Source organism: Dromiciops gliroides, chromosome 3, assembly GCF_019393635.1.
Source record: "Dromiciops gliroides isolate mDroGli1 chromosome 3, mDroGli1.pri, whole genome shotgun sequence".
In the NCBI taxonomy this organism is placed as follows: Eukaryota; Metazoa; Chordata; class Mammalia; order Microbiotheria; family Microbiotheriidae; genus Dromiciops; species Dromiciops gliroides.
The window spans coordinates 506,553,637-506,664,305 of NC_057863.1; the positions used below are offsets into that span (position 1 = coordinate 506,553,637).

At 36.8% G+C, this 110,669-nt stretch overlaps 1 protein-coding gene across 1 annotated transcript; it reads left to right on the top strand.

Moving 5' to 3' along the window:
- The first annotated feature begins 16,374 nt into the window (after positions 1-16,374).
- Positions 16,375-100,389, top strand: LOC122751982 (N-acetylated-alpha-linked acidic dipeptidase 2-like). The gene is made up of 19 exons (XM_043999246.1): positions 16,375-16,622; positions 17,933-18,044; positions 26,126-26,312; positions 27,514-27,615; positions 28,667-28,792; positions 31,271-31,457; positions 35,463-35,556; positions 47,166-47,264; positions 55,129-55,214; positions 55,473-55,592; positions 55,901-55,983; positions 60,750-60,813; positions 62,245-62,312; positions 65,496-65,587; positions 66,873-66,963; positions 70,927-71,191; positions 77,132-77,213; positions 77,738-77,830; positions 98,365-100,389. Exons 1-19 carry the CDS (start codon positions 16,541-16,543, stop codon positions 98,552-98,554), a joined length of 2,223 nt encoding a protein of 740 aa, XP_043855181.1. The 5' UTR covers positions 16,375-16,540; the 3' UTR covers positions 98,555-100,389.
- Positions 100,390-110,669: the final 10,280 nt, after the last annotated feature.

The following is a 110,669-nucleotide window of genomic DNA, read 5'->3' on the forward strand; positions in this document are numbered from 1 at the left end:
AACTATTTCTCACCTTCCTGGGACTTATTGTGAGAGAAGGCAGATATAGGAATTCATGGCATGTGGTCCAATCATGCCAAGACAATAAGTTCATGATAGATAGGTGTTTATTAATGCAACATATATGTTAAAACATATAGATATGTTATATATATACATGTATACATATACATACACATACATACATATATATATGTGTGTGTGTGTGTGTGTGTGTGTATATATATATATATGAAACACAGCAGGCTAAGAAGTCAAACTAGTAAACCTGAAATCCAACCTACAAGGTTTTCCTAAAGATCTGTTTAAAGTCAGCAATGTATTAATCTGTCTAAAGTCTGAAAATCTTCCTGGGTAGCTTAAATCATTTCTAGGTGGTAGCTGATGGATACAGAAGGCAAGAAAGTGGTTTGAGTCATAGAGAATTAAAAAATTAATATGGAACCTGAAGTTTGACCAAAATATGTCTGCAAGATTTATGAAAAGAAATGATTCTTGTTTTTAATATTAATGGAATATTAACTGCAGAAGAAAAAATTGCTTCATATTTTTATTTATTTTCTTTTTTAAAAATTTATGTATGTTAAACATTCTTTTCTGTTTAAATGTTGACTTCCTAATTCTATTCCTTCTTCCCACACTCACTGAGAAGGCAACAAATATCATATCAATTATACATGTGAAGTCATACAAAACACATTTCAATATAAGCCATAGTTTGAAAAAGAAAGTAAGAAAATTATACTTCAAATTGCACTCCAAGTTCTCTGAGTTCTCTCTCTAGGGATGGATAGCATTTTTTCATCATGAGTCCTTTGGAACTGTCTTGGATTATGGTATTGATCAGAGTATCCAAGTCTTTCACAGTTGATCATCATTACAAAATTGCTGTTACTGTGCAAGATGATCTCCAGTTCTTCTCACTTCACTTTGCATCAGTTCACATACATCTTGCCATGTTGGGTTTTTTTTGCTGAAACCACTCCATTCATCATTTCTCATAGCAAAATAGTACTTCATCATAATCATATGCCACAACTTGTTCAGCCATTCCCCAATTGATGAAATATTCTTGATTTCCAACCTATGTAACATGGCTCTTTGCCACCATCAAAAGAGCTATTATAAATATTTTTGTGCATATAGGTCTTTTTTTCTTTTTCTTTGGTCTCTTTGGGGTACAGACTTAGTAGTAGTATTTCTAGGCCAAAGGATCCATAGTTTTATACCTCTTTGGGCATAGTTCCAAATTTTTCTCCAGAATGGTTGGACAAGTTCATGACTTCACCAACAGTTAAATAGTGTACCTATTTTCTCTTCCTTCCCTCTAGCATTTTCACTTCTGATATGTGTGAGGCGATACCTATGGGTTGCTTTAATTTGTGTTTCTCTAATCAATAATGATTTAGAGCATTTTAAAAATGTGACCATAGATATCTTTGATTTCTTCTTCTGAAACTACTATTTATCATTTATCAATAAGGGAATGAGTTTTATTTTTATAAATTTCTTCATCTGAAAACTACCTGTTCAAATCCTTTGACTACTTATCAATTGGTGAATGATTTGTATTCTTACAAACTTGATTCAATTCTCTATATATTTTTGAAATAAGACCTTTATCAGAAACACTGGCTGTAGAAATTGTTTCCCAGTTTTGTTTTCCTTCTAATCTTGGTTGCATTGGTATTGTTTGTGCAAAACCTTTTTAATTTAATGGATTGCATCATTTTTTTAAAAAATTGCACAAATAAAACCAGTGCACCTAATATTAGAACAAAATCAAGAAAGTAGGGGGGGGGAAGTTTAGCAACAAGATTTTTTTCTGATAAAGGTCTGATTTCTAGGATATTTAGGGAAGTGAGACAAATTTACAAGAAAAAAAATCATTCCCCAATTGGTAAATGATCAAAGGATTTTAATAGTTTTCAGAGAAAGAAATCCAAGATATCAATAATCCCTAATGCTCTGTCATTAAGAATTAAAGAAATGTGCATTAAAACACTTCTGAGACACAACTTGATATCAAACAGATTAGCTAAGATGGCAAACATGGCAAATGGCAAATGCTGGAGAGGATGTCAAGAAATGGTTACTTTAATGGAAATTTTTTTTAAATTAATACTAAAATTGTTTTTATATACAACTGGGAAAAATAAAATATAATTTAAAAATAATGAGTATTGTCAACTTGAATTATTTTAAGTTTTTTTTAGATTCAGAAAGCATTCTTATGGGGTTGTTGGAAAGAGGTGAAAGGTATCATTCTACAGCACCAAAGAGCATGATAAAGATGGGAGAATATTATGATTGTTCTCTGGCAGAGATGAGGGAATATTATGCTTACTTTATGGTGCACAAAGGGAGATAAAAGGCTAAGGTAAATCCATATTCTTTTGACTAAGAAATGAAAATTAGAGGGAATAGAGATCCTTAAGAAGTCTTTCTAGTGCAGGGTATTCATTGTAGATCTGTTGTTAGAAAAGAACATTTTAAGGAAATGAGGGTTCTGAACAAAGTAGAGAAGAGGAGAAAAGGGTTAGGTTACATAGACTACTCAATAAACCCTTCATGTTTCATGTCACTATTTCCTTTAACTTCAGCTTCTATCATGCCAATAACCTAGCTCAAAGCCAAATGAGTAAAATTTTATAACTAGCATTGGGGGCTATATGCGTATGGATATCCTTAATATTTTAAGATAAACCACTCAATTTGACCCCCTGTAAGCAAAACTTGACTTATATCTTCAATTTCATTCAACTCAGTTAAAAGCATTTGTTAAGTAACCAATATATAAAAAGCATTATTACAGAATTTAGGTGGCTAACACCATGTAGGCAAGTCCAAGGGGATTTCTCTTTCCTGGCCATGACAGTAACCATGTCTTTTCTCACCTCGGAAACATGGTAGCCAATTTATACAAAACATCCGGCAGGAGCTCTGCTGTTGCATCTGCAAGGACTATTTCACAGACCTCATTACCAATGACTATACACACAGTTTAAAGAAGTTGTATCTTCAGGAGCCAGGAGGAAGCTGTTGTACCTTTTTCCTGCCCTGAATGCAGAGAAGTCTCTTGGATTGGAGACTTTTAGACCAATGTGCATCTAGTTAAATGGAATGTCATTGCCAAGCAACTCAGACTTCACTTTTCTCAGATTCTTGGAAGATGACAAGTGTGGGAGACACTAGGAACCCAAAAGGTTACTTTGTGAAGATGACCAGAAAAAGTTCTGTCATTATTGCTATGAAATGCAGGAACACAGTGATATAGAGTGAATAATGCAGTCAGCAGAAATTCCCCACACATTGCAAGATTCTCATGGCTGATGACCAGCTTTAATCTAAACATGTTAGTATAGAACTAAAGAAGTATAGGATCTCACAGCTGGAAGAAGAAAAACCTCAGAAATCATCTTATCTAATACTTAGCAGGTAACAATCCTCTCTACAAAGTCTCTGATGAGTGGTTCTCTAGAACCCATTTGTAGATCTTTAGAGATAATAATAGCTAACACTTACAAAGCATTTACTACATTCTGGGTACTGTGCTAAGCATTTTACAATTATTACCTCACTAGATCCTCAAAACAACCCTGGGAAGTAGGTACTATTATTATCCCCATTTGATAGGTGATGAAACTGAGGCAAACTCGGTTTAAGTCACTTGCTCAAGGTTATACAGTCAAGAAGTGTCTAAGGACAGATTTTAACTCAAGTCTTTCTGATTTCAGATTTGGCCATTTATCTACTGTGCCACCCAGTTGCATTGTTACAGCAAAATGCCCATAATAATGAAATCCATGTCCTAGTTGCTGCCCTAATATGGGAAGTTATGCCCCACCACAAACAAACAAACACACACACACACACACACACACACACACACACACACATTTTACAGGACTTCTTGACTGCCTCTATTAACTTTAAGCCACTGCCCAGGTGTTTGTGATCCATGTTTCTGTATAAACTCTAAAATGGCTGATCCCTCATCTAAGGCAGACTAATTAACTGAGTAGTAGCTAAATGGAACTGAAGTCTCTCTCTTTATGAATGAGATATGAGGATGGAAAGAAAATGAACAGAAATTTGTAGCTCTGTAGAAGTACCTCAGTTGGACCTGCAGTCCCAGGATCAGGGAACCAAAGGGTCTGCTCATTATAGAATGTAATGGCAATCTGGTCATCTCTACAGTAGATATTTCTCTAGACCCTGAAACTGCCAATCCTGTCTCATTATATCTGAGGACCTGAAGGGTGTGACAAAGGAAGCACCTGACAGAGTGTGCCCAACTGTTCTGAGATTTTTGTCAATTTTTTCCAATACCTCATCTTGGGTGTACAGACCTTTAGCTCAGGCTGCTACTGAAGTAAGGATAGATTTAATTGATCAAATTGATCGTGAGGGGTCCCAAAGAATTACAAGACTCATTTACTGAGTTTCCCATTTTATTAGAATACTGTGAGGCCACAGGGAGACACCAAGGAGATAAGTGTCTTGAATAGGGAGAAAAAAAATGGTTATATTTACAATGAGAAAAATGAGTTATCTCCTCATTATCTTAGGATATCTCAATATCCTCCTTAAGGAGGTACATGGGAGGGCTTATCCTAATTTGTAATTCTTGGGGTCCTAAGACAACCCCTGAGGTGGGTACTTTTTTCACTAGTGGTGTGGTTTTGGGGTTTAAACATCATAAGGTGAACCTAAGGACACATTTGGCATTTCTGTGCATGTTCATAAGGACATGCTTAAAATTGTCAGAGTCAGAGGGTCTCACTGTTTATGGTATCTCTTTACTTTAAATCTGGTTTCTAGGTGTCCTGTCATCTAGGAATATTAATGGCTATTAATGGTTAATGGTCCCTGGTTACCTTCCCTAAGCTTCTGTTGACAGTATTGGTTGATAGGGACTTGAACCCTCTTGGTTATTGTTGATAAGAACACAAACCTTAGTTTCTCTGTTAACCCTTTTAGGTACTATTGATCAAATCTTAGGTTATCTGTTAACCCTTTTTAGCTACAGTTGATAGGTTATCTGTTAATCCTTTTAGCCTCCTCCATCACTACTACTGGGAGGTACATGTGACAGAGCAACACCAGTGGGTTCAGGACATTTGTAAAGAGCCCCTTAATAGCAAGGGTCAGCACTTACTACCAAGATGGAGATATTTTCCTGCTCTCTGGTTTTCATTTGGCAAACTGTATTCTAACCTGCTTCCCATAGATGTGTACATCAACAAGTGAGAATGTGTATGCATAGGGAGGAGGTGTTTGGGGATTATGATTCTAGAATCATCCTGTTTTTAATATTCTCAAAGCTGATATCATAAGTGTTTTCTCTATTTTATATAACTTCTTTGAGCCTCTTGGGCCTATCTTTTCATCTGGTCACCCAATACCAGGGACAAATGTAGTCCCCATGGCCATCCATCCTGTAAGCTCTAATGTCTGAGGGAGAAACTGTCCTTAGGCCTTCTTCATAGATCACCACAGAACTCACTGGGCCCAGATGGTGGATGATTCGCAAGATTCTATCCTAGACCTTCTTATCTATAGTCTCTCTCTTGGTATCTTCATTAGTTCCCATGGATTTAAATATCATCTCTGCAGCTGATGCCCAGATCTATATATCCATCCCTACTGTCTCACCCTAAGACCTTAATTCCTAGATTACCAAATTTCTATTGGGTAATCCAAACTTGATATCTCAGAGATTTAAGACACTGCCATCTTTCCAGTGACTCAGGTTCATGATCTCAGCATTATCCCTGACTTCCCACTCTTCTTCATCAATATCTATCCAATCACTTGCCAAATCATGCTATTCCTACCTTCACAACATCTCTCAGGTTTGACCAGTTCTCTCTGCTCAAATAGCTATCACCATTAAGATTATTGTGACAGGCCTCTGAATTGGTCTCTCTGCCTCAAGTCTTTCACCACTCCAGTCCATTCTATAGACTTCCCAGCCTGATTGGATATTACTCCCCTTTCTGCACTCTGTGCAGTCATTGCAGACTAGCCTTCTCTCCCTCACTGATCAAATGCCACCTTTCCGCGCTGTGCCTTTGCACTATTCTTCCTCCATTCTTGAAATGTACTTCTTTCCCAATACCTCATGAAGCTGCCCTCATCAGCCTTTTTTTTTTTAAAGATGCAGCCCAGGAAATATTTTCTGGATGAAGGTATTTCTGATTTGTCTTCCTCTGCACTTCCCAACTGCAATGGCCTTCCCAAATTATTTTTATTTAACTACTTTACATTTGCCTATTATATATTTTGGTTTGTTAACTTTCTATTTATGTGTATGTATTTTTATATGTACTTCCTTACCCCCAGTAGAAGATAAGTTTATTGTGTATAGGGATTGTTGCATTGATTGTACTTGAATTCCTTGTGTCTAGAACAGGTACTGGCACATAATTGGCATTTAATAAATATTAGTTGATTGATTGATTGATGTGAGAGAGAATAAAGATGAAGGGTTGAGGAACTTCATATCAACCCAAAGCTTATAAATTTAATAATTTTCATTATAAAATGCAACATCAAACATGGTAATTCCCAAATGCCTCTTGTTCATTGGTCCCTCAATGGATAAAATTAAGCTTTCTGTGTTAACTACCTTAAATTTAATTAAATAAATCAATTTGTATCATTTTATTTAACATGTATCATGTGGAATTAAGTCGCTGTTAGAGACTAAGGTGATGTATATAAAAGCATATAATCCATAGTCATACCCTCACGTAATTACATTCTAATATGGTAGCTAGGATAAGATGTAGCCAAGCGATCATAACACAAAGTATAATCGAAAACTACAGTATAATTTTCATTTTTTAAAAAAATCAACTGTCTCCAGAATAAATTCCAAATTTCTTGGTCTGGCATTCAGAGTCCTGGATAATCTGGGTTGAACTTTTAGATTTGTATCCCACTACTCCTCAGACAAGGGCTCTCTTTTCCATTCAGACTGGTCTAGAAGAGTAGTGTGATTCTCAAAAAGAAATGGGGGGGCCACTAAACCTTACATAAGGATCCCTGTCACTGCATACTGACTTAGAAAACTACATATTAACATGATCTATGTTATATGAATTTTTATTTATTTTGTTAAATATTTCCCAATTATATTTTAATCTGGTTCAGTAAGCACTCAGAAGTGGGCAGAGTGTTTGACTCCTTTGGTCAATAAATACATTTCTTTAAAATTCTCTTGAAAATGTGAAAGTTAAAAAAAAAACAAGAAGAAAAAAGAAAATGTGAAAGTGTGATATAAGATCATGAATTTTACACTCACTTCACAGATACAATATATTTGTATTCAAAATGGAAATTCTATTACTTCAGCCATCATCCAAATTTTTTTTCTCCCTGCTTTTCCTACTTCTTCCCATCTCAATGACTATTTTCTGTGTCCATTGCTGATTAGGGGATTGTGACATCAGAAGGAAATCATCCAATCATTGTCTTTTTTCTTTAAAGGCTCCTTTCTCTCTTTCCTCACTTATTTTTTTTTAATTTATTTTTGCCAATTCCTTCTTGCCCCCTCTCTCTCTCATCTATAAGTATGACTAATAACTATATGGATTCTATGATCCATAGGCTTAAACTTGGAAGGAACCTTAGAATTCATCTAGTTAAACCCTTTCATTTGACAGATAAGTAAACTGAGGTCTAGAAAGATGAAGTGACTTGTTTAAGGTTGTCCAGGCAGAGCTTAGATTAAATCTCAAATCCTTTGACTCTAAAGCTAGAATTACTTCCTCCCCACCCCCACTGAAACACATTCTAGTTTAATTCTGCCTTTTACAATATTAATAATGTTATATTTTATTTTCTATTTTAAAACCCATATTTTCTTGCATTCTTTGGGATATGGAGTTATGATATAGAGCTATGTTAAAGTCCAACTGGAATCTCTCTTTTTTAGAAATCCTCAGGTAAATAGAATTTTAAAACCTTTCAACTTCATCTAGCAACTCAACATTACTATTTGGGATGGTCAGATCAGCAAATTGCTCCAATAGTCAATTTTTATTTTTCTAGCAATGCCACCTTATGACATCATTAATGGCCTGAGACCCTTATCCAGTGAGTATTCAGGTGACAACAATCATCTGGAGGACAATACCTTTAAAGACAACATGAAACCTGCATACTCTATGACACTACAGCTGGCGAGGCTGTATATTTAACCTACATCCCACATTTTATCTCTCATAACATCATTATTTCTCTTCTATGTCAACTGGAGTTTTTAAAGATAGATCTTTTCTTTAAAAATGTATTATCTCTCTACTACATTTTGAAGGCATACAAATTTTTTTCCATGAACCAAGAGAAAATATTCAGACTGTATTGAAGAGTTCTCTCTTCTAGCCTCCTTGAGGAACAAAGCTGGTAGGTTATGTCAACTTAATTTGAACTGGGTGGAGGGCAGTAGAGAGGATGAGGGCTGTAGAATCTAATTATGGTGTACTTGTCATGGAGAAAAGTAAATGTGCTTGAAAAGCTTTATTGTTAAGTAGATTTCCCAATAGTCAAAGTTTGCAAACAACTGGGAGCTAATGGGGACAAACAGGTCTTTGAAGAGAATAAGGGTTGTTTTGCATAAATTAATACGGTTGAGTTTTTGTTTTTAATAAGCAGAGCTTTGCAAGGTAAATTAGGTCTCTGTTGTGATGTAAATAATTAGAAAGTACTTGTGAAAACAACTTTCCCTTACCAATGGAATTGTAAATGTTTACAGTATTTGTGTTAGAAAAGGCCAAAGACTGACTGACTGCCAGAAAACTGGAACCAGAGCTGCTCTTTTTTTATCATGGATTGTGAAGGTACAGATTGCAGAAACTTTTTAATGAGACATCGGCATTTCACACTTTTAAGGTAACAATCTGGGATAATTTGCAAAGGTTCATTTGGGAAACTGGAAAACTGAAGGCAATCTTAAATCTATTTCTTTAAGTAGCCAGCTGTCAATTAATCACTGCAATGTGGATAGAAATGGGGAGAAACAAATTATATGACTAATTTTAAACACAATCATTAAGTATCAGAGGTGGGGTGGTAAACCCAGCTCCTCTTGGATCTGAGGTCAACTCTCTATCTATGACACCACTACCACTACTAGCTGATACTTAATTAGTTCTTTGAGAACTATAAAATTTTTCTGAGAACGTTCAGTTTGGAAATACTCTCCTAAAAAGTCCAACTATTAAACCTTGCTTCATAATGGAAAGAGTTTGTCTTATCTATTTTGGTTTTTCAGAGGTCTTTGCCTATTTTCCAGTTTTAGCCTGAGTCCCAGATAAATAAAGATCCTAGGTAGCTGAGTTTTGGATAAGTGAAGTATTAGCACAATAAAATGATTTCTTTAAGGATGCTGGCAACTATTCATACCCCATAATAATTTAACTATAGGAAGTTTACCAAGTCTGCTTCCCTGTAGCACCTGACATTACAGATGCTATTGAAATAATGTCTGTTGTGCTTAGTTAATTTTATAAACAGGACTCAAAAAATTCAAGAATTTAGTGTTTGAGGGCAGTTCGGTGGCACAGTGTATAAAGCACTGACCTTGGATACAGTTACTAGCTGTGTGACCCTGGGAAAGTCACTTAACCCTCATTGCCCCTCCAAAAAAAAAAAGAATTTAGTATTTGAGAACTAAGCCTTTCTTAACATACATACAAAATAAGTGTATATATACATTCATATACATAATTAAACTGTCAGAAAAAAGGTAAAATTATCTTTTTATTATTTTGTGTGTGTGTCAAAGTGATTTAGATATGTTATTTCATCTACAAAGGGAACTCCTAATGTGGAATTCTATCCACAAATGCAGATATGCAACTCTTCTGCAATTTATAATTTTAGAGTTAGGAAGTTGCCTGGAGAACTGGGAGTTTAAATGACATTCCTATGGTCACACCTATAGTATGTCTCACAGACAGAACTTGAAGCAAGTCTTTCTGATTCTGATACCAGCTCAATGTCCACCACAAAGTAACTCTTTTTAAGAAAAAAAAAAAATGGTGGCTTCTCTTCCTCAAATGATTCTAGGTTATTTATTCTGGTTGTTTTTTTTAAGACTATAATATGTGAAGCAGGCCATAAATTTTAACTTGAAGAGTCATTATGAAACTCCTAGATAAACATGTTGCAACTAGACTATTCTAGTGCATTTAAAGCTGAGCTAAAAAATGGTCCATTACAGCCTTATTATGAATGTGATTTCTTCTTATCAATCTATTCATTTTTAAAATTTTTTTGTTACATTTTAAGTTCCAAACTGTCTCCCTCCATCTTTCCCCACCCCACACTAGAAAATGTGTGTATGTGTATATATGTACATAAAACCATACCATGCAAACTTCTATTTATCAGTTCTTTCTCTGTGGGTGGATAGCATCTTCCTACTTTGGTCCTTTGTATTTATAATTTGAGTATTTGCATACATAAAATAACGGTTGTTCGCAGTTGTTCTTTGAAAAATATTGCTGTTATTTTATACAACATTGTTTTGATTCTGCTCATTTCACTCTTTATTATTTCATGCAAGTCCTTCCGTTTTTCTAAAACCAACCAACTCATCATTTCCTATAGCACAGTAGTATTCCACCACAATCATATACCACAACTTGTTTAGCTGTTTCCCTCTATTCATTTTTTAAGAAATATTAGTCACTGAATTACACTTTAGCATCAGTGTTTGTGTGCTAAGATATTCATTTAATACACCACTATTTCCAAAAACATTTAACAATCCAGGTTCCATCAAGCAGCAAGCTAACAATACACAAAAAATGTTCAAGTGAATGACAAGGGAAGAAGTCAATCAAATGTGAATCTTCTAAGGTTTGTGCTACAGTGTATATTTTAAGTCTACATTTTCTCACTTAGTAGATTGTTTCTTCCTTACTTTCCAATTTCTTTTTTATTCTCCATCTCATATATAGTCAGTTTTTAAAAATAATAAATCAAATTATATTTTATTTATGTAGTATAGAGGGTAGCATGCAAGTTTTGCTTTTTTGGGAAAGGACATTTATTTAGTCATACATTGTTTCTCAGTCTTGATGCCCAGCCAAATTAAATATGAGAATTTTAGCAGACATCCCTCCTCTAAAATAAGAGGGCTGAATTTTACTAAATAATTCCTAAGTTCTCTTCCAGTACTAAGATTCTATGAGGCACTATTTACAGAGGCATAATGTCCAGCATAAGAGAAGTAATGATATAGTATTGTGCTTTGACCTGGTCAGATGACATTTGGAATATTGTGTGTAGTTCGGGGAGTCACATTTTAAGATGATCACTGACCAGCTAGAGAACATGCTAAAATGAATGACCAGAATGGTGAAAAACTTTGAGGTCATATCATCTATAAGAAGATGAAAAATCTGGGAATATTTAGCCTGGATAAAAAAAAAATTACTAAGGAGGGGGGAATATAATAACTAATTTCAAGTACTCAAAGGGCTAGAAGATAGATTAAAATTATTCCATTTGTCCATGTTGGAGAAATCCTTAACGTAGAGGTCCTAAGATCCTCCTGTAGAGAAATTCCTCCCACTTCACTTACTCTCATATCACCCCATTCTTAACCCTTATGACCTAGCTTCAAACCTTATCATTTTACCACAACTGCTATCTACAAAGTCACCAATAATCTATTTGCCAAATCCAATGGCCTTTTCTCAATACTCATTCTTCTCTCTGTAGCCTTTGACACTGTTGATTACCCTCTCCTCCTTGATACTATCTTCTCTCAGAGTTTCCAGGGAACTACTCTTTCTCAGTTCTCCTAACGGACCATTCCTTCTCAGTCTCCTTTGTTGGATCCTTATCCATTTCATATCCTCTAACCAAAGGTGTCTCACAGGGTTCTGTCCTGGACCTTTTTTTCTCCCTCTATACTACTTCACTTGGTGGTTTCATTATTTCTGATGGATTTATTTACTACATCTATGCTGATGATTCTCAGATCTTCCAATTCTGCCTTAACCTCTCACCTAACCTCCAATCTTGTATCTACAACTTCCTTTCAGACATCTGCAACTAGATGCATTGTAGACATCATAATGAAACACATTGAAATTGAACTCTATCTTTCCCTTCACCAAACCCTTCCTGTTTTCCTACCTTACTGTATTACTTCCCAGTCCCTCATGCTCACAATCTAGAAATTATCCTGGATTTCTCACTGTCTGTCATCCACTGTAGCTAATCTGTTACCAAGGTTTATCTATTTCACCTTTATTATTATCTTGAATTTGTCTTCTTCTCTCCTTGGACACTGTCACCACTCTAGTGCAGGCCTTCATCACTTTATTCCTGGATTATTGCAGTAGCCTGCTGGTGAGTCATCCTGCCTCAAGTTTCCCTCCCACTCCCCCACCCCCAATCTATCCTCCATCCATCACCAAAATGATTTTGTTAAAGGACAGATCCATAATACCCACTATTCAATAAACTCCAGTGGCTATCAGTCACTTGAAGGATCAAATACAAAAAATCTTCTGGTGTTCAAAGTAACCTAGCCCCCTAACTTTCTAGTGTTCTTACACCTTAACTATCTGGTATGTACTCCAGCAACACTGGCTTTCTGACTTTTCCAAGAACATCTCTTAGCTTCAAGCATTTTCTTTGGCTATCCCTGTACCTGCAATGTTCTCTCTCCTCTTCTCCACCTAATGCCTCCCCTGGGTTACTTTAAGTCTCAACTAAAATCCCATCCTTACAGCAAGCCTTTCCCAACCCCTTTTAATTCTAGTGGCTTCTCTTTCAAAATCATTTCCTATTTATCCTGTCTATAGCTTGTTTGTTAATTTGTTGTCTCCCCCATTAGATTGTGAGCTCTTTCAGGGCAGAGATTATCTTTTGCCTCTTTGTATTCCCAGTGTCTGGTACATATCGTTAACAAATATTAATTGACTGACTAAGAGCTGATACAATTGCCAGGTGGCTAAAAACTTCAAGAAACAAAAGGAGATAACACATATATGCTTTTTATACATTTTAGGGCAACATTGTAGGTTGTAAAAGTAGTCTATCAGGTGAGCTGCTCAGCCATGTTCCTTATTTGGGAGGCTGAGTAATAAGGATAGGATGCCGGGTAATTTTTGTGCAGTACGTATTAATCTTGGGATCTCTAGGAGTTGCGAAGACCTGGTTTGTATATGAATTAATTCCATTCACTACAGTTAATCCCATCAAAATAGTGGTGCAACTGTAGGATAGCAAATCTCCTTCCAGATAGAGTAAGTGGGTTTATTCTGCTGTTGAATAAAATACCGACTGAGGGTTCTTCGTCTCTATTTACACAACCTTGCAGCTCCTTTTCTTCAAACTCTAAAATGATTTTTTCTTGGTAGAAGATGTTTCCCCTAAACCTACTTCCTCCACCACCACAAAGGACAGAAATAGGCATAACAAGGACTATCACATATGCAAAACACCCTCATAGAGAAGGCTGGGACAAATATTTTCTAAACACTAAGTACCCCCACAGCATTCTAAGTTCTGGGAAGAGAAAAATAAATGAAAAAAGCCAAAAAAAAAAAAAGAGCTCACATTCAAATGGAGGAGACAACATTAACAACTAGGTACATACAAGATATAAAGAGACTAGATTACTGTTCAGGTATGGGTTGGAATTCATGATCCCTGAGGTCTCTGATAGTGCTAACATGATATCATATATGCAGATATATGCAGCTAGGTGGTGCAGTGGATAAAATACTGGCCCTAGATTCAGGAGGACCTGAGTTCAAATCCAACCTCAGACACTTGACACGTATTAGCTGTGTGACCTTGGGCAAGTCACTTAACCTTCATTGCCTGCAAGAAAAAATATAAAAAGATATATGCAGGATAAATAGGAAATTAACAGAGGGAAAGTACTAAAACATGCGTCCTTATACTGATTTTTGCCTTTGTTTTCCTTTTAAAATACAGTAAAGAGTTTGTTTTAGGAGCAGTTAGCTTGGTGGTAGTGGATAGGGAACATGGACTATTAACCTTTTTAGAGGCTAATTTATAAATGCAATACCTAAAATTACAAATGTTTGGAAATATATGAAGGCTGGCAAAACTTGTGAAGTATGACTGGAAAACATAGTGGTACAATGATCTTCTTGCCAAGGGTTCTTCCAGTGCATTCCATAGGCCATCAGATGTGCAGAGACCATGCTTAGGAGTATTTAACCCATTCAAATTTGCAACTGCTGCCCCATTCTACACTTTTCTGATTGGCGAGTGTTTGAGTCAGAAATCACATTGACTCATAATATCCAGCTGGCCAGAGCCATCTTTCTCATCCCATGCTGGTCATGGTCTTGCCATCCATTCTTCTGCCACACTTACCTTCATTTTCATCTATCTTTTCCCCTGGGAACAATAATCAAACAAATACTGGAAAGGGTGTCATTCACCTCTCTTGCAGTTCAATTCATCATTGTCTTGCCTTGCCAAATCAAAACATCTTTCCCTGGTAACTGCTTCCCCATATGTGTTATTGTAAACTGTGTCCTAGGGGTCAACCTGCCACCTGTTTTTGTACAGCCTATGAGCTAAGAATGGTTTTTATATTTTTAAATGCTTGAATAATATCTTATGACACATGTGAAAATTATATGAAATTCAAATTTCAATTATATAAATAAAGCTTTATTGGAACCTAACCACATTCATTTGTTTTATTTTATTTTATTTTTGTTGTTGTTTTTTGCTGGGCAATGAGGGTTAAGTGACTTGCCCAGGGTCAAACAGCTAGTAAGTATCAAGTGTCGGAGTCTGGATTTGAACTCAGGTCCTCCTGAATCTAAGGCCGGTGCTTTATCCACTGCGCCACCTAGCTGCCCCTACATTTATTTGTTTTAAATTTCTTGAGGGCAGAGACCTGTCTTACTTTTGTATTTGTATCCTTGGCATTTAGCACATTATTAAGCATAGGATAAAGAACATTTCTTTTTCATTCATTCATTGAAAAATTGAGGATTAATGAATATTGATATATTCATATATATATACATATATACATATATATATATATATATAGTCTGATGACTATATTTGACTATAGGACTTAAATCTGGAAAAGATTCTAGATATCATTCTAGCCCCATCTCCTTATTATGCAAATGAAGTAAACCCAGAAAGTAAAATTCTTTTCTGCTTAGTTGTTGGAGATAAGATCACTTAAGGTGTGTAATTGTTGGGCTGATGATTTCACAAGTGTGAGCACAGAGGGGTTAAATGTTCATCTTTAGTTACCTAGCTAATCCACGTCACAGGTCTTTGTGATTCCAAGGTCAGCCTCATTTATGTAAGGTGAGCAAATTAATAAATGTTTGTGGAATTGAATTGAGAAGGAACCGTGCAGCAAATAAGTTTTACACGACCATTCTTTGTGACTATCCTAGATTACCAGAGACTTGTCATTTACCAAAGTGCTTTCAAAGTAACCTTTTCTATGTCTTTATGAAATTAATCAAACCCTTAAATTGAGTAGTAGCCAGTCTATAATGATACAACCAACCCAAAACCAGGTGCTGGAAATGGAGCAGATGGATGGATATCAGAAGAGGACATTTGAATATAGATTTTTATTTTTTCCAAACCCTTTACAAGTATTTCATTTGATTCTAATGAATAGTTCTATGAGGTGAGTAGTGCAACAATTATTCCCATTTTACAAATATGGAAACTCGGTCACCGAGAGAATAAATGCTCATAGATCTAGAGTTGAAAGAGACTTTAGAGGTCTTCTGATCCAACTCCGACATTTCTATTTGTCCACAGAATGGTAGGACATAGTGATAGTAAGTGGAAGTTCAGGTCCTGAGACTGCAAATTCCGCATTCTTTCCGCTTCGAGATTTGACCTGGATTACTGTAGCACAGTCGGAATGAGATCCCAGGGTTTGTTTGTTGGTTTGTTGGTTGGTTTGTTTGTTTTTAAACGCTAGCTTGTCCTTCAGCATCTTCCAATACAAAGTGATAACAGGGGGACTACAAAGTCTATCAGTACTGTGGCCAGTCGATCCAGGGATGATCGAGGACCAGTGTTAGGTGCCAAGCAGGGCGGGACCAGAGCCTCTCTTGTAGCCGCCCACTCTTAGTCCAGCCATTCTCATAGGCGACTCTGTGGTTTGGCGAGGCGTAGGGGTTCACAGTGGGGTCAACGGAGTGGAATCCTCTCTGCAGATGAGGAAAATGTGTGCTCTTTTTCCCCAGTTCTGGCTTTCTTTTCTTTCTTTGGGCCTCCTGGCCTTTGGGAAATAGCTAGAATTTTGTTTGTTTATTTGACCACCGCTGTGTGAGCGGTGGCGGGGGGAGTGGGGAGAGAGGGGAAGGACCGCCCAGGAAGGTCTGCAGGTCTCTTAAACTCCTTCAGGTCACATAAGCGCATCGCAGTTCTCCGGACAGCATCTGAACTAACGAGCTGCCTGTCTGCTCTCCTGCACAGCGAGCATAGCCACACAGCCTCGTGGAGCGAAGAGAGCAGCCCAGTTAGAGTCATGGCTAAGAGCAAAGTCAGGCTGTACACCTGGGTGTGTTTGACTGCCCTGCCGGTGTTTTTCCTGTCCGGATTTATGGTGGGTAAGTACGGAACCCTTCCCTCTTCCAGGCATCCCATCTCGTCACCTTGGAAGGCTGCTGCTTTGGTGCGCCCTGGAGCACTCTTGTTGGTGGCTGCTAGCAGGGCTGAGGGATGTTTTATAGGGAGCAAGTTCTTAGCCCTTAGAATCCTCGTATTCTACTTCCCTCCCGTCCCCCCACCACGCAAGGCTGAAGAGATGGGACTAAGTATCGGGAGGATCTGAACTAGAGGGACTAATAACTCAGAGATTTTTTTCTGTTTTCCTTTTCATGCTGTTTAGGGTGGGAGGTTCAAGTGGGAAAGAGGTTAATTTCTTTTCTGGGTGGCTCATTTCTTTTCAGTGCTTTTTTAGAAAGCACAAAAGAGTTTGGGTTGTTAATTTAGTGTTGAGTTAATTGTAAATTAGCCTTTAAATCAAATCTAATTTCAGATTCCGGTAGTTAATTCTTATGGATGCCCTGAAGTGTTCAAGTTCCCTTCCAGGAAGTAGTGTACCAAGGGACTGATCTACAAATTGTCGGTTGTTGGGGATGGGGGTTGGGGGTAGGGTGGGAAGGAAGGCTTTGAAATCTGAATTCTAGCCCCAAGTAGCATTTGGAAAGTCACTGGTATAGAAGATATTACATAGATAGCAACAACATTAAATTAGAGTAACAGTGAAGTATAATGGCTAAAGAACCAATCCAGGGAATCTTGGGTTCGAGCCTTGCTTCAACTCATACTTCCAATGTGACCCTGAGCCAGAAGCTAAAACTGAGTTGCCCAAAAGGTGCATCCCTGAATTGGTAGAGGGAGTTTCCTAATTTGAAAGACTTCCCTATACCTGTGTAATTACAGGCCCAACTCCTATCCCTAGCATCATTACATATTTTAGACTTATATGGATCTGATTTTACTCAATTCAGGACAGATTTGTTGTCTGTACTGCATGCATGTTAGGATTTTTCTAGGAGTCTCAGTAGTTACCACCCTAACCACAGTGCTGAGAGATTTCATTTGCCATTAACAGTTATGGGTCATTCTTCACTGGTATGAAAAAGAATGTCCTAAATTTAGGAATAATACATCACCAGTGCTAAAACAGAAACAAATGCTGTTCAACTAAAATAGAAATCCTCAAGTCCTTGGTATATAAAACTCTTCAGAAATGGATTAAAATATTTAACATGACTACCAAATTTGCATGTATTTAGTAGGAAAAAGCTCTTTTTTTCATGGAGCAGGCCAGTTCTCCAGGTCTTTTGGTGTTAATATAAATTAGAGCTGGTAATTTTTGAGAGTAACAGGTGGTTGTGGCTATGTTTTCCAGGTTGGTTTATTAAGCCTGTCAAAGAAGTAGCCACTCTGATGCCTACTTACCAAAATGAAAGATGGAAACTCATATCTGAAATGAAGGCAGAAAACATTAGACAGTTTCTCCGGTAAGTCTGGCTTTATTTTTCTGTTCTCTATTTTTTACATTTTAAAAAAATGCATCAGAAGTAGCCCAAGTAATATTGGAAGCATGCTAAAACTTCTAATTTGGGAAAGTGAAGAGAGTATTAGATTTGGAGTTAGATGACCTTCCTTCGGATTCTGGCCCTGCCACTTAGCAGCTGTGTGACCATGGGCAAACTACATGAACATTTTACTGCTCAGTTTTTTCATCCGTAAAATGGGATACTTGGGGTATTTACCTAATGAACCATCACTTCAGAACTGGAAGGGATCTTAAAATTCATCTAGTTCAGTTTCCTCATTTTGTAGATAAGGAAATTGAGGTTAAGTGATTTTATCCAAGGTCACAGGGTTGGCAGAATGCAGGTGCGTAGATTTCAGAGCAAGGTTGTAAAGATGAAATGAGATGTATGTAAATACTTCGCAGATTTAAAAATGTCATATAACTTTCAGTTATGAATAGTTGTAGCACGTTTGAGAATTTTTCTTTCTTAAATAAAATTAAAACGATTGGGGGCAGCTAGGTGGCGCAGTGGATAAAGCACTGGCCCTGGATTCAGGAGGACCTGAGTTCAAATCGGGCCCCAGACACTTGACACTAGCTGTGTAAGCCTGGGTAAGTCACTTAACCCTCATTGCCCTGCCAAAAAAAAAAAAAAAGATTTATTTACTAGGGTGTAGAAACCAAAGGTTTTGAAACTAGTAAATGGTTAACTATTTGCATACTTCGAGGTTTTTTTCTTCCCTTCCCCCATCTTACAGTGGAAACATGTACCTTGCTGTTTAAGTCAAAGTCTCATAGACTATAAAAAATATTAACTTTGTTCTCTTAGCTGGAGGTCTGTGATATCTACTTTTTTCACCCTCTCTCTTTTAGTTGAATCAGAAATTTTATTAAGTCATTCTTCATTAAGGATCAGTAAAATGTTAGTTGATTAAGCTGATTAGAAAAGAAGTTAGAGGAATAATTTAATTAGATTTCTTTCATGCCACAAACTGAATACTTAACTTATCTTGGCATAGAAGTGCTATTCTCAGAGGCTGGAAGCATAGATTGATCTTTGCAAGCCCATTATTATAATAGGGTGGTGATAGAGGGCACCCAGATCTGATTACATATTAATTATATGCCTATTGTTTTCTGTTATTATGAAAAATAAATTTAGAGATTTTAACCAACAATATCAATAGTTATTTCTGTTACTCATTTTAAGGAGATTACTTTTCCTTCCATGACTTTTTTGTTGTTAAAATTTTTGTAACAGTACAGATGGAAATTGGTTCTTTGTGATTACCTTCATGTGATCTAATTTAATGGGGTTGGATATTATGTTGATGAGATTTGCTAAATCTAATCACTAATAAATTGGAACTTTCTATGGCTCTTGAGTTTTGAAGAAACATTTTCAGCTGGTTCTTATATGTGGCATTGCAGATGAACATGTAACATGACAATTTTTAGAGTGCTAGTTAACTATTTCATATACACGGGCATAAATACAAAACATTTAGGTAATTTCACCACCAACTTACTGGTCTTTGGGGATATGAGATAGACATAGCAAATTGTTTGTGGGCAATTTGATTGAATTTACTTAATGATTTATAATCTTGAGTACACAGATCATATCCCTGGCATCTAGCATAATATTTTGTATGTGAGAGACTAAATAAATGGCTGAACTGATATCAACTTTCTTTTAATAAATCACACCTTTTAATAACTCCAAAGCTTTCTGAGCAAACAACTGTTATGATATTTTTCATCTTAATTATGTACTAAATAAACATGTATGTGTCTTTCTTTTGTCGATATTAGAATGCCTAAAGGAAAATTTGGAGAAAATTTGAGAACTATAAACTATAGATTTGGAAGGAATTACTACACAAATATGGCATCTCTGTATCCTGAGAATTATTTGTATTTAGTTTGCTCTAAATATGCTAGGTGTTTTCTGCAGAAATCTAAGAACTCAAGATAACTTGAGACAGCATAGATTGTGGAATTCATCTGGGTCCGCAGCACTGCATAGCAATCCTCTTCATTATCCTTGATAGACATGTTTTCAAATTATCTGAAGTGGCTTTTCCAGACCTCCTGTCTGCTTAAACATTTATCTCCCACCCCATTCCCATCCTACTTCTTTTACTTAGCAGATTGAGAACATCTGTTCTGAGTTCTCCTGTCTTCCCTCTTCCTCCCTCTTCTTTTTCCCCCAGGGTAGTGAGGGTTAAGTGACTTGCCCAAGGTCAGTGTCAAGTATCTGAAGCCGGATTTGAACTCAGGTCCTCCTGAATCCAGGACCGGTGCTTTATCCACTGTGCCACCTAGCTGCCCTCTCTTCCTCCCTCTTCTAGCTCCACACCTTGAAACTTGTTTGTCTTTTCACTCAGTTGTCTTCCTCTGCTGGGATGCTGGACAATAAGGTCATTTTACTTGCTTTCCTTTTTATTCTACTCACTACATGCATTGCTTCATGTATTAGTACTACATACTTTGCTACATTCTCTGCCTCTATTCCTGACATACTTGCTTGTTTGTTGTTTGTCATGACTTGCAACGAATTGGATTTAAGTGAGGGAGAGCTGTGCAAGGGCACCAACCATACTATCTCCTCCAGGTGGCACAGTGGATAAAGCACTGGCCCTGAAGTCCCAAGATGCAGATTGCTCCTGAAAGAAGTCACCAAACTGATCTTGACTTGTCAGCTCTCCTACAAAGTCATATGATTTAACCTTAACTGGGTTCCCATATGGCAGTCCTTTTTATTTTTAAAAATATATTGGGGCAGCTAGGTGGTGCAGTGGATAAAGCACCAGCCCTAGATTCAAGAGTGCCTGAGTTAAAATCTGGCCTCAGACACTTGACACTTACTATCTGTGTAACCCTGGGCAGGTCACTTAACCCTCATTGCCCCGCCTCCCCCCAAATCTTATTGGTCTTTAAATTTTGTTTTTAAATAAAAGTCATTTCTACCATCCTTTACCCTCCGTTGGGACAAAAACAGTTGGATGAAAACATACACTAGACCTGACACATGTATGTGTATACAATATTCTGGCTTAGCTGTGTCCCTCCTCCCCCAATTTCCCTTCATCAGTGAGATTATTTATCTATTCTCCAAGACCACTGATTTTTCAGTTACGTAGAGTTCAATTTTCTTTAAGTCATCTTTTTTATTACTTTATTGTGGTCATTGTGTATATGTTGCTCTCCTAGTCATATGTTTTTTCTGCATCATTTCATACAGTTTTTCCCATGTTCCTAAGAATTCCTTATATTTGGCATTTATTATTCTAAAATAATATTCCATTTCATCTATACTACATATTTTTTTCAGTCATTTCCAATTAATTGACATCTACTTTTTCCAATTCTTTAATACCACAAAGGGCACTGCTTTGCATGATTTGTTATATAATTTTTTTTCTGTTTCTGTCTTTGACTTCCTTACATTATATGCGTAAGATTGGGCTTGCTGAATCAAATGATATGGAGCATTTATTCTCTCTTCGTGTATGGAATTCAATATACCAATTCACATCCCCTTTTATTAATCCTGGATTCAGGTGTCTGTGTTCCCATAGGGGCTCTAACACTCACCATTCTTTCTTTTTTTTTTTTTTTTTGGTCATGTTCATTAATTTGCATGGTGTGAGGTGAAACCTCAGGAGTTTCTTAAATCTCAGAGGTGTTTATGTTTCTCTTACTGTTAGTGATTAGGAACATGTTTTCATATGGTCATTTATAATTGGGAATTCTACTTTTAAAAATTTTAGTTTATTAGTGTCCTTTGTGCCTGTTGACTCCTTCATTAGCAGAGATGGATAAAATATTTTATTAAGCACTAACTTTGTGTCAGCCACCAAGCTAAGTGCTAGGGATACAAATACAAGTGAACAAGAGAGTCTCTGGCTTCAAAGAGCTCATATTCCAATTGGGACAGAAGAAGACAGAGGTGAACTGGAAAGGGGCAGGGAGGGTACCAGCTACCGTTGAGGAGGTGCAGCATGAGTTGAGCTGGGAATAGAGTGAACATGAATTTAACCCCTCCTCAAATGGTGGTCTGGGCTAGAGGCAGGATCCAGGACAGAGGGATCTGGAAGGAAGGTTACCCATGGATTATGAAGAAGGTTTCAGGATTTTATATACTACTATGGATTCTTGGGTGGGTAGGGTACAGTTTAAAGTAAAGTATGGGAAAGGTAAGACAATATGTCTTACTTTGTGTGAGCTTCTTAAAACCCTGAATCCTTTCTATATTCATAGGGAGATACTTGGAAAAGTGTGTTTTTGGAAATTAGTTACTGCCCAGATTACTAAATGAGGTAAAATTTATTATAGAGGAGGCAAGGTATAGTATAAGAAATCCAGAGATCAGAAAGTAAGACAACCCTCTTCTTTGGTCAGTGGCCAAATGCCAACAGAGTGTTGGGCTAAACTTGGGGTGGTCTGGCAATTAAGCAGTATAGAGGGTACCCACTATGGACATTAAAATTTAAGTTCCTGAAGACAGTGTGTGGGGAAGGAGAGGCTGTGAATTTACCTGCAAAGGAAACTTTGTTACCTGACTAGAACATGCAGCAGCTATGAGAGAGATGGTTGGCAGGAAGTGATGCAGAGAAATGTAGGTAGGATATTACTAGAAAGCTGGAGGGGATATGCCTTTGATGTTCTTTGCACCTTGAAGATAGAATGCTTTGAACTTTCAGTTCTCACATTTGCCAGTTTATAACACATTTCACCGAGGACATTTAAATGCCTCCCAAGAGGAGGGGGGCATAGTTTTTGGCTTTGTACAAAGGTCAGAGTATAGACTCACAGAGAACAATGACGATAGTGGCTGGAGGTGGGGGTTGACTTAAGTGATCAGGAGACTTCAGATGATGATTACCTATTGAAGCACTTATTGCTGCCCTCAATCCACCCCCTACTTCCCAACTACTTGGAACCAATTTGATGGATCTGGGATAGTGAGAGAATATATAGATAAGGCAATTTTCCAGGACTTATGGAGGTGTTGAATTGTATTTATTAGCTCTTGTACTCATTGTATATTTAACTAAAATTGTGCTAAACTCTTGACCCTTAAGCCAAGTTTGTTTCTCAGCCAATCATTCCATTCTTCTTGTGCTAGGGTTTCTGAAGCTGATTTTCTCTGGAACTCTCCCCACGGTAGTGGGTCCAGTGTTTTCTCAGTGATCTCTGCTATTTTTCTCTAGCCTCCTGTGGACTTCTGGTACTGAGCTCCCACTTTCTACTTGTAGGACTCTGCCAATACTTTGATTATGTTGGATTTGGTCAAATCAATGACCAAACCCTAGACAAAAATGCCTCTTTTTGGCACTTAAAGCCCTTCAGAATCTGGTCCAACCTATCTTTTCAGACATTGCACATTAATTCCACTTAGGCACAGTGTTCCAGCCAAATGGGCCTACTTGCTGTTCTCCCAGAATATTCTTATTCTTGCCTCTAAGTCTTTGTGCTGACTGATTAGAATGTTCTTCCTCTTTACCTCCATCTCTCAGATACTCTGAATCCCTTCATGGCTCAGTTTAGGTGCCTACTCATACGAGAAATCTTTCCTAATCACCCAATTGTTAGCCCTCGTGGACGAATACAAATAAGTTTGTATTTTTTTAGCTGTTTACATTTTGTATGGTATCCCCCAGCAGAATTCTACAGAAGGCATAGATTGGCAAAAGCTTATGTTCTCAAGTTGTCAAATTATGTGGGTTATTCTCACTGAGGCTCTTTCAAGCATATTGGCCACATATCATCTCAGCAAGGAGTGAATAATAACCTCAGAAGTACTAATCACAGTTGTTTCTTCTTCTTTACTCATAATATCACCATCCTGCTTGAGAGCCCATATTCTTTCATCTGGATTATTATAGTAAGCCTCTTTGTTTTCCCTGTCTAGTAGTGCCTTTCCTAACTCTAATTTGTCTTTTTACCCAGCAACCACATTAATCTTCAGAAATCTTCAGTGGTTCCCTCTTGCCTAGAACATAAAATGCAACCCATGTAGCCTGGTATCGACCTGCCATAGGCTGGAAGTTTCAACCTACCTTTCCATTAACTGAATTAATGGGGAAGCCTTGTATCTTTCACTCAGCCATGTTTGTGCATTCATACAAAATCTCCATCAAATATACTCACTCCACGCCTTAGCCTGTTGAAAGGCCATGAAGCATATGAAAAGAGTGTTGGGCTTGGAATCCGGAAGACCTGGTTTTGAATCCTTCTTCAGTTACTTACTGAGCATACAGTACTTATAGCATACAGGCTGGAGCTATGATTTCAATGGTACAAAGACTTCCCTGGTGAGGAGTTCCTTAGCTTTGTGAATCTGAGTAAATCACTTAATCTCTCACAGTCTCAATTTCCTCATCCGTAGAATGGGCATAATAATAAAACCTGGCTCATAGGGTTGGGATAAGGATCAAACAGAATCAAAATTCCTGTCAGAGGGTTGTTTTTTTTTTCCACCAAAGAAAAACTTATGAAAATCTGCTACGGAAATCTATTAGTTTTGGCAAAAATAACCACCTTCTCAATCTAATTAAGCACCAAATCTGCTGTCACTGTAACTTTGGTTATTTTGGATGCCATGGTTTTAATGAAGGAAAAGCATGAAAAAAAATTCCAACCCAAAAGTCTTTGAATATAATAACAGGCATCTAGCTTTTGTTTCTCTCATAGGCATGAAGTTGATTTAAATTATAATCAATTCTTGGTTATCCACATGTAAAATTGCTACCTTGTGGATTATATATACCATGATGGTAACTCTAAACCAGCTGAACCTGTTCCCCCTTGCCTTCCATACTTTTGGCCACTTCTTTCTGCCTAGGCATCCAGTGCTCCAGGAGCAAGAATAACACAATTAGGGAAGTAACTTGCTAGAATAAATGAAGATTACATTATTTCCAAGGACATATAGAATCCCAGAATCTGCATGGAAGAGACCTCAACATATCTCGTACAACCCAAACCTGAGGAGGTATTTTCTCAACAGTTTCCCAATCCATGTTTGTTTCTTTTCATTGATGAGGAGCCATCTTGAGACATAAGACATAACGTGGTTTAATCCACCTTTTCTAGCTCTAGTTGCTAGGAAATATTTTTTTCTTTTTTATATTGAGCCAAAAATTTATCTAAGAGCAAAAATAAATGTTGTCACCTGCAAGAGATATTTATTTTTTGATAATTTGTGTTTATATCTTGTACTTGTTCTGTTACACTAGACAATATCCAAAAACATCCTGATTTTTTTTTGTCTTCTTGTCCTCTGAATGACCAGACAATTCCTATTTAGGAAGGGATCAGTGACCCCAAAAATAAAGGTCTGAAAATGTTTATAAAGTGTCAAAGCAGATATTGTCAGTTTGGACAAAGCATCTCTTATCAGTTTAGTGAGGTTACAATCTTGAAACAATTCTCTTGTATCCTGAAACGGTTGTAAACACTGTCTTGGTGAGTCAAATCCCAAACTGACTGACTACATTTTGGCAAATTTTGAGGGATTTTTCTCTTGAAAATCTGTTTCCCTGTTTCCCAATTGACAGTGAGAAGTGCTATTCTTTGTACAGAAGACATTTGGGACTAATATGGTAAAGGTTTACATAATTGTACATGTATAAACCATATCTGATTACTTATCACCTCGAGGAGTGGGGTGGGGAGGGAAGGAAGTAGGGATAGAAATTAGAAGTCCAAACTTTAAATAAAAAGATATTTGGGCAGCAGACATGGTTTTGGATCATAGTGCTATTCCAAGAATCTCCCCTTGACTCATCCATTTGCTTTTAGTAGAGCTAGATTCCAGCCTAGATGTTGAGTTCTAGAAACACTTGTGGAAGTAGCGATGTACTTACTAAATATTTTAAAGAACATGAATGTCTAGAAAAGGCTGGCTTCAGGCTTTGACCAAAAAAGAATAATACAAGCAGAAACAAGCTCATTTACATTGACTTCATTTATTTGCAATGTAGATAATAATGAGCTCTTTATTTGAATGGTCAGAGTCTCACCTCACACTGTATTTTGGTTTCATTTTAGTTCTTTTACGAAGCTCCCTCATCTGGCAGGAACAGAGCAGAACTTTCTTCTTGCAAAGCAAATACAAAGTCAATGGAAGAAATTTGGACTGGACTCCGCTGAGTTGGTTTATTATGATGTCCTCCTATCTTACCCTAATGACACAAATCCCAACTATATTTCAGTTGTTGATGAACATGGAATTGAGGTGAAGTGGAACTGTGATTATTCTTTAAATTATACAGGGTTATTCTGTCGTGAATTAGTAAGTGGAATGGATCAAAACCTGAATTGTTGTCAGTCTGGGGTGATGTGAGATCTAAAGTCAAGATCAGATCATTTCTTTTTTTTTTTTCTTTTTTTAGTGAGGCAATTGGGGTTAAGTGACTTGCCCAAGGTCACACAGCTAGTAAGTGTTAAGTGTCTGAGGCCGGATTTGAACTCAGGTACTCCTGAATCCAGGGCCGGTGCTCTATCCACTGCGCCACCTAGCTGCCCCAAGATCAGATCATTTCTAACTGGCATCAAAAAAGTTTTCATGGTCAAGTTGGTTTTGAGACAGGCCTTACTTAAAAGACTGGTATAATTTTAGTAGTCATAGAAAAATAGCATGAAGGGAAAGAATATGCCAGACCTAGGAGATATTCTGAACAAAGTCAAAGAGGTGGGGGGTGAGGGGGAAGAGTAGAACATGCATGGTGGGCAAGAATTAGTATAGTTTGGCTGGGGCACACAGGATGTGTAGAGAACAAGATAAAACAAAAAAAGGCAGTGAGGGACCAAATGGTATAGGACTGTATATATGAGGATAAAGAGTTTAAATTTTATTCATTTGGCAATAGGGAGTCATTGAAGGGTTTTGAAAAGAGGATTGACATGACAATGCCTGTGCTAAAGGAAGATTATTCTGGAAGTGGTATGAAGGATGAATTGAAGAGGAAAGAGAAGTGGGGGCAAGAAGATGGACTAAAAGGATTTTGTAATGGTCTGGGCATGTGGTAATAAAAGGCAAATAATCAATTAGGATGGTAGCAGTGCAAGTAGAAAGGAAGAGACTGATTCAAGAGAAAATTTGAATTTGGGTGGTTGAGGGATAGGGAATTGTTGAAGACACAAAATATCAAACATTAACGACTGGGCGAATGCTCCAGTGGTGCTATTGACAGAAATAGATAGAGATGATGCTATGATGTTATAATAGAGAAGTGGTTTGGGGGGTAAATATATTAAGGTGGGTTATGGATATTTTGAGTTGGTGATTACAGTAATTAAATCCTTTCTTCCATGCCCTTAGTAGAATTTTCTTATTGAATTATACAAGGTATTAAGGGTAGAATTAGGGGTATTGCATTTTTATATATACTTCTGAGTAAAATGGGTTGTTTAATAATGTGCATCTTCCCTCCTAGATTTTCAATACTTCCTTCTTTGAGATACCCCCAGGTGGATATGAAAATGTGTCAGAGATTGTCCCACCATATAATGCTTTCTCAGCCCAAGGCGTGCCAGAGGTAAAGTAAAAGATATGGCCTTTTAAAATCTTAAAACAAAATTTCTTTGATTATATGAAATTTGGTGTAGAGGTGTAAGTTCATGTTATTGACTGACTAACCACATTTCATATATAGACTGAGGTTCAGTGAAGCACGGGCACTGGGGAAGTAGTTAACTGTCCCTGAAAGTAAGAAAGAGATAAATTGTTGAATATACCCTTATATTCAGAAAAGGTTATCTGTTCTTGCATAGTAATAGTATTATAACTCTTTTGTGTCCAGAGCCTTCTCATTTCCCCCTCCTCCCACCTGCATCCTGATTGGTGAGTGCGACATATAATAATGGACCACTGTGTCTAAGCAGGCTCTGGCAGGTATGCTTCTCTTTACTCCCTGACCATCTTCTCATCTGCCTCCCTGCTGCCAGGTACATACCTTATGATCCCTCCCTTTCCCCTATCTAATTCTGGAACTATAATCAGTGCCATTGCTCCTTGAGAGTGTGTCAGTTGAATCCCCCATGACTCCAGTCATTCCTGTAATTTTCCGAATCACAGTGCCCCAGTCCTATTTGTGCCAGTGGGAAGCCACTACTCCCCAGTTTGTGTTATCTTCACGTATAAGAATATGAGCTTGAAGCTTATATTTTTTTATTGGTTTTTGTTTTATTTTCCCTTTTTATCCCCAGTGCTTAGAGCAGTGCTTGGTACATAGTAAGCATTTAATCATTTTTTTCATTCATGCATTTTAAGATGACTTTGGACCTTTTTATAATAGAAATTCTTGAAATAATACTATGGTTAGATTTTAAAATTTTATTTTTTCAGTTTCTTATGATTCAAATAAATCATTGAGATAACTTGAAACTGAATTATTAAATTATTAAAGCATATTTTCCATATGTTGTCACTTCCCTGACACAGCAAATATGGGCCAAAAGAAATAATGAAAATGGAAAGGCAGTTTGTGATTATGTTGTATTATGGTATAAATTGGTTCTTTGGTTGACTTCTTAATGGGACTATCAGTTAAATTTCAAGGATTGTGATCTTGTATTTTTTCCATCCAGGGAGATCTTATATATGTGAACTATGCACGTACTGAAGACTTTTTCAAGCTAGAACGGAACATGAAAATCAATTGCACTGGAAAGATTGTTATTGCCAGATATGGGAAAATCTTCAGAGGAAATAAAGTAAGATATCATTTTGGGGAACATAGAGAGGATATTTCATCTGGAATGTAGTTGATAAATGGGAATGGTGACTGTAGAAATCTCTCCCAAAATGTTAGTTATGTTGGATGCTCTTGTTGCAAAGTAACCCCTTTTATAATATTAAAAGAGAGGTATCAATAAATAAGGGCTGTTTAAAAGTTGAGCATTTGACTGAAGTGTCTTTAGGTTCATAGCCTCTTTAGAATTGGAAGAGACCTTATCTAGAGAGTATCATAGGAAATCAGAAAAAGCCTTGCCTCATGAGTCAGAACATCTCATTTCGAAACATATTAACTACCTGTGTGACCTTGGATAAGTTACTTAAACTGTCTGGGCCTCGTTTTGCTCATTTCTAAAATGAGAGTTGGGGCTAGTTAGCTTCATTTCTCCACTCCAACTCTACATATGTGGTCTGATGGTCCTAGGAACCTCCCCATCAATGGAAGAATGTCTTTTTGTTATAACATCTCTGACCATGGTAGTCATGATGCTTCTACTTGAATATCTCCAGTAATATTATCTGTTCGTTGCCTTAGAGGCAACCTGTTACATTTTTAAACAGCCTAGATGTTAAGAAAATAGTTTAAAGGAACCTCATGGATCTTTCATCCCTCAGTATGATGGATTAGCTTGAATTTTTTACTTCGACGCTGTTGTTTTTGACTGAACTTGATTTTATTGATATTGAAGACACTCTCTGAGGAAATGCCATCTACCCATGCAAATTGGCCCTTCTCTGCAACTGATGGTCTTAGAGAGTGGTCTGGGCACTGAGAGGATGTAACTTGTTCAGGGTCACACAGTAAGTATGTGGGGCATACATGGGACTTGAACCCGGATCTTTCTGACACTGAGTCCCAGCTCCCTAGCCCCGAAACTGCACTGCTTCTTGAACTCTTTTTAGTTTTAATTCAATTAAACAAACATTTTTAAAGTACCTACTCTGTGTAAGACAATTTGCTAAATTCTAGAGAGAAAGAGACTTATAGGAATCAGACTATATCCTGCAGGAATCTAATGGGGAAAAGGACAAGTACACCTAATAACCATGAGAAGGGCAGCTAGGTAATACAGTGGGTAGAACTCTGGTCCTGGAGTGAGAAAGACCTGTGTTCAAATCCAGCATCAGGTACTACCTTTGTGACCATGGACAAGTCACTTAAACCCCTCAGTTTTCTTATCTGCAAAATAGCACCTACCTCAAATTGAGGCTCAAATGAGATAATATTGGTAAAGTGCTTAGCACAATTCCTGGCACATAGTTATGTACATGGTAGCTATTATTATAATAGTAAGAGGGATAGATCTAGTCAAAGTGCTTTAAGAAATTTGAAGAAGGTAAGATTATTTTCAAAAAGGATGAGGATAAGGATAGCAGGATGGAATAAGGGAAGGCTTCATGGAGGAGGAGGAGGCAGCACCTGAGATAGGCCTAGAAGAAAGGGAGAAATTTCAACAAGCAATATGAACAAAGGCACAGAAAAATGAAAGGAGAGGACTAGAAAGAGTATCATTTAGTTTGTCTGGAATACAGACTAAATGAGTGGATGAAAATAAATGAAATGAATGATTGAAATAAATAATGAATGAAATAAAACTGGATAGGTAAACAGAGATACTGTAAATGGCCTTGAATACCACGGTTGAGGATTTTATACTTTACTTGGTAAGCAGGGTGGTTGGGGGGAATGGAGGGGGACTGAGGGTTTTTTAGCAGAGAGAAATAATATGATAATAGCAGAATATCAGGGGTATTAATCTGGCTTAGGATGATAGAATAATAGTATTCATAGATCTTGAGTTTTGAAAGGAACCTTAGAAGGCATGTATTCCAAACCCTTCATGTTATGGATGCAGAAACTGAGGTGTCCAGAGAAGTCAAGTAATTTGCCAAAGGTCACAAAAGTAAAAATAATTGGAATCATGGATGTTCACATGATGTTTTAAGGTTTACAAAGTGCTTTGCCCACATCATATTTAAACCTCCCAACCACTCTGTCAGGTAGGTAATGTAGAAATAAGACCCATTTTACACATGAAGAAACTGAAGCTTAGCTAGCGAGTAGCCAAGCTGCAATTAAAACTCATATGGTTTAACACCAAATTCTGTGCTTTTTCTACTGTGCTACAATGCCACCTTATGGACGATCGATTGGAGAAGGAATACATTGAAGGTAAGAAAAACAGTTAGAAGCCTATACAGTTTAATTCGAAAAGCATTTATTAAGCACCTATTGTGTTCTAAAAATCTAGGTGAGAAAAGAGGCCAGGACTTGAACTAGTATGGTAGCAATGGGTGTGGAAAAAGGGGGATGCAGATTTATCTGTGAGAGACACTGTGGTGGTAGAAACAACAGCACTTGATAACTAGATGTTAGGGAGGCAGGAGAGTCAAAGTTGGCTCCAATAACCAAGTGTTGTCTTGTTTGCTTTATTTATTTTATGTTGACTTTGCAGGTTAAGAATGCCATGTTAGCTGGAGCCATAGGGATTATCTTGTACTCAGATCCAGCTGATTACCTTGCTCCTGGGGTACAACCCTATCCCAATGGATGGAACCTTCCTGGAGATGTCGCCCAGCGAGGGAATGTATTAAACCTGAATGGAGCAGGTGATCCTCTCACTCCGGGGTACCCAGCTAAAGGTGAGCAACATTCCTGCTAGAAATTTTGTACCTTTCCAAAATATCACAGGCCTTCCTGGTTTAATGGCAACATAAACATTTGGGGGTGTGGATTAAAATAACATCCTGTTTAATGATAATGTCCTGGATTCATAAAATTGTTTGTGATTTAGAGGTCATCTACTCCAAACCCTTCATGTTATAGATGAGGAACCTGAGGTGTCCAGAGAAGTTAAATACTTAAATCACTTTTACTAAATACTTAAAATACTTTTTCATGTATCATATCAACATTAATATGAATAACATAATTATATGAGACTACTTGCTTTGGTAGCTACAGTAATGTATTTAGTGCCTGGAATTCACAATCGTCTATGTGTTCAGTGTGGAGAACACAGTATTAGTGAAATAACCCTTGTTTCCTCAAATCTCCAAAAAACTTGCCAAAATAACAGACCTCAGAATGGTGGATTTCAAGACCTGTTAATTTTCTTTGTCTTTATTCTTTTTGACACATACAGTCCCATACAATACAATGCAATACAATACTATACTATATACATTATACTATACAATACAATACAATATAATAAAAATTTCTTATTATTTGTTAGGCATTGTGTTATATGTTGGGAATACAAATAAGAAAAAGAAAGACAGTCCTTACCTTCAAGGACCTTACAGTTCAATGAGGAAGACGATACACATAAGAAGGCTAAAAAGTATGTGGGGGTGGGGTGATGAAAATGTGATGAAGGCAGAATTGGGTCCAAGGAATATGGGTAGTGGGAAATGAAGAGTTGGCTGGACTTCTGAGCCTTCTTTAAATGAGACATTTGAGAGGTTTTTGCTCCACCCTCCATCCCTCAAGTCAGAGGGACAGAGGCTACTGAGGATACCGGTGAAGGATAGGATTTGACACTGTTGGCCACGTCATACTTTTGGATCCTCCATTTGAGTTATCTTAGGAAGATTACCTGGCAAGATAAGGTACATGACACTGAGGTCCTCCTTCCAGCAGAATTTCCAGGCATTCAAACTCTATTGCAGAGAGTGAAATTATGATGGGCCTGAATGCCTAACCTAAGTTTACCTAAAAGACTTTTATGGAGAACTTCTACAAGGCAAGCACTTACATAGAGGTCAGATACAAGGACACTCGAGGTTTCTCTGAAGAACTTTAATATAGATTGTGAGAGATGGGAGGTGTTGGCACAGGACTGCCCAGCATGGCTGTCTGCATCAAAGAAGGCTCTGTGCTCTATGAGCGAAGCAGAATCACAGTAGCACAGAGGACATGTGAGATGTACAAATCTAGAGACATCTCCACGCAAAATGTTCAAATGGAGTATTTGTGCCTGACCTGTGGTAGAGCCTTCCCAGCTCATACTGGACTGATCAGGCATAATTGAACACATTCATGCCTTGGACCTCTTTGAGTATAAAGGACAAACAACAACTCTTGGATACACTCTTTTCCCTGAAATTTCTTTTTCCTAGTTCTTCTCTCATCTCCTTCTCAGTCTTGTTTGTTAAATCATCATCCAAGTTCCATCCTGGTCCCCATTTATTGGCTATACCTACCTCTCTGTTGGCCCTCTCTTCTCTTTTTACACTCTGTCAGTAATCTCATCAGCTTACATCTGTTCAGTAATCATTTCAATGCCATTGACTTGTAAATCCAGTCTACAGCTCTGCTAAACTCAAGCCCCACATCTCCAACCTCCTTTTAGATTTCTCCACTGATATCCCACAGGCATAGAAATTCTATGTATCCAAAGTAAAATTCATTCTCTTTTCCCAAAAACCCATTCCAATTTCTACCTTCTCTTTTTCTGTTGAGGATACCACCATCCTTCCAGTCACACAGGTTCATAATTTCAGAGTCATCCTCAATTTGCCCCTGTTCCTCATCTTTCTTAGCCAATCATTTGCCAACCCTTGCCAGTTCTTCTTCCCCCAAATCTCTCACAATTTGTCCTTTCTCTCCATTATTGCAGCCACCACCCTAGTTTAGGCATTCATCACCTCTCACCTGGACTATTATAATAGCTTCCTAAATGGTCTCTTATCTTCAGTCTTGCCCCCTCCACCATAACACTACAGAGCTGAGTTTCTTAAAGCCCAGATCTGATCATATCATTTTTCTGCCCAAGAGGCTTCAGTGGCTGTCTGTTTCCTCTAAGGTAAAATCTACGAATTTTTATGGCATGTAAAACTCTTCAGAGTCTCACTTTCCCTCTCTTTCTACACTGACTTCACTCCCTTTTCTATACTCCACATTCCAGCCAGACTGGACCAACTCTGTGTACAGCTTTCCATTTCCAATATTCCTGCTTTGGCACAGGCTCTTCTTCCAGGCTCACCACCTCACTTCTGCCTCTGAGAATACTTCATTCTTTTAAGGTTTAGCTCAAGTGAGACAGACAGGTGGAACAGTGGCAAGAGCATTGGCCCTGCAATCAGGAAGACTTCAGTTCAAATCAAGTGTCAGACACTCACTGTGTGATCCTTGGCAAGTCACTTACCCAGTGCCTGGCACATAATAGGTCCTGAATAAATGTTTTTGTCCTTCCCTTCCCTCAGGTATATCTATATGAGGCCTATTCCATCTGTTGTTAGTGGCCTCTTCTCCACCCTTAAAATTGTTGTTGTTCAGTCATTTCAGTCTTATTGGACTCCATTTGGGGTTTTCTTGTCAAAGATAATGGAGTGGTTTGCCATTTCCTTCTCCAGTTTATTTTAAAGATGTGGGAACTGAGGCTAACAGAGTTAAATGACTTGTCCAGGGTCACACAGATTAGTAAATGTCTGAGAACAGATTTGAACTCAGGAAGATGTCTTCCTGACTCCAGGCCTAGTGCTTTATCCACTGTGCCACCTAGCTGCCCCACTGTTGAAATTATTTTCTACTTATTTTGTATATTATTTTCTATTTACTTAAATTTGTTTTTGTTATTTCCTTGGATAGAAGGGCCTGGAGTGCTATGGTCCATGGGGACACAACGGAATTACTGAACAACAATTTCCCCTGGGAAAGTGTAAACTAGAGGGCAGGGACTGTTTTGTTTGTGTCTTTTTGTTCCCAGTGCATGTCAGTGCCTGGCCCGGAGTAACAGATACTTAGTAAATGTTAAGTTTGGATGAATTAAGTCATTTGTTAATCTTTTTTTTTTTTACTTCAGTCAAATATATTTCTACTTGAAAGAGAAGCCAAAGTGTTTTGAAAGTTTACAAAGATTTTTAGTTATCTAGATGGAAATCTTTTATTTAAACAAGATATTTATAAATGGTTCTTTTCATGTTTCATTTTGCCTTTTCCTCTCATTCTTTCTGGTTTATATTGGCCAAGTTCTATTTTCCCATCGTTTGTTGTATGGCAGATGTTCCAAGCAGAAATTCAGAACTTCCCTAGGAAGGTAAATGATCTAAATATCAAAAGGAAATTCTAAAGCATAAATAGATAAGTTGAATTTAAGCACATTTTCAAGAGATCTTACAACAGAGATGTGAAAAAGGTGTATTATTTTGTTGCAGAAGCTATGTCTAGTATATAAGAGGTAATGATGATAGCATGTAGCAGTGTAATAGGTGGCATGGGGTCTGGACTTGTGATTTCATTAGTCTAGGGAACTCCTGGATGAGGAAGCTCCCTCTTCCAATGGATAGATGTACCTGGAATAGTGAGTAGCTAAGTGTCTTGGCCAGAGTCACAGAAACAATTTGTGTCAGAGGCAGACCTTGAACCTAGGTCTTTCTTGGTATCTGTCCAAGTCTCTGTCCATTATGCCATACTGCCTCTCGTAATATAGTAACATCTGAATAATGTTTATGAGATGTGAAAATGCACCTTACACATTGACTTTCCCTTCTATTCAAAGGCCCTAGGGTGGGGATGGTGGAAAATGAAAATCAATTATCTCTACAATCTGTTTTACCTTTAATATGTGAAGAATGATCAAAATTTTAACTTTGTGAAATATGAAATGACATATTACTTAGAAAATTCACTTGGTTTTTCAGAATACACCTTCAGGTATGCAGAAAATGAAGGAGTGGGAATCCCCCAAATCCCAGTACATCCCATTGGATATCATGATGCAGAGATATTATTACGGTAAAGTCTTCTGCTTGGACGCAAGGTTAAGATATCTTGATCCAAATGACTATTTATTAATCTAAAAACTAATGTATATGTTTTCTATTAAAAGTAAAAAAAATATGATTCAAGAGCTTCTTTTAAAAATAGGAAATAACAAAGGCAATACATTTGAACATTAGTTTTTTCCTTTATAGGAGCAAAAGAATAGGCTGTATGGCATAGTGGATAGAGAGCTGGCCTTGGAGCCAAGAAAAACTGGTTTCAAAGTGCAGCCTCTGACATTTACTGGCTCTCAGTGCTCTAGACCAGTGGTGCCAAACTCAAATAAAAACAGATCCCAGTGGGTTTCTGATTGATTTCAAAAACCACAAATTAACATTATCTGTGTTGTATTTTTAAAAAATTATTAAACATTTCCCAATTACATTTTAATCTGGTTTGGGTATGTTTGACATCCCTCTGTTCTAGGTAATTCTTTAAGGTATTATAAACTGTAGACAAGCTGACTTGTATTGATGGAGGGAATTTCTTTACCAGTGAGTTCCTTTCACCAGTGAAATCACAGGTCTATATTCTTCCCTTCCCTTCCCTTCCCTTCCCTTCCCTTCCCTTCCCTTCCCTTCCCTTCCCTTCCCTTCCCTTCCCTTCCCTTCCCTTCCCTTCCCTTCCCTTCCCTTCCCTTCCCTTCCCTTCCCTTCCCTTCCCTCCCCTTCCCCTTCCCCTTCCCCTTCCCCTTCCCCTTCCCCTTCCCCTTCCCCTTCCCCTTCCCCTTCCCCTTCCCCTTCCCCTTCCCCTTCCCCTTCCCCTTCCCCTTCCCCTTCCCCTTCCCCTTCCCCTTCCCCTTCCCCTTCCCCTTCCCCTTCCCCTTCCCCTTCCCCTTTCCCTTCCCCTTTCCCTTTCCCTTCCCCTTTCCCTTTACTTTTTCCTCTATTTTTGGAGTAAAAGAATAGATCCAACATAGTTGTTTAATAAAATGAAAGCTTGTTGTGTTTTCTAAAAGGACACATGAGTAATAGTAACCATTAAAGATTAAAATATTAAAAACCATTTTAAAAGCAGTTATGCCATCATTTATATTCTTTGAATTTATACACACATACAAACACACACAAGCATGTATATAAGTGTATATGTGTATACATGCATATATATGCACATGTGTATTCTATATAGCCATGCATGTATATAACACATATAACCATACATATGCATGCACACATACACATGCACATACATTCTATTGCAGTTCAATTTTCATGGTTCCACTTGTCACCCGAAATCTTTATGTTTGGTTCCAACTCTCCTAATATTTTTTTCTGCATTTGTAACTGCATTCTTGTTGGGGATTTTCATTTCTTGGTATTATCCCAAAGTTAACCTATGTAAAACTAATCCCAGAGTCTTTCAACATTGCTTTTCCCTCTTGACTTACTTGGTTTGTTAATAGTATAACACTGTAACAAATCAGCTGCGTTTGATTCTTCCCTCTTCTACATCCTCCACATCCCATCTGTTAACTCATTAATTTTGAGTCTTTCTTTACAGTATCTCTCACATCCATTTTTTTCTTGTTATTCTCATTGCTACCACTCAAACTTGGGCCCTTACTTATGGCCTACTCCTAGTTTCAATAGCCTCCTAACTGGTCTGCCTACCACCAGCCTCTCATTCTTAGATATTACGACTAGCTTAATTTTCTTAAAACATCATTTTATTCGTTTATTCAAAAAATTTTATTTGGTAACATACAATGTACTACGTTATAGACGTACACAGATAAAAATGTCAGAGTCCCTAAGTTAAGGGAACCTTTATTTTATTGCTAGGGGAGATAGCATATTTACAAATAAATATAATTCATGGTAGGAAACCATTGAAGGGATTCAGATAATATGCTCTCAGTGTTTTTTAAGAAGAGAGAACACATTAAAACATGAAAACACAAGTTTTTAAGAAAAAAAAAATCACATTCATTTGGGGGAATCAGAGATGTTTAGGTGGAGGCGTATGGACCTGAGCCTTAGTGGCAGATAACAATTCTGAATGAAGATGAAGAGGGAGTGCATTCTAGTTATAGAGTGTGGCTTGTGTGAATGTACACAGATGTATAGTGGCATGTTAAGTCCAAGAAATGTTTATTAGGCTAGTTTTTTTCTTTTTTTTTTTAATTAATAAAGTATTTTATTTTTTCCCATTACATGTAAAGATAGTTCTCAAATTTTGTTTATACAGGCTTTCCAATTTCAGATTTTTCTCCCTCCCTCCCCTCCCTCCCCCCTCCCCTAGACAGCAGGTAATCTGATATACGTTATATATACACACACATAATAACATTAATCCTATTTCTGCATTAGTCATGTTATAAGAAAAAATCAGAGCAATGATGAAAAACCTCAAAATAGAAAAAATAACAGCACCAAAAACAAAAGAAATAGTATGGTTCATTCAGCATCTATACTCCACAGTTCTTTTTTCTTTTCCTTGGATTTGGAGATCCTCTTCTATCATGAGTTGCCTGGAACTCTCTTCTGTACCATTGCATTAGTGAGAAGAATATAGTCCATCACAGTAGATCAACACTCAATGTTGATGATACTGTGTACAATGTTCTTCTGGTTCTGCTCATCTCACTCATCATCAGCCCACGCAAGACCCTCCAGGTTTCTCTGAACACCTCCTGCTCATCGTTTCTTACAGCATAATAGTATTCCATTGTATTCATATACCACAACTTGTCCAGCCATTCCCCAGTTGATGGGCACCCCCTCAACTTCTAATTCCTTGCCACCACATAAAGAGTAGCTATAAATATTTTTGTACATGTGAGTCCCTTTCCCCTTTCCATGATTTCTTTGGGAAAAAGACCCAAAAGTGGTATTGCTGGGTCAAAGGGTATGGACAGCTTTATCACCCTTTGGGCATAATTCCAAATTGCTCTCCAGAATGGTTGGATCAGTTCACAGCTCCACCAACAATGGATTAGTGTTCCAATTTTCCCACAGCTTCTCCAACATTTATTATTTTCCTTTTTTGTCATTTTAGCCAGTCTGATAGGTGTCAGGTGGTACCTCAGAGTTGTTTTAATTTGCATCTCTCTAATCATTAAAGATTTAGAGCATTTTTTCATACGGGAATAGATAGCTTTGGTTTCTTCATCAGAAAACTGCCTGTTCATATCCTTTGACCATTTCTCAATTGGGGAATGACTTGGATTCTTATAAATTTGATTTAGTTCCCTATATATTTTAGAGATGAGGCCTTTATCAGAAGTACTGGCCACAAAAATTGTTTCCCAGCTTTCTGCCTCCCTTCCAATTTTGGATGCATTGCTTCTGTTTTTACAAAAAATTTTTAATTTAATGTAATCAAAATCATCCATTTTGCATTTTATAATATACTCTATCTCTTGTTTGGTCAAAAACTGTTTTCCTTTCCAAAGATCTGATAGGTAGACTATTCCTTTCTCTCCTAATTTACCTATGGTATCACCTCTTATGTCTAAATCATGTATCCATTTTGACCTTATTTTAGTATAAGATGTAAGATGTTGGTCTATGCCTAATTTCTGCCATACTATCTTCCAGTTTTCCCAGCAGTTTTTGTCAAATACTGATTCCCTATCCCAGAAGCTGGAGTCTTTGGGTTTATCAAACACTACATTACCAGTGTCATTTACTACTGCATTTCCTGTACCTAGCCTATTCCATTGATCTACCACTCTATTTTTTAGCCAGTACCAGATAGTTTTGATGACTGCCACTTTATAGTAAAGCTCCAGGTTTGGTACCGCTAACCCACCTTCCTGTGAATTTTTTTTTCATTATTTCCCTGGATATTCTTGATTTTTTGTTTTTCCAGATGAATTTTGTTATTATTTTTACTAGCTCTATAAAATAATTTTTAGGTAGTCTGATTGGTATGGCACTGAATAAGTAAATTAATTTAGGCAGTATTGTCATTTTTACTATATTAGCTCTGCCTATCCATGAGCAATTGATATCTTTCCAATTATTTGGATCTGATTTGATTTGTGTGAAGAGTGTTTGGTAGTTGTGTACGTAGAGTTCCTGGGTTTGTCTTGGCAAGTAGACTCCCAAGTATTTTATATTATCTACTGTTACTTTAAATGGAATTTCTCTTTCTATCTCTTGCTGCTGGACTTTGTTGGTCATGTATAGAAATGCTTATGATTTATGTGGATTTATTTTATATCCTGCTACTTTGCTAAAGTTGTTAATTGTTTCAAGTAACTTTTGAGTTGATTCTCTAGGATTCTTTAAGTATACCATCATATCATCTGCAAAGAGTGATAGTTTTGTTTCCTCCTTGCCTATTCTAATTCCTTTAATTCCTTTCTCTTCTCTGATTGCTAAAGCTAACATTTCTAGGACAATATTAAATAATAGGGGTGATAATGGACATCCCTGTTTCACCCCTGATCTTATTGGGAAGGCCTCTAATTTATCTCCATTGCATATAATACTTGCTGATGACTTTAGGTAGATACTGTTTATTATTTTAAGGAAAGCTCCCCCTATTCCTAAACTCTCCAGTGTTTTTATTAGGAATGGGTGTTGTATTTTGTCAAAAGCTTTCTCTGCATCTATTGAGATAATCATATGATTTTGGTTGGTTTTCTTATTGATGTGGTTGATTATGTTAATAGTTTTTCTAATGTTGAACCAGCCCTGCATTCATGGTATAAATCCCACCTGGTCATAGTGTGTTATCCTGGTGATCACTTGCTGTAATCTCCTTGCTAATATCTTATTTAAGATTTTAGCATCAATATTCATTAGGGAAATTGGTCTATAATTTTCTTTCTCTGTTTTTGCTTTGCCTGGTTTTGGTATCACCACCATATTTGTGTCATAAAATGAATTTGGTAGAACTCCTTCTTCACCTATTTTTCCAAATAATTTGTATAATATTGGAATTAATTGTTCTTTAAATGTTTGGTAAAATTCACCCATAAACCCATCTGGCCCTGGGGATTTTTTCTTAGGGAGTTCATTAATGGCTTGTTCAATTTCTTTTTCTAATATGGGTTTATTTAAGGATTTTATTTCCTCTTCTATTAACCTGGGCAGTTTGTATTTTTGTAAATATTCATCCATTTCATTTAGATTGTCAAATTTATTGGCATACAGTTGGGCAAAGTAATTCCTAATTATTGATTTAATTTCCACTTCATTGTTGGTAACATCACCCTTTTCATTTTGGATACTGGTAATTTGGTTTTCTTCTTTCTTTTTTTTAATCAAATTAACCAATATTTTATCTATTTTATTGTTTTTTTCATAAAATCAGCTTAGTTTTATTGATTAATTCTATAGTTTTTTTGCTTTCAATCTTATTAATTTCTCCTTTAATTTTCAGGATCTCTAGTTTAGTATCTAATTGGGGATTTCTAATTTGTTCTTTTTCTATCTTTTTAAGTTCCATGCCCAATTCATTAATCTCCTCTTTCTCTTTTTTATTCATGTAAGCATTTAGAGATATAAATTTTCCCCTAAGCACTGCTTTGGCTGCATCCCATAGATTTTGGTATGTTGTCTCATTATTGTCATTCTCTTGGATATAGTTATTGATTGTTTCTATGATTTCTTGTTTGGCCCATTCATTCTTTAGAATGAAATTATTTAGTTTCCAATTGATTTTCATTCTACTTCTCCCTGGTTCTTTCTTACATGTAATTTTTATTGCATCATGATCTGAAAAGGATGCATTTACTATTTCTGCCCCTGTTTTGGGCTTCTTGTGCAGGGGTATAGGCCCCTGCTGTATAGGCAGGTGCTGTATAGGCCCTCCCGGCCGGTGCAGGTAGGTTTTTACACTGTCCTTCTTGGCCACCAGATTTTTGAGCCAGGTTCCAGGGGCCTCAGTTGTTTGGCTGTGGCCCGCAGCTCCTGCTGACTTGCCCAAAGGAGGCCATTAAAATAAAATAAGCCTGTAGAGGTGGATTGGAGGCAAATGCAGACAGCTTTAAAGTCTAAGATAATAAACTTTATTTTACCCTGGAAGTACATAGGAAAATGACTAAAAGTTTTCAAGAAGAATAGTGACAGACAGGGGTTAGACTTGTGTCTTAGGAAGGTCATTTTTGAAGCTTTTTGAACTACTATGGTAGCAATATTAGTGGAGGAAGGGGGAGTGTCATTTAAGAGATGTAGTGGTTATGAAATCAATGCAATTTAGGAACTAATTGGATATCAAAAGTTTGTGTGTGTGTGTGTGTGTGTGTGAGAGAGAGAGAGAGAGAGAGAGAGAGAGAGAGAGAGAGAGGAGAGAGAGGAGTCAAAGATGATTTTAACAGAAATAGAGAGTTTTGAGGAGGGGGAAGAGTATTGAGTTTGAAGTCAAGACTTTTAACTTTCCTGGGCCTTGGTTTCCTCCTCTGTAAAAAGAATGATTTGCATTGAATGATCTCTGAAGTCTTTACCAGTTTTAGATCTATGACTCTACATAGAAGGTTTCAATGGGTCATCCTGGTGGAGACTCCTATTGGGCAGTTGGAGATACCGTTGTGTTGTTCTAAATTAGGGCCAAATATATAGACTTGAGAGTCATTTGAATAGAGATCATAATTGAACTTCGAGTTCATGGGAGAAAGGTATCTCCATTGAATTACAAGACACTATTTAAAATTCTTTCTCTAAGCATCTTACTCTAAAATTTTCTCTTCTTCCACTACAGAAGTGTTATCCTTATCATCTATGCAGTTCATTTTACAAGTGAGCATATATGGTTTTTGTTTTTGTTTTGGTGGGGTAATGGGGGTTAAGTGACTTGCCCAGGGTCACACAGCTAGTAAGTGTCAAGTGTCTGAGGCCGGATTTGAACTCAGGTACTCCTGAATCCAGGGCCAGTACTTTAACCACTGTGCCACCTAGCTGCCCTGGGTCATATATGATCTTGGTTGGAATGAAGACAATCTCTTCACCTCTGCCTCTTAGGATTCTTGTCTTCAATATTTAACCTTCTCAGATGTGTCTCTTATTCTCTCTTCTATTTTATTGTCTTGTATGATTTTTTTGATCAATGAATGAAACAGGATTTGTTAAATGCCTTCCAGAATGGAAGTGTTTATTTGATTACTGTTCCTAGAACCAGCAGTGGAAAGGAGAAGGGGAAGAGCAACAGGAAAACATGAAGATGGTCAGAGAGCAGCGTGGCTGGCATAGTTTGGGACAGATATGGAAAACACTCACTAATCAAGAACTCAAAACCCAAGGCAGGAGCTGGAGGGCTAGATTGGTGGGCAGTACTGGAAATAAGAGGCATGACATAAAAATACCTGAACAACAGCCAGAAATACATGTTGGATTTTTCTGCAGCCTCCTTGTAGAATGTAAGCTCTTTGAGGGCTGTTCATTTTTAGTTCTGTATTCACTGTGCCTAATACAGTGCCTTAGATGTAACAGAGACTTAATAAATATTTATAGAATTGAACTGTGATATATATTTAATTACATACTACATATTTAATTATATATTGAAAACAGGGCCCACTGGTTAGACACATTCACATACACATATATGTAATATTTATACACATAAATATATATGTTTAAAACACTTTGCAAACTTAAAAGTGCTATAAAAGGGTAGCTATTGTTATTATTGTTACATTTCTTTATAAGCCCCATAGCATAGTGACTTGCCAGTAGCAGATACCCAGTAAATATTTGCCTGTTTTATTTGACTTTGAAAATAACAATCACTCTGTATAAGATAGTCTTTGTTGAAAGCTAAACATTACCAAGAAAGTATTCTTTATTATGCTACAATAACAACAAGAGCTAACGTTTATTAGTGCTTTAGGACTTGAAAAGCTAGTTATAGAACAGTACAATCTAAGAATTGAAGCCAAGTATGACCCAAACTGTGATGGAGGGATGTATGACAGGCATGAAATACATCACAAACAAAAACTAACAAAGGAGAAATCGTAAATGATGTAATAACATCAACAATAATGATAACTACCCATATTTATATCATACTTTAAGGTTTACTTTAAATATATTATCTCTTTTGATCCTTACAACACTGTAAATTAGATGCTGTTCCCACTTCACAGATGAGGGAACTGAGGCTTAGAGCTTGTGACTTGCTTAGGGCCACATACTTTGTGAGCATTCAAGATGTGATATGAGTCTGGGCTTCTTGGCTGTAAGTCCACTATGCCATGTTTCATTAAGGGAGTGTATTTTCCTTTAATGCTCATTTGGTCATATGACCAGAGGGAGAGAAAATGCTTAGACAAACTTTCTCTTATATTTGTATCCTCATTGGATCCAGAGAACTCCAGGAAGTCCCCACCCATGTGGGATTGCAAACTTATGGAAGAACATGGAGAGAGACTAAATAAGGTGTAGGCCTAGATGAGTTGCAGTCTGAATTGTTGGAGGGAACACCCTCATTATTGAGATGATAGATTAATTGGAGTATTAGATTTCTTTCTAAAATAATATTCAGTGAAGAAAATTGCCATTTCCACCTCATTACCAATTCTACCATTTAGCAGTCTCTCCTCCTTTGAGGTTCTTAAGTGTGATAAATCATTCTATTCAAGTACTTGGGGCAGGAGTGGGGGTAGTCTGTTATCTACCAGCCCTGAGATCATTCTTCTTTCTTTCTCAAAGTTTCAGTACCTGATTCACAATCTTCCTCTTGACCCCATTCACAATTGTGATAGTTGAGGATTTCAGTATACATATTAATGCCCCATAAATTTTGTTTTCCAATCCTTTATGCTCCTCAGATAGCTGTACCTTTGATTCTCATCATCATTCATAATTTGCTCCACTTCCCCACTAATAAACTCTCAAATTTCTCTAACCATAATGTTCTATTTTATGATCACAAATTTCAAACTGGGCATGACCTTCAAGGTTATCCAGTCCAGTCTTCTCATTTTACAGATGAGGAAATAGTCGTTCTTGTAGTACCAATTATTGATGGACATTAGCTATTGAACCTGAGCATGATGAAAGTTCATGGACTTTTGTTGGTATGACTATAGCCAGTGACCTTTGAAAAATCAAAAGAATCTAGCATTCCATAAGCATCAGGTACAAGGTGAATCCATAATTAAAATCCCTTTATATTTTATGTTTTCCTCCTTCAGGGCAAACAGTCTATTATAATGTAAAGAGCTCTTAACTGAGAATGAAGAAAATTGTGCTCAAGTTCCAGCTCAGGCAAAAACTTGTTAGGTGATCTTGGGCAGGTTATTTCAACTTCCTGGACCTCAGTTTTCTTATATGTAAAATTAGATTTGACTAAATTATATCTGAGGACATTTCCAGGTCTAACAGAGAATTTAACTAATTTACAAGGAAAAATAGAGGAGGCCTTAGAGAATTTTGAAATAGCTACTGTGTTGTTGCATTTGCAGAGGCTCAAAACATATTTCTTCAAGCCATTTCTTTTTATTTCAGGATTAAGTTTTTCACCTCCCTTCAATTTTTTTTTATTAGATTCATACAATAATCCAAGTGCTCTGCCGACCTTGGAGATACAAAGATGAAACCAAACACACTTCATGTGTTTAGGGAATCGAATGGTGAAAAGAAACAGATGATGGAAAGATTTGTCCTTGTGGGCTTTTGTAGGGACGTTATGCTCTATATCTTTAAGCAATGAGTTAAACTAGTTCTAAGTGATTTCTATCTACCACCTTCTCACTTTGGACACTGGGAGGGAAGGGGCAATATCTAGTTAGCTAATAACATAGTGAAGTACTAAAATGCTTTTATACAGGGAACTTCCTTATTATATGAGAATCAGCTTAGGATTGTCAAATGGACCAATGAACTTGATCTAAAACAAGACATATGGGTACTTAATAAAATCAGCAGGTTTGGAATTTTCTGGGGTGAGGATGCTATTCCTATCTAGAAGCTACAAGTAAAAGGATCTAGAGATAGTTGCAATGGGGAAAACCAAGTGCTAGGAGAACTTTGATAAGGGAAGAGTATTCAAGAAGCCTTCATGGAGGTAATGGCATGTATTTTTCCTGAAAGAGGGGAAGGGTTTCAAAAATAGAAACTGGAGGATATGGGGCTGTGTACATTTCAGTTATGGGGTCTTGTGTGAACAAGAGTAAATGGTACCATTGGAAAGAACTATGATTAAAGAGTCAGAGTACCTTGGTTTAAATGATGCCTCTGAAACTTACTACTTACCTATGACCTTGAGTAAGTCCCTTAACCTCTCTGGTTTCTTCATCTATAAAATTATGGGTTTGGATTCAATGACCTTTGAGTTCCTTTCCTGCTTTAGAATGTTGTTGATAATTATGTTTGGGATAACTGGGTGGGCCTACAAGAAGAGGGGATGATGGGTAGGCCAGTTTCTGTTAAAGCTAGAAAAATATGTTAGAGCCTTAAAAGATAGAGAGTTCCTTAAAAGCTACTGAAGAGTTTATACTTCAGTTACATAAAATGGGGATACACTGAAGAGATTTTGAGGAAGAGAACAGTAATGTATTGTGGTGGGGGTATTAGTTTATTCATTGATAAAATTAGTTAGGCAGTGGTATGAAAGGTACATAGAGGAGAGAAAGACCAAGGCTCTAAGGATCTTTTTTTGTTTGTTTGTTTGTTTTTTTTTAGTGAGGCAATCGGGGTTAAGTGACTTGCCCAGGGTCACACAGCTAGTAAGTGTTAAGTGTCTGAGGCCGGATTTGAACTCAGGAACTCCTGACTTCAGGGCCGGTGCTCTATCCACTGCGCCACCTAGCTGCCCCGGCTCTAAGGATCTTAAGAAATAGTTGAGGTATAATTGTTAAGAATAAAAGGATGGGGGCAGCTAGGTGGCGCAGTGGATAGAGCACCGGCCCTGGAGTCAGGAGGACCTGAGTTCAAATCCGGCCTCAGACACTTAACACTTACTAGCTGTGTGACCCTGGGCAAGTCACTTAACCCCAATTGCCTCACCAAAAAAAAAAAAAAAACCTAAAAAAAAAAAAGAATAAAAGGATGCAGGGGTAGCTAGGTGGCGCAGTGGGTAAAGCATTGGCTCTGGATTCAGTTCAAATCCAGTCTCAAACACTTGACACTTATTAGCTGTGTGACCCTGGGTAAGTCACTTAACCCTTATTGCCCAGCCAATAATAATAATAATAATAATAATAATAATAATAATAATAATAATAATAGATAAAGAGGATTAACCAGAAAGATAAGTTAAACATGACCTTGAAGTTTTTCTCATGAGTTATAATTAATACTCCTTTCCTTTACTTACTCAATAAGTAGCTGCCCAGCATCTGCTATATATTTAACAGTTTCTGATCCGTGGCCAAAGTATTTTAGATCTAATGATTCTCTATGTTAATCACCCAGGAAAAGAATGGGTGATGGTTTAGGGGTGGGGGATAGGGGTTGGGTGGTACAGAGTGGGGGAAATGGAGAAATATTCATCTGGTTTCCTAATCTATCAAAGTATGATCACAATACCTTTTGTGTCTCACAGAGCTGTTTTCAGGGTCAAATGATATAATTTATGTAAATTATTTTGAAATCCTTAAGTCACTATTTCTCTGTGTGTCTGTGACTATCTGAGGAATTGTAACTGCCCAACTTGAATGTGTCTTTTTGTCTTTGTCTTAATAGCAATATGGGAGGAATTGCACCACCAGATGACAGCTGGAAAGGAAACCTTAATGTGCTTTATAATATTGGGCCTGGCTTTATAGGGAACTATTCTACCAGGTAGGTTTCAATGTAGTTTCCTCATCCTTAAAATAGGGATAATGTGCTTACTGTCTACTCCACAAAGTTGCTGTTATCATTAAATTATCTCATATATGTGAAAATAATTTCATTAAGTACAATACAAATGTGAAGCATGATCCTTTATCTGTTACCTGTCTTTGTTTCCAAAAACATTCAGTTCATCTTCTTAGTATTCCTTATCATACCATTTCTTCAACATTTCCATGCTGTTCACACCCATGGAATTAATAGACTCTGGATTGGGCCTGGTGTAGGGTATATAAGGGCTGAATGAAGTTATGCTAGCAAGAGGCCTAGTGTTCTGCGGCTTTAATCCTGGGTGGAATTTTAGTGGGGAGAGGCCTGGTGTCTGGTAATCAACAGTTATAAAGGGCTGAGGTATTGTTGCTTTTGTCATGTTGTGTGTCAAAGTAGGATGGAGTAAGTTGTTTTCCCACATGTGCCAATAGTTTTGGGCTTCCACATCTGGTCCGTGGTCAATGATATTTGAGGGCTGGAGTATTGTGACTCAAAGCAGAATACCTGCCAACAGCTAGGTAGTTATTTCCAATGATGGTGGAAGGGAGCCTCAGACCTGGGGTAGCTGAATAGGGTAGCTCCACCCTAGAGTCTACCTCTGTGATAATGGTGTGTTGGTTGTAGTGTTACTGATTTTTCTCATTTGGTTTAATGAAGCAGGGTCAAAGTAGCATTTCAGGAAGTTGAGTCTAATATCAGTAGGCTATGGAATTCCATGTCTGACAAATGATATGGTTGGACTAGGTTTTTAAAAGTCTCTTCTAGCTCTAAAATTCTGTGAATTAGAGAGGGATAGATAACAGAAATACAAATTGATGCCGTCTAACTAGATTTGTAACAGTGTATGCCAGGAGAAAAATCTTGAAAAATTGAAAAAGGATGATAAGATTGGCAGGGCTAGATTTGGACAATGAAGGAAGAAAGCAAAAGGTAACACTTAAGTTTTGAATATGAGTAACTGGGAGTATGGTGGAGTCATTGACTAAGAAAGGATACATAAGGATCCTTGAAGGCTGCATATAGACTTAGAAAGCCACATGTTGTAAAGATCTATATTCTATTGTATTTTTATTTATTTTGTTAAATATTTTCCAATTACATTTTATTCTGGTTTGGGCAGCATTAAGGAATGTTGCAGGCTATGCAGTTGATAACTTCTGGTGAAGCAGAATTAGGAAGACCAAGATTCAGAGCCCTCTTCTGACACATACCGGCGGTATGACTCTGAACAAATCACTTAAATCAGTGCCCAGGTATCTTTTTTTTTTTTTTTTTTTTTTTTTGGTGAGGCAATTGGGGTTAAGTGACTTGCCCAGGGTCACACAGCTAGTAAGTGTCAAGTGTCTGAGGCCGGATTTGAACTCAGGTACTCCTGAATCCAGGGCCGGTGCTTTACCACTGCGCCATCTAGCTGCCCCCGCCCAGGTATCTTTTTAAGACTATTAAGTATCAAAGAGCTTCACCCTGCATCAGTACAGGAAAGTTTCCTCTATGGATTAAATCACAAGTCTGTTTTTTGTTTGCTTTGTTTTTAAAAAGGTTGCCAAGAGAATATTTGTCTTGGACAAATGAATCTTAGGACACAAAATGACTTAATGTTGCAGTTGTAAAGAGTGCTATATATTTCCAAAATAATCTACCTTGTTGTTTACATCTTATTAAATTTTGGGCCCAATTAAATTCTGGGGCCAATTTCTTATCCATCTTCAGGGTCTGTCCTATGTATATATCCCTACACACTAACTCAATTAATAATATTTATTTATAAAGTGTTTAGCAAGTACTATATAAACGTTTATTCTCCCTTTCCCTTCCCTTCATATTTTACTCTGGAAAATAAGCATTTTTCATCCATTTAATTTATTTTCTTTTTGTTATCTTGCCTCATTTAAGATAGGATTTTTCTTCTCTTTGATCCTTTGTTTCTTTTCTTTTATGTTCACTCAACTGAACAATAAACCTTGATAGTCTTGTTTTTCTTCTAATCATAGCTCTAACTTACTTGTTTTTTTTTTCAAATGTAGCACACTTTCCTTTACTTCCTAGAACTGTGCTAAACACTGGAATTCTTATGGAGAATTAATGAAAACATTTAATCTACTCCGTCTTCTTATTTGGGTCATTTAATTCTTGTGTATTTGATGCTGTGATAAATGGAACGGTCTGCTGACTATTTTCTTATGAAGAAAGCTGTTGGCTAAATATTACAGATGGATTCAATCTGTACTCAGTACACCCAGTGTCCTTTTTAGGCAAAAATCTATAAACTACACTAAAGAAGGTTCTATTTTTGACAGCTTTTTAGCTGTCAGGAAATCACTAGAATTGAGAAACTCCTGGGGTTTTGCCTGCAGTGAATAAAGACTTATTTGGTTCTCCAGTGGAAAAGAGATTCAGACATTCTCCCCATGCCATCCCTGTGTTCATAAAAACTGTGAGATTTTGGGTTGGTTTTTCCCTTTGGCTGACCTAAGTGGATTGCTTTCTTCTTGTAATGTCTTTAATAGTGGTTTGTGAATGAATGCTGAAAACACTGTCTTGGAACAGTGGTGAACTGCCTTGAGTGTTTTCACTCTGAGCCTAACTTGTATGATTAAAACTAGAGCTCTCAAAATTCCTATTGAACAAAGAGAATTTATTGCATTGGCTATATAACACTCAGGCACTTGAGTGAAATCCTAAGCAATTATTTCCATTAATTATCCCAAGGACTAAAACGGTGAGGTGGGTGGATATATAGTTGTATTTATTTAAATTTCTATAAAAATCAAGAGCGCTGTCTTAGTCTTCAGTTATTTTATGAGTATTCAATTTCTGCCTATTCAATTACATGCAACATTAAAGAAAGATTTCTAATAGACTAGCTTCTTTTCATCTCTCATTTGTACATAGTGTCCATCACTCTTCATGATGAAGAAATCTGGATGAAATTAATAGCTAACTTTTTTTCTTTCTTTCTTTCTTTCTTTCTTTCTTTCTTTCTTTTTTTTTTTTTTTTTGCGGAGCAATGAGGGTTAAGTGACTCGCCCAAGGTCACACAGCTAGTAAGTGTCAAGTGTCTGAAGCCGAATTTGAACTCAGGTCCTCCTGAATCCAGGGCCAGCACTTTATCCACTTCTCCACCTAGCTGCCCAATGGCTAACTTTTTTAACAGATTACTTACTTTTACTGATGCAAAATATAGTGTATAGAGTTCTCTCATTTGAATCAGAAGACTCGGGTTTGGGTCCTAGTCTTGCCATTTCATAGGTATGTGATCTAAGGCAACGGATATTGTCTCTATGAGGCTAAGTTTTCTCATCTCCATAAAATGGAAATAATTATATTTGTACAAGGAGCTATTACTGCTATTACTACAACAACTCAAGGGTTTCATTCTGCTCAATCCCAAAGCTATTATTCTATTTGGAAAGAATTTATGATGTGGTCCTTTTCTTATATTTATGCATTTCTTACATACATATTTATGATAAACACTTTCATATTAATATTCATATTTACATAAGAAATATGCACATAGAAATTAAAAATATATGTGTGGATATATGACCAGATTATTTGTAAATGTGTGTATAACTAGATTATAAATTCAAAGAGGTAGTGACTGCTATTTCTATTTTATATACCCATAAGGTCAAATAGAGTTATTACTCATCTAATACAAGAATTTAATAAATGTTGTTGTTGCTTCAAGAATCTGTGATTTCATTGATGTGCAGTTCATACTTTAATAGTTCAGTGCAGTTTGTCCATGCTTTAATAGATGGTCATCAGGAGTCCCTATAACCAGTTCTTTGGTGTTGAGTCTTTCTAAACTTAGATTGTTCTTGGAATAAATGACACAGAATCTATCTCCAGGTTATCCTTGAAGACTTCCCAGCTTTTACAGTGATGCCAGACATCATGCCCTGCTGGTATAGCCTTCTAGAATACAATTTCACTTCCATGCCAGAGTGAGGCACAGAATTAGAACTTTAGTAGAATTGGATGAGGGGTAAAAAGGGAAGACCAAGACTAGGTGTGCTAGTCAGTCATATCTCCCAAGCCTGTATCACATGGACAAGTTTCTTAATTTTTCTGAACCACACAGGCTTTTCATCTTTTATATATACTTAGTTGTTGAATTATTTTTCAGTCATGTCTGACTCTTTGTGACTCCATTTGGGGTTTTCTTGGTAGAGATACTAGAGTGGTTTGCCATTTCCTTCTCTAGCTCATTTTACAGATGAAGAACTGAGGCAAACAAAGTCGAGTGACTTGCCCAGGGTCACATAGCTAGAAAGGGTCTGAGACTGGATTTGAACTCATGAAAATGAGTCTTCCTGGCTCCAGGCCCAGTATCCATTGCGCCGTCTAGCTGTATAGGTAGAAAGATAGATATAAATATATTTTAGTTATTCCATAGATATAGGATAAATTAGTATTTAATACTTCAATTCTATTGAACACCTACTATTATGTTTCAGGCAATATTCTCAATGCTGAGGGGAATAAAAAAGATTTAGAAGACATGCACCCTGTCTTCATGGAGTACATAATCTATTAGGAAGTAATAAATTATATTTATTAATAGGCAAGATATGAGTCAGAAGGTGATGTGTCATAGGAGATGTAGAGGTAAAATTCTGTAGAGGTTTACAAGAGGGAGAGATCACCTCTGGTTAGAGAATCATGAAAGACTATGAAAAAGGTGACATCTCCATAAATTAATGAATGATTAAACAAGTTGTATATGAATATAATGGAATATTGCCAATCTATAAAAAAGATTTTTATGATTGTTATTGAAAATCATGAGAAAACTTAAATTTGGTCTTACATTGACAAACTAATAAATCCTTTGAAGGACTAGAGTCTAGTCTGGAATGAATGTGTTTAATAATGGCTACCTTTCTTAATATATTTATGACTTTGCATTTGATCAGGGTTTAAAAATTTTTTTTGTTTTTGTTTTTGTGGGGCAATGAGGGTTGTGACTTGCTCAGGGTCACACAGCTAATAAGTGTCAAGTGCTGAGGTCGGATTTGAACTCAGGTCCTCCTGAATCCAGGGCTGGTGCTTTATCCACTGCACCACCTAGCTGCCCCCTATTTGATCAGTTTTTTACAGAAATGCTAGATGATACTGCAGAATAGGCATATTCTAGTAATTGGGAAAGGTCTTGAGTATCTAATCCTTATAATATTCTGCTCAAAGCATTGACTTCTATCCTGTTTATCCTGTGAGGTTTGTGTAAATCCAAGAGGTAACATTGAGAGACACATACCCAACAATTATTTTCTTTCTATCTAAATCTTGTAATTTAATTTCCATTTCCTTTGAGGACTGAGGTTGATGGGGTGGAAGAGGAGAGAGAGGAAAAGATGGAGGAGAAAGGGAGAAGGAAAGAGAAAGAAACACAGAGAGAGAGAGAGACACTCACACAGAGACATGCAGAGGGAGGTAGTATGACACATAATGAGAGAGTTGGCCTCAAAGGCAGGAAGATTGGAGTTCAAGTTCTGCTTCCACCTTATCCTGCTTAGCTGATCCATGTTAAGTTATTGAACCTCTCAGTGCTCTGGCAGCTCTCTAAGACTAATTGCAGAGAAGACATTGACTGACCTGCATTGGTAAAGGGAGTTTCTTTTTCTTCATTTTGGAATTCTTTATATTGTTGTAGTCACAGAGCTAATCTCTAGTCCTAATCTTATTGTATGCCTTTAAACATAATCTCTTTCTGGTTTATTTTACTGGACTATATCAATTTTGTCTGAAAATAATTGTGATTTATATATTTTTTAAAATTCAATTCAGGCAATAAAAGCTTTTATTCCAGATCCTACCTTTAATTCTGTATGTATCTTTATGTTTTAAGTTTGTTTCTTGGATATAACAAATCATTAAATATTGCTATCTAACCCTCCATTTGTGAGGGAATTAATACAATTTCTATAAATGCATAATTTTCATATTTCAGTATTCATACTTTAAATCAGTTTTTCTGTTAAATCTTAGAATTTTATTGATTTGAAAAAAGGAAAAAAGAAGCAATACTATTACCTGAAATTTATAATGCTTAGAACTTGAGGCATTGCCTTATACCAGTTAAGCTGGCTAAGGTTCCAAAAGATGAGAAGATTAATTTTTGAGGGGCTATGCAGCACCAGGCATGTTAATTCACTGCTGGAGCTATGCATTAATGTAATTATTCTAGAAGATAATTTAGAAGCATGCAAGTTAAAACTATTTATACCCTTTGATTCAGAAACTCTACTATAAGGACTCTATCTTAAGGCAGTTAGTTATTCACTGCAAGAAGAAACCTATTTATACAAAAATGTCTCAGCATCAATTATGATATAAAAATCTAGAAACAAAATATGTGTACAGTGATTTAGGAACAACTAAACAAATTACATGACATGAATATTGCTGTGGAGGGACAAAATTCAGTTATGACCTTCATGAAGTGAAGTAGAGAAAGTAGAGCTAAAAGAACAATTAGTAGACCAGTACAAATAAAATCAACATGAAGTGGCAAGAAAATTTACCAAATAGCATAGTGAGTGGGAATACCTTATTATCAGAGTTAATGAACTTCTGCCCTCCTTTCTAATGTAGCAGCAGTGTGGGTGGTGGTTATGCTGTTCTTGTGAGCAGGTCTTTTGTATGGGTCCACTGGTGGGCTGGAACTGGCTCGTGGGTATGCCAAGTTTTAAATATTTAGTGTGAACATTTACACCTTGATTATAGACAAATGGCTAAGGCTTGATTTATCCTTTGATTGTCTAGACACAAGTAATGGAAAAGCTGTTAAGAAAGCAGATTAATCTTGAAATTATGTCATACTTACTCCCCCCACCCCCGCCCAGAGAGCTAATTCTAGGGAGCAATTAAGCATTTGCTATCATAACATAATTCTGGCTGCACCAGTCTTTCCATATAACTTCTCTGGACTCCTTTCTTTGGGTGTAACTTTCTCACTGGTTACTCCCTCTGTGAGTGTTTTGGGGTTCCCCCCCATTTAAGTCCATGGGAAATAGAAACAATTGGAAAAGAAAGCAGCCAAGGCCCACCTCCCATGCCAGTTCCAGATTGTCACAGCTTCCCCCAATCATAGCTGCTTATTTAATTACCTAGCAAGATTGAGAAGTTTAAGTTTCTCTCTTTGCCTTGGTGAATTGTAAAAATGAATCAGTAATTCTTTTTATCTATAGTTCTCAGCCCCCAGCTGATAAAATTGTCCTAGTGAATATATATCATAGTTATGACATCTGTTTCACTCACGTATTCATTTTTCCCACCCACTGTCTTTTTTCTGCTTCATTTGGGTATTTAAAAACACATCAGTAATAACAGTGGTTAACAAATTTATCTTTTTTAAAACTTGAAATTTAAAAAAATAACACTGAAAAGAAATAGCAGTAAGTTTAGGGAACAAACACTTGCTCTCCCAAGAAGGGAAAGATAAGGAAAGGAAGAATGGGGGAAGGGGTGTGGGGAGGGCTGATGCATCAGCAGCTTTGGGTCTGTGTGTCTTGGCACAGGGACAGGACTAGGAAAATTACTTGGAGTACAATTTCTGCATAGACCACCAGGTGGTGCTCAGAGCTTGTTTTATCTGGCCAGGTCTCCAAACCAGCCTCCTTGTGCCTACCTGTGTTGTATCTTAGATAAAAGGTTCTTAACCTGGGGTCTATGAATAGATGTCAGGGGATCCATTAAGTAGGATGGGAAAAATTACATAGAATATTAGACATTCAGTTTTCTGCATGTGGTCCCAAAACTATTAGTTATAAAACCTTAAAATAATTTTTCTCTATTCTTTTTCAATTGACAGAAAAGTCAGAATGCATGTTCACAATATCAATGAAATAACAAGGATTTACAATGTAATTGGAATCATCAGAGGATCCATGGAACCAGGTGTGCTATTAACTTTTTTTTCAGATTCAATATTTTCAGAGGTTTAAAGAACCAAGCATGGTACCTTGTATTATTAGTATTAGTAGAAGTATGAAATATTGTTAAATAGTAAAATATGCACAACTGAGATAAAGCTTCTTTTCTGTGTTTTATTTTTCTAATGTGGAAGGGAGATGATTAGTAACTTAAATAATTAGATGGCTTAGCATATGTTTTTGTATTCAGAATTATCACTCATTTAAATATGTGTGTTTTCAGACAGGTATGTTATTCTTGGAGGTCATCGGGACTCTTGGGTATTTGGTGCTATTGACCCAACCACTGGGGCGGCTGTTCTACAAGAGGTTGTCCGGAGTTTTGGAAAAATGATGAGTGGAGGTAAACAAATGAAGTTTGGGGCAGGGAGAGCGTGAAGTAATTATGAGAGTGACACATTTCATTTTCTTTTATTTTTAGGCATGGTGCACTGGAAAAAGTGCGGAATTTATAGTCAGAGGACTTGGGTTCAAATCCGGGTTCTGACACAACCCTGTGTGATGTTGGAAAAGTCACTTAGCTTTTCTGGGTCTCAGTTTCCTCAACGGTAAAATGAGGAAGTTGAACTCAGTGACCTCTAAGGGCCTTTCCAGTTCAAAGTCTTTGATCCTGTGATCCTGTGTTTAACTGAAAATTAACTATAATTTCAGGCTGGAGACCAAAAAGAACTATTATTTTTGCTAGCTGGGATGCAGAAGAGTTTGGACTCTTGGGTTCCACAGAATGGGCTGAGGTAAATAAAGAAGAGACCATTCTTGTCATTTCCTTTGGCAGCAATGAACAAATGTATGTATACCTATAGAAATTTACAAATAGCAACTATTGCCTACTGTGGTTTTTAATTTTGAGAGTTGCTGAAGAAATTGTCTTCTGTACTTTTATATCTGTTTATTTGACAAACTAAGACAGCCTTTGACTAAAGTGTTATGTAAAAAGGATTTATTTATTATTGTTCAAATAATTTAGATTCTGTCTGAACTGAATAAAAATGAGATAGATCATTAACTTAAAAAATAACAAAAATTATCAAGACTAGCAGAGCTACTTTGGACAAGCTTTAGTTTATTAGTATTCATTTTAAATCTTGAGTTATGATTGGAGTTCTAAGAAAAATATGTCATGAATTCTTTGATCATTTTTAAACCAAAACTTCAATTTATACCATTATATCCTCATTTAAAGTTATGATAACAATCATACTAGAAATGAATTTAAAACAGGCTCTGCTAATAGATTTAGAAACACATCTATATCTAGACTGTGCCACTTAATTCTTCCATTACTTTGGATAGGTCAAAACCCTTTTGAGTCCCATTTTCTTCTTCAGTAAAATGAGGAGGTTAGACTAAAATCCATATTAGCTATAAATATCACTGTTCTTTTTTATTATTCTTTTTTATTTTTTTTTAAACAGGGCAGTGAGGGTTAAGTGACTTGCCCAGGGTCACACAGCTAGTGAGTATCAAGTGTCTGAGGTCAGATTTGAACTCAGGTCCTCCTGAATCCAGGGCCCGTGCTTTATCCACCATACCACCTAGCTGCCCCCTCACTCTTCTTTTTAAAGGAATGTTAACCAAAATTGTTAATGTAGATTGTGGCTTCCTCTTGACCTTTGAAGTACTGAACATTTTAAAAAATTATGCAAACAAGAAAAACAAAAAACAAAAATAAAAACAAATGAGCTAAATCAGCCATTGAATTTGGTCCTTTAGGGAAAATAGTTTTCTCTTTTATTGCATAATTAATATCCATTTCATGATTTCAAGAACAGAGGAGTTATTCTTTGAATAGTTATGACAAATCATTTTTGTAGCTACTTTTATTCTTTGGAAGTGAAAAAATCAGATGATATAGTTATTAGCTGAAGAGTAGATTTCATTTGGATTTGGTGGGGGCAGGGGGGGCCAATCATAAACAGTGATATCAAATAAGTTGCCAAATTCCAAACATTATTAAAAGACTTAAGCAACAATTCTTTAAGAGACCATGAGGTGGAGATATTATTCCATGTATCTGTATATCTTTGTCTCTTTTTTCCCCTCTGAGCGAGGATTTCTTTATCATTTCTTCCATGTGTGTTCTTTGTCTTTCCCTGTACCTTTTCTAATTACATTTTCTTAAACTCTATCATTTTATGCCATTTTCAATTCTCCTGTCTTTCTTGCTCTTTCTCTCTTACCTTTAGTGAAGTATAATATGGAACTTAAATTTATTATTAGTTGTAGCCATTGTAGTCAGTGCCAGCATGGCACAGTAGATAGAGAACTGGCCTTAAAACCAGAAAGACCTGGATTCAAATTCTTCTGCTCCATGATGATTATGTGACACAGCACCATGTTTAACCTTTTAGTAGTCTAATCAACTTCTAAGATTATAAGTTACAGAGATGGAGCCAACTTGGACTGGTAGAGGGAGTTTCATCTCCCGGAAAATTTTCTATTCCTACCCTATTCAATGAATATAACTAAACTTGGAATGAGTTGTGAATTTCAAAAATATTAAGGGCAACAAAGGGAGATTTATAAAGTAATGTTTGAGGTATGAAGGAAGAGCAAGAAATAGAAGAGCCCAGTGTTAATAGATAACGTTAAGATATAAGATAGAACTTTGCCAAGCCTATTTTATTTTTCTCTGTCTTTTTTAGTAAGATTGCTTTTCATGCTGGAAAGGATATAACAAAATAATATTGGAACCTAGGATAGGGGAGGATATAGTCAAGGAGCACCTAGTAGCTGTAATTGAAACCATTTTGGGAGGGGGGAGGAAATTAAATTTAGCTGAGGTTCTGGCAAGAAAAACATTAATGTGATTGCTAAAATGCTGTTGTTGTAACTTTTGAAAAATCGTTTTCAGTGGAAAAAATTCCAGAAGAACAGAAATGGATAAATGTTGTTTTGAATTACAACATAGAAAAACTAAGAATCAGAAAAATTTCAAACCATGGAATTATTATTGAAGGGATTATTACATGGATGCTTTGTGAGCACTTAGAAAAATAATGATCCTTGGGACCCATTATGATTTCACTAGGAATAGGTCATACTTGACAAACTTCATTTTTTTTCTGATCATAGAAATACTAGACAGAGATCATGGAAATAATGTTTATAGCATGTCCTAGATTTTAGTAAGGGAATTAACAAGATCTTTCATTATTATTGTGGACAAAATCAAGTCATATGGGCTGCATGATATTACAGTTATATCAATATTGGGATAATAGGTTTAGAAAAGCTCTGGTTCCAAGCTTCAGGTTTCTTTTCTAAGATTTATTTTGTAATTTTAATTTTTTTTAAGGATTATTTTATTGGTTTTTGGTTTTTGGTTGTTTTTGTTTTTGTTTTTGTAGGGCAATGAGGGTTAAGTGACTTGCCCAGGGTCAAGTGTCTGAGGCCGGATTTGAACTCAGGTCTTCTTGACTCCAGGCCCAGTACCCTACCCACTGAGTTATTTAGTTGCAATATTTACTGAAATTACAAAATCAAGATTTATAAATATTTGATAAGTCTGAAATGATATACTAAAGGTAACAAAATGAATTTTAAGAGTGAGGAATATATTTATTGAATAAGAAAGGCTTGCATTTAAATTCAGAAAATCAATGGCATAAGTGTAGGATGATGAAGAAGTGTCAGGGTCACAGTTCTTGTGAGAACAATTTAGACTTAAGAGTTCTAGCTGACTTCCAACCCAAAATGGCTTTAAAAAACCCTAACTAAATCTTAGGGGACAAGAATAATGAAAGTATTGAGTTTGAGTGGGGTAATTGTCTTAATTGTTCAATTCTGCGATCAGAACATATGTGGAGTTTTATGTTTACTTTTGATCATTGTATTTTGAGAGGAACATTGATAAACATACCCAAAAGAAAACTACTAGGATATTGAAGGGTATTGGAGCCATGTTAAATTGAGCCACACTTGAAGGGGTTGAGTAATTGCAAATGATTATTCTGGAAAAGAGACATAGGACAACATGATTGATGTTCTCAAATATTTTACAGACCATTATGTGGAAGGGAGATTATAGTTCATTTGTGTAGTTTCAGTGGTCAAATCAAGGAATGGATGATATTGGTAAGCAGATTTAGTTTAGCTCAATATAAAAAAAAAATTTAGCAGTGCTTTCTGAAAATTGAATGGACTGCCTCATAATAATTACAGTCACTAAAGGTGGTCCTTAATTGATCTTTTCTCCTGGGTGTAAATGGCCCTTAATACTTCAGTTCACTTGAATTCAATTCAAAAAACAATAAACACCTTCAGTGCCTTATACTATGGATAAGAAGATAAAAAACAACACATTCTCTGCCTCTGAGGAACTTACAATCGAGTCAGAATATATGGCATGTATACATTTAATAATTTTATAATTAACAATGGGATTGGTACACATAGAAATCAAAGAGAATATAAAAATTAAAATATTGTTTTATAAATCATTATACAATTTATAATAGGGTTGGTGCACATAGAAGAGATTAGAAAGAATGAAATATAGAATAATAAAAATATTCATTCTTAGAGTATTTTTTAAATTTTTATATCATTTTTACGATGTTCTAGATACTGTGATTAATGAATATATATATAAGCATGATCCAGTACTTTCCTTCTCAGTTAACATTACGGGCATCACATTGATAACTATCACTTTGGCATTGTGAGAAACACCTTTATTCTGTATTTAGCCATGTTTTCCTTCCACTGAGTTCCACCCCCTTCCCAGTTTTGAAGAATAATAAATATTTTTTCCTTCTATTGGAGATGGGTTTGTGTGGTTCTCTGTATCAGGAACTGTTCAGGAGGATTAGTAAGACCAATTGATAAGATCCTGCTTGCTAAAAGATAGGGGTAGAAAATGGGCTTCTGATTTCAGTGTTATGTGGGCAATTAGGAAGTGAAGAAACTTCCAATGCAGATCAGTACCTTTTCTGTAACTTAGAGTCTCAGAAAGTTATGATTTGCCTCTGTCATACATTCAATATGTGGCAGAGGCGGGGCTGGAACCTCACTTGGCCTTCCTCACTTGGAGGCCAGCTCCCTGTCCATTATACAAGCCTGACTTTTCTTTGTTAAAAGGATTCCTGGGGGCAGCTAGGTGGCACAGTGGATAGAGCACCGGCCCTGGAGTCAGGAGTACCTGAGTTCAAATCCGGCCTCAGACACATAACACTTACTAGCTGTGTGACACTGGGCAAGTCACTTAACCCCAATTGCCTCACTAAAAAAAAAAAAAAAGGATTCCTAAACAAGTCTATTTGCTAAATAATTTTGGAGTGCATTTTCAGGTAGAAAATTACAGGCTCTAAACCATGGCTACAACTGTACTTAATAGATTTTATTCTATGAGAATCTTCTTTTGGGGAGGAACTTTGGGAATTGATATTTAATTTATCAGGGTATTGACTGACTGTTCTGATGTAACTCAATTATTTTGTTTACATTTTCTTATATGGTAATGACTAAGAATAAAATAACAACTTTACCTCAACTATAGGAGAATGCAAAAATACTTCAAGAGAGAAGCATTGCTTATATAAATTCTGACTCATCCATAGAAGGTAAAATTTGTTTCATATAAATAATTTCATCTTTTAGTTTCTGAAGTATTTGCTAGTGTACCATCTAAGCCATTTTCTTCTTGTGACCTGTTATTGCTATCTTTGTTTCCCATTTTATTAGTTAAATGATGTCTCTCTTCCTCCCTCTCTCCTTCCCCACCTCCTACACACACACACACACACACACACACACACACACACACACACACACACACACATACATACACACACAAAATCCATTTCACCAATACCTTTGGTAGACTTAATGTTCATTGGTTCTTCCTGTAAATTGTCCAATTGTATTTCTGTCACTGGAGATACTATAACAATTTGCTTTCATTTTTTATTCTTTCTGGGAAACAGTACATGCATTGATATTAAAACACAAGTAAATGTCTCACAAAGATCCTCTTAAATTCGACTTTGGTCCTTTTAAACCTTTGTTGTGGTGGTTTTATTCTTCCCAAATAAGGATATTGGATAAGGTTGTCTTGCATATACCTTGAAGGTCTAAAATTATGAGTCTAGAGATGAACTTTGGCTTTCAAGTTATGGTGATTGGCAAAACATACAGGGTGTCTCAAAAATTTTAGTGTAGATGAAAACTTCAAAGGCTTAAAATTGCACTGACTTGGAACACCCACTATTAATAATCCCCTTTACTCTGTTTTGTTTTTTTGTTTTTTTGTTTTTGTTTTTGTTTTTGGTGGGGCAATTGGGGTTAAGTGACTTGCCCAGGGTCACATAGCTAGTAAGTATTAAATGCCTGAGGCTGGGTTTGAACTCAGATACTCCTGAATCCAGGGCCAATGCTTTATCCACTGCGCCACCTAGCCACCCCAAAATAGATTTTTTGTGGGGGGGGCAGGGCAATGAGGGTTAAGTGACTTGCCCAGGGTCACACAGCTAGTCAAGTATCTGAGGATGGATTTGAACTCAGGTCTTCCTGAATCTAAGGCCAGTGCTTTATCCACTGTGCCACCTAGCTGCTCTTTACTCTGAATATTAAAGGAAGTATCTAGGATTCTTTGGGATCTTTTTTAATGTTTCATTTCTTGTCCTCTGTCTCCTACCTATGAACAACCCAGTTATAGGAAAAATTACATCAGCCTTCCTCCAACCTTTTAAACATTGCTAAGACCCTGGAGTATTCCTTCTTTCCAGGAACTTGCAGTGCTGAAGGGTTTACATCCCAGATTCCCCCTGGGAACTGCTAGAATAAGAATATTTTCTCTTTGCTCCTGGTCCCAACCCTTATTGCTAGAGCTTTCCCTCTGGCTATATAGCTGTGTCCTCATTTCCCTTCCCCAGGGAAAGAAGAGTTAATTTCTAAGAATATTGCATTATGCTTATAATTAAAATATTGGAAAATAAAGTTAGAATTGTAAATAACTGACATTTAATTTGCACATATCTGTGTTTCTTTCTTAGGCAATTACACCCTTAGAGTGGACTGCACACCCCTTCTCTACAAGTTGGTCTATAATTTGACAAAAGAGGTATGTAAATGAATCTGTCACAAAATATCAGATAAATTAAATTTATGAAGCATCTCTTAAGACCTGCTATGCTCAAGACCTTTTGCTAGGAACTGGGAACTAAAAAAAAGACTCTTTCCTCAAAGTGCTTACTATAAAGAGTTACTATATAATAGGGAATACACACATTTTATTTAGAATTCTTATATTTGAGTGAATTATTTTTAAATCATGACAGTTTGAAATATAGAAACTGTACGAATAGGCATTTTATATGTCTAGCTTCAGTTAGAATGAATCAGCATGAAATAAGGTAAACATTTCTCTGCTTTCACACTCCAAATTTGTCACTTCCTTCTAGTCAACAGAATATTAAGAAATTGTGTTTTATATTTCTTAATATCACAAATTATGAGTGATATCCCTAGTCATTCTCTAGGCAGTGGTAATACATGTAATCATATTTTATATTCAGCCTAAAAGTTGTCATGTAGAGAAATAGCAGATTAAAAGATGCATTAGACTCTCACTTCATCGTCAGAATGTCTGGTTTTGAATTTTAATTCTGATACTTATCACCTCTATAAGCTTGGGAAAAACAGTAATTTAAACTCATTGAGTTTATGTTTCCTCATGTATAAAACAGGCAGGACAATACTTGCTTTACCTCCCTCACTGGTAAGAAATTGCCTCATAAACCATAAAACTCTATACAAACTCCATTCTAGGGCTCCTTCATCCTATGTAGTACTATTTTAAAAACTCCTTGGGGACAATATCCATTACAAGGGACACTACCAAGTTCTCATTCTTCCCCAAAGCATGTGGGGCAGCCCCTACATATATTATCTATAAAGGCTAATTTGGAATCTGAGGTTCTTGGCTCAGGTGAAGTAGGGTCAATCCTCATGTAGCTTGGTCTTTAAGAAAGACAGTCAACTTTTCTCATTGCCTATACTCGTGGGCCCCACCCCAAAGTAGAACTCATAGGATAGTCCTTAAACAAAGCTTAGATTTAGTTGATGTCTAGAATCTCCCCAAATAAGATACCTTTTAGAAAGTTACTCAGTATACAAAGTAGGTCAGGTACAGGAGAAATTTTTATGTAGCACAAAAGGGTTTCTTAAAACACAAAAGACTCATGAGTACTTATTGACAGGGATTTTTAAAAAATTAAATTTATTTCTTACAGTACTTAAATTGAATATAACAGTTTCCATAAAGAGGAGGCATAGAGTAGTAAAAGGAAGTAAGAGAGATAGGGAAAAAAATAATTCAGGGATCTCTAGTGCCCCTCATTAGCCAGTTATAGACTTGTTGATTTCTTGAAAGTAAAAGTCAGAAGAGATTTTCAAGATTATCTAGTCACACTTCATTTATGGCCAATAAAACTGAGACCCTAGAAGGAAAGTTACCTGCCTATGGGTGAACAGATAGTCAGGACTTATACCAAGGGCTCTAGACGCTTGACTCTTAGTATTATATTGAATTGTTTCACGTAGTTTAGACACCATTTTTTCTGTCATTAAAATGTTTCTTCCTGTCTCCTTACATCTAGCCCAATATGTAAAAAACTGGTCCACTCACTGCTGACAGTGTGTTCAGAGTGTGATGTCATAGAAGGGGCAGGCCTAGCATATTTGCTTCTAGTTTTACCTTTCACTAAATAATTAAGCAAGTCATTTAATCTCTTTAGTCCTTGGGTTCTTCCCTGTAAATTCAGAGGATTTTGTCAAGTGATCACTAAAGCCCCTTCCTAATCTAAAGTTCTGTGTTTAAAAGTGAAATTTTACTAATTTTAAAGAGACATTGGACTTATATGAATTAAATAGGGAAAGTTGGAACAGAAATAGGTTGGTAAATCTGGGCCAGAATGAAGGCTCTTGATAAAAACAAAAACCAAAAAATTAGATGAGGGATATCATGAGCTACTTGTAAACACTTCTTATAGCCACAGGTTTGCGCAGTTTTGCTTTCTCCTTCCAGCAAAAGAACGTATGTATAGGTTTGGTTTACTCCAGAATTGTCACTGAGAAAAATGGGTTGTATTTTTTTGTCTAGTCCTGTGATTTCATCAGTAAAAGAGACTCCCAGTGTGGCACATTTTACCATTTTTATAGATTGTCAACTTTTCTGTAACTTATAGACTAACAGGGTTCTTGGGACACTGAGAAGTTAAACCTCTTATGATTATATTTAATTTAGACAGTTCTGTTTTCATCTAAAAATTAATTAAATTATCTCAAAAAGTGAACTTCATCTCTAGTCAGTAATAGTGTTTTGGTGGTTTTAGGCTGAGTTTACTGTTCGAAGTTGCCAAATAAGCTTTCCTAACATGGATCATATCTAGCATTCTTAGGACTTCCCCATATCTTTTGTTTTTGTTTTTGATTTCTTTTAGTAAGGCAATTGGGGTTAAGTGACTTGCCCAGGGTCACACAGCTAGTAAGTGTTAAATGTCTGAGGTTGGATTTGAACTCAGGTACTCCTGACTCCAGGGCCGGTGCTCTATCCACTGTGCCACCTAGCTGCCCCTCCCCATATCTTTTTTAAGCAAAAGTTATCAAAGTACAAATTCTGCCCAAAGTTTCTAGTTAAAGAAAAAAATGCCAAGAAATTTAAATTTTTTTTAAATCTTTTAAAAAATGCTTTAAAAAAAGACTTCCATTTTTAATAGTAATAATGGTAAAAGCCACCACCAGGGAAATAACTTCTTGTCTACTTGCAAATAGTCACTTAACTACAAATGAGCCATAATTTAGAATATTAAGTTGGAATGCATACTAGCTTAGACAAATATTTACATAAAGGTTTATGGAATTCAATGTATAAAATGCTGTTTGTTAATAACTTTCAAAAATTCAAATTAGCATGTATGTATGTTTTGCTGTTGAATCACTTTTCAGTCATGTCTGATTCTTTGTGACTCCATTTGGGTGGGGTTTTTTTTGGCAAAGATACTGGAGTGGTTTGCCATTTCCTTCTCCAACTCATTTTACACATGAGGAAAGTGAGGGAAACAGGTATAAGTGACTTGCCCAGAGTCACAGAGCTAGTGCCTAAGGCCAGATTTGAACTTGAGATGAATCTTCCTGACTCCAGACTGCCACTCAGCTGTTCATATGTATATTTGTATATGTATCATGTAGTAACACAAATGATACTCTTCCTTCTGATTTTCCAGTATGTGTTTTACCTTTCCAGATTGACAGCCCTGATGATGGTTTTGAAAGCAAATCTCTTTATGAAAGCTGGTTGAAAAAGGACCCTTCACCTGAAGATAAAAATATTCCTAGGTAAATTATTTAAACACGTTTTATATGTACTAGAATATAAGCAGCATATTTCACTTGCTTCTTGACTATCTAAAAACATAACTTCCAAAAAACTCTTTTTTTTTCCTTCCCCATTAAGAGGGTTAGGAGGGAGAGAAAAATTTTTTTTTATATTGAGGTGAAAGGTGAGTAGATCACTCTATTATTAGTTTTACCTGTTTTACTTTGTTACAAGATAATCTCACCAGGGTAGAAGTAATCTGTAAATGTTTATAATGTAATAACAATAAAACAAAACAAACAAACAACAACAAAAACCCCAACCCTAACCCTAGTTTTCCCTGTCTCTACACTAGATTCTAATCTAAACTGTTTAGTAGGACAATGGGTATATGACAAAGTTGTTGTCAGGTTGCCCATTTCTTTTAGGGTGCTTTTATATTTATTACTAATTTTTGTTCTGATATACAGAAACAGCATAAAAGCAAGATAATGGCTCATTCACTTTGTATACTTTTTAATTCATTTTTTCCTTATGGCTATTTTCCTGTATTCATTTTGTCATTTTTTTCTTCATTATGTGTTCACTTCCAGGACCAAAAAGTAGGACAAAAGATGTAAAAGTCATATGAAAAAGTTCAGTTTCATTTCCTCTTTTTTATTCTTTGTGGGGCAATGAGGGTTAAGTGACTTGTCCAAGGTCACACAAGATAGTAAGTGTCAAGTATCTGAGACTGGATTTGAACCCAGGGCTGGTGCTTTATCTACTGCATCACCTAGCTGCCCCTGCCTCGTTCCCTCTTTTTAATTGGATTTTCTAGATGTGAGTTGTGTGACTAAATCTACCTCCAACTATTTTCTTTCTTATTAAAGTAAAAAAAAAAAACTAACCAATATTGGATTTATTACAAAAATGAAAATAAGATGCATTTAGTTTTTTCAGGACTGAAATGCTCTAGCATTTTATGGGGAAAAAATCTTTACCTGTAGATTGTGATTTTCATCTTGTCCCATGTTTTCATCAGTAAAAGAAACTCCTAGAATGACAGCTCTTATCATTGATATAGATTAACAACTTTTCTATAACTTTTTAGATTTGGAGAGTTGTCTGACGGTGGGAGATTCGACCTCTCATGGTTATTCTCAACTTAAAACAGTTATTTATATTTTCATCCAAAAATTAATTAAATTCTCTCAGAATATGAATCTCCTGTCTCCTGTCAGGAGTAGAGTTTTGGTAGACTTAGGCTGTGAGTTACTATGGAAGTTGACTTAACTTCATGTTGATTTTTTTTTCTCTGTGTAGAATAAATAAACTTGGATCTGGGAGTGATTTTGAAGCTTATTTTCAGAGGCTTGGAATTGCTTCAGGTAGAGCCCGTTATACTAAGAACAGGGTAAGCTTTTTTATTATTTGGAATAAGAATTTTATCCTATATACACATATGAACAAAAATTTAATAATAAATAAAATTAATGAACAGTAATAAACAATAAAATATACACGCCTATCTATAACATACATATACACATTTTTATGTATGTAAATGTATGTGTATACATATATATAGATTGCATTGTGTTTGTGTGTATTGGTCAAGTAAGCAAATGCTGCCACTTTTGATGAACTATACTGGGTAAACAGGTTTCTTGGTTTCATTCTTCTATAAGTTTCTTTATAGACTATGAAGTGTTACTTCACGCATTGTGAATTATTACATCTAAAATAAACTAGTGCCATAGCAGTGAGCAAAACAATGCATACATAGTTCACAGAATTGACCGTCAGGGGTTGAAGGAATCTCAAAGCCTAACTAGTCCAACCCATATCTGAAGAGAAATTTCCTCTACAATAGCCCCAACAAGTGATCTTTCATCTGTCCTTTGCTTAAAGATTTCCAGTTGAGGGGAGGCCACTACCTCCTCTCATTTCACTTTTAGACAGCTCTATTTAGTTGTTAGAACATTTTTTCCTTATATAAAAGCTAAATTGGCTTCGTTGAGATTTCTGCCCATTGATCCTAGGTTTGCTTTCCGGAACCAAGTGAAGTAAACATCTTTCCTTTTCTAAGAGCCAGCCTTTCTGATGCTTGAAGATATCTATCATATCCCCTCTCAAACTTCTCTAGGCTAACATTCTTAGTTCCTTTAATTGATGTTTATGGGAATCAAATGAGATAATGAATGCAAAGTGCTGGGCAGATTTTAATGTGCCACAGAGTTAATCATTACTAGTATTGTTATACGTCTGATTGACCTTTTCTAGGTACTTTCCACCTTAACAACACCCTGCTAAAATATGGCACCTAGAAATAAACAATGATCCAGATGTAGTCTGATCAGGATAGAGTACAGAGGGATTATTATTACTTCCTTCATCCTGGAAGCAATGTCTCTCTTAATATCTCCCAAGATCATGTTGGGGTTTTTTGGTTCTGTATAATACTGATGACTTGATTTGTACATTAATCCACTAAAAACTCCAAAAAAACCCCCAACTTTTTCTTAAGGAAACTTTTTCCTAATGTAATAGTGATTTTTTTTTGGTCCTCACTATTTGAGGGCCAGTGTTACATTTCACTTTTTGCCCCCAAGGTTTTCCAGTATCTTTAGGGAATTAGGGGTGTTTTTGGTCTCTGCCATTGGCTTAAGCCCCCACCAATTGTGTTCCCAAAAATTTAGGGATCCAAACCCCCAGTTCTATTTAACCACTTTAAAGTCAGATTAGCTTTTTTTCCTTTCTTTTTTTTTTATCCAGGGCAATGGGGGTTAAGTGACTTGCACAGTGTCACACAGCTAGTAAGTGTCAAGTGTCTGAGGTTGGATTTGAACTCAGGTACTCCAGGAAAGGGATGGGTTGGATAAAACATTTATCTCAGTTCCTACATAGTATTAGTTCCACCAAGTTCTAAATCTAAAGGTATGCCTGGGGTCTTCCTCCCCTCCTCTTATGTCTAGTTGCCCTGGATTGTTAAGGCTTCCCTGCTGGGCAAGTAGCCACAACCAGGTTGGAAACCTGGGCTTCAGGGCCCTAGTGGCTTGAGCTCTTGTGTCTAGGGACTCCACTCCTTGTACTTAGAACTGAAAAGGACAAAACAAGAACAAAATCCCAAGCCCGTTTTTCAGGGCCATAGAGCCTAATGAAAAGGTTGCTCTCAGGCCTTTCCCGACTCAGCTTTTACTCCATGGTGCCCCCTGCTGTCAGTGAATATGTCCTTTATCCATGGATGTCATTCAAAAGAAAGCCACTTCACTGAGGAAGATTTAAAGATATGGCCAGTTATGGCTATGCAGCCAATGAAAAAGGTATTCTCAGATACTTGATAGTCTACCCTGATACAGAATGTCTCTTCATAAATTAGGTCCCTGGTGTGTTCCACATGGGTGACAACATTTGAGGTGTTTGGGGAATCTTTCAAACTCCGGTTACATTAGAATATCTATGCCTTCCCAATTTGTACTTTTAAAACATCAAGCTTGTCAATAGCTTGAAGTTTCAGACTCATTTTTAAAAGTATAGACCTTTATAAAGGTTTCTAGTATCGATGCCTCTAAACAGCTTTTCTTCAATGAAATGTTGATTCAGAGAACATACAGTTAATAAAAGACCCATCCAAAGCTGAGTTTTCCTTTTTTATTTTTTTGGGTGGGGCAATGGGGGTTAAGTGACTTGCCCAGGGTCACACAGCTAGTTAAGTGTCAAGTGTCTGAAGCTAGATTTGAACTCAGGTCCTCCTGAATCCAAGGCTAGTGATTTATCCACTGCACCACCTAGCTGCCCCTGAGATTTCCTTTTACTACTCTTCTTATTACCATGGGGCTATAAAGAGAAACAAAGTAGGCTTTTTTATTCCAATTCCAATCTTCTTCCTCAGTTGATTGGTTGTAAATATGGTAATTTAAACTATTGAATAGCATATGACTTACTGGGTGTACCAGGCATGTGTAATATACATATACTTTTTTTCTGAAAATCTTTTTTTTAATCATAAAATAATTTTATTTTCAGTTACATATAAAGATAGTTTTCAATATCTGTTTTCATACGATTTTTAGTTCCATATTTTTCTCCATCTTCCTTTCCTCCCCCCTCCCCAAGACAGAAAGCAATCTGATATAGGTTATACATGTACAATCACATTAAATATATTTCTGCATTAGTCATGTTGTGAAAGAAGAATCAGAACAAAAGGGAAAATCCTCAAAAAAGTAAAAACAAAAACAAGTAGAAGCAGTATGGTTCAATCTGCATTCAGAATCCACAGTTCTTTTTTCTGGATGTGGAGAACATTTTCCATCATGAGTTCTTTGGAATTGTCTTGGATAATTGCACTGCTGAGAAGCTAACTCCATCATAGTTGATCATCACACAATGTTGCTAATATACATGTACATTTAAGTTAAACAATGTTTATTAAAGAAAGTATGGAATACATATTTAGTACATTTAGATATTTGTAGTAGATTTCAAATAGATCCTAAATCAAAGTTAAAGGAGACAATCTGATGTAAACAAGAAGAGTGCTGGGTTTGAACCCAGTTTTGAAACATAGCACTTGGACAAGTCACCTTCCTTCTTATGACCCATGAAGTTTATAAAATAAGAACTAAGAGTTTCAAATTATTGAACATTTGGTTTGTGTAGTTTTAGACTATTTAGATTTCATAGAATGATCAAATATTGATTAAATTACTTAGATCCAGGAACTGAAAATACAAGTAGAAAGGATGAAATAATTTCTATTTATAAAGAGATTATATTCTAATGGGAAAGATAAGTGAATTTATAAGTATATACAGCATAGAAATAAAGAGAATGAATATAAGCATGCAAGGATATCAAAAAATATATAGGGGCAGCTAGGTGGTGCAGTGGATAAAGCACCAGCCCAGGATTCAGGAGGACCTGAGTTCAAATGTGGCCTCAGGCACTTGACACTTACTAGCTGTTGTGTGACCCTGGGCAAGTCACTTAATCCAACTGCCTCACAAAAAACAAAAACAAAACAAAAAAATATATACAGGATCACAGAATGTCAGAGTTGTCAGGTAACTGTCAAGCAACTATTTACTTCAACCAGTTACCTGAGCAAGAAATCTCCTCACATGTTTTCGGTATTTTCTCCAATTTATCTTGGGAGAGGAAAGCCACAACCAACCCCATTACCCATTTCACTTTTGGAACAAGTATTAGGAAGTTTTTTGTTTGTTTTGTTTTATTTACTTCAGTTATTTAATGTTGTTGCTTCATTGTGGAGAAAGCTATAGTGACATATGGATATAATTTTTTCACAATTGCTTAATTTTGTTTTCGCTAAAAGTATTTAACATATGTCTATGCTTTTTTTCCCCCATTCTAGAAAACAGACAAATTCAGTAGTTATCCAGTTTACCACACTATTTATGAGACTTTTGAGCTGGTCAACCAGTTTTATGACCCTACCTTTAAGAAACAACTTGCTGTAGCCCAGTTACGAGGAGGACTAGTATATGAACTTGCAGATTCCAGAATCATTCCTTTCAATATTCAAGACTATGCAAAAGCTTTAGAAAACTATGCTACCAGTATCTATAATTTATCCAAGAAACATAACCAACAGTTGAAAGACCATAAAGTATCATTTGGTAAGTAGTAGTTGAATGGATATATATATAAAACATTTATTGTGGATCAGAGTATTAAGAAATTACCTTCTTTCTTAACCATTTGATATTCATTTCAAACAATCTTTATCATTATTCAGTTTTTGTTTTAATATTAAATTGGACTAATTTCTAAAAATAAGTTTGGCAAATAAATGTCTATCAAAGAATTAAATTCCAAACTAAATTTTGCTTATTTCAAGAGTCAGCAATTGTGAGTACCAACAAATATCCATGAGGATTACTAATTAAAGTTTGCTTGCTTTTCCAATTTGCTTGCTGTTTCAAAATTTGCCTGCTCATCACCTTTATAGATTTTATTTGAATCTGGGAATGAGAGAGAGAAAGAGAAAGAGACAGACAGACACACACACAGAGAAAATATGAATGTGATAAAATCTATTATAAATGATGAGATTTACATATCCAGTTTGGTTCTTTCCTTGGAAGTGTTAAACAAACTACATATGTAGCATGTTTCTTTTTGGGTGGGTAAGTGCTGGAAACATCAGGTAGGTAAATGCCTTTCTTCCATAACTACCCTTATAAAGAATTAAAACTGAGCTGCATCTATAATACCTGTAACCAGTACTTTGAAGGCTTGCAGAGTTTTTAGTCATTGTATAAAGGTTTAAAGAAGATATTAGTAGCTTTAAAAAGCTACAAAGGTGATGTTACTGGTATTATTTTCCATATTTATTAAGAGCAAAACTTTTCTGAAGCTTTATTTATTTGAGGCAAGGATGATTATTTTATACCCTGAACATGTGAGTCCATGTTCACTTTTTAAAATACATAATTCTTAATTCTGTTCTACATTGCTATTTTTAATTCCATGTAAGATTACTAACTATAGTTTTTGGAAGACTTGGGCTTTTTTTTTTATAGCCGCCTTGCCATATGGAGAAAATGTTTAGATGGTAGAGTGCCCACTTAATATGCAAAGAGGTATCCAGATAGATGCCTGAATCCTCCACTTGACTGGGTACCAGCTGCATAGAGTGGTGGGAAAGCACTGGATTAAGAATCAGAAACTTGATTTTGAATCCCAGCATTTCCAGTTGCTTCTTGTGACATTGGACAAGCTCTTTCCTCTTTCTAGTACCTCAGTTTCCTCATCTGTAAAATGAAAGGATTAGACTAATTGAACCTTTAGGGTACAATTAGTTGGTTCAATATTATGATTTTATGGACAGTGACAACTACTGTTAAGGAATAAGTCATACTATAGACAAAAATTAATGAATTTAAATGTGAGGTAAATAAGAATTCTGCTTCCTGACTCAGACAAGGTAAAATGATTTAGAAATCACTGTTTCAAGGGAAATCCTTATGATTTAAATGTAAGTATTTGGGGGAGGATGGTGAGGACAAGAAACTTATATAGTTGGCATAAGTTATGGGTACATAGTATATTTAAAGAAGGAATGTTTCTATATTGCTTAAAGATGTTTTTGAATTGTCCATAGTAATAATAAATGATAATAACAACATATTTATAGTTCTTTACATTTTGCAAAGTGCTTTACACTAGTAGTATTTCAATTTCATAATGAGCCTGTGGAGTAGGGAATCTGATTTTCCACGTTTTGCAGATGAAGAAACAGGTTTAGGGGGCACCTAGGTGGCACAATGGATAAAAGCACTGTCCCTGAATTCAGGAGAACCTGAGTTCAAATCTGGCCTCAGACACTTGACACTTAGTAGCCGTGTGACCCTGACCAAGTCACTTAACCCTCATTGCCCCGCTAAAACAACAACAAAAAAAAAACAAAAAAAAACAAGAAACAGGTTTAGAGATGTTGAATAAGTCACCCAGGGTCACATAGCTTGTATGTTTCAGAAGTAGGTTTCAGACCCTATTGAGTATTCAAGAAGCATATGATTTAATGCTGTCCAACAATGAAATTATTATTATCATTGATGCGGCTGCATATATTCACCTGTTCATGGTGTTCTTATCAGTAATTCTCACAAATGACTTATGGCTGATAGATATACAAAGGAATAAAACAGAAGTAAGATGGCAAAGGGGGATGGACTGCCTTTTATCAAATATATATCCTGATCTAAGTTTAATTTTGCCCAAGGATTTTTTAAAAAGCCAAAAAAAAATGTGTTAACTTTACCCCTCTCATGTCAGGTAGATAAACATGTGTGTACACTTACATATGCATATACACATAATTTGTGTGCATGTACACACCTAAATATCATCACAATCATTATCATTTAATAGTGTCCTGATGTTGTACATCAATCAATTGGCAATCAATAAGCTCTTATTTATGTGCCCACTAGAGCCAGGCACTCTACTGAGTAATGGGGTTACAAAGAAAAAAAAAACAATTCCTGCTCTCAAGGAGTGTACATTCTATTAGAGGAGATAACATGTACATATCTAAGTGATGTAGAGAGTAAATACAAATTAATGCAAGATAGGGGAGAGAACACTGGGGGTTGAGGGAGTGACTTAAATGCTTTGTATAAAAGTGGTTCTTGAGCTGTCTTGAAGGAGGGAGCGCAATACAGGCATGTGGCATGAGTAGTGCAAAAACATAGGAAAGGAAAATGAAGTGCCAAGTGTGAGGAATGGAAGAGACCAGTTTAGTTAGACTCTAAATGTAGTAATATAAATAATGTAATGAAAATGTAAAGATACATTGGAATCAGACTGTGAAGGCCTTAAAAAGACAAAGGAGTTTCTATTTTTACCCTAGAGACAATAGGGGAACCACTACCACTGAAGTTTATTGAGTAGAGGACTGACACCATCAAATGAAAAATCACTTGGACAGCTGTGTAGAGTATAGACTGGAATTGAGAGAGATTGAGTTAGGGAGACTAACTAGAAGACCACAGAAAAAGTACAGGAGAGATGTAATAAGACTTTAGCCTAAAGTGGTGACTGTGTTAAAGAGAAGGAATCGGGTTTAAGAGATGTTGGGAAGTATGAAACAGTAGTATTTGGCAAAGCATTCTAAATATGCAGTAAGGAGGATAAACCTGGAAGAGTAGAAGAATGATGGTGTCCTCAACACAACTGGAGAAGTTTGGTAGAACAGAGTACTTGTGGAAAGATAATGAGATTTTTTTGACACGTTGAGTTTGAGATGTCCTGGGGACATCCAGTTTGACATGTCAGATTGGCTTTTGGTATATCACCAGATACATGGGCCTGGAGCTCAGTTAAGAGACTAGGACTGGCTATATAGATCTGAGTTGTTTTAAACTCATGAGAACTGATGAGGTCACCAAAAAAAGTATATAGAGAGAACAGAGCCAAGGACAGAGCCTTAGGATACTTCTACTGTTGAGGAAATTTTATAAATGATGGTATAGTAAAGAAAAACAGAAATGGTTAGATAGGAGGAAAACCAAGAATGAATGAAAAAGCGTTTATTTAGCACTTGCTGTGTGCAAAGCACAGTGCTAATAAGCACAGGGGATACAAATAAAAAAGTAAGAAAATTTCTGACTTAAAGGAGCTCAAATTCTAATGATGCCTGCAAATCAGATGGAAAAGTCCCTTGGTTCTTAGGGTGCAGAGCTAAAACAGATGGTAATACATCATCGTCAATTTCATGTTGACTGATAAAATCATCTCTTTCTAATGTTGATCTGTTTAATGGTGTCAAGAACTTTGTGGGCAAGAACTTTTTTTGTTTGGTCTTCAGTAGCTATACCTTCAGAACCCATGAAGGAAGTTAGATGGGCTGGAAGCAGGACCAGTGATGGTGGGATGTCTTGCCACTACCACAGTTCTTGGGTTTATCTGCCAATTGGTGCCAGATGTCATCAGTTAGTGGAACTGAGGAAAGTGGGACCTTTCTTCACAGGAATTCTCCCCTGAATATGGAAAATAGCCTGGAAGCAGGACTGATAGTTTTGGGAAACACTGATATTTACAAGACTCTTGAGTTCAAGGTCCTGGGCTGTTTCTGTTATGGTCTGAGGAGAGGTGGCAGTCAAATTGGTGGTCATAGTTTGACTTGTAAGGCATAGCCTGCTGCCCATCTCTCCCTCAGGGTGCCTTGCTAATTCTCCTAGGTTGGTTTGGCTTCCCTTTAGAAGGTAATCAATCACTCCTTGGGGGGATTACTAGCTTCTTCTTTCAAGGAGTTGCTTCCTTGGTTGGCTGTGGACATGGAATGAAAGCAAGACAGGAGGGCCAAGAAGGAGGGCGAGCCTTCTTCTATTCTCAAGGCACTTGGGTTCTGGGTACCAAGCTGTCTCTAGGGAGAAGGTGGCCAAGGTGGTGGTGGTGGTCTGACTTTCCTGGCAAAAGCCTCTTATGTCTGTATCAGTATATCTTTATGCTTCGTGCAGGGGATAATTGTCCAGTGGAGAGTAATATCACAAAGACCTAGAGAAGCAAGAGTATCCAGGAGGAGGGGAGGGTTGCTGACAGTGTCAAATGTAGCAAAGGGTCTGAGAAGGATGAGGACCAAGAAAAGACCAGCAGATGTAGCAGTTAAGAGTTTCTTGGTAACTTTAGAGAGAGATGAGATCAGATGCCATATTGCAAAGAGTTGAGGCATAGGTAAGAGGGAAGTAAATAGTCAACAAGTCTAAAAAGCTTCTTCTAGGAGTTTGGGTGAGAAAGAGAGAAGGTAGCTATAGATATAAAAAGATAAAAATATCTGTATGTATATATACATATATTTATATACCTACATATATATGGATACACATATAAATACTTTGAGAGTAGGTTCTAGTAAAGGTTTTTAGGGGGAACAGCGATGATTGGGAGGACAGTATACTTGAGAAGATAAGAGATTCCCTCTTAGGGTTTGGCCTTGGAAAGGAAAAGGGCTACACCTCATAAAGAGATAGAAGGAAGAAGGTGTGGGTGGGGATCAGAGGGTTGAACTCAAGAGAAGAGAAGAGGGAACTGATGGGAAAAAATGGTCTCAGTTGGACCATCAAGAATATAATGAAGACATGATCTCTTTCCTAGAAAACTTGAAGGTCTGAAGAAAATTCACTAACTTTTACCACATTGAGGCCAACCCCATTAACTTGAAATTTTAGGTTTCCAGATATGTTAATTTTGTCACAAATTGCCATTTAGGTGAGGTTCTGATTGGAAATCTTTTTCAAAAAAGAAGGGAGTTTGTTTTAACCTAAATTTTGAGTTCACTCATTAATCAATTGACAAGCATTTGTAAAGCACTTACATTGTGCCAGGTACAATTCTTTAGAAGCAAATGTTTACCTATATGTAAAGCAAATTAAATACAAAGTAGTTTGGGAGAGAATGGGTAGAGTACCAGCAGCAGAGGTGTTCAGGACAGGTCTTATAGAAAAAGTCACTTGAGCCAATTTTGAAAGAAGTTTGGAATTCTAAGAGGTAGATGTGAGGAAGGGGTGAATTCCAGGCATGGGGATCAGCCTTTCCTCTGTGAAAGGGCACCAAAAAAAGGAAGTGGAACAGTAAACAGACTAATTTGACTGGAATAAAGGGGTAATAGTGATTAATAAACCTACACAGGTAGGGCTGAATGCAGATTATGAAAGGCTTCACTTTCATCTTTATGCAGAGTGTGAGCAGCGCTACAATTTAGATTATCTATGTGGGTGTATTCCCTGTTATTGCCTGAGCTGTTTTTTTTTTTCTACCATTTACAGGCTTTCTAAGATTCTTGGCTGCTATCCTCTCAAAAACAAATTTTAATACTGTTTCCATTTTCATACAACACCTACTTGCTAAAGACATTTGCTAATCACCTCCATAGTTCTGCAGGCAAGATCAGCTAAAAAATAGGGGGAAAAAACCTCATCATTTTTTAAGGCCATCTGGAAAGGGGAGGGATAGATAGGGGAGTGAGCCTCTGAAATATAAAGCACTTTTAAGAGTATTGGCTCTTTTTCTGACATTATTCTTCCAAAAACCTGTACTTCTTTTTCCTTTTAAAGATTCCTTATTTTCTGCTGTGAGAAACTTCACAGATGCTGCTGCAGATTTTCATAGAAGACTTGCACACATTGACTTTAATAAGTAAGTCTAAAATGCCAGGGCCCCAAACCTCTTCATATGAAAGAGTTTCATCTTTGGAAATAACAAAATCTGTCAGTGTATAGTGATAAAGCATTTAAATGGTGGAGCCTGAAGACCCAGGACACAATATAGATGAGTGATGAAGCTTTAGGATCTTATGTGTTAAGAATGATTGGAATTAATTGATAGTTCTATGGATCCAAGTTTATTTGTACAGTCTCTCAATGTAGCATGTAGTTTGTGATTTATAAGCCTTGGTCTGTAAATTCTTGGCTTACTGGGTGAACTTTTACATGTCACCTAATAAGTTAAAAGGTGAAATTAGAATGAATAATTTTCTATTTGTGGCATAATGATGATAACTTTTCTAGTAAAGTATTGAATGGGATTATATCATTATTGTGGACAAATGGGAAACATTATTCCCTTCATTTAAGCTTAATTATGCCTTGCCTCTTTTTTTTGTCAATTCCTTTGAAATGTTTTGGTGGTAAAAGTGATTGTGGTTTTTTTCTTCCCCATAGCCCAATCGCAGTGAGAATTGTGAATGATCAGTTGATGCTATTGGAAAGAGCTTTCATTGATCCCTTTGGTTTACCTGGAAGGCAGTTTTATAGGTAAGATGATGGAGATGAACCTTTAGTGGACACCAAGTACCATACACATATCCAAAAGTGCAGTTGGATCTTAAATATATTTCAGAATTGTGGAATACAGTTGAGTAGAAAGGTTTATATGTATATATGCTGAGGGTGACGTGGTTAAGATGCTTGATGTGTTTATTGTTAACAGTCTATGTTTTGGGGGCAGCTAGGTGGCACAGTGAATAAAGCACCAGCCCTGGATTCAGGAGGACCTGAGTTCAAATCTGCCTCAGACACTTGATACGTACTAGCTGTGTGACCCTGGGCAAATCACTTAACCCTCATTGCCCCACCAAAAAAAAAACCAAAAAACAGTATATGTTTTTCGTGCACCTGATGTATTTTATATTGTCTTGCTTAGAGTGGAACTCTGTAGAAGTTCATTTAATTAAAAGACAAGTCTCTTCATTTAGTGATATAAGGAAATAAACATTAGGGGTAATAAGTAGTTAAAATATAGTACATGATAATAGCTCACTGATATGTAGTACTTTATGTTTTACAAAGCACTTTGTGACATCTCTGTGAGAGACTCTATTATTATTTGTATTTTATTGCTAAAAAAGGATACTTATAGAGATTATGAATTAGTTGTCCATGGTTTATTATTAATTTTCAGAGCTAGGATCCAATTCAAGATCTCCACTCTTTTCGCTATACCAAGTAGCCTCTCAAAGACATTTTTTTTTATTAACTTTTATCCACCATGCAGTATTGTATAGGAGAAAGAGAACTGACTGGAATCATAGGACCTGGGGGTCCTCTACTTGTATGACCTTGAGCCAGTCACTACAATTCTCTGATCCTCACTATCTTTATCTATAAAAAAAATGAGAGTTTTGGACTAAATGTCCTGTGGGATCCCTTCCAGTCAGATATATGATTGTATTGCTTTTTCTAGAAAGTAAACCAGGATATTAGATCAGAGGATATTAGTTTGTTATTCAATAAATATTTTTGAACTTCTAATCTACATATTATCAAACATCAAAAATTCTAATTTTATTTCAACCCACAGTGATGTGTTGCATCATCCCCTATTTGTTTTCATAGTGTACATCCATCACTAAGTCAAGGTTACTTAAGAATAGACCTTATATGGTTTTTTGTGGCACAAATCTGCTCCTGAATTGTTACCATAGATACTTCCATTTCAACAAACAAATCATTTCTCAGCCATTTGTTCAATACCTCTTTGTTTATGTAATGATGTTGGAGGAGTTCACGTGCATGATTCCATCCTTGGCTATTAGTAATTTCTTAGCCTCCATCTAGAGGAAAGGCCCTTTTTGGATTTTTTTTAAACCCAATGGCTTTCGACTTGTTATCACCTTTTGCTGTTGCTCATTAAAGAACTGACCCTCGCTCTAATATTATTTCTGTCACTTTTTGACCCTTTTAATCATGCATTCTAAAAATGTCTCTTAATCCTCTTCTTTATTTCTATGTGTTAATCTTTCCATTGCTACTTTGGGGACATACGCCCTATTTTTCCCCTTTGTTGTTTATGTTTTTGTTAGGGTAATTTCCAAATCTAGTAGTTCCATTGTACTGTTCTGAAAGTGTATGTTGGCAACTCTTACATGGGAATCAGTTGCTTTAAATGTGTTCTTCCCATTTAGCTTTGATTTCAGAATGCCAATAAGTCTCTTAGATATTTGTATGCTCAATTTGTCTTACCTGGAAGAAATCAAGGTATTTGTAGGTATCACTTTTACCCATTAGATCAAAGTAATCTCCAGATTCAAACATGGAGCCTTTCAGCATGAATATTTCCTTGACATATATGAAGAATTTTAATTTATTGACTACCAATGATATTTTGATATTATTGGAGAAAATTCCACAATATGAAGGAGCTAGTCAGTTTGTTTTGTGGTGGAACCATGTAGATTAATGTAAGCCATATACATCAAATGGTTAAGCAAATGTTTGGATTTGACTAATTTTGAAGGCACACAATTCTGTTTAGAAGAAATGATAATGAATTTAAGACTAGGCAGAACCATAATCGATTTAAATTGTCTCCCTAAAAATGACATATTTTATATGAATTATCCTTGACATTATTGCATTGGTGTCATATTTTAAATAAAAAGTTTTCTATGTGAACATCAAATACTATAATGTTGGCATCATACTTGGGTCTATTTATATATTTGGAGCACATGAATAAGCTATGTGTGTGGAAATGAGTTAATCTTTGGAATAATTAACAAAAAATGACATTTGTGTTATGGTACATTGAGGTGGCTTATTCAAGTATTACGAAATTGATAATAGGACTGCTGTTTACAATCTTAATATTTTTGTCACACTCATTTGTTCCACAGCAAATATATTGTTTGTGTATGGGTATTGGGGTTTTTTTTTCATAGTAAAAGCTATAATTTATTTCTTTAAATTATTAAATATATAATTGGCCTATACTTGGAAGGATCGCTGATGTTCTCATCCTTTTGTAGTAGAAATATGTGGTCTTCTGTTAAGAAAGTCTCACATATAAGATGAAATACCTGGCTAATAATTCAAATCCCACTATGAAGTGTTTGAGCCAATAATTATGGATTTGATCTTATCTGTCTTTTGGGGGGGGAGGCTGCCCAAGGTCACACAGCTAGTAAATGTCAAGTGTCTGAGGCTGGATTTGAACTCAGGTCCTACTGAATCCAGGGCCAGTGCTTTATCCACTGCGCCACCTAGCTGCCTGATGTTGTCTGTCTTTACTATTACTTTCTAGTTTTACAAAGAGGCTAGAGTTTTAGTCACTTACCTTACTCTATAACTGTTCAGTTGTTCATTGTATTAATGGTTAACAACCTTTATGTTTCTTCTTTTATCCACCTGAAAGTTTTACTGTGTTAAATTTCTTTTAATTAAATAGACAACCAGAACATTTCCACATCCTAGGAGTTGTCTTATCCCTGATGTCTTCTCTTTTTTTTGCTGGGCAACTGTGGTCAAGTGACTTGCCCAGGGTCACACAGCTAGTAAGTGTTGTTTCTAAGGCCAGATTTGAACCCAGGTCCTCCTGAATCCAGGGCTGGTGCTCTATCCACTATGCCACCTAGCCTGCCCCCTGATGTTTTCTCAAATTTTGATAGTAAAGGTTTTGATGTATGTTGAATAATGTGTTTTGTTCATTGCACTGCTTTGATTCCTTATGTCACTTCATAAGCCTGTTAACTTTTGCTTTCAGTTGTTGATTAAGGAAATCTAGAATTTCTGATCTTTTTTTCAGATTCCTTTACACATTTCTTTCTTCTATTGCTTATATTAGTTAGATATTTCTGTGATCTTCCAATGCCTTTTCACATAATTTCAGTGGTTTTCAAGTACTTTCTGTTCTTTTCTCTCAGTCTGTTATTTGAAGCCTATCCTTATAGGTATACCAAGTATTGAATACTCTTCTATGAAATACTTGAGGAAGATATGTTCACTCATGATAGTTATAGAAGATACAAACTTTTTTGTGCTTCTGTTTTGGCATGATTGTTAGTTGGGTTCATACTTTTAAACCCAAAATGGGCTTTAAAAAAATTCCAGACTATTTATTCCCATCTCTTTCAAAATCACTTGAGATTTTGTGATATTTTTGTCATGTTTCATTATGAAGTATAATTTCTGAAATTTGATTCAAGTGAATATTTTTTAAAAGTAGGGAAAAATCACTATGGATTGAAGCAAAAAGGTAAAATTAGTAGAAGAGTTCAGAGATTGCTTTATTAGATATGTAACATAAAACGAGGTACAGTGATGTGGATATAAATGGAAAAGCCTTAAAAGGAGAGCGAGCAGGCTATTTTGCCCAGAATATTGGGCCCAAATTATGGTGGGGAAGTCTTGAATGTCAGACTAAGAAAATTCATAGGATCATTGATTTAGATTTGGAAGGAATCTCAATGGCCATCTGGCTCAATCTCCTTACTTCACAGATATGGAAACTGAGGCCCAGGAAAGTTGAGTGATTTGTCTAAAGGTACACAGGTAGTAAGTTTTAGAGGTCAGACTTGATCACAGGCCCTCTGATCCAGAATCAGTATTCTTTCAACCGTACCTCCTAGAGGCAATAGAGAATAATTAAAGGTTTTTGAGCAAGGAAAGTGGCATGACTAAGGAATTATTTAACTTAGCTCAGAGATGCAGACTAGATTGGAATGAAGGTACTAGAGGTGAGGAGGCCGATCAGGAGACTGTTATATTTGGTCTATGAATGAAAATGGTTTCAAGTGGATTAACACATCAACCCTTCATTTCTCACTCTGCTACTGTCTCATTTCCTAATTAATTTGATCAGGAAAGGTTTAAAAGTAGTATAGAGGGTATGCTCTGAAATAAAATAAAAAATTTCCAGAAATGTTAAAAACCTTCTCATTAGCAAGCTTTTCCTTCATCCCAGATTTACTCCTGTGGGCTAGCTTTTCTATCAATCTTGAACGATGGGTTTATAGGCTTAGACAACAATCACTATTTCTAGTTAAGAATTTACTACTAGTATCCAGTATTAAGAAAATGCGAGGGGAAGCTAGGTTGCTCAGTGGATAGAGAACCAGCCCTGGAGTCAGGAGTACCTGAGTTCAAATCCGGCCTCAGATACTTAACACTTACTAGCTGTGTGACCCTGGGCAAGTCACTTAGCCCCAATTGCCTCACTAAAAATAAATTAATTAATTAAAAAAAAAAGAAAATGCAAATAACTATTTAAAAAATAATAGCTAACATTTATATAGTGCTTACTATGTGCCTAGGTACTGTGCTGGTGCTTTACAAATAAAATATATCATTTGATTGTCACAACAACACTAGGAGGTTGGAATTAATGTTATCTCATTTTACAGAGGAAGAAACTGAGACTGACTTGCCCAAGGTCACATAAGTAGTAAGTGTCTTTCTGACTTTAGCCCTAGTGTTCTATCCACTGCACCACCAGCTACCCCTAAAGAATGCATAGAAGCTGTGATATAAATCCCACAAAAGCAGTACATATAGCTCAAGTATTCTCTATCTTTTGGGAGGTTGCTATTAAGGCTCTGCAATCCCAATAAAGGTACATCAAAAATCTCTATTACATAGGTCTGAATAATCTGGGGATATCCTAGACCTAGAAGGTACCTGAGAGGTCATCAAGTCTAAGTTCTCCCTGAAGCCTAAGATCAGTTCATGAACATTGAATTCCACTTATAGATGTCTTAGGGAGGTAACCATCTCATAAAGTAGCTCATTCCGTTTTTAGCAGACTCTAATTTGGGAGGATTATGGAGGAAAATGGAAGAGTCAGAAATTACAGTGTGGTTCCAAGTGTATAAATGGGAGAGGAGAAAGCCAGTTTTGTGAAGAAGATATTTTAGACCACACAGATCTCCATGCAGTTGTTAAAGTGATTCCTCCTAGGAAATTCTGACCATTTCATTGCCTTACTCAAGACTCTAATGGTTTCTTCTTGCCTTTAGGATAAGATATAGACTGCCATGTTTGGCATTTAAACTCCTTCAGAATCTGGATCCAGCCTCATTTTCCAGGTTTATCGCACATTACTCTGGTTCATATACTCTACATTGCAAACAAAGTGTTCAACTTGCAGTACATCTCCCATTTCTTTGACTTTGCATGTTATCCCCAATGCCTGGAACATATTCCTTTCTCATCTCTGTCTTGTAGAACCTCTAGCTTCTATAGAGTTTCCTGCTAATAACACATGTATTCTCAAGCTAATGGTTTATTTATTTAACCTTCCTCATTGAGGCCTCAACTTCTCAAAAGAATACTTAAAAAATAATTAAGTGAGAGGATAAAAGTTAAAAACAAGCACAGTTTGTCAGCTTGCCAGGCTCAACAAATACTATTTGGATGTTTTAATTGCCTTTAATGAAAAGAAGCAGTCATCAGCTAAATTAGCATGTGAATTTTAAAAAACATAAAATTGAGAAACGTCAACAAAAATGTTAATTTTATGATTTCTCATGGACATTATTTAGCCTTTCCCTGTAGCTGTTTGGAAGTAGGAATAAGATATGTAAAAAGGAGTGTTTTATAGCCAGTAGATAACATTTAGTTTACCTACTTACTGTATACACAGAAATAGGCTGGGTTCTGAGCACATTTTGTATTTGCAATAGTGATGAAAAGTATAATTTTATTTCATTAACATGAATAACTTATTAAAATAATATATTTTAGGGAGAGGAAGGAAGGAAAGGAAAGGCATTTATGTAGCTCTATTGTGTGCCAGGTACTGTTGTGAAGTCTTAAAAATCTCTCTTATCCTCACAACAACCCTGCAAGGTAGATGCTATTATTATCCCCATTTTGCAGTTGAAAAAACTGAGGCAGACAAAGGGTTAAGTAACTTACCCAGAGTATCTGAGGCTAGATTTGAATTCAGGTTTTCCTGACTCTGAGCATAGAACTATATCCACTGTGCCACCTAGCTGCAACATAATACTTGTTGAATGTTCTTATTGGAACTTTTCCCAATAAATCATATAAGAAATACTGCAAATAATGTGCACACACATACATGTATTTACAATATTGGGGCATGACTGAACAAGTTGTATTATATAATTGTGATGGATTACTACTGTGCTATAAGAAATGATGAGCTTGATGATCTTAGAAAAACATGTATAGACTTGGATGAAATAATGAAGAGAAAAATGCACAGAACCAACAGAACATTGTATACAGTAACAGCCATATTATTTTTAAAACAACTTTGAGCAAATAAGGCATTTTTACTATTATAAATACCCCAATTAACTACAAAGGACATATGAAGCAAGACACTATCTATATCCAGAGAAAGAACTGATAAAATAAATATGTGTAGAGTTATCTTACACACACACACACACACCCACCAACACATTTATTATATACACACATATTTGTGTCTAATGGTAGCCATCTCTAGAGTGGGGGACGGGGGAAGGAAAAAAAGAAATTAAATTTACATGATAACTATCATATATTTAAAAGGAATCACAATTTGTATGTAATACAGCCACAATTTCATATGCAGTCATCTTTTTATTATACTTTTATAGAAATGCTTGTTTTATTCTATAAGTTAAAAATAAAATAAATAAAAATAAAAAAAAACAATATAGAGAACCTAATTCAATTTTTTTCTATCTCTGTAACTAGCAGCTTGGATCAGGTTTTAAACATGCACAAATTATACCCATCTGAGATTCAGAACTTTTAGTTTGTGGTCCTGGGCCAATAACAGTTTTAAATTGTTCTATTTCATAAGTCTCTGAGACTATGAAGAAATAAGTTACAAAAGGAGAGGAAAGGGATTACCAGATTTACAGTGCCATGAAGTTTTTCAAAGATGTTGGATCAAAAATCAAAGCAATCAGGATTTTAACTGTTACAGAGCTTTTAGTAATTTCACAGATATTTAGAAGATGAAGTATTGAATAAAATCAGCAAAGAAAAAATGAAATTTTAAAAATAATTGTGTTTTATAATATAACTTCACTCAAATATAAGTAATAACCAAAAGTTTAATATAAATGTATAACAGTGGGTTGTGAAAACATTTTTGGCATTCATTTTTTCAAACTCTGTATTATTTATTAATTATTAAAGACACATTGAGAAGACCACAAACAAGAACCAAAGAGTTTTTACTTTACAATGAATATATTTAATGTATTCTAGTATTTTGTTTGTTCATCTCCATTCCCCTACCCAAGGAAATTTCTGTGGGCTTCAGATATCCCATGTCATAGTCATGAATGCTAAAGAAATGGTTATATTCTCATCTTAAATTGGTCTTAGGTGAAACAGAGGTAAAAGCTCTTAAGCCCTTGCCCAAGGCTCCAGATAGAATATCTGAATTAGAGTCAGTTGAAATATGTTTCCAGTTTGTGGCATTAAAATATTTTTTCTAGACACCTCTCTCTTGTATTATGGATCATTAAGGACCTTTACATTTTTATTGATAACTTTTGGGGTTTTTTACTATCATTATAATTTTGCCCATTAACCCTCCCCTTCCCCCTTCCAGAGAACCATCCCATGTAATAAATAATATATTTGGGGGGGAAAAGGAAGAAAAGACAAAGGGAAAACCAATCAGTACATTTAAAATATATACCATGTACCACAACTCTGGACCTCTCCACAAAGAGGGGTGGGGCGCATTCTCATCTCTCTCCTTTAGAGCCATGCATGTTCTTTGAAAGTCACCAGCATTCACTTTTAATGGTTTTGTGGTGATTCTTTTCCTTTATGTTGTTGTAGTTGTGTTTATTATTTTCTTGGTTATACTTATTTTACTTTGCCATTTTTAAGTCATTTCATTCTTTTCTGTATTCATCATATATTTTTTTACATCATGGCAAGTATTCCGTTATGTTCATATATGACAGTTTGTTAAGCTAGTCCCCAAATTGATGGTCATCTCTCTGGTTTCCAACTCAGCCCACAAAAAGCACAGGTATATTTTGTATGGAAATTTTCATTCTTATCAATGGCCTCCTTGAGTTGTAAACCTAGAAGTAGAAGCTCTGTATCAATAAGGATATGAATTATTTGTCATTTTATTTGCAAATAAAAGGACTCTTTATTTTTAAATGAAAATCAGTGATTGAATAGATTCATAGATCTAGAACTAGAAGCATAGTCTAGTGAAAAAGAGAATGGCTTTGAAGAATATTGTCAAGGTTATGATTTTTTTGTGACTTGATTTTTCAGCTTTGCCAAATTCTTTAGTATTCTTTATATTGTAGATGAGCAGTTTGGCAACATGTACTGACACATTACATCCTTTGGAAACACACAGAATAGGGAGAAATATGCTTAAAAATATATAAAGAAAAATATCTAACAACAATCTGAATCATAAAGCCACATTGTTCTGCTACAACAAGGTCCCACCAGTTTCCATCAGAACTACAGGGCACTTATGCAGTAGTGATATTACTAAAGCTATTGTCGAACAATAGCAGAGAATTTTGGCTTCTGTTTGCTTTTATGTGCTGGCTGTAGGTAATCACACCGTGGGAGAGTGGTTGGTCCATTCTTCGGGATTATTGCCTATAGTCCAGCTTTCCTGCCATACTTATTGTGTAGAGGCTGTTAAGGGAGGACTAGCATTTCTAGTTTGAGGAATTGCAAGCCTTTTTCAGGGATGCTCATCCATCTTTGGTGTCCACCTTTCACTCAACTCTCATCTGTGGCTCCAAGAAGCTGTAGCATGTGCAGCAGTCACACCAGAAAAGCCATCTCAGATGAGCTAAACCACATTGAGGGTAATTGACAGCCCTCAAAGCTTTTGTTGAGTTAGGGGAATCTCTACCCCAAGCAGGTGGAGAGTTATTCTGGCAGAATGGGTAGATGAGAACAATTTAAATTTTCCAATGGCTATGAAGGCATCCGAATCACATACTGTGGAGCATTTAGATCTTGGTCAGACATCAAAGATGCCCAGGTCATTCACTGCATTCTGGGGCATTGCCAATCATCTTGACTTTTCTCTTGCCACTGGACTTTTATGTCTCTGGAAGAATAAAAAGTGAGATTATGACTTTGTGTAACTCAGCTCTCACTTAAATCTAATTGATCTGCAAGTCAAGATATCACCATGTGATGTCATTGGTCCTCTGAAACAAAGGAAGAACAACAGTTGTGCTAACACTATTTCAGTTCTCCCAGAAGAAAGAGGGTGAACTGGCCTCTTTATAATGCTCCAAGGGGAGATTGTAGGAAGTGTTTGCAAAAAGCATGTTCCTTTGATGACAGTATGGTTTATTACACTATTCAAACTTTGGCTGGCAAAGATCCTTGCTGACTATTGGTCAGCTTTCTTCTCTTCAGTTAGCTGCTCTGCAAAAATGAAGCCTTTTGGTTACATACCTGTCCCTGAGATATAACAGTCATATTAAAACCATCTAACTCTTCTTCTTAAATATTCTGTAACTATTTCATTCCTATCTCTTTTATTTGATTTTGAAAATCCTTTTTCCTCTCTCATCTGATACTGAAGTTGAACTCCAACTGCTGTCGAGGACTACATTATGTCCGGGATAGGGGTAATTATCACAGATATCTACTCATTCCCCACTCAGCCTAATCGAGAAGTTGATTGATGCTTAATTCAAACCAGAGTTGTACTGTCTGTGCCCCTGCTTTAGTGATTTGGCCTTTAGTGAGCCTGCTATGACCATAACCCATATAGAGCCTGGAATTACAAAAAAGGACTTTGTCTCTTACCCAGAGGACTCAAGCTCTATCAGAACATCTAGAGAGCAGATTTTGGGTCAGATGAGAGAAGGCACTTAAAACAGGAAGGGGAGATAATCAGATAATATTTAAATCTAGAATAGCTGGATATAGTTCTTTGTGTGTGTGTGTGTGTGTGTGTGTGTGAGAGTCAATTGGGGTTAAGTGACTTGCCCAAGGTCATACAGCTAGTAAGTGATAAGTGTCTGAGGCCGGATTTGAACTCAGGTCCTCCTGACTCCAGGGCCAGTGCTCTATCCACTGCACTACCTAGCTGCTCCAGGATATAGTTCTAATGTGATTGTTATATCCAAAGGAGAACCATGGGAATATAACACTCACCATGTTGCTCATAGTCTCCCCTATACCTAGAACTGACTACCTCCCACTTTTACCTATTGAAATCCCTCTCTTTCTTGAAAGCCCAACTCAGAAACCTGAGAAGTATTTCATGATTGCTACCCACCCCACCAGAAACCATCACTTCTCCCTCAGGGTACTGTCATGGCACTTTGGATTAGATCTTGCTTGCCTATGTACATGTATTATTCCCCTCCTGTTAGTATTAAAATCTTCTGGAGGACAGGGAATCATCATTTCTTTCAACTTTGTATACTCAGCATATATCACAATGCCTTGTACAGAGTAGGTGCTTAATAAATGTTATTTAATAATGATATTATTGCATTGTTCTATAAGATCTAAAAGATAATTTTGATAGTCTGATTGGTATGGAACTGAATAAGTAAATTAATTTAGGTAGAATTGTCATTTTTATTATATTGGGCTGGGCTTCACCCATGAGCAGTTGGTATTTTTCCAATTGTTTAGATATCTTTATTTGTATGAAAAGTGTTTTGTAATTGTATTTATATAGTTCCTGGGTTTGTCTTAGCAGATAGACTCCCAAGTATTTTATATTGTTCTACAGTTATTTTAAGTGGAATTTGACTTTCTATCTGTTCCTGCTGGACTTTGTTGGTCATATGTAGAAATACTGATGACTTTTGTAGGCTTATTTTATATTCTGCAGCTTTGATAAAGTTGTTGATAATTTCAAATATTTTTTAAAGGCTATTCTCTAGGATTATATAAGTATACCATCATTTTATCTGCGAAGAGTGATACTTTTGTTTCCTCGTTGCCTATTCTAATTCTGTCAATTTCTTTTTCTTCTCTTATTGCTAAAGGTAACATTTCTGGTACAATGCTGAATAATAGTGGTGAGAATGGACTTCCTTGCTTCATGACCGATCTTATTGGGAAGATTTCTAGTTTATCCCCAGCACAGATAATGCTTACTGATCGTTAGATAGAACTTACAATTTGAGGAAAACTCCATTTATTCCTATGCTTCCTAGTGCTTTTTTTTTTTTTTAAACGGGACAGTGAGGGTTAAGTGACTTGCCCAGGGTCACACAGCTAGTAAGTGTCAAGTGTCTGAGGCTGGATCCGAACCCAGGTACTCCTGAATCCAGAGCCAGTGCTTTGTCCACAGCACCACCTAGCTGCTCCCACCTAGTGCTTTTCATAGGAAAGGCTAATATATTTTGTCCAAAGCCTTTTCTGCAGCTGTTGAGATAATCATATGATTTTGGTTTTATTATTTTCTAAAATTCTATTCATCTCCTTAACTTTTTCTTGTTTATTTTGTGGTTAGATTTATCTAGTCCTGAGAGGGGAAAGTTGAGGTCCCCCACTATTATAATTTTATTGTCTATTTGCTTCAGTAACTGATTTACTCTCCCCTTTAGAAATTTGGATGCTACACCATTTGGTGCATATATATTTAGCATTGATAGTATTTCATTGTCTATGATACCTTTTAGCAAGATATAGTTTCCTCCCTGTCTCTTTTAATTAGATCTATTTTTGCTTTTGCTTTCTCTGAAGTAAGGATTCCTACCTCTGCTTTTTTTTTTTAACTTCGCAGCTGAAGCATAAAAATTCTGTTCCAGCCTTTTACCTTTACACTGTGTGTGTCTTTCTACTTCAAATGTATTTTTTGTTAAAATATTGAAGGATTCTGGTTTTTAATCCACTGCTATTCACTTCTCTTTTATGGAAGAGTTCATCCCATTCACATTCACAGTTATGATTACTAACTATGCATTTTCCTTCATCCTATTTTCCCCTGTTTATACTTCTTGCTCTCACTCTTGCTTTCCCTTCCTCCCCCTTCACCCTGTTCCTCTTCACCACTGTTTTGCTTCTAACCACCACCTCCCTCAATCTGCCTTCCCTTATATCAGTCCCCTATTTCTTGTCCTCCTCCCCTTATATTTCTCCATAGGGTAAGAGATTTCTATACTCAACTGACTGTGTATGTTATTCCCTCTTTGAGCCAATTCTGATGAGAGTAAGGCTCAAACGATGCATCACTCTCATTTCTTTTCCCATTTTTTCTTCTAACGCTTTTATTTGATGTAAAAAATCCTTTTTGAGTTCTTTCAGGAGGACTTTTTGGGCATGAGACCATTCATATTTCTCTTTGAGGCTTTGCATTTAGGCATTTTGACATTGTTTTCTTCTCTTGAGTTTGTGTTTTGATCTTCCCTGTCACCATAGTAGCTTTCTATAATCAGAGGTTGTTTTTGTTTTTGTTTTTTGTTTATGCTTATTTTCTAGCCTATTTCATGACTTTAAAAGTTGAGCTCTTCTTCTGAGGTATGGTAACAATGTCCCAAGCTTCTTGTGCTGGAGGTCAGGAGCCTGGTTACTAGCTTTCTATGTTAGAGGCCACCAGGACTGGGAGCTCACCTGTTGTTCTTGGGGCTCCAGGGTTGATGGTTTGCCCACTGCATTGAAGTTATTAGGCCTAGTCATATCTGTTGTGCCAGGGGATCTGGGGATGGCAGTTTGCCTATTGTGCTAGAAGCCTCACAACTGGCCTGCTGAGGCAGGACCTCAGGGCCTCAGTTATTTATCTGTCCTGGGGCTAGGAGCCTCCCATTGTCTTGCCTGAATATCACTTGTGCTGGGCTGTGCTCTCCTTTTATCCAAGTGAGACAGACCTTTCCTACAGTCCTTCTAAGTTATCTTGGGCTGGAACATTGTTTCAACCTCTCTTTTTGTGGATTCTGTTACTCCAGAATTTTTTTGAGGCTTGATTTAAAGTTATTTAGAGGGAAACTGGGGAGAGCTCAGGCAACTTCTTGCCTTTTCTCTGCCACCTTGGCTCCACTCCTCCTATTTTTGCATTGTTGAATAAAATTGTTGATAGATTGAATCCTAGTACTGATAAAGATCTATAAATCTGTTATGTATTAAGACAAAATCTTCATAGCTATTGAAATTATTTAATATTTAACTGTCCACACAATGGCAGGCATAGTGGTCACTACTCCCAGATTATGGCAGTGTGATACATGTCACAAAAGCTATAAAAAGCACACATAGTGGTATGATGGGTGAAGAGCTGGCCTTAGAATCAGGCATGCATGTTGTACCTTTGAAAAGCACCAGCAGGGCATCCAGGGAAAGTCACTTAGTCTCTCAGTGCCCCAGGAAACTAAGATTATAAATTGCAGCCTACATTGATAGAGGGACTTCTTCACTAGGAGTGTCCTATGCCAGTAATATCTCATATGCCTTTCTTTTTGTGGGGCAATGAGGGTTAAGTGACTTGCCCAGGGTCACATAGCTAGTAAGTGTCAAGTGTCTAAGGCCAGATTTGAACTCAGGTCCTCCTGAATCCAGAGCCAGTGCTTTATCCACTGCACTACCTAGCTGCCCCAATATCTCATATGTCTTAACCACATCTTCCCTACCACTCTTTAAATGAATATAATATAAACTCTGTAGGAGATTCATGTATAATCTAAGGCATCAACTTTATATCCACTTTAAACACCAGTGATACCTAAATGAAACCTTGATCTACAGTGTCTCTTGGCTTAATGTCAAATCATCAGATGTTGATTAGAATGACTATGTTCTTTCCCTGTTGCCCAAAGATGCTGTTATTTAGGTTGGGTCTATTATCATATAGATAACTGCTGACATTTTTGTGGCTCAATTTCAGTGATGCTATCCCTCTGTATGGCCTCTGCCATCCACCTCTTTGTCTCAGGGTACAGCACAGTTGTCTCACTGCATCATAAAACTTCCTTTTGTTTCACATCAGGACCCTGTGGTTCTGACCTCAGAAATACTTATAACAGAAATGCTCTTCTTCATTACCATTTACACAGCCCAAAGCCTTTTATAGTCCCATTGTAAGGAATGCAATCAAAACCCTTGTTAAGACAGGTTTATAATATCTTCCTTATACTCCCTCTCCAGTCCCCTTTTAACAACAGAAATAGTAGCTTTTCTCTAGGCCCTGAAGGATAGTATTCTATATTTGTGTGATGGCTTATAATGTTTTGAGTTAAGGACTTGAATGGCCCTTTTAGTACTAAAGGGGGGATTATATAGTCTCTGTGGTACACATGTTGGAGCAAAATCTACTATATGTCTGTGGCTCTGAAAGTGATGAACTATTTAGATACACATGGGATCAGGTTAACGAGACCTTGGATTGAATTGTGGTTGGGTTGGAATGTTAGTTTGTTCATAATATTCCTGATAGACTATTATAATTGGGTGAAAATGCCAATTTTTTAGCTATTTGCCTTGGTAATCTAAGTGATATATGTGGAAGAGACCTGTCATGTGATAGAAGTGCTTCAAGCTGGCTTCTAAATCTTGTGACTATAAACTGCAATATCAGCCCTCTGTGAAAGAATATGCCCAACAGACATTACATTTCAGGAGATGATCAATGGATTGTTTCAATAACTATTTTACCCTTTGGTTCTAGGATATCAGGGCAGCTTTATTTGATAATTTCTTGAAGTATGATGTCCAGGCCCTCCTTTTGATTATGGCTTTTGGATATTCTAATAATTCTTATATTATTTCTCCTGGATCTGTTTTCTAGGTCAGTTGTTTTTTCATTAAAGCATTTTGCATTTTCTTCTATTTTTTTATTCTTTGGATTTTAAAAATTGATTCTTGATGTCTTGTAGAGCCATTAGCTTCCACTTGCTCAATTCTAATTTTTAAGGAATTATTTTCTTCAGTTAGCTTTTGTACGTCTATTGTCAAGGGTTCACTAAAAAGCATCCATCCTCTATTTTATTCCAGATCTCGGTCTGCAATCAGAATCTTTAGATTTCAAACCTAAAATTATTTTCTCTGTTCCATATTGCCTTAAGAAAACAACCCTAAACCTTGGAACACTTTTATCTTTGTGGAGTGGACAACTAGGGTATTAAGTAATTTTCTACTTGTATCAGATTTCAGAATTGGCTCTAAAATGAAAATGGAAAAATACAGAAACTTAGCCCAAATAAAATACCAAGTTAGAGAAATAAGCATAGAGTCTTAACATAAAGTACAGATCTAATTGAAAAATGAAAGGCATATGGCTCAGAAACCACCCCAACCCATCTAACTGTATGGAACACATTAGAAGAGCTTTTTTAAAAATCAATGTTAATGGAATCATTTCTACTTGGGCATATTTTGATGCCCAGAGGATATATTTGAGTTGCCTCTCCTTTGGTTCCTTAGGATCAGGAAGGAGGCAGGGCTGATGAAAAAGTACATTGCAGACTAGGGGTGGGTTAAAAACTGTACAGACAGAAAGGCATGAAATAGAATGTTGGGGTTGAAGACAAATAGAACAGTTTGGCTGTAACAAAGAGTGTGTAAAGGGGGATAATGTAAAAGAAGTCTGAAATGACAAATAAAGCAGTTTATATTTTATCTTAGAGAGTGACATAGTCAGGATTGTGCCTCAGGAATGTCAATTTGAAAATAAGTTGGAAAGGGGAAATATTAGAAGGAGGGAAACTATTAGGAGGCCATGAGTAAATAGTCCAGGTGAGAGGTGATATGAAGACCTGAATAAGAGTGGTATTGAGTGAATAGAGAGGACAAATGAAAGAGATACTGAGTTAGAATCAACAGGTATAGACAGTTAATTGTATATAGGGAGGAAAGGAGAAAAAAGAATTAAAGGATGACCTCAAAGTTATGGGCCTGGCTCACTTGAATGAAACTCACAATGGAAACAAGTATAATTAGAAATAGGGGGTGAAGGAGATGAATTCCAATTAAATGCATATTTATTACAAAACTTCAGCCGGTATCATTTCTTCATTTCACATCAGCCTCTTGACTGGACAGCCTCTGTGTCCAGTTCCTCTTTAGTGACAACTACTTTAAATTTTGCTTGGTCAACATCCCTTACCCCCATCTGCAACCATAGGAGTAAGATTCTCCAAAATCCCCTCTTTTGAATCAAATTAAAATCTGTCCCCATTAATTCTTTGAATGCCACTGAATTTGTCATTAAACCAGCAAGGTGTCATTGGAACATCCCTAGATTTGTAGGCAAAGTACAATCCAGAAGAGCATATTAAGCACCATACACCCTGCCAGGTGCCATGAGACCAAATGAGACTTGGCTTCACTGCTCAGTGTGACCTTGGAAAATTCACTTAAGCACTCTGGAATCTCAGGTTCCTCATAAGTAAAAAGAGGAGTTGGAAACATATTTTCACCAAACTTCCTTTCTCAATCTTATGATACTAGGAGACCTAGATTTTCATCCTGGCCCTGGCAGTAACTTACTGTATGATCTCATGCCATAGTAGAAAGAATAATTGATATTGAAGAAAGAAACCTGGGTTTGAATCCCTAGCTTTGCTTATTATGACTTCTATGTCCTTAGATAAGTCATTTCAACTCTCTTGGTTTTACCCTCCTTATCTATAAGATGAGAGTTTAGGATTAAACGATTTCTAAGATTCTTTGCACCCCTTAAAAAGTCAGAGGATTCTCAATCACTTAATCTCAACTGGATCTACCTAGGGGTGATGCACATGCCTATAATACAGCTGCTGAGGAAGCTAGAGTATGTCTTGATTCCCAATAGATCTAAGCTGCAGTAGAACTAAAGTTTGAGCAGGTGTCCTCTATAAGTGAATCATCAATATGATGATCTCCCTCAACTTGGGGGGCCACCAGGTTACCTAATGAGGAGTCAGAAAGAGAATTGATCAAAGCTTCTGCATCAGTTTGTAGTACTACTTACTGCCTGAGAAAGATAGGGAGACTCAATTAGAAAAAAATATGTATCACTGTGTCTATTTCATCATCTGTCAAATGGGGATATTATTTGGATGCCTCTATGAATCAAATGAGAATTATATACACAAAAGTACTTTTGAAAGCATGCAACAAAATCCCAAGTATTATTTCTAATCTGGAGCTGACTGACAGTTTTTTATTTGCAAATCCTCCTAAATAATCAGTAGGCCTTATTTGGCATGGCAGATGGCATGGGGAAATGAGAATGATATAACAGCTCCCTTCTTCAAGAAAGTCACAGGAGACTAAAAGGGGTATAGTAGGGAGTGGGCCAGACATAAGGAGAGCCTACTCTTTATCTAATTTTCCATCACTTCTGGATATACTCGGACTAAGGCTCTTCCTAACTTGTCATAGTTTTAGTGGTGGATCAAGCAGGATATAAATATTCATTTTTAAAAGAAGATCCCTTTAAGACCATAAGAATCTTTAAAAGCCAAGAATCCTGAATGTCTGATGTGCTTCAGAGAATCCAAATGACTAGTGTTTAAAAGAGGTATTCATTGCCTGTAAAATGCTGCTGTATGCAAAGCTTCCTGCTGTAACTGTCTGATAGAGAAACCTTAATCAACTTGAGCTTTAGAAGGCAGTGGATTTGACCCTGAGTTAATTTTCTGATCTGCTTATTTAAAGTGACATATTCTTCCCTGGCAAGGTATAGTTCAGATACTATTTTATACTACAGAAAGATTAGCATGATGTGAGCTTCTCACAAAAGAGAGAATGGCAAAAGGACCCAGTCTGAGCTTTAATTCCATTTTCGCTCCTGGATTTGCAGTGTCAATTCAATTCAACATACATTTATTACACTCCTATTATTGCAAGATGTGTTGTTTATCCTCAGGGAAGTTTTTCAAACCCTGTATCTTCATTATCTGCATGTTACCTGGGTTTTGTTTATTTAAATTTTTGGATTTCCCCTCTACTTGTTTCAGGGTCACTTAGTACATTTATAGAAAAAATTATAAAATGGGCCCTTTTGGCGTTGCAGTTTATTGTTGTTTCAGTCATTTCCAACCTCTACTGTGATTCCATTGTGGGGTTTTCTTGGCAAAGATTACTGGAGTGGTTTGCCTATTCCTTCTCCTGATCATATTTACAGATGAGGAACTAAGGAAAAACAGGGTTAAGTGACTTGCAGGTTCACAAGCTAGTAAGTGTCTGAATTTAAACTATGAAAATGAGTCTTTCTGACTCCAAGCCCAGTGCTCTATCTACTGCACCACCTAGCTGCCCACTAGGTCTACTCTTTGGAAAAGACAATGTAATTTATGTCCATCTTTTCTCTCCTCTTTTTCCCTTTCTCTTTCATATATGAAACACGTATTAGAGTAGGAGCAATGTCATTACTGAGAGACTGGGAATTCATTACAATCAGGGTCATAGTATCCCAGAAACTCATTCAGATTTTTGGCCTAGTGCTGCTTCTAGAATTCCCTATTTTTTTTTTTCAGGTAGAGGGTCAATGACAGCATAGAATCTGGCAGCTGAATTTCACCTCTAATGTTTTAACCCTTTCTCCTCCTGTGCATGTCTTGGAAGGTGGGGCTCCAAAGATTTCATATGTTCTCTAGTTATTTTTAGTTGAATTTCTCATTCAATATCTCATCCTGCTGAGAGTTGTTGACTATATACAGAAAGGGGTAATTATTTGTGTTAGTTGATTTATATATCTTGCTCTTTGCTTAAGTAATTGTTTCTGGCATTTTTTTTTTTGCAAGGCAATGGGGGTAAGTGACTTGCCCAGGGTCAACACAGCTAGTAAGTGTCAAGTGTCTGAGGCCGGATCCAAACCCAGGTACTCCTGAATCCAGGGCCGGTGCTTTTAACCACCTGGCATTTTTTTATTACATATTTAGAGAACTAAGATTGTCTAAGTTGTCTATCATATCATATGATTCAGAGTTAGAAAAGAAACCTTGTAATCTATTAAATCCAACCCTCTCATTTCATAGATGAGGAAGCTGAGGCACAGAGTGATTTCTCCAGGGTCATATAGCTAGGAAGCATCTGAGGCAAAATTTGATTTCAGTTCTTCCTGACTCCCAAGTTCAGTGTTCTACCCACTATTCAACCTAGCTTCCTCAAGCCTCCTGAAAAAAGATGATTATCTATACTAATTCTGCTAATTACATTGTCTTTTTTATTGCTATAACTAGCATTTCTACCACTATATCAAATAATAGAGGTAATAATGAACATCCTTGCTTTACCACTGAATCTTATTGAAAAAGCCTTATGTTTTTCATTTACATATAATTCTGGGTTTGGGGTTTATGTAGATCATATTTTCCATTTTGAGGAATGATATATTTATTCCAATGGTTGTTTTTCCCCCTCCTCGAGGCAATGGGGGTTAAGTGACTTGCTTAGGGTCACAAAGCTAGTAAGTGTCAAGTGTCTGAGGCCAGATTTGAACTCAGGTCCTCCTGAATCCAGGGCCAGTGCTTTATCCACTGTGCCTCCTAGCTGCCCCACCCCTCCAACGCTTTTTAATAGAAGGAATGTTTTCTTTTATCAAGCCTTTTCTGCAACTATCTATATTTTCACATGATTTTTTTTTACTTTGTCATTAAGGGTAATATGTTTATGGTATTCATAATAGTGAATTAAACTTGTATTCCTGGTTTAGATCTGACCTGGTCATAGTATAGTGCTGGCAATTATGTATGATTTCTTGAAATACAATACCCAGAATTTTTTTTGGTTGTTGTTTAGTTATGGTTTTGAGGAAATCCAGTGATTCTTAAATTATCTGTCCTTGACTTGTCTTGTAAGTCAATTGTTTGAAAGTAGATACCTTGGGGCAGCTAGGTGGTGCAGTGGATAGAGCACTGGCCCTGGAGTCAGGAGGACCTGAGCTCAAATCTGGCCTTAGACACTTGACACTTACTAGCTGTGTGACCCTGGGCAAGTCACTTAACCCCAATTGCCTATCTAAAAAAAAAAAAAGATTAAAAAAAAAAGAAAGTAAACATGTTATGGGGGCTAGAGCAGGGTAGGTGGAAGCACTACATATTCCTCTCATACTAATATTAGGAATTGGGTCACTAAATGCTCATTTAATGCTACAATTAAGAGAGAACAAAATTATTTACCAATTTGATTTGCTTTGTGGCTTCTTCTCATAGGCACATCATCTTTGCTCCAAGTAGCCACAACAAATATGCAGGGGAATCATTTCCAGGAATTTATGATGCCATGTTTGATATTGAAAACAAAGCTGATCAACACAAGGCCTGGGAAGAAGTGAAAAAACAGATCTCCATCGCAGCATTTACAGTTCAAGCAGCAGCAGGGACTCTGAAGGAAGTGTTATAAGAATATGGCAGCAGAAACCTCTGCCTGTGTGACCAGCTACAAGCACTACTGGGAAGGAAACTGGAGGACAAGAGTCACCTCCAGTTTGTCTCTGATAACCCATGAAGTTTAAACAAACAAAACCTGCATAACTGCTATTTTATATGACATTCTTCATCCATTCACTTCCAAGTGCTTTATCAATTTAGCTAATCACCTAATCACCTGCTTGCAATTACTTAAGAATTCCCCCTTTGCCCAGCTGAATCAGAGAAAAGACATTGGAAGCTCTTTACACATGCATAGTTCTATTACATTTACATTAGCAGAGATTGAAACAAAAATCTTGAAGCAATAGGAATCAATTTGGCAAAATGTAGCAATTTGAAGTAGCAGCTACAGTCCTCCAGCTTGATTCAGGCCAAGAACCTAGCTGAGAAACAGAAATCAGAGACTTTAAGGGATACCACCATTATGTGGTGTTCTAGTCTTCTAAGGGCAAATCCATCACACTGAGTAGATCAAAAGCCCTAGTTACTTAACTTGAGAGGAATCACTTCTAAATATCCCTTGACAATGGTTTTGTACCTTCTGCTTGAAGATCTCCAATGATGGGAAACTGCTACCTCCTGAGGCAGAAGGTCCATTTTCAGATAGAATAAATTGTTAGGGATTTTTTTCCTCATATCAGATGTAAATCTGCCTCATTGTAGCCCCCCCCCCAACCCTCCTTATTGTTCAAAGCTCTGCCCTCTGAAGTCACACATAGTAAACCTAATACTCCTCCATGTGATGGCCTTCAGATATTTAAGGACAGGCCTATGGATGTTCTTCCTCCTCCACTGATCCATCCTCAAATCCCATCCAAGTTTTCTCTTGTCCCCTTCCCCCACAAGGCTAAAGAGCAATATTTCCTTCAGCCATAGACTCCTGCCATCTTAGGCACTTTCCTGTGAACATGAACCAGCTTGTCTTTGCCTCCCTTTAAAGAAACAAGAATATTTCAAGTGTGGTCTGGCCAACAAAGATCGCAGCGGATTGTTATTTCTCTTTTATTTCTGTTAGCTTAGTCTAAGATCACATAAGTATTGGAGGGGGGCAGTATCTGACATCTGACTGTAAACTCATGTTCAGTTTGCATTCAGCTTTAAAAATGGAACCTTAAGTATCTTTTAAAAAAAACAACAGCAGCAGCAACAACAGCACATCAATATTGGGCCATGTGAATTCAGTAATACCAAAGCTTTAATAATTTCGACATTAAGTATCTACTTCATGCACAGCATTATTCTAGTCACTAAGAATATAGCCACAATTAAAAGCTAGACCTCATCTGGCCTCTAGAAACTTATGTTCTGATAAGACAAGTACAGGGGGGAAAAAAAGAATGTAAATTTGAATGTGTTAAGTCTAAAGGAGAAAATAAAGTTGGGCCAAGAGATCTGAAAAGGAACATGTTGTTTTTAATCTTGGAATGGGGAGATAAGGTAAATGAAGTGGCACCTGAACTCACTTGTTAATCTTCACTATCTGCACTATAAGTGCTAGTGCCACAAAATTATAATCATTTATCTAGAGATTACTGTTTTAGATTTGTGTATAAAATAACATTAGTGATTTAATAAACTTGGTTATCTGAAATTTTGCCCTCCTGTACTTTAGGAACAAAAATTAGTAGATGCTGGATTTCTAGAAGTACATATACATTGACAGTAGTTAGCCTGATTTCCGAACCATGAAATGGAAAAAAAACCCACCCTTCAATACATCATATATGTAATATATAATGCATACATATATGTACATACATATTATAAATAATATATTACTTGTAATAGTAGTATATTAATTGTAACAACAGCTTGGTTTCCCAACCATTAAATGAAAAAAATTAAAACATTATATGTGTGTATTTATACATATATAATATGCATACAAATATATGTATATATATTATAAGTAATATAACATTACTTGTAAGTAGTGTGTTAACAGTAATAGAAGTAGTATATTATGGAAGTTTCAAACTGGATGTTCTTTAGACATCTTAAACTCACCATTTATAAAACTGAACTCATTTTTTAACTCCTTCCTTCACCAATCCTTCCCCTTTTCAAACTTTCCTATTACTGACAACAGCACCACCGTCCTCTAAGTCACCCAAGCTTGCAGTTAGGTGTTGTCCATGACTCTTCACTCTTTCACCCCCCATATCCAAACTCTTTTATTTATTTATTTATTTATTTTTTGGTGAGGCAATGAGGGTTAAGTGACTTGCCTAGGGTCACACAGCTAGTAAGTGTCAAGTGTCAGAGGCCAGATTTGAACTCAGATCCTCCTGAATCCAGGGCCAGTGCTTTATCCACTGCACCACCTAGCTGCCCCCCATATCCAAACTCTTGCCAATTCATGTGAATTTTACTCCTGTAACATCTCTCCTGCTCTTTAACAAGCTACCACCCAAGAGCAGGCCCTTATCACCTCACATCTGGGCTATTGTAATCCCTGCCACAAGTCTCTCCCCACTCTAATTCATCCTCCACTCACCTGTAAAGCTAATTTTCTTCAGTTGCAGGATTGGACATGTCACCCCTCTACACAAAAAACTCTAGTGGCCCCCATTACCTCCAAGATCAAATATACAATCCTCTGACATTTCAAGCCCTTTGTATGACTTCCATCCCGACCCTCCCCTTTCCATTCTTCTAGTGACAGTGGTTTCCCAGCTATTACGTGTGTAAATGTTTAACAAAAAAAAATTCTAGTATTTACAGGGCCAGCTAATGGAAAAGATATTAGAGTTATTTTGCTTAGTCCCCAGGGGTAGAACTAGTAGCAATAGGTGAAAGTTGTGACAAAGATAATTTTTAACAATGAATGATCTGAAAGTAAAATAGTATGCCTTAAGATGTCCAAGTCTTTTCCCCTTGGAAGTTTCTAAGCATAACCTGAATAAACAGTTAACAGGTTATATTACAGAAGGAACTCTTGCTCACGAAGAGATTGGGCTATGTGGCCTCAGATGTTCTTTAGAATTCTGATTCTGTGATCTGACGTCACATTGAGAAATATAGTGCCTAAGCCTCAGAAAATAGAATCGTACGCCCTCTGTACTGGCCAGAACACACCTCTTTGTGTTCAGTTCTGGGAGTCTGATTGGAAAGGGCTTTCATATGGGAAGGAAGAAGTATCAGACTTATTCTGTTTGACTCATAAAGGAAGGAGTAGGACTAACTGAAGAAAGTTATAAGGAAGTAGATCTTTTCCTCTATAAAAGAAAAACAATCTTGACAATTAGAACTGTCTAAAATATAAAATACTTTTAAGAATAGTGCCATTAACTACTACTCCCCTGGTATTCAAACAGAGTTAAGACAATCATCTGTAAATTTTGTAGATTAGGTAACCTCTAAGGTTCAACTCTCTTTCAACCTTTGAAATTAGAACTTGGAAGGAAGCCATGTATGTGAATAGGAAGAACATTGACCTCAGAGGACAAATATACATATACATATGTGATCCATTTTCTGGTTTTAAAAAATAATATATAGGTCTTTTTATCCAAGCTTTCAGAATGTCAAAGGTTTCAAGCAAGTTTAAAAGAGTTAGTTAAAAGATAGTGTTGCCCCTAACTAGTTTATACAAAGGTTACAAATTTAGGAATGGAACTAAGAAATGTTACTCAAGCCTTTTCCCCTCTGTCCTCTTTCTTTGAGCAACTGGAATTTAGGTGAATGGATAGAAAATTGGAGTAGAGAGGTCAGTGTTGTTTTTGCCTTGGCTTTTCCATTGAGTATGTACAAACAGTGCGCTCTCTCTCTCTCTCTTTGTCTCTCTTTCTTTTTTTGCGGGGCAATGAGGGTTAAGTTAATAAGTGTCAAGTTAAGCTAGTAAGTTTCAAATATCTGAGGCTGGATTTGAACTCAGGTCCTCCTGAATCCAGGGCTGGTGCTTTATTCACTGCGCCATCTAGCTGCTCCTTTTCCAGTGAGTATGGGTTTCAGTCTCTAAATTAGCTAAGCAAAAAGACTTTTCTTTAGACTATATGGGATGCTAGGTGGCAGAGTGGATCAAGCACCAGGTTTGGAGTCAAAAGAACCCAAGTTTAAATCCTGCCTCAAACATTTACTGGCTGTGATCCTGGGCAAGGCACTCAAACCTCTGTTTGCCTCAGTTTCCTTATCTGTAAAGTGGTGTTAAAAATAGCACCTATCTCCCAGGGTTGTCAGGAGAATCAAATGAGTTAATTGTAAACACTTAGCACTGTGCGTGGCATATAGAAAGCACTATATATATAAATGTTGTTGAGTTGTTTCAGTTGTGTCTCTTTATGACCCCGTTTGGGATTTTCTTGGCAAAGATACCAGAGTGGTTTACTATTTCCCCCTCCAGCTCATTTTACAGATGAGGAAACTGAGGCAAACAGGGTTAAGTGACTTGCCTAGGCAAGGAATTGGAAGTTGAGGGGGTGCCCATCAATTGGGGAATGGCTGGACAAGTTGTGGTATATGAATACAATGGAATACTATTGTGCTGTAAGAAATGATGAGCAGGAGGAGTTCAGAGAAACCTGGAGGGTCTTGAGTGAGCTGATGATGAGTGAGATGAGCAGAACCAGAAGAACATTGTACACAGTATCATCAACATTGAGTGTTGATCTACTGTGATGGACTATATTCTTCTCACCAATGCAATGGCACAGAAGAGTTCCAGGGAACTTGTGATGGAAGAGGATCTCCAAATCCAAGAAAAAAAAAAAAAAGAACTGCGGAGTATAGATGCTGAATGAACCATACTATTTCTTTTGTTTTTGATGCTGTAGTTTTTTTCTATTTTGAGGTTTTTCATCATTGCTCTGATTTTTTCTCTTATAACATGACTAATGCAGAAATATGTTTAATGTTATTATGTTTATATATATATAACCTATATCAGATTACCTGCTGTCTAGGGGAGGGGGGGAGGGAGGGGAGGGAGGGAGAACAATCTGAAATTGTAAAGCTTGTATAAACAAAAGTTGAGAACTATCTTTACATGTAACGGAAAAAAAATAAAATACTTTATTAATTTAAAAAAAAAGTGACTTGCCTAGGGTCATATGCCTAGTAAGTATCAGAGGTGGGATTTGAATTCAGAAAGAGGAGTCTTTCTGACTCGACTGGGTGCTCTATCCACTGTGCCACCTAGCTGCCCATAGTTATAATTTTTATCACTATTCTAATACATATACATATATATACATACACACACATACATACATATATATACATACACACACACACATACACACAGTAAAGAATTAATTGTGATTTGAGGTTTCTATGACCCCATCTTTGCCTAAAATTAGAAACCCTGCATGCCCTGACCTTGTTCTGCCATGGGCCTGGCCAAATTATAATGAGGGCAGCCCTGCCATGACTGGAAGCTGGGTGAGGGCAGTCAGGTGACCTCCAGCATCCAGAAGCTGAAGGGGGGCTGGCAGTTGTAGAGTGGCTTGTTAATTCTATCAATCAGGGCTGCCAGCCAATTAGCTTGGGGCTCTGTCTGTCTGCCCTGTTTCCAGCGAGCCGGGGGGTTCCTGGGAAGGAGAAGGGAGGAGTTTCACCATTCTGGCATTGGAGCTGGAAAGAGACAGGACGCAGCGGTGTTCTGCTGAGCCCTGGGGGGTGGTGTGCTTCAGATTGTATTGTTTTCCTTCCCCATTGCTTTTTTTTTTCTTTCCCTTAATTCTATTAATCATACTTGTGTTTTTAAGTTCGTTCTTGTTAATAAACCCTGTTCTATTTTTGAAAGATGCTGTTAATCTCCTTCCTTGCCCCAATATTGTGGCCTAAATAACATTCCCCAATTAAGATTTGGCCCCTACAACACATATGTATATAGAAATGTGTGTGTGTATGTATATACATATATATATATAATTTTTAAAGTTTTCACTTTGATCCTTCTGTAGAAGGTTGTCTCTGTCTTCTCAAAATGGTCCCATTAGAAGATTATTCAGAAAATTAGAAAAACTAGGCCCTTTAGAGTTTTTGCCAGAAAGGGTTATCAAGTAAATGATAGCTATAGGAAATGACAGCACTGTCCAGCGAAACTAGAAGGTTTTTTTTGTTTGTTTTTTTCCCCTGGGAAGAAGTGCTTTATAATTTATGATTGCTATTTTTACACTGATTAGTTTGCTAATTCACATTTGATATACAATTACAATCAACCTTTAGCATTTTTTTTAAAAAAAAGGTTTTTAATGCCTTTTTTCTTACCACTCTATAAAACTTCTTGCTAAACTTTTCACTAAATAAGGGTTTTATACCCTTGAAATGAAAATGGATTTGACTAAGCAACCACATGGGGCCAAGAGTGAATTTTGAGCCTATGCTTTGTATTTAAGTCTGCTGTCTATGCTTTCATTTGGCATTATAGAGATTTATGTTCTGTGTACCAGAAACATGGGCTTTCAGTCATACAGGTTGGTGAAATGATGTAGAGATACAGAAAATTTTACTAGAAACTCTTCCCATTTCTCCTGTCACAGAACAAAACTAATGAAGCTGGAGCCATTTCAGGGAAAGAAGTATTTACTAAGTCCAGCTTGCCTGTGCAAGCCTGGCCATTGATCCCAACTCCATTATGGGTTGTTACCCTCACTATTTTTCACAGCTATATTCTACTCAAGGTCAATTGTTTCTGAATTTGCAGCGTTCAATGTAAGGAGGGATGGGTAAAAGTGTAGATGGCTAAGGGAAAGTCCATCTCCACTAACTTACTGGAGAAACTCAAAGCATATTCAAAGGTCACTAGTGTCTTACCTGTGTATACCTAGGGCAGCACATTATGCATAAGAGCTAGCTCCACTGTTAACATTTGTGTAATCACCCAGGTTTTTATAATATTTTAAGTTTTGACCCTCCATCACATCACCCTACACCTAATTTGTTTAATGTTTTCTCCTCTAACCAAAGGGCTGCTACCCCATTTTTTACAAAGAGGCAATTTGGACAATTTACATTCATATGCAGGGAACTATAGGGATGAGGCCATATGGTATCTTTAGTTTACTTCCTCTTTTAATTAATTCTATGATAGCTGGTTTCCTCTCATTCTTCTCTTGATTTTTTTTTTAAATGCCAATGAGACAACCACCCATTTCTGGATGCTTCACACTGTCTTTAAGCAAAATTTTGATAATCCTAAATTGGGCTTGGGATTTTTAAAAAATGTCATCGAGGCTTCTTTTCCCTCTGTCAGTTCTCAGTACCCCTCATAAATTTCTAGCCTCCACTTAAAACAGTCACAATCTGTATACTAAATTCATGCACTGACATCTCATCATGGTATCTTCAAAGGCTTCACCATGGAGATCAAATTCTGCTAGGCTCTATCAAATTGCAGAAGGTTTGAGTCAGAGTTTGCCTGTTTTTCAGAGAACCAGCTTAAGGACTAACAGGCTCATCCACAGAAGGTTGACTTGGCCCCTGTGTGTTCTACATATAAGCCATGGGCGATCCTCTCTGGTCTCTTTTTCCTCAGCGACAGTAAGGAAATTACATAAAGGCAGGAAAAAAAGAGAAGTGTTAAGAATCACAGGAGTTCTTGGTCTATGGACAATTAACCATTTGGTATTCTCAATATACAATCTTTTTTTGTTTGTTTGTTTTTTTGTTTTTTAGTGAGGCAATTGGGGTTAAGTGACCTGCCCAGGGTCACACAGCTAGTAAGTGTTAAGTGTCTGAGGCCGGATTTGAACTCAGGTCCTCCTGACTCCAGGGCCGGTGCTCTATCCACTGCGCCATCTAGCTGCCCCAATATACAATTTTTATGCAATAATTAACAAAGTGTACACTCTGTTGGAGAAACTTAACTTTAGGCAGATGAATATTCTTACCATAAATGGTAAGAAACCAGAATTCATAAAGACTTTATAGAATGGCTCACATGCTCTCAGAGCATAAAGGAGTTGGCAGGCATAGCATTATCATGTAACCAAAGGGAAGAGGAAATTTATTTCATGGACTACTTACTTGCTTATCTTTTGTGGCATTCATGGTGAACATAAGCAAATGTAAGAATACTGCAGTTAAGAAATAAAGCATTAAGTGGAAAGCCAGGAGGAGGGGGAAGAAACTTAGGAATTACTTAACTAGATTTTGCAAATTAAATGGAATAACTGGCACAGAAATAGATGGCAGGAACAATGACTTCTGCACTTCCTCTAGCTTCCCTTTGTAGACCTTTATATAGCAATGTGCAATTTACATAACTCACCCCAGCTGACTTAGAGAAAGTAAAGAAAGAAAGAGAGCAAGTGTATTATTCTTTTCCCCAAAAGACTCAATGAGAAATGCCATTTGCAGCGGGAGACTCCACATTCAATCTCTAGCATGAGAGAATGCGGCAGAGCCAGGGCAAGCTGTCCTTGAGTAGGAAATGGACAAATCTGAGTAGTTAAAAGTTTTCCAATAGTCACTTAGAGATCCTTAGGTAAAGGTAAAGGTGTTGAATGAAGGTATAAGACAAAACATTTAAATCACAAATTCAGTTCACATGCAAGTCAGAACAACACCCTTGTGATGTCATTGGTCCTCTTCAAGATCAAAGGACCACCACCAACAATAATCAACAACAAAGAGAGTAGAAGCACTCTGAGGTGGATGAAAAAGCGGGACAGAAGTGTGGGTGGTCAGCCAGAGCTCCAAGGTAATCACTTTGTGGGCCTTTCAATTTAGAACAGGCAACTAGCACCATCTTCTGGAGAGAGCTAAATAGCAGGCAGCAGCAACTTTGAGACAAACTGAGCAACAGCAACCCCAGGAAGCATCATAGATAGTACTTGCCTTGAGCAGAGGACTGTGATATCAGTGAAAAGACCCAGAACACGGGTGAAGAGCATAAGACAGTGGGACCAGAGCACTGGTCCATAAAGGAAAGAGAGGAAAGCTCCGTGTTTCCTCTTGTTGGGCATCACTCAGCACAATTTTATAAGCAAGATAGAATGTAAATTTATAGGTCTTTGGAAAGGAGTAACTCCCTGGAAGGCAACTCATCTCTTGATTCTCTATGAATTCTTCAAAGAGTCATATTTGTGGAGTTTTTTAATAGTGTAAATAAAACACCTATTATTTGAAACCTTGTGATACCAAGTGCTCATAAGGGGAACTGTTTACCTTAGTCTTGGGGAGAGATAGATACTAAAGATTTGGGGGTACATTTAGATGTATCAGTGAGCCAGAAAAATTAGAAATTTCCAGAATGTATCTGGCTTTCTTGCCAGGATGGAGACTTTAAAACAAGGGATATATAATACAATGACTTAAATGAAAAGTTGGGCATAGGAGAGAATGATGAAAACCATAGAATAAGAAATGAAAGAGGTCAAAAACTAATTACTCAGAAGGTTAATACTTCTATTCTTGACCTAATCCCCATGAATATATTCAGGAATAATAATAGCAAATTTTTATATAGTGCTTACTATGTGTGCAAGGTATTTGATAATTATCTCATTTGATCCTCATGATATCATTGGGAGGTAGTGCTCTTATTATCAACATTTTACAGATGGGGAAGCAGACAAAAAAAAACAGAGGTGACTTGGCCAGGGTCGCACAACTAATAAGTGTCTGAGTCTGGATTTGAACTCATGTCTTCCTGATTCCAGGTATGGTGCTCTATCTATTGTGCCCCCTAGCTGCCTCAAGAACAGAGGCAAACTGGTAGGGCTGGTTAACTTCTTTACCCAAAAAAGTCTCAAAATAAGAAAAGTGAAAAATGTAGAATAAAGCTGCATCTGATAAAGGTAGAAGACAAAATTCCTCCACACAAGGTAAAACCCTCTGAAGCAAGAGGAGAGAGCTAAACTACCTAAAACTCTCCCTCCCCCTGAGAAACCCCAGTCCTCCCACAGATACAAGACTGTAAACAACACAGGTCTTTGCTTTAAGCAGTAGCTCTGCTGGTTCCTACCTAGTTTCCTTTGTGACAGCCTGAAATTCCCAAACCTGGAAATGAGTGGAAAGCATTGGTTTTGACCACTCATTCAATAGAAGGGGTGTGTGTGACTGTGAAAGGTTGTGGAGGGTTGGATAGGGAGAGAATAGCATGCAGCTGGCTAGAGTGCAAAAAGAAAGGAAACCTAGAAATCTTTCTGCATTTAGCCTTTTCCTGAAAAGATTCACAATGTATATGCACACATACATAGATGAAGAAGGCATACATATACATACATGTATGTATCACTAGATAATCTGAATATGTATGCATATATACTCACAGAGATAAACTGGTATCCTGGTGGAGAGGTAGCATGGTACAGTGGAAAGAATGCTAGACTTGGAGCTAGGGTAGGTGGGTCCAAATACTGTCTCTGACACTTCTATGCTATTTAACACAAGCCTCAGTTTCCTCATCTATAAAATTTAGACAATATCTGTGGCATGTAGTAACTCAAGGGTTGTTGTGAGCTTCAGATGAGTTAATATACTTTGTAAACCTTAAAGCCTTTCGTTGACAATTTTCATTCTTTTATTACACCATGTTTCCTGATTCCCCCCAACCCCTCCATTAGAATAATTCCTTGAGGGCAGGGATTGCCTTGCTTGTTTATATTTATACCCGTTCTCAGCAGAGTGCCTTGGCACACAGAATCATTTAATCTTTATCTATTGTTTCATGTGGTTACAGTAAAATGGAGAATTTTTGAAGGCTATGGATAGTTGCACTTACCTTGGCAGTATACTTTCCAGGCATGTACACATAGATTAGGAGGCTGACACACGCATTGCCAGAGCTAGCTCAGTGTTTGGGAGGCTCTGAAGGAAAAGTGTGGGAGAGAAGAGGTATTAGGCTGCCTGCCTACCAAACTGAAGAGCACTTGTGTTGACTTCATTGTTATATGCCTGTGAAACCTGGATAAGTCTACCTGTGCCAGGAAACTGAATGGCTTCCATATGAATTGTCTCAGGAAGATTCTGAAGATAACCTGGTAAGATATGGTACTGGACACCTGAGGTCCTTTTTCTAGTTGAACCGCCAATCGTTCAAACTCTACCGCAGAGCATACCAGCTCACATGGGCTGGCCATGTTGTTCTAATGCCAAATGTACATTTGCCCGAAAGACTATTTTACAGAGAACTCACACAAAGCAAGTGCTCACATGAAGGTCAGAATTAGAGATACAAGGGTCTCAAGATCTTTCTGTAGAACTATGCAACTGATTGTGAGACACTGGAGTTCCTGAATCAAAGAAGGTGCTGTATTCTATAAGCAAAGCAGAACTGCAACAGCTCAAAAGAAACATGAGATGTGCAGATTTAGACATGTCCACTCTAAAAGTTCATATGAATTATTTGTGTCCAACTTGTGGTGGAACCTTCCAAACTCATATTGCTTTGATCAACCAGACCAACATAGTGTTGTCTTTTTGATCCTCTTCAAGAACAAAGGACACCAACCAACCAACCAACCAGATTCATGGCTGTTAAAGGTAGAGGTGGGGAGTCATTGTGAATTGAAATGTTTAAAAAAAATTTTAAATTATGAAACAATTTACATTTTATCATCCACCCTTATGATATCAGTCACTCGTTGAAACTTGGCTTTTACACATGAAGGTGAGCATCTGCCTTCCTCTAGCTTCTTTGTTACTCGTAGTTGTGCTTTCTGGAACCAAGTAACCTTCTGCTTCAATGTGAAAATTTCTGATATATGAAGATAGCCATCACCTGTCCATGAAGTTCTCCAGTGTAAAATACTGCAGTTTTCTAACTAACCTGTCCTCTTACATAGTTGTATATTGACTGGTCATTGCCTATTGGTAGGCCAAATTCCAATTTAATTCAATGCAGCAGACATTATTGCAGTGAGGGATGAGATCATTCTATCTGACAATGACAGAACTTTAAAGTTGGAAGGGGCCTTAGTGGCCACTGAAAAAACCACAACCTGGCTCTGCTTGAAGACTTCCACAGCTTAGTGCTTGGGGCAGGCTATTTCCCTTTTAATCAGTCTGGCCAGTAAATCTTTCTCCACTTGGCTTTTCCTGTGTGATTAGGCCAAATTCTTTTGAGTGCACCTGAACAGATTCTATCTGGGCCCAACTCTCATCTATCAGTATCCTATAGGAAGATCATAGGAAAGGGG

Excerpts from the sequence above, each read along its gene's own strand:
- LOC122751982 (XM_043999246.1), top strand. The coding sequence starts at position 16,541 with ATGGCTAAGAGCAAAGTCAGGCTGTACACCTGGGTGTGTTTGACTGCC. Across the intron at positions 18,045-26,125 it reads AACATTAGACAGTTTCTCCG|TTCTTTTACGAAGCTCCCTC; the intron begins GTAAGTCTGGCT and ends GTTTCATTTTAG. Across the intron at positions 71,192-77,131 it reads AGACCATAAAGTATCATTTG|ATTCCTTATTTTCTGCTGTG; the intron begins GTAAGTAGTAGT and ends TTCCTTTTAAAG.